The 144179-nt window shown below is 44.1% G+C and overlaps 1 protein-coding gene across 1 annotated transcript; it reads left to right on the top strand.

Annotated features, from left to right (window-relative positions):
• The first annotated feature begins 28248 nt into the window (after window positions 1-28248).
• On the top strand, window positions 28249-134525 carry LOC124038988 (supervillin-like). Its single transcript, XM_046354888.1, has 37 exons — window positions 28249-28596; window positions 28662-29038; window positions 36370-36453; window positions 38388-39350; window positions 39665-39856; window positions 45291-45325; window positions 53945-54009; window positions 54301-54437; window positions 55875-56028; window positions 57712-57888; window positions 60275-60866; window positions 65589-65814; window positions 75849-75981; window positions 78779-78826; window positions 86109-86283; window positions 86891-86983; window positions 89353-89439; window positions 89814-89997; window positions 90117-90289; window positions 91914-92069; window positions 105645-105781; window positions 110139-110286; window positions 113733-113878; window positions 114439-114614; window positions 115597-115750; window positions 116005-116207; window positions 116393-116475; window positions 118852-119006; window positions 119573-119672; window positions 119918-120125; window positions 120559-120692; window positions 120780-120935; window positions 126936-127079; window positions 131058-131179; window positions 133007-133162; window positions 133548-133568; window positions 133933-134525. Exons 1-37 carry the CDS (start codon window positions 28249-28251, stop codon window positions 134017-134019), a joined length of 6729 nt encoding a protein of 2242 aa, XP_046210844.1. The 3' UTR covers window positions 134020-134525.
• Window positions 134526-144179: the final 9654 nt, after the last annotated feature.

The raw sequence follows: 144179 nt of genomic DNA, 5'->3' as shown, positions 1-144179 counted from the left end.
AGGGTGGTAACTTGGAAGAATCTCAAATATAAAATATTTAATTTGTTAACATTTCGTTGGGGTTACTACATTCCACATGTGTTATTTCATAGTTTTGATATCTTCACTATTATTCTACCATGTAGAAAATGGTAAAAATACAGAAAAACCCTTGAATGAGTAGGTGTGTACAGCGCCTTGCGAAAGTATTCATCCCCCTTGGCGTTTTTCCTATTTTGTTGCATTACAACCTGTAATTTTAAATTGGACATACACAAAATAGTCCAAATTGGTGAAGTGAAATGAAAAAAATTACTTGTTTAAAAAAAATGTAAACGGAAAAGTGGTGCGTGCATATGTATTCATCCCCTTTGCTATGAAGCCACTAAATAAGTTCTGGTGCGAGAAATTACCTTCAGAAGTCACATAATTAGATTGCACACAGTCTAATGTATGTATGTATGTATGTATGTATGTATGTATGTATGTATGTATGTATGTATGTATGTATGTATGTATGTATGTATGTATGTATGTATGTATGTATGTATGTATGTATGTATGTATGTATGTATGTATGTATGTATGTGATTTTCTGGATTTTTTTTTTTTTTTCATTTTGTCTGTCATAGTTTAAGTGTACCTATGATGAAAATTACAGGCCTCTCATCTTTTTAAGTGGGAGAACTTGCACAATTGGTGGCTGACTAAATACTTATTTTCTGTGTGTGTGTATATATATATATCATATAAATCCTTTGCGATATATATAAAAACCTGCAAAATCGGCAGTGTATCAAATACTTGTTCTCTCCACTAATCTCTCCACTAATATATATATATATATATATATATTAGTGGAGAGAACAAGTATTTGATACACTGCCGATAATGCAGGTTTTCCTACTTACAAAGCATGTAGGCAACCTTCCTCACCCTTGGACCACTCCTTTTGTTAATTGAGTTTCCAGTCTCTGGGAATAGGTGTTCTATCTTTGCCAGCAGCATCTTCTGGTGCTACAGTTGGTTTGGTATGCCAAGGGAACAGTCTCCTACCCGTTGGCTTACCTTGTGTTCTGTTGACTGTTCTGGCCCTTCAGTGGATGGAAAAGAGATACTAAGTGTTTCCAGTATCGACATCTCTCCTAGTCCCAGCTCTTCCAATACACTAAACAACGGGATGACAGTTCTCGGGAAGACTGTGTGGTGAGAATGGAACAGAATGGGAATAACACATGGAATACTTTTAGCAAATTGGATCAGTGAAGTATTCTGGTACTGAATGTTGCGTCTCACTTGATAGAGCTGCCAATATCACAAGTGGACTTCTGTTTGTGTTTTCTGTTTTTCTCTGTGGAAATGTCTTTGTACCTATGTGCACATTTTTCTCAGGGTGTACAGTAAATTAAAATCTCATGTCAGGTTTCAACTCTCAAGCTGCATGCTGTTGACCACCACTGTGGGGGTAGTAGTCGATGGTGCCCTTCAGAGGTCGTTCCACCTTGAGCCATTGAGCCCATTAGGCACACTTTTATCTGGTTTATTTTGGGTTAGCCTGTCAGGGGTGAGGCAACAGGGCATGGCTAGCTGTGTGTGTTCCAAAATGATGGTGTTGGGACGACGTTATCTTGGTCCTCCTATTCGTGTCAGTTATGTTGAAGACCAGGCTTGGGTACAGTAAGTAGAGGCCGTGGTCTTTTTGAAAATGTTGATGTTTGTGTGAACTGTCTTGGACATTTCCATGGTCTGGTCTTTTGAACTGATACCTGGGTTTTGTGACTGGCCATGGACCCTATAGAGATGGTCTGGGTAAGGCCAGACCACGCCTGGGTACCAGCCAGTAAACAGTGACGGTACATGCCCAGCCACTTGGGCAACACCTCACCTTATTAGGGTAGATAGAACAGTGAGCTACAAACAAGGTCAACCTACCGTCCACGCTGTGTTAGCATGCATGCGTCTGAGTGTGTATTGTGAAGGGAGCATGTCTGACCTTGTGCAATTCTCTCTAACTGTCCAAGGACCATTATAACAGGAAAACAATCAAGTAAATGTGGACCTGTGGTCCTTTCAGAGCTGTCTGAGGAAATGTATCTGTCCCAAATGGCACCCTCTACCCCATGTAGTGCATACATTTTGAACAGAAACATATGGGTCCTGCTCAAAAGTAGTTACCCTACTATACATAGGGAATGGGGTGCCATTTGGGACACAGCCTCAACTGTTGGGTTGAAGGTGTACTTTGAAGTCATCAGTGTTGCCTTGTACCTTATCTCTACCGTATGTCCTCTATGAAACAATGGCCTTTTACCATCAACCAAGGTCAACTTTGATTCCCTCCATCCCAGTTCTGTACAAGCATGAGTGCGATTATCTGAATATCTTTGACTTTCATTTTCTACCCCCTATATTCATTGAAGTCTCTGTTGGATTCAAGAGCTCTGGGCTGAGCACTGCTATCTGTCTGTAGAGCCAAACGTGCTGGTCCACTCCATTTGTTAACTTGCCAGAAGAGAGGGATATTTGTCCTGTGGGAGAAACCAGTATATCTGGACTATTTCCGAGAGAGGCCTGGGTCCGGAGTTTGAGACAAACCTGCTAAAGTTTTCCTTCTAAAAGACAAATTATTTAACAAACCGTGTTAACTTCCAGGATGTCACACACACCCAAGCATGCACACACTTCATCACCGGGCTTGAAACGGCAGGGCTCATTTAAAGTGGCACACTGTCGCTGGATCTCTTTTTAAGTGTTTATATAGAAATCACCGGTTTCACTGTATGCAATAATACAAGTCTTCTATGTCGAATTAATGTGACATCCAGTCATCAGTATTGTGCATGATTGGTGAGGAGGTGTGGACATGCATACATGTGCTGTTATGATGATCGAAGACCTGGGTCTGCATCCATAAAGCATCTCGGAGTAGAAAATTGTCATAAGTGCTGAGAATAGACATTTTACACTTACTCTTATGGAGCCTCTTTAGTCGTGTGTCCCACCTAGTTGACAGATATTGAAGACAACTCGTGAGCTGTTCTAACCAGTTAGGAGTTACCACCAGGTGTCTTGATAATAGAAAAAGGGCAGTGAGTCAGTGGTTGTTGCGCCACATACAATTGCTTTGGAATTGTTGCAAGAAGGTTTCTATATGATCAATCCATAAATAGATATTCCTAAATACTTATAACCACAGACTAGTAAATAATCACATTTTTCCTGAGATTATTTAATTAACCTACGTGTTATTTCAAGCTATCCCTTTGTAGCGCAATATCACATTGTATTTTTTTTTAATTGGGCATGCCCATAAGTGGGCAATTGAAGGCAACTAGGACCTATGTTAATGTTGACTGTGTTCAATGAACATTATAGACCTGTAAAATGTTTTATGCAACATTATTGGCAAGTGAGTTGATGCCAACTGTGCCAAAGCTATTTCGTTGTTAATTGTACAAATTCCACTTTTAACAACCATCAGAATTGGTTAAAAAAAAGGTCATGCATGCCATCATATTAGCCAAGAGTTAAGAGTAGGCAAAGTGATTTCCAGGCGAAAATGACAAAACGTTTTACCATTGCAACATTTGATGTACAGTTACATTCATTGCGGTTGTCTGAAGTGTGCACAGCTTGCGGTTTGATTATTCCCCATTTTCAGCCATGCCAATGAGCGTCGTCGCTTTCCTGTGCGGTACCTCCAACCGTTGTGATTACTAGCATAGGTAAACTTTTATCAGTTGATTTTACTCCTGGCTCAGACTTTGTCTGGTCAGTGTCTTAACATCATCCTAAAAACCTTATCTGATCTGGGACTTTGTTGTTGTCTTAAAACAGGTTTTAACAGGATTCCTAGGACCTTTTCTGAGTTGCTTTGTGGATACGGGCGCTGATGTCTCATCGATGGCCTGTTTCTCTTCAAGATCCCCCACCAAAAAAAAGCGATTTGCTTTGGATTGTACCTGTCAAATTACTGACATTTGTTTAGTATTACAATCTCTCTCTCTCGCTGTGTGTGTAGTATCCCACTGCTGCCTTGTCACTGGGCCAAGGGAACAGAGCAGCACACTCTTAGTACTGGAATCCAGTCAATCATATCTTGTTAAAACATGGCATTTTGATCTTTGTCAGTACAGGTGCTGAAGTTAGGCCTACATAGACTAACATTGTGTTCTAGTGGTTTACCTTGAAGATTTGATTTGGGATGCGTTTGCCATATTGGGTAACCTTTTTGGCTTGAATGACCTGTAATCCCTCCTAATGCGGAGCAGCAAGGTTTGACTGTAAGGTGTGTAACTACAAATGAACATGCGCATGAACTTGTGCATAAGCGTGATCTGTTTTGTGATGTCTTTCCAATTCCTATGGTCATTCATTGTTATGTTGGCTACACAGCACAAACAGATCTGGGACTGGGCTAGTTAACTGTCTCCGTGATTCTGAACTACATTGGTAATCACAGAGCTAGCTACAGTACACGGACAGGGCCAGGCATGTGTTATAGCAGAGCCTGAATCTACCTGCCCATCCTTTGACACGGTAGGGTCGTCATATTTAATGATAGGCTTCACCACCAAGTCATTTCAAGTCCTGATGTCATCCTTAAACCAGGTGAGTAAATCACGTACAGATGCATTTTTCCCAAGGCTTTGACTGTGCCCATCGAGCAGATGGGGGCTGGGGGGGGGCTGGGACAGATGATAATAATAAGGACGTTAGTCTGCAGGTCTGGTATGCGTCAGATGGTGATAGTTTTCCATAATAAAGGTGGATCAGAAGGTTCTGTTCTCCTGTTCTCTATTAGGCTGTTAGCCCCACCCTCTATGTGAGCCAACCACACCTGGGTTCAAGTAGTATTTTTGTTTTCGTTAAAATAATTTAGCTGCACTTGAGTGAGGTTACCCGGGAGAATGGGACCGGTGGAATAGTTTCAAAAGTACAGACCCGGCCCCATTTGGGACACTAGACCGGCTCAATCAAACACTCAAAGTATCGGAAATACTATTAGAACCCAGGTCTGGAGCCAGCAGTAGAGGCATGAACACCAGAGCATGGCCCATGTCTGTTTCTTCCCAGGCCTCTCCACAGACTCGATACTGCATTTCTCCAGTGACAGACCCCAGTCCTCTTCAACTCCTCCTCGGTCTATATGGGATGAGTGTTAAGTGTCAGTGAGAACACTGCTGTGTAGGTCTGGGGTGCTTATGGTTATTTTATGGCTGAGCTGCTGCGGCGTCCTGCTGCCACTAGAGACAGTAGAGCTGAAATGTTTTGCTTTTCAAGAAAATGTTTAGTTTCTCTCTGCTTTGGTATGGTGTAGGCTACAGTAGATGTTTCTCTTTAGCCATTTCCACGTCTCATTTGGTATGTAATTCACCTAGCTACATACTTGAAAATTAATGGGTTTACAGTGCAAGTTAAGCAGGTCGGTCAGGTGGCAGGTTTTACTGAGGATGATATGGTTACTAGCCTAGCATGTAGACTACAGCCAAACGTATAGCTGTCTGTCTCACCCACGGTGTGACTTGCGAGGTCTGAAGTGCGTCTGCTTTTATTATAAAGGTGCTTTTTTTTATGGTGAAAATGATCTTCCCCAAGTATAACTCACTCGCTGCTTATGTATGCCAGTTTGGCTCTACAACCAATGTAAAAGCGGATTCATGTGCTTAATTTTAAGACGTTATTTGGCCACTATAGGCCTATGGGCAAGGCTACATGATGTGTGCCACTATGATTCAAAAAAGTGAACAAAAAAAGGCGTTATTTCTTATGCTGGGCATCATTCACAAGTGACAGGTGAATATTGCCACCCATCATATAATTGTTGACTTCTTGTCTTTACATATACTAAATAATATATGTGTGAAATTTGTTTTAATTTACAATGGACCATTTATTATGCACCTGTATCGAAACAACAGGGGCAGCTGGAAAGAATAGATGTCATCAACAGTTTGCTCTTAAATAGCGAATGGAGGACACTATTCCCCACTGGTTTATTTTCATGCCAGGTAGACTATACTCCCGTTGTTGTAAATATAAGCAATGTGCTTAATATTAGGAAAGTTTCAAAAAAAAAAAATATAAGCAATGTGCTTAATATTAGGAAAAAAAAAATATATATATATATATATATATATAGTGGGCCTAGCCTATAGTGAAAGCTGAACTTCCTCTTTTCAGTAGAGGCCATCACTATTTTTCAATTGCATAACCTATTGAAATGTTACGCAACATGAGCTCATGGGCTCTCATCAAGTACTTGATTCGACTTTCGAATACATTTGCATTGATGTCAGAGAGATTAGAGGGACAATTAGTGTGCTGAGTAGCAGGCAGTTAGCAAACCTGCCACCTCTAATAAACTGATCAACTGTCTTTCATCCCCTCCTTAAGAACACTCCACATCACACCTGGGTTCAAGTGGGATGTGTTTGGACACATCACATGAATTTTTTGGCTGAGAAATCAAAGTAATCGTCTTTGTCGCCCTGTATGTGTACACTATCAGTTATTGTGTGATTCTGCACGTCTGAACATGTATCCTTCTCCTTTTCAATCTCATTCACTTTATGTGGTCTCCGTGTGTGTGTGTGTGTGTGTGTGTGTGTGTGTGTGTGTGTGTGTGTGTGTGTGTGTGTGAGAAGCTGTCAGACTATAAATCAATATTTTTCCTCCCACACTGCTCCTCTTTTGCCTTGCTCTGGGGATGGATTGCTTGAGTATTTACCATAATGATACGATTAGTCAGACAAACAATCCCATGATCTGAGCTCCATTGCAGCTGATTTCCCATTCTCTCTTTCTCTCTCCCTCCGGCTCTCTTTCCCTCTCCTCCCTCTGTGCGTCTCTCTCTCCTCTCTCGCTCTGTAGCATCCCACTGCTGTCTTATCACTAGGCCAAGGGAACACAGCAGCACACTCTTCGTACTTCCTGACTATACCTTTCTCTCTCGCTCTCCTTCCGCTCTCCCTATCTCTTCACCCCTCTCTCTCTCTATCTCTGAGTTTCTGTAGGAGAGGGATGTCCTGCCTCTCAGGTCCAATCTGTTAGTGTAGCGATGGGGCCTAGACTAGCTAATTTCTTGGCTGTAATCAGATTAGCAGGCACTGAGCGGCTTTAGTTAGCCCCTGTCTCCCTGCATGCCTGCAACCTGTCTAGTTAGCCAGTTAACTATTAGCGTTAGTGCTGGAGGAGACTAGAGGGGAGCTCTCAAGAGACTCAGCCTAGTGTCGTAGCCACAGCCTCGACGCTCCACTCAAACGCTACACTGCTGACGCTACTACGTACTACTACTCCTGCTCAGCTCACTCCCTCTCCTGTCTTTCTGTCCCTGTCTCTCTCTCTCTCGTGCTGCTCATCCCGGGGCAGTTACTGACTGCCTTTGTTTCTCTGCATCACCTTGCAGTCAGTTGCCTGCCTGTGGGTTGGACCTCAGCAATTCTCACTTTTTTTCTCTCCAGCTCTCTTTTTATTTCAATCTGTCCGCTGTACCTACCTGGTCTTGCAAAAATGTATCGGAGCGCAAACCCATGGATCTCAAACTACCTGAGCCATGTCAAGTTCTGCGGCCAAGGTAAGAGAGAGGCTGGGACTGAGGATAGGGTTGGAATTGTGGGCTGTAGCTGGCTCTCTTTTTAAATGCCCCAGTTTCCAGCTTTCCTTGCGCTGTCTGCAGCTGTAGCCTCCAAGGACAGTACGTAGCAGCCAAGATGAGAGACTAGCTGATTGCAGGAGGAGGGAGAGCTATTTCTGGGCTCAACTTTGTCTGAGGTTTATTATGGATAGTTATGTTAAGTCATATTATGTGTGTGTGTGTGTGTGTGTGTGTGTGTGTGTGTGTGTGTGTGTGTGTGTGTGTGTGTGTGTGTGTGTGTGTGTGTGTGTGTGTGTGTGTGTGTGTGTGTGTGTGTGTGTGCTTGTGTGCTTGTGTAGCCAATGTTTCTCATTCTCATAGCTGTATACCATTCTCACCCTCTCAATAATGCTTCCAGGGTGTTGAACGGAGTGTTGAATGGGGGTTCTGCTTGGTTAACTAGCTGAGAATTCACAACAGATGTTCCTGGTGGTGTCCCAGGAAGGGTTCCCAGCCATTCAAACCCAGTAGGAGGGGTTGCATCCCAAATGGCACACTTTTCCTTAACCTAGTGCACTACTTTTGACCCAGGCCCATAGGACTCTGGTCAAAAGTAATACACTATGTAGGGAATAGCATGCCATTCTGGTCTGGTGAGGGATTTTGTGTTTGTGGTTCAGGTTTTTACAGCACATTGACCATACATAAGAGTCTCCTGTACACGCCATGTACTTAGCCATCTGTCATTTGATCAGCCATTAACTACTTGCACACAACTAACGATTCCACAATGGCTACACATGCAATGCTCTTGCTAATGGAATAAGACTAGGCTTTGTTAGCCGTTCATTGTCTTGATTGATTGTCTATAATTGGCTTATAGTAGTATCTACTGTAAGTCCTCTGTTTGTAGGGAGGGGTTTAAGACTTTAGTTGGCTCAGTCTCACCTGACTTACCCCTCCTTGGTTTTCTGAATAAACTAAACCTCTCCCTCATTTTAGCTCTTTACTCTATAAGCCTCTCATGCCACATCCTCCTTTGATTACCTTGTCTCTAGGAGCAGAACATCAGGGAGGTCAGGGCAGGTGGGCGTCTGTGTGGGTGGGTGTGGGTTTTTATTTTATTAGGATCCCCATGAGCTGCTGCACATGCAACAGTTACTCTTCCTCGAGTCCACAAATAACGTACAAATACATGATGATGTACAGAACAAAAATAGACAAGAACAATGTAAGATATTACATTCAATTCTAAATAAATGTTATACAGTACCAGTCAAACGTTTGGATGCCTACTCATTCAAAGGTATGTCTTTATTTTAACTTTTGTAAATAATCCCCCCCCCCTCATCAGTCTATATACAATACACCATAATGACAAAGGAAAAACGGGTTTTTAAATCATGTAGCAATAAAAACATAGACCTTATTTACTTAAGTAAAAACCTGCTCCAGAGCGCTCAGGACCTCTGACTGGGACGAGGGTTTTACATTCCAACAGGACAATGACCCTATGCACACAGCCAAGACAACGCGGAGTGGCTTCAGGACAAGTCTCTGAATGTCCTTGAGTGGCCCAACCAGAGCCCGAACTTGAACCCGATCGAACATCTCTGGAGAGACTTAAAAGTAGCTGTGCAGCCACGCACCCCATCCAACCTGACAGAGCTTGAGAGGATCTGCAGAGAAGAATGGGACAAACTCCCCAAATACAGGTGTGCCAAGCTCGTAGTGTCATACCCAAGAAGCCTTGAGGCTGTAGTCACTGCCAAAAGGCGCTAAAACAAAGTACTGATTTAAAGCGTCTGAATACATACAATGGGGCAAAAAAGTATTTATTCAGCCACCAATTGTGCAAGGTATCCCACTTAAAAAGATGAGAGGCCTGTACTTTTCATCATAGGTACACTTCAACTATGACAGACAAAATTAGAAAAAAAATCCAGAAAATCACATTGTAGGATTTTTAATTTATTTATTTGCAAATTATGGTGGAAAATAAGTATTTGGCCACCTACAAACAAGCAAGATTTCTGGCTCTCACAGACCTGTAACTTCATTGGACACCAGAAACAAAATTGTAGACCTGCACCAGGCTGGGAAGACTGAATCTGCAATTGGTAAGCAGCTTGGTTTGAAGAAATCAACTGTGGGAGCAATTATTAGGAAATGAAAGACATACAAGACCACTGATAATCTTCCTCGATCTGGGGCTCCAAGCAAGATCTCACCCCGTGGGGTCAAAATGATCACAAGGACGGTGAGCAAAAATCCCAGAACCACACGGGGGGACCTAGTGAATGACCTGCAGAGAGCTGGGACCAAAGTAACAAAGCCTACCATCAGTAACACACTACGCCGCCAGGGACTCAAATCCTGCAGTGCCAGACGTGTCCCCATGCTTAAGCCAGTACATGTCCAGGCCCGTCTGAAGTTGGCTAGAGAGCATTTGGATGATCCAGAAGAAGATTGTGAGAATGTCATATGGTCAGATGAAACCAAAATAGAACTCTTTGGTAAAAACTCAACTTGTCGTGTTTGGAGGACAAAGAATGCTGAGTTGCATCCAAAGAACACCATATCTACTGTGAAGCATGGGGGTGGAAACATCATGCTTTGGGGCTGTTTTTCTGCAAAGGGACCAGGACAACTGATCCAAGTGATCCCAAACACACCGCCCAGGCAATGAAGGAGTGGCTTCGTAAGAAGCATTTCAAGGTCCTGGAGTGGCCAAGCCAGTCTCCAGATCTCAACCCCATAGAAAATCTTTGGAGGGAGTTGAAAGTCCGTGTTGCCCAGCAACAGCCCCAAAACATCACTGCTCTAGAGGAGATCTGCATGGAGGGATGGGCCAAAATACCAGCAACAGTGTGTGTGAACCTTGTGAAGACTTACAGAAAATGTTTGACCTCTGTCATTGCCAACAAAGGGTATATAACAAAGTATTGAGAAACTTTTGTTATTGACCAAATACTTATTTTCCACCATAATTTGAAAATAAATAAATAAAAAATACTACAATGTGATTTTCTGGATTTTTTTCTTTCAATTTGTCTGTCATAGTTGAAGTGTACCTATGATGAAAATTACAGGCCTCTCATCTTTTGAAGTGGGAGAACTTGCACAATTGGTGGCTGACTAAATACTTTTTTGCCCCACTGTATGTAAATGTAATATTTCAGTTTTATATTTTTAATAAATGTGCATGTGTTTTTGCGTTGACATTTGGGGTTATTGTGTGTAGATTGGGGGATCCCCCCCACCTCCCCAATCCATTTTAGAACAGGACTGTAACAAAACAAAATGTGGAAAAAGCCAGGGTTCTAAATACTTTGTGTGTGTGTGTGTGGACAACCAATCAAAAGTTTGTACATACCTACTAATTCAAGGGTTTTTCTTTATTTTCACTATTTTCTACACTGAAGAATAATAGCGAAGGATTCAAAGTGATGAAATAACACATGGAATCATGTCGTAACCTAAAAGTGTTTAAACAAATGAAAATCAATGTTACTTTTGAGATTCTTCAAAGTAGCCATCCTCTGCCTTGGTTACAGCTTTGCACATGCTTGGCATTCTCTCAACCAGCTTCACCTAGAATGCTTTTCCAACGTTCTTGAAGGAGTTCCCACATATACTGGGCACTTGTTGGCTGCTTTTCCTTCAATCTGTGGTCCAACTCATCCTAAACCATCTCAATCCGGTTGAGGTCGGGTGATTTGCGGAGGCCAGGTTGTCTAATGCAGCACTCCATCACTCACCTTGGTCAAATAGCCCTTACACAGCTTGGATGTGTGTTTTGGGTCATTGTCCTGTTGAAAAACAAATGATAAGCCCACTAAGCGCAAGCCAGATGGGAAGGCGTATCGCTGCAGAATGCTATGGTAGGCCTCCTGAGTGGCGCAGTGGTCTAAGGCACTGCATTGTTGCTAGCTGTGCCACTAGAGATCCTGGTTCGAGTCCAGGCTGTGTCGCAACCGGGTGACCCATTGGGAGGCGCACAATTGGCCCAGCATCGTCCAGGTTAGGGGAGGGTTTGGCCGGGTGCATGCACGCTGACAAAGTCACCAGGAGTATGGTGTTTCCTCCGACACTTTGGTGAGGCTGGTTTCCGGATTAAGTGGGCATTGTGTCAAGAAGTAGTGCTGCTTGGTTGGGTTGTGTTTCGCAGGACGCATTAGTTTTGACCTTCGCCTCTCCCGAGTCCGTACGGAAGTTGAAGCAATGAGACAACACTTTAACTACCAAATTGGATACCACAAAATTGGGGAGAAAAGCGGTAATAAAGAATGCTATGGTAGCCATGCTGGTTAAGTGTGCCTTAACTTCGAAATAAATCACCGACAGTGTCACCAGCAAAGCACCTACACACCATCACACCACCTCCTCCATACTTCACAGTGGGAATCACACTTGCGGAGATCATCCGTTCACCTACTCTGGGTCTCAAAAACATGGCGGTTGGAACCAAAAATTTCACATTTGGATTAATCAGACCAAAGAGCAGATTTCCATCAGTAAATGTCTATTGCTCGTGTTTCTTGGCCCAAACAAGTCTCTTCTTATTATTGGTATCCTTTAGTATTGGTTTCTTTGCAGCAATTCAACCATGAAGTCCTTATTCACTCAGTCTCATTTGAACAGTTGATGTTGAGATGTGTCAGTTGCTTGAACTCTGTGAAGCATTTATTTGGGCTGCAATCTGAGGTGCAGTTAGCTCTAATGAACTTATCCTCTGCAGCAGAGGTAACTCTGCGTCTTCCTTTCCTGTGGAGGTTTTTGTGACTGCACTTAAAGAAACTTTCTTGACATTTTCCATATTGACTGACATTCATGTCTTAAAGTTATGATGGATTCACGTTTCTCTTTGCTTATTTTACATGTTCTTGCCATAATATGGACTTTGTCTTTTACCAAATAGGGCTATCTTCTGTAGACCAACCCTACCTTGTCCCAACACAGCTGATTGGCTGAAACGCATTAAGGAACTAAATTCCACAAGTGAACTTTTAACAAGGCACACCTGTTAATTGAAATGAGTGCGCAAAGCTTTCATCGAGGCAAAGGGTGGCTACTTTGAACAATCTATTTAGATTTGTTTAACACTTTGTTTTGGTTAGTACATGATTACATAATTTTGATGTCTTCACTATTATTCTACACTTTAGAAAATAGTAAAAATAAAGAAAAACCTTTGGTCTTTTTGATTGGTAATGTATAGTGGAAAAACACCAAGAGACAACAACAACAATACTGTTTACACACTATTCATAGATACATATATTATTATATACAGTACAGTTAAATTAGATATTTAGTATGAGGAGAGGTACTGTGATTCAATGTTTGTTTTTTGTTTTTAAAGCTAAACTTGCTTTTTATCTGAGTAACCTCTTGTGGCAGGTCATTTCACGATGACATGGCTCTATACGTAACTGAGCGATGCATTAAATCAGTTTTTGTATTGGGTTTCGTGAAGACCCATAGTGGCGTGTCTGGTGGGGTATGTGTGCATGTTTCAAGTGTATGCGAAAGATTATACAAGTGGTTAGGCATTTTCAACACACAAACTGTAGTGGTGGTGGGGGGGGGGTAGTCGGAGTTGTAATGTAAGTGATCCTGTTGTGTCATTTTAGTGACATTTCCTTTTGGGCGCTCTCTAATCGCGGGCTGTTCTGCTCAGGGTAATCCCATCTCAGCAGGGACATATGCTCTTGAATGGAGTGAGTATTTTCTGCACACACTTACTTAATAAGCCCAATGTGGGATTATTGCCTTCTCCAAGTATTAGCATTAGTGTATAGAGCCTGTAGCAAGAAAGAACTTATAGAACAGTAAAGGGGCATCTCGCTGTCAAACACAGTCGGTTTATCATGAAATAAATCATGTCTAATGCAGTTTCAAGCAATCGGCATTCAGGATCAGATCTACTGTGCCTTCAGAAAGTATTCAAACCCCTAGACTTACTCCATATTTTGTTGCAACCTGAATTCAACATTTATTAAAATTATATTTTGTTTTACCCATCTACACACACTGCCCCATAATGACAAAGTGAAAACATGTATTTAGAAATGTTTAGCAAATTTATTGAAAATGAAATATGGCTAAATCAATGAGCAGTTTCATTCCTCTCCAGCAACTAAGTTAGGAAGGACGCTTGTGTCTTTGTAGTGACTGTGTATTGATACACCACCCAAAGTCTAATTAATAACTTCACCATGCTCAAAGGGATATTAATGTCACATTTTTTTTATATCCAATAGATGCCCTTCTTTGAGAGGCATTGGAAAACCTCCCTGTTCTTTGTGATTGCATCTGTTTTTGAAATGTACTGCTTGACTTATGGACCTTACAATTATGTGTATGTGTGGAGTACAGATTTGTATTCCTGAACCTATTTACACTTACAATAACAACGTGTTGAATACTTGTTGACTCGAGACATTCCAGCTTTTCATTTCTTATGACTTTGTGACATGTAATTCCACTTTGACATTATGACGTGTGTGTGTGTGTATAGGCAGACCATTTGACCAAATAATCTCAATGTAATACTTTTTTTATTCAGGTTGTAACACAACAAAATGTGGAAAAAGTAAAGGGTGTGAATACTTTCTGAAGGCACTGTACCTATTGAAGTTGATCTCATACATTTGATTAAAATTGATATATATTTTTTAATTGAACCTTAAATGGTCAAGTCAGTTATGAACAAATTATTCTTTATAACGGGGAACAGGGGTTTAACTGCCTTGTTCAAGGGCAGAACGACAGATTCGTACCTTGTCAACTCAGGGATTCGATCCAGCAACCTTTCGGTTACTGGCCTAACGCTCTAACCACTAGGCTACCTACCGCTCCATAAAGGGTATAAAGTTTATGCTATGATCTTTTGATATCTCAGCTTAGACCTAGGGGGGCGGGGGTGTATGCCTATGAGACTCCATTGAATCATGAAATCAGTTCATCTCCATGTTTTACTAGTGCAGGGCAACTTTAATAGCTCTGTCTGCGTGCATATGATGTTATTTTAACACTATAGCATCCCTAGTGGCCTGTAGATTACATCTTTAACATCAAAGGGTTTGGGACGTCTGTGATGATCTTAGTGGTTTTATGCGTGTGTGTGTATGGAATGTGTAGTGCATTGAAGCACCCTCCTACTATTTATCTTTCCTCTGCTCTAAATGGACCTGCATGCTGCCATTGAGGCTGTTGAAGTAACACAGGCATGTATCTGATGTCCTTCTATGCCCCCTGTAGGCTCCAACATGTTGACTCATCCAGCACCATTTTAACACTAGGATCTCAACAGCTAAATGTGGTTTTACACTGCAGTGATAGTATGGTATAGCCTGTTTGTGGCGTCTTGCCAATTCCTCTGCACAAGCAGATTAGTGACCAGGTTAAATCAAATGTAATTTGTCACATGCGCCGAGCACAGCGGATGTAGACCTTACCATGAAATGCTTACTTACAAGCCCTTAACCAACAATGCAGTTAAGAAAATACGTTTTGTTTATTTAGTAAATATTTTAAGTAACAATAGTGAGGCTATAGACAGGGGGTACCGGTACTGAGTCAAAGTGCTGGGATACAGGTTAGTTGAGGTATTTGGGTTAAATGTACATGTAGGTAGGGGTAAAGTGACTATGCATAGATAATAAACACAGAGTAGCAGCAGTGTTAAAAAACCATGGGTGGACCTAGACTGTGCACTCCGGGACCGCTTGTCTTGCAGTAGCAGAGAGAACAGTCTATGACTTGGGTGGCTGGAGTTTGACAATTTTTGCGGCCTTCCTCTCATACCGCCTAGTATAGAGGTCTTGGATGGCAGGAGGTTGGCCCCAGTGATGTACTGGGCTGTATGCATTACCCTCTGTTGCGCCTTAGTCGGATGCTGAGCAGTTGCCATACCAGGTGGTGATGCAACTGCTCAGGATGCTCTCGACGGTGCAGCTATAGACGTTTTTGAGGATCTGGGGACCCATGACAAATCTTTTCAGTTTCCTGAGGGGGAATAGGCATTGTTGTGCCCTCTTCACATCTTGGTGCGTTTGGACCATGATATTTTTGTTGTTGTTGTGGACACCAAGGAATTTAAAGAACTTTGTTTTCCTGAAGTCCACACTCAGCTTCTTTGTCTTGCTCACGTTGAGGGAGAGGTTGTTGTCCTGGCACCACACTGCCAGGTCTCTGACCACCTCACTATAGGCTTTCTCATCGTTGTCTGTGATCAAGCCTACCACCGTTGTCGTCAGCAAACTTAACAGTGGTGTTGGAGTCGTGCTTGGCCACACGGTCATGGGTGAACAGGGAGTACAGGACTAAGCATGCACCCCTGAGGGGCCCCCGTGTTGAGGATCAGCGTGGCAGATGAATTGCTGCCTACCCATGCCGCCCCCAGGTGGTCCAACAAGAAGTCTAGGATCCAGTTGTAGAGGGAGGTGTTTAGTCCCATGGTCCTTAGCTTAGTAATGAGCTTTGTGGGAACTATGGTGTTGAACGCTGAGCTGTGGTAAACAAACAGTATTCTCTCACAGGTGTTTCTTTTGTCCAGGTGGGAAAGGGCAGTGTGGAAGGCAATTGAGATTGCGTCATCAGTGGATCTAGTGTGCAGTAAAGAACCAATAAATACTGTATATTCCTAAAATGGAGTATACAGTTCCGTTAAGTTAAAATGTTTTGCCTACATAATTAACCACGTTTCCATCCACAGTTTTTATGCGAGTAAAGTCATACCGTATGAAAAATAATAATGACAGCTATAATGGAAACAGGAAGTTTCATAACATTTTTTAAAATGCTGACAGGTTAGTTCGACATGGTGGGTTATTTTTGTGTCTGTAAAATTAATTACGCTAGAAATGGTGGTGGAAACATCTTTCTGCGCAAATATTGATATAATAACCATTACATCGAAGTAAACGCGACAATATGGTGTGTGTGTGTGTGTGTGTGTGTGGTACGCCCACTATGACTCGGGAAACCTTGCAGTTTGTTAGGCTACAGATTAAATAAGTTACGATGAACTTCACAGGGTGGTGAAAGTGCATGGTGATCTTGATGCTCCTTTCAAAATAAATATTGTCTGTCTTATTCTGGTGACATGATGATCGTTGCTTGACTGCTGTTTAACAAATAAATATATTCTCGCTGTTTTCCGTAATAATTTCATGTAGACAGCAAGCTGTTGGATGGAGCACATGTGCCAAGACCAGGGCAGGCACATTTGCTATTTAACACAACAGTTTGTGTGACAAAACTATCGGTAGAGTTGAAAATACAATGGAAACACATTCAACTTTCAATTTTTATTTGATTCATGAAAACTTAAGCAAAAAATATATTTTGTGTGCACTGTCATCACACACTGATTTTTATATGCAACAGGTTTGGTGGAAATTCCGCATATTTTGGATTACGGATACGCAAATTCTAGAATACTTGCACAAAACTCTGATGCTAATTTGAGAGAAACCTAGCTAGTGATGGAGAAGATTAATAGAAGTGTACATGAATACATTGTTGTTTTCGTTCTCTGATATTAATCGATCCCTGTCACTTTATCAGCTAGTAAATGTACCTGTAGGCTACAATATGAGAGGGATGTTTAAGGCCTGAGCTAGTATGTTTTTACGGAAAACTTTTTTACATAATTTGTACATAATGTTTCTGCCACCATATCTTACGGCAACAAGAGCTTCTGGATATCAGGACAGCTATCACTCACCTCGGATTAGACACACATTTTTTCTTCAACAAGCAGGAAGCACAGGATATACTGCGAACACCCAACAAGGCCGACGTCCCCGTTATTGGCAAGATAAAGAGACACAGGTACAGAGCACACAGCGGGGTGCCTCGTAAGGATCCAGAGAAGGCGAGTGGGAAATCTGCCATTACCGTCAATATTACTTGCTAACGTACAATCATTGGACAATAAATTAGACGAGGTACGATCACGAATATCCTACCAACAGGACATCAAAAACTGTAACCTCTTCAGTTTCACGGAATCGTGGCTGAATGAAGTCATGGATATTCAGCTAGCAGGATATACGCAGCACACTCCGGTAAGATGAGGGCGGGCAGTCTGTGCATATTTGTAAACAGCTGGTACACAAAATCTTTTTATTTTTTACATTTTTTATTTCACCTTAATTTAACCAGGTAGGCAAGTTGAGAACAAGTTCTCATTTACAATTGCGACCTGCCAAGATAAAGCAAAGCAGTTCGACACATGCAACAACAGAGTTACACATGGAGTAAAACAAACATACAGTCAATAATACAGTAGAAAAATAAGTCTATATACAATGTGAGCAAATGAGGTGAGATGGGTGGTAAAGGCAAAAAAAAGTCCATGGTGGCGAGATTAATCCAAGTAAAAAACTGGAATGGTAGATTTGCAGTGGATGAATGTGCAAAGTAGAAATAGAAATAATGGAGTGCAAAGGAGCAAAATAATATATGATATAATAATATATAATATAATATATGCCATTTAGCAGACGCTTTTATCCAAAGCGACTTACAGTCATGTGTGCAAACATTCTACGTATACAGTAGAGGAAGAGGTAGTTGTTTGGGCTAAATTATAGATGGGCTATGTACAGGTACAGTAATCTGTCAGCTGCTCTGACAGCTGGTGCTTAAAGCTAGTGAGGGAGATAAGTGTTTCCAGTTTCAGAGATTTTTGTAGTTCGTTCCAGTCAGTGGCAGTAGAGAACTGGAAGGAGAGGCGGCCAAAAGAGGAATTGACTTTGGGGGTGACCAGAGAGATATACCTGCTGGACTGCGTGCTACAGGTGGGTGCTGCTATGGTGACCAGCGAGCTGAGATAAGGGGGGACTTTACCTAGCAGGGTCTTGTAGATGACCTGGAGCCAGTGGGTTTGGCGACGAGTATGAAGCGAGGGCCAGCCAACGAGAGCGTACAGGTCGCAGTGGTGAGTAGTATATGGGGCTTTGGTGACAAAACAAGTGACACTGTGATAGACCGTATCCAAATTATTGAATAGGGTATTGGAGGCTATTTTGTAAATGACATCGCCGAATTCTAGGATCGGTAGGATGGTCAGTTTTACGAGGGTATGTTTGGCAGCATGAGTGAAGGATGCTTTGTTGCGAAATAGGAAGCCAATTCTAGATTTAACTTTGGATTGGAGATGTTTGATGTGAGTCTAGAAGGAGAGTTTACAGTCTAACCAGACACCTAGGTATTTGTAGCTGTCCACATTCTAAGTCAGAACCATCCAGAGTAGTGATGCTGGACGGGCGGGGCAGGTGCAGGCAGCGATCGGTTGAGGAGCATGCATGTATCACAATTCACAATTCCAGTGGGTCAGAAGTTTACATACACTAAGTTGACAGTGCCCCCCATATTTTACACTGCTGCTACTCTCTGTTGTTATCATCTATGCATAGTCAATTTTGACTCTCATAGCAACAGGTCTGAATACTTATGTAAATAATATATTTCATTTTTCACTTCATCATTATGGGGTATTTTGCGAAAGGTGTGTGTGTGTGTAATGTATATATATATATATTTTTTTAAATGTTGTTGCTTGTTTTCAATGCTATTTTGGATTTAATTTGTGTCACATATCAATTTGCAAACATTGTTTAGAATTAAATAATTGAGTAAATAAAGCTGTATACAAACATGGTCTGTTTTTTGCTTCCTTGAGTAAGGCAGCTCCAAAATGCAGGTGTTTCAGCCTAGCTCAGTGCTTTCTGTGGTGGAGGGGCAGCCAACAGAAAATACTGAACATTGGGGTTGGTAATGTACTCTGGTTGCGTCGTGATTGGCTCATGGCTCATTGATGGGGACACTACATCACCTCAAAATCTACAGGGAGAACTGAAAATTTCAAGCCCCTTGAGTTACATTAGAAGTGCCCATCCTAAAAGGCTCAAGGTCATTGGCCACAGAATGTCAAATCATGTTACATCTACCGTAGCTTTGATTGGACTGATCATGTCAATATCTTACTTTCCAAATCTTAGCTAGCAAGCTAGACAAGCAGTCATTATCATGAATCACGTCGACAACCTACTCTCAAATTATAGATCAAATGTATCGGTGCTCATCAGCCATTGGACATTACACAACAAGTTGGAAATCGCAAATTCAACAATGTGTGGTTTGGAAGGAATCAGTGGCTAACTGCAAGTGTTGCAAAGCAATCACAAGCCTGCTATTCAGTGGAGTGGCTGTGTGGTTCAAGTCTGGGTTTAAGGGTCTCTTTTCCAAGCTTAAAAGGATAGACATTCAACACCATGGGCCAGAAAAGTTTGATTACATTGGCCATGCTGTCAATCCAGCATCACTTCTGCCACGTTCAAGACAACTGGGAACTCTGGAGGGGGAACATTTTTAGCTATGACTGGGGAAAATACGTTTTGAATAGTCATCCAATTCGGAATTCCAAGTCGGGAACGCAGGTTGTGTCATCGGCAAACTTAATGATCGGCCTGAAGATCACTGACGTCATGATTCGACCTTGTTTGTCCCCCTTAGTTCCCTGTTGTTTTGAAAGCACTATAATCTCCAGAGAATGAAATACTTTGACAAAGTTTGATGACTGCTGCGCCAACTTTCTTTTCAAGTGAGCACATCACAACAAGGTGAGTCCAAAAATGTATTGTATGCTGTTGCATAAATGATGTAATATGCCAGGGAGACATGTATACTGTAGCTAAGAAAGTAATACTAAGTGTATGTTGTGCAGTAAGCTGTTAGTAGCCCATGTGCCTCACCCTAATAACTTAGCCTACTTTTCTGACTTGGTGATGCACATGTAGTTTATAGCCTGTTTTAGAGAAATACCATCAAATATTGTAAGAGCTTTCATGTCCCCTCTATTAATCCTACAGTTCTGACTTGGTGTACAGGGATAATACTGTCGCTGTACATTTCAAAAGTGCTGAACAAATAGTTTGTCTTAATTGAAATGACGGATTGTCTCTTATCCGTTCGTTGTCCCCTTATGCCATAGTTTGCATATCTCAATTGTCAGTAGAAACCACATTTGTTTAAGCAAGTCAGCCATATTGACTGAATTAACTGTTTCGCTGCCAGATAAGGCTCCGCTGATATCCAGGTGTAGCAATTGTAATGATTCACTCCACGGTGCTGAAAAGAAAGCTCTGCTGTTGGGACAGCTTTATGTAGGCCCTAACAGTGTGTGGGCACCGTTTGTCACCTTTTATAGTGCAATTAACTGTTCGAAAAGCACAATAAATAAAACAATTCTGCACATTTTCTTATCTCCTCCGCTCTTGCCTGCATGGGCTGCCATAGACAGAATGAAGATAACGGCCGTCCCCATTTAAGTCCATGTTGGCATAATGGGTGGACTGGTGGCCATTGCGAAAGTACCCATAGGAGCAAATCAGGAAGTGTACCCATCAACATGTGATTTGTTGATTCCTTCCATGTTCATGAGCCACATCATTTAACACCACTTGAATATTCTACATTACCATGGAAATTATTGCATCCCAATACCCGGCAGACATTGTGAGTGTACACATGTACTCAGTCAAAGTGCCAGGGTTAGAGGTTTCATTCATTTTTTTATTCCAAGCCAGTTTTATTCATTCTATTTCTATGTGTGCCAGTGCAGGCAATCGAGGATGCGTTCCCTAGGCAACTGAATACTTTTTTTGCTACAGCACCTTGCTTGTTTCAGCAAGGAGCAACAAAGTTTCACGTTGTAAAGAATCCATGTTTCCACAAAAGGACTTAACTACACGAAGGGCTCCCGAGTGGCACAGTGGACTAAGACACTGCATCTCAGTACAACAGGCGTCACCTGATTTCGAATCCAGGCTTCATCACATCCGGCCGTGACCGTTGGTTACATGGTTAATTGTGCCAGTCCTACATGTGATCAGACTTTAAAGAATCCAATCCATCTCAATGAAAAGCAATCAAACCTCTAACGCCTTGAGCTGTGACGACATAGAGACAAGCCACTTTAGAAAGAGCTGTACCGCAATTTACTGTGTGCGTGCGTGTGTCTTTGTGAGTTAGCTGTCTCAATTCTCACCTGGTTTCATTTTCAAATAAACACTGGTCTGCGGCTCTGTTGAAAAGTACTGCACTATATAGGGAATAGGTGCAATTTTGGATGTGCTCACAGTTACATTGTTCTCATTACAACCCAAAGGCTGCACAGATCCTATTGTTCAACATGATTCAATAAAACATGTTTTAGTTTTCTAATGTATTTAATTCCTCTGCAGTGCTGCAAGTCCACATGACTAATGTCATGCATAGAGAAATGTTGTTGAATGACCTTAAGATGCCTCTAATACACTCGTTTTAATGTTTTGTCATTAAAAAATGTAAAGTTAGGCCATTGTGAATGGTCCGTCTCCTCTCACTCGAGTGATGAAGAACTGAGTATGGTCTTAAAGTCTAAATTATGTTTTCTCTCTCCTCTCTAGAACTTGGGATTGAGACCCCCATCAAACTTGGGAAGGAAAGACTTTTACAGAAGAGGGCTCTTAGGTAAGATGCTATTTTCATGGATAATATAAATATTTGTGTATTGTTTCAGTTCTGTATACAGTATCATTGCACATCTAATACATCTAATATTTTTCAACGGTATTCTTTTCCCATCCGTAATGGATAGACGTAACATGTAGACAATGGATAGACAATGGTAATGGATAGACGTAACAGGTGTGAATAGATCAACAGGATCTACGACTTTGACGTAATCAGCCTATTACTGAAAATAACTGCACATAGTTTTGATAATGACTTATTTTAGTTGCTAATAGGAAGAACTTAGGGCCAAGATTTACTGGTCGGCTATTTAGATTCTCTCTCTCTTCCAAAGATATTTTTTTTAACATTTGGATGTCCGCATGACCTCCTAAGAATCCAGTTCCCCGTTTTCTAACCCAGCCATTGATTCCTCTTTCAGTGCATTGTTTTTACCCTATTCCCTATATCAATACTTTTGGGTAGTGCACTACAGAGAATAGGGTGGCATTTGAGATGCAACCAGAATATAATTACATTGTTAATTTCTGCTTACTGAAATTAACCCATGGACATTGTTCTGACCAATTATTTATATACTATGCACACAAGATGACTGACAGGGGGAGATGATTTGAAACCGCTGCTCCTCTATTTTACTACTCCCCAACAGTTTGTAACAAAAAATATATATTTTGTAAGCTGTAGAAATGCATTTATTAATGTAATTTGCTTATGCCACATTTATTCTATTACAGACGCCTTAATGTATACGTTAAAATTATATTATGTGAGCTAAACATACAAATAAAAACATTGAAATATAGAAAAACATTTGTTTCAACATTTTAACGTAACATTTTTGGAGAGCACCAATGTTACTGTCCCCACTACCACAACAAGATACTTAAATATGTGTCATTTTGTCCTTAGCATATATAATTGAAATACTGTATAATTCTACTGCGTCTTCTGAGAAGAACCAATATGGCCAACCGGTAGCTTCAAAGCCTTTCATTGACCAATACAGTTGTGGCCAAAAGTTTTGAGAATGACACAAAATGAATTTTCACAAAGTCTGCTGCCTCAGTTTGTATGATGGCAATTTGCATATACTCCAGAATGTTACGAAGAGTGATCAGATGAATTGCAATTAATTGCAAAGTCCCTCTTTGCCATACAAATGAACTGAATCCACCAAAAAACATTTCCACTGCATTTTAGCCCTGCTGCAAAAGGACCAGCTGACAGTGATGTCAGTGATTCTCTCGTTAACACAGGTGTGAGTGTTGATGAGGACAAGGCTGGAGATCACTCTGTCATGCTGATTGAGTTTGAATAACAGACTGGAAGCTTCAAAAGGAGGGTGGTGCTTGGAATCATTGTTCTTCCTCTGTCAACCATGGTTACCTGCAAGGAAACACGTGCCGTCATCATTGCTTTGCACAAAAAGGGCTTCACAGGAAAGGATATTGCTGCCATTAAGATTGCACCTAAATCAACCATTTATCGGATCATCAAGAACTTCAAGGAGAGCGGTTCAATTGTTGTGAAGAAGGCTTCAGGGCGCCCAAGAAAGTCCAGCAAGCTCCAGGATCATCTCCTAAAATTGATTCAGCTGTGGGATCGGGGCACCAGCAGTACAGAGCTTGCTCAGGAATGGCAGCAGGCAGGTGTGAGCGCATCTGCATGCACAGTGAGGCAAATACTTTTGGAGGATGGCCTGGTGTCAAGAAGGAGGGCAAAGAAGACACTTCTCTCCAGGAAAAACATCAGGGACAGACTGATATTCTGCAAAAGGTACAGGGATTGGACTGCTGAAGACTGGGGTAAAGTCATTTTCTCTGATGAATCCCCTTTCAGATTGTTTGGGGCATCTGGAAAAAAGCTTGTCCCGGAGAAGACAAGGTGAGTGCTACCATCAGTCCTGTGTCATGCCAACAGTAAAGCATCCTGAGCATCCATGTGTGGGATTGCTTTTCAGCCAAGGGATTTGGCTCATTCACAATCTTGCCTAAGAACACAGCCATGAATAAAGAATGGTACCAACACATCCTCTGAGAGCAACTTCTCCCAACCATCCAGGAACAATTTGGTGACGAACAATGCCTTTTCCAGCATGATGGAGCACCTTGCCTTAAGGCAAAAGTGATAACTAAGTGGCTCGGGGAACAAAAAATAAATTTTTGGGGTCCATGGCCAGGAAACTCCCCAGACCTTAATCCCATTGAGAACTTGTGGTCAATCCTCAAGAGGCGAAACACAACCCACACATTCTGACAAACTCCAAGCATTGATTATGCAAGAATGGGCTGCCGTCAGTCAGGATGTGGCCCAGAAGTTAATTGACAGCATACCAGAGCAGATTGCAGAGGTCTTGAAAAAGAAGGCTCAACACTGCAAATATTGAATATTTGCTTCAACTTCATGTAATTGTCGATAAAAGCCTTTGACACATATGAAATGCTTGTAATTATACTTCAATATTCCATAGTAACATCTGACAAAAATATATAAAGACACTGAATCAGCAAACTTTGTACATAACTGTACATAGCATCAGCAATCTAGTGTTTATATATATAATTGGTTATGACTGACTGAGCTGTTCTGTTTATATTTGTTTTTCCTGCAGCTTCCAGAAAGGGTTCTTGTTCGAAGAGAAAAACACCCCTGCCAAGAACACCAATGATATAGATGTAAATCTCTTGGCAAGCCTCCCTAAAGGTGACTCACGGCTTTCTGTTTCAGCATGCTGTGGTGCATGAAACACATGACTCTATCTCACAAAGTTTGCATCTCAAATGGCACCCTATTCTCTATGTAGTGCACTACATTTGACCAAAGCCCTTTTGGCCCTGGTCAAAAGTTGTGCACTATATAGGGAATTCCATTTGGGGCATATTCTCGGACAAAGGATACTTTCCCAGAGTTATGGGGTTGAGGGAAGTGGTGCCTGTTGTATAACTGAGGGTGCTTACTGCTTTGACAAGGTTCAGTCAGAAATAATATAAATATTTTTTCACGTGAACAGTGTGTAAGCACTTCAAAACACTTGTACGCTAACGCTCAGACCACTCGTAGAACAGCTAAGTGCGTCGTTAGATGCTCTTTGCTCTCCCGCATCACTTTATACACACGAGTCCTCCGCTAAATGTAGAATCACATGGAGTATCCATCTCTCAGGCTCCCGAGTGGGCACTGCATCTTCGTGCTAGAGGCGTCACCACAGACACCCTGGTTCGAATCCAGGCTGTATCACAACCGGCCGTGATTGGGAGTCCCATAGGGCGGTGCACAATTGGCCCAGCGTCATCCGGGTTTGGCCGGTGTAGGCCGTCATTGTAAATAAGAATTTATTCTTAACTGACTTGCCTAGTTAAATAAAGGTTACGCATCTGATTAACTTCAGAACAAAGTTGACTACAAATACAAAGTTCTCTATGCAAGTGTTACAAAGAAACAATGAATAAAAATATGTTTCAAATGAAAACTGAGATGAGTGCATTAAAATATAAACAGTAGGCTTTAGGCCTATTTCAATCATATTGAAATACATTTCATGTTCAATCAATTGTTTTTTTGCTAATTGTAGGCTAGTGTCTGTAATTTGTCTCAATCTATTTCTTGAGTAGCCTAACATGTGCGCAATGATTTGCCAAATCGGTGATTTTAGTGCAATTTATTGGGGAAGTATAGAATAAGTTGCCTTAATATTTGGAGCTGTAGGTAGTAATATTTCTAGGAGCTGATGTTGTTGGTAATGTGAAATAATTGCAATGTTAAGGAAAGATTTGAATGAAGAAAGCTGATCCAAGAGCAGCTCTCCCTTTCTTTCGATCCTATCAGTATCGACACATGCTCCAACAATGCACTTAGCGACCGTTCTCCCTGTGCGATGTTGTGGGCAACGCATGTTACATCTTTGGCTGTTGTAGGAAAGATGCATTGTTAAAACACTTGTACGCCGAAGTTCCATCGCTATCGGAAAACCGGGCCCTGGGCGATCCATATCGCGGTAAATTGACTGAATTGTCACGATAGCGATAAATAAAACGTTAAGTTTATACCATGAACGTGCACCACAGTTATTTATTTTACCCTTAAACTTGTACTACTACATTGAATGTTGTAGCTATCAATTTCTCCGTTAACAATCAAAATGATTTAATTTCTAACATCTCATTTCTCTAGTAGGGCCCTAAAGTTTATTTATAATAATAAACGATATCAGCAAAATGTCCACAATAATTGTTCTGTTTGGTCGGTGTCGATAATTTTAGGTAACATTTTAGGTTTCCCTCAGTGTGTGCTCACACAGAGAGGCCAGGGCACATGGCACTTGGAGTGCGTTTGGTTGTTTTGTTTCTGTTGTGTATTGAAAAGTTGCTTTATTACATGTGGTGTCCAGCAGTAACACGCGTAACAAGCTGTACTGTACTGTTCTGTTTATCCTGACTACAGTGCAGCTCCTTTCCTATGAGCTCATGGATAGGACTCTGTCTGTCTGTCCCCATAGAGGGGCTGTCCGGTTCAGTCCAACCCAATAGGCCATTACCTGACTGCTGTGTTTACACAGGCAGACAAATTATGTTCTTTTTGCCTGTAATTAGTATTTTGAACAATCGGATTAGATCTTTCGCTAATAATTGCCCAGAAGATGAGAATTGGGATGCCTGTGTAAACACAGCCTGTGGGTCTGGGTGCATTTTGTGTGATCTCTGTCTCTATGTAGGGCTTGATCAATGACTTGAAAGATTCAGAGTGTAACTACTTATTTTGCTAAGTCAATTAGTCAGTAGCAGATTGTACTCTTTCTATTATCAAAGTGGGATGCAGATTTTGTCAGTTCCTTTGTGAATGTGTCTCTCAGCGATTTGTCACTGTGTTGTAGAGAACAGAGTCTGCTACTGGAGGAATCGGCGGCACCTTATAACAAGACCCACAAACAAACCGAGATCTATTCTTGCTCTAGATGTGACAGTAGCCTGTCCAAGATCGGTTTGAACTTACAGTAAACTCTGTTGGCTAATGTGAGCTTAAACTGTCCATCCTCATCTGCTGTGAAGTGTGTCTCTCTCTTATAATGACTACTGAATTGAATAGACTTTATTATCTACTTTCCAGTTTTATCCTGTTTAACCTACCTGTGTTTTCATCTGTCCAGTTTCAGAATTGAGGAAGCATTTTGAAGGCTTCAGCCAAAGCACTAGCTGTGACTCGGAAATGAACAGGTACAACTGAGACATTCGTGATGGATGAGAACGTGTGTGTGTGTCACTGTGCGTGTGTGTCACTGTGCGTGTGTGTCACTGTGCGTGTGTGTCACTGTGCGTGTGTCACTGTGTGTGTGTCACTGTGTGTGTCACTGTGTGTGTCACTGTGTGTGTGTCACTGTGTGTGTGTCACTGTGTCTGTGTGTGTGTCAGTGTGTCTGTGTGTCAGTGTGTCTGTGTGTCAGTGTGTGTGTGTGTGTGTGTGTGTCTGTGTGTCAGTGTGTGTGTGTGTGTCTGTGTGTCAGTGTGTGTGTGTGTGTCTGTGTGTGTGTTTGTGTGTGTCACTGTGTGTGTGTGTTGTGTGTGTCACTGTGTGTGTTTGTGTGTGTCACTGTGTGTGTATTTGACTCTGTCTGATTGTGTAGGAAGGAGAGGTTTGCCCGGCGGTTGGAGGGCATAGAGAGCGAAGTGCATCCTGCCATATTACCCAGCTGCCCAGGCCTGGTGACCAATCAGCTGGTAGAGGAAGACATGCCCCGTTACACACACGCCTCGGACACCTGTGACCCCTGTGTTGGTGAGGACACACACACTACACAGAGTACCCTTTGTCAGTGAGGACAAGGACACCTAGGCACAACAGAATACAGTCACCCACTCACTAAACTTGTACCTGGAGTTCCTACATGGCTGCATCAGCTACCTACGCAACCCACAGAATGACAGCACTAGAGCATAATCAGAGCTCCATATACCATATAAATAAAGAGACCTGACCCATGCTTTTTAATATGAATTTGGTCAATATTTGCTTACAGTATTAAGTCATTTGCAAGATATACATTGACATCATGCATTATATATTACTTGCGTAGTGTTTTAGTCCATACATAATGTAATAGTCTGAAGCAACAATGGTCTCTCCCTCTATCCCCAGTCACAGTACAACGTTACAGTAAGGAGGACATGGAGAGTCCAGAGATGATGACCCATCAGCTGGTCACTGCTCCAGAGAGGCAGTCTAGAGCCCGGTGCAGACCTGAGGAACAGACCCAGACCGTCCTCACCGAACCCACAGACCCCGCTGGTTCCGACCTGGACTCTAAGGTGGAGCGGATCGCTCGCTACAAGGCAGAAAGGCGTCGCCAGTTGGCCGAGCGCTATGGTATCTCGCTGGACCAAGAGCCAGACACCACTGTCACTGACCACTTCTCTTCCCGATACGGTGCCTCCTGTGGACTCAAGGAGTTGGCTTCTTCCTCTGAGAGGCAACAGGGCTACACACACCCAGAAACACGCTGCAGGGCAGAGTCTGTGGGGGATGAACACTCCTACACATCCAGTAGATCCAGGGTGGGTAGAGTGGCCCCCCACCACAGGGCTACGGCAAGCCTGGCCAGGGGCGACCCAGGGTTGACTCATTCACAGAGAGGGAGAGGGTGGAGAACCTGGAGAACCAGCGTAGGGCGGCTCAGCAGGAGAGGAACATCAACCTGGAGAACCAGCGCAGGGCGGCTCAGCAGGAGAGGAACATCAAAGCCCCCGAGCCGCAGCCGCCATCTTCCTCCACCTACATGGATGTGACGTCGTCGACCTCTGCCAAAGTGCCCGTTGCTAAGCACAACACCATCATGGGGTTGCCCCCCAGCTCACCCAAGACTGGCCGGAAGTCCTTGCTGCCCTCCCCCAAACAGAAGGTGTCCCCTGGGGACCTGTTCATAGAGCAACAGGCCCACAACATCCTCAGCAGACAGGGGTGAGTGGCCCTACCTCCTACACTATGTCTAGATCTGCTTCGCTCTTTCTCTGTCCCCTTACTGTAAACATAACAGATGGAGAGAAAGAGAGTCTCTGTATCTCCCTCACACACCCACCCACACACACACACTGCGTCTCCTAGATGCCTTTAACAGAACTACAGTGCCTGTGCTCGCTCCAGCCCAGAGCCTGTCCCCCTCTCTGACCCCGGCCCTATGTTTGGGGGCGTGTGTGTGAATGTGTGTTAGCGTGTGCGTAAGGAGATGCTCCTGTGTGTCTGGTTTTTAATGTCCTCCTATGGAAGGATGGGTGGGCTGCGTTTGGGACTGGAAGATGACACATTATCCATTAGGCTTGCAGCACACTCATCGCTCGCCCCCTCACAAAGTCGTCCTCTTGGCAGGAACATTGACTGTGTCCCAAATGGCACCCTATTCCCTATATAATGCACTACTTTTGACCACCACACATTATTTCAAACCACAATCTGAACCCAGAGCTGTTGTCTGGAGTGGAATTAAAGTGCAGCGCAGGCAGGCTGTCAGTCCAAAAGGGTTCAAACAGACACGCAGCTCGGACTGAGAGGACTTAATTCTGAACTGACCTCAGATCAGGCATTGATGTTAGTGCATGACTTTCATGTTTAACAGCAACCTGTATTGTTAAGATGATACATTAGACTAGATAAAAGGAGTTGCTTTGGTGATTTAGTTTAAGTCAAAATTATATTAAGAATCTACTATAATTGCACAGTTGCTATCAGACTAGAGCGGTGTTCGAATCCTCACACTAACCGCCCTAACCATACTATTTGTGGCGTGATTTAAGTATGTAGTATGCTTATTGGTCAAAGCATGGATATGGTTAGTAAGCCAAAAGTTCCCGGATGTCATACTAAATTTGCCAAAATTTGTAGTATACACGCAGTGGACACTATTTCCGTACTTTAGGGCCCATAATGCAATTCTTCAGGAAATGGGCGTGGCTTCACATCGTTTTTAGATTTGAAGGAAATGGCGGAAAATATGCAGCCAAAGTACGACGAGAGCAGATACAAATTCATTGCTTTAACGAATCATGACAAATGTTAAGAAAATGTTAAACAATGTAATTAAGCAATGACTTTTCAAATAAGTTACCTTACACGTTATGTTGGCTGACAATTTGTTAGCTACACTGTCCTTACGAACCACATAGCATATCATTATAGCAGTATGTACCGGTATGTTAGTTGGCTAATAAAACATCAAACTTGCCAGTATATATTAACTATAGGCTGTCTAATTGCTAACTATCCAATGGTTTATCGACTTGATTATTCTTGTCGTTCTTAGCTAAATGGTATCGTCATTGTGCGTTCTCAATGGACATTCGGGTGCTTTCATAAATAAGCTCTGGCTATCTAATCTATTTCAGAGCACTTTCGTCTGAGTGTACCAGAGCGCAATAAATTTACTAGCGCTCAACACCCGTTGAATATGGCCGGTGTCTGTAAATGTTGGCAAAAAACGTAATTAAATTGTTGCCAGCAGCACATAACTTCCTAACTGGCTCTGCTAGGGCGAGTAAAATGATCAGAGTGGTCTCATTTGTGTCTGGAAGTAACTAGCAAGCTAGCCAACGTTAGTTTAGGTGCTTGACTGCAGTTGTATGGTCAGAATGCTCGAATCACCCTACTCCTCAGCCCGAGTGTCCAGTGTTTTATTTATTTATTTCACCTTTATTTAACCAGGTAGGCAAGTTGAGAACAAGTTCTCATTTACAATTGCGACCTGGCCAAGATAAAGCAAAGCAGTTCGACAGATACAACGACACAGAGTTACACATGGAGTAAAACAAACATACATACAGTCAATAATACAGTATAAACAAGTCTATATACGATGTGAGCAAATGAGGTGAGAAGGGAGGTAAAGGCAAAAAAAGGCCATGGTGGCAAAGTAAATACAATATAGCAAGTAGAACACTGGAATGGTAGTTTTGCAATGGAAGAATGTGCAAAGTAGAAATAAAAATAATGGGGTGCAAAGGAGCAAAATTAATTAATTAAATACAGTTGGGAAAGAGGTAGTTGTTTGGGCTAAATTATAGGTGGGCTATGTACAGGTGCAGTAATCTGTGAGCTGCTCTGACAGTTGGTGCTTAAAGCTAGTGAGGGAGATGTGTTTCCAGTTTCAGATCTTTTTGTAGTTCGTTCCAGTCATTGGCAGCAGAGAACTGGAAGGAGAGGCGGCCAAAGAAAGAATTGGTTTTGGGGGTGACTAGAGATATACCTGCTGGAGCGTGTGCTACAGGTGGGAGATGCTATGGTGACCAGCGAGCTGAGATAAGGGGGGACTTTACCTGGCAGGGTCTTGTAGATGACATGGAGCCAGTGGGTTTGGCGACGAGTTTGAAGCGAGGGCCAGCCAACGACAGCGTACAGGTCGCAATGGTGGGTAGTATATGGGGCTTTGGTGACAAAACGGATTGCACTGTGATAGACTGCATCCAATTTGTTGAGTAGGGTATTGGAGGCTATTTTTTAAATGACATCGCCAAAATCGAGGATTGGTAGGATGGTCAGTTTTACAAGGGTATGTTTGGCAGCATGAGTGGAGGATGCTTTGTTGCGAAATAGGAAGCCAATTCTAGATTTACATTTTGGATTGGAGATGTTTGATATGGGTCTGGAAGGAGAGTTTACAGTCTAACCAGACACCTAAGTATTTGTAGTTGTCCATGTATTCTAAGTCAGAGCCGTCCAGAGTAGTGATGTTGGACAGGCGGGTAGGTGCAGGTAGCGATCGGTTGAAGAGCATGCATTTAGTTTTACTTGTATTTAAGAGCAATTGGAGGCCACGGATGGAGAGTTGTATGGCATTGAAGCTTGCCTGGAGGGTTGTTAACACAGTGTCCAAAGAAGGGCCGGAAGTATACAGAATGGTGTCGTCTGCGTAGAGGTGGATCAGAGACTCACCAGCAGCAAGAGCGACCTCATTGATGTATACAGAGAAGAGAGTCGGTCCAAGAATTGAACCCTGTGGCACCCCCATAGAGACTGCCAGAGGTCCGGACAGCAGACCCTCCGATTTGACACACTGAACTCTATCAGAGAAGTAGTTGGTGAACCAGGCGAGGCAATCATTTGAGAAACCAAGGCTGTCGAGTCTGCCGATGAGGATGTGGTGATTGACAGAGTCGAAAGCCTTGGCCAGATCAATGAATACGGCTGCACAGTAATGTTTCTTATCGATTGCGGTTAAGATATTGTTTCGGACCTTGAGCGTGAATGAGGTGCACCCATGACCAGCTCTGAAACCAGATTGCATAGCAGAGAAGGTATGGTGAGATTCGAAATGGTCGGTAATCTGTTTGTTGACTTTGCTTTCGAAGACCTTAGAAAGGCATGGTAGGATATATATAGGTCTGTAGCAGTTTGGGTCAAGAGTGTCCCCCCCTTTGAAGAGGGGGATGACCGCAGCTACTTTCCAATCTTTGGGAATCTCAGACGACACGAAAGAGAGGTTGAACAGGCTAGTAAATAGGGGTGGCAACAATTTCGGCAGATAATTTTAGAAAGAAAGGGTCCAGGTTGTCTAGCCCGGCTGATTTGTAGGGGTCTAGATTTAGCAGCTCTTTCATAACATCAGCTGAATTGATTTGGGAGAAGGAGAAATGGGGAAGGCTTGGGCGAGTTGCTGTTGGGGGTGCAGTGCTGTTGACCGGGGTAGGAGTAGCCAGGTGGAAAGCATGGCCAGCCGTAGAAAAATGCTTATTGAAATTCTCAATTATGGTGGATTTATCAGTGGTGACGGTGTTTCCTATCTTCAGTGCAGTGGGCAGCTGGGAGGAGGTGTTCTTATTCTCCATGGACTTTACAGTGTCCCAGAACTTTTTTTGAGTTAGTGTTGCAGGAAGCAAATTTCTGCTTGAATAAGCTAGCCTTGGCTTTTCTAACTGCCTGTGTATAATGGTTTCTAGCTTCCCTGAACAGCTGCATATCACGGGGGCTGTTCGATGCTAATGCAGAACGCCATAGGATGTTTTTGTGTTGGTTAATGGCAGTCAGGTCTGGGGAGAACCAAGGGCTATATCTGTTCCTAGTTCTAAATTTCTTGAATGGGGAATGTTTATTTAAGATGGTTAGGAAGGCATTTAAAAAAAATATCCAGGCATCCTCTACTGACGGGATGAGATCAATATCCTCCCAGGATACCCCGGCCAGGTCGATTAGAAAGGCCTGCTCGCTGAAGTGTTTCAGGGAGCGTTTTACAGTGATGAGTGGAGGTCGTTTGACCGCTGACCCATTACGGATGCAGGCAATGAGGCAGTGATCGTTGCTGAGATCTTGGTTGAAGACAGCAGAGGTGTATTAAGAGGGGAAGTTGGTTAGGATGATATCTATGAGGGTGCCTGTGTTTAAGGCTCTGGGGAGGTACCTGGTAGGTTCATTGATAATTTGTGTGAGATTGAGGGCATCAAGTTTAGATTGTAGGATGGCTGGGGTGTTAAGCATGTTCCAGTTTAGGTCGCCTCGCAGCTCAAGCTCTGAAGTGTGCGCTCCCAGAGCGAGACGCTCTGAATTTACAATCTGACAACACAAGCACTCTGGCACTCCAAATTGAGTTTAATAACACCCCTGAAGTCGTAAAATGTCTAACTAGTCATTTTTATGCTAACAAGCTAACAAAAGGTTGCATAGCAACAGCATCAACTTCCGGTAGACCGGCGAAGAGCTAGTACGCTCAACTGAAAGGATATTGTTCATGTACAGTATACTAAAATGAACCATTAGTATGCCGTTTATACTCATTAAGTGTGTAGCATACAGTATGTTAGTATGGGTTTTCGAACACAGCTTATGACTGAGCCAAAGTCACCCAAAGCCCTTTATTTCAGGCGGTGAAACTGTACTGGTGTCATGTTCTAAAAAATGGCACTGTCAATGTTAGATATCCTCACCAAATAGTTAAGGAATTCTTCATTTGGCATTCACAGTCCTGGCCAATGCAGTTCGGTGTCCGAAGGCATTGCATTTTCCAATGTTTTTTCCAGTGCTCTTCATACTCCTCCCCTCCAGTCTTTTAACAGCCAGCTCTTGGCCTTGCTGTACCCTGCAGGTAGTAAATGTGTACTCACTAAGGGGGGCATTTATATTCCACATCCCACCAGGCATTACTCTTTCCCTCATCTGTCTCTGTGTCGGTCTCTCTGTGTCTGTCGCTCTCTCTCGCTGTCTCTGTCTCTCACTCTCGGGTTTCAAAACTTAGCAGCAGCTGTGTTGCGTTAACCATCAGAAGAGGTGTTGGGTTACGGGGTGCACTGTGTGACTCCTCGGTCAGAACTATGACAGCATACAGAGACACAGCTGGGGCTGATGAAGGCCAGCAACACCATGCCAAACCGCCAGCCTGGAGAAAGAGTTTAGGGTTTAGGTCATGGAGCAGAGGGCTAGCTGTCTATCACTCACTAGCTCTCTTTTTTTTCCTTATCCTCTTTCTTTCACTCTGTCATTTATTTTCTTAAATTTTTTTCACCACATTTTCCTCCCTGATTTCGTCATATCGAATTGGTAGTTACAGTTTGTCCAGTCGCTGCAACTCCCGTATGGAGAGCCGTGCGTCCTCCAAAACACAACCCTGCCAAGCGGCACTGCTTCTTGGAACAATGCACGCTTAACCCGGAAGCCAGCCGCACCAATGTGTCGGAGGAAACACCATACACCTGGTAACCGTGATAGCATGCATGCGCCAGGCCCACCACAGGAGTCGCTCGAGCGCGATGGAACAAGGACATCCCGGCCAAACTCTCCCCTAACCCGGACGACGCTGGGCCAATTGCGCGTCGCCTCATGGGTCTCCCGGTCATGGCGGGCGGCAACACAGCCCCGTATCAAACCAGGATCTTTAGTAACACAGCAAGCACTGCGATGATATAGCGTTTTTTAGCTCTGAGTCTCTACTTTTTGTCCAATGTAAAAAATAAAATAAAAAATCTGATTTTGATACATAGGACCGAGCCAGTAGATCACATATCGTCCCGCGACACCCTACTTCCTTCCTTTTGTTCTCCTCTACAGAAAGACCTATGACTAGTTATTTAAATATCTCTCCTTTCTGCATAGAATAGATAGAAGTCTCAATCCGGTACAGCCCTCTATACTAGGAAGTTATGGCTCTGGATATCGGTAAGACCGATAAGGAAGGACATATACTATGTATATGTCCGGACTACACAGGGATTTTTTAAATTCCTTTTTTAGGACCAAATCATGCACGTGCAGTGTTTACAAAAGGCAGTTTCTTACTCTACGGCAACTGAGTTGGGAAGGACGCCTCTATCTTTGTAGTGCCTCAGTGTATAAATACACCATCCAAACTTCACCTTGCTCAAAGGGATATTCATTCTTCTTTTTTTAAATATATATATATCTTCTAAGTGGTGCCCTTCTTTGCAAGGCATTGGAAAACCTTGGACTGGTTGAATATGTGCTTGAAATTCGCTACTTGACTGAGGGGTAGTTTTTCAAAAATGTTAATCAATATTATTGCACACAGAGTGAGTCCATGTATAGTATGTACAGTACACTGTGTGCAATGCAATACATGCTGCTGTTTTGTGTTATCATTACATTTACATTTAAGTCATTTAGCAGACGCTCTTATCCAGAGCGACTTACAAATTGGTGCATTCACCTTATGACATCCAGTGGAACAGCCACTTTATGTCTGTATTACAGGAGGATGGTGGCACCTTAATTGGGGAGGACGGGCTCATGGTAATGGCTGGAGAGGAATCAGTGGAATGGTATCAAACACATGGTTTGATGCCGTTCCATTGGCTCCGTTCCAGCCATTATTATGAGCCGTTCTCCCTTCAGCAGCCTCCACTGGTCTGACTCTGTATGGTCCTATTATTTTCATAAAACCCAACCCCATAAACCCCAATTCATTGTTCATTTTGATTAATGTTCCTGGAGAGGATTTGTTTCATATTTCATCGTTTGTTGACATTTCTCCAAATACCAGTATCATAACAGAGCGTGCACTAAACTACTAGAGAATGGGATATCCATTGAAGTACCAGGCAGATGTATGGTCGTTTTTGGTCAAGTTCAATATGAAGTCAATCGTGTGTGTGTGTGCTAAAAGTGAAACGCTGGGCAGTCTAGCCGCAAGCCACGCACTCACCCAGTGTGCGTCCAAAATTACACCCTATTCCCTATATTGTGCACTGCTTTTGACCAGAGCTCCACAGGAGTAATGCACTACATGGGAATAATAGTGCCATTTTGGACATGCCCAAGTGTGTCGCTGACTCACTGCATCTCCCGTCCCATTGGTACAGCCCGGAAGTGAAACCACCCAGCGATTGGTTCCTCCAGACTGATTCGGCAGGCAACACCCAGTCCCTTATCAACTGGCCCTCCAGGTACAGTGGGTGTCTGACCCCCCCCCCCCTCCACATGCCCATCTCTTAACCTACCTTAACCTATCCCATCATGGCATTGTCACATCTGACCTCACCCCCCATCAACATAGTGTTGCCGAGGTCTCATTTTATTGACCAAATTCTCACCCTTCCCACCTCCATTCAGGTTGTCCAATGACTGCAGATGTTTCTATCTCAATGACTTATAGATATGTAGAGTTACCTACAGTAAGTGCTCTATTGAGGTACTCTCTCTGTTACTCTCTGCTGACTAGGCCAGACTGAGGGAGAGGGGAGGATGATGCTGAGAGTCACAGTGGGGGAAAAACCCTTTTAGTCACGACTCATCCCCCACTCCTCTCTATCTTGACTCAGCAGATATCTCCAGTAATGTATCCTCTCTCTCTCAGGCCCACACACATAGTCAGAGAAATGTGAAATTAGAACTGGGAAAAGTATTGCTGTTAGCGCCATTAGCTCCTCTTCGTTTCCTTTTTCTAGATTTCAACAATCAGATCATTGGATCTGGACTCAAAGCAGTGGTAACCTTGTGATTACAGACAGACAATGGAGTCCAGTAGAGTTATGCGGACTAAATTTCTATATTCAAGACATTGACATCATAGGAGACCATTTCTGACCCACTATACCTGATTACCGGATTTAGTCAAAAAGGAATGTGTCGTTCAGAGATTAGGAGAAAAGCAGACTAAGCTTTGCTTAACTTTCCTCATAAGTCTATAGTTAAAGATCCAATGCAGCCGTTTTCATCATCAAATCATTCCTGGGTAACATTTAAGTACCTTACTGTGATTTTTTTCCGATTTGAAATGGTCAAAAAGAAACAAAATAGCTTCTTAGCAAAGAGCAATTTCTCAAGCAAGATATTTGTTAGGATTGTCTGAGTGGGGAGGAGAAAGCTGAAAACTAGCTGTTATTGGTAGAGCGGTTTGGAACTCTCTTGTTGGCCAAACTAATTTCATGCTGTGATGTCCCCAGGCAGGCCAAAGCTCCCACCCCACCAACACAGGCTTACATTTCAGGTATTCTTTTCAAACAGGTCTTACACTAAAAGGGCATTATCAATATTTTCACAATTTCACAGTGGTATTCCAACTTCATAGTGTGGAATTATATATAAACACAGGGAAATCACGTTGCTGTCTGCACTGGGCCTTTAAGGGAAAAATGGCAGTTAAGAAGAGATTTCTTCTGAAGATATGTGATGTGAATCCAGGCCCAGGCCTGCTCAGCTGTGGAAGTCTTCCCGGACCTTGAGTAGTAGAGGCCAGTGAAGAGAGAAAGGAAAATAAGGAGAGGGCACTCTGTCAACTGTTCCAGTAACATCTTAGATGTACTATAGGAAAATGGTGAAGAGCTGAGTGTGATTATGCCATATGCTAGCCGCCTTCCAGAGAGATTAACCTGTACAATACAGCTGGTTTTAACTCTCCCAGAACCACAAAATCAAGTCTTATGGGAAAGAGCTACTGTTTTATATTTAACTACTGTTGGAAAAGCATTAGCCACCACCTGACAACAGCTGTAGCCTAGCGTGTTGTCAACCAACCGACCCCTACCATCGTCCAGCATGTGATCTGTCTATGCTCTGCATCCAATTGATTCCCTGTTTAAGTTTGGTGACTTGGTGTTCATCATGTGTTTCTCATTAGTATCTCACTGGTCAGATGGTTTTACATTCTTATTTCTGGGTTATATCATTGATTACATTTTGACTGTTTTCTCTAAATGGAGCCACGCTTGAATAAGCGAGGGGAAGGAAGGGAGGAGGTGAGGGAGGGATGGGGGGCAAAGGTATGTTTGTGGCTGAGGGAAGGGGATGTGTTGGGCATTTACCATAATTTATCTCTCTGCACTCTCTGAGTTTCAGTACAAACTGGAGTGTGTTGTAAACCCTCTTTCTCTCCTTAAAGAATCAGAGTTAGGGACAGACTGGCCAGGGAGGAGGGAGTTCGAAAGAGGAGTCCAGAGCTGGGCCACCATGTCCCCGAGGCCCCCCTGTACAGGAGACACCCCCAGATCACCACCCAGTCCACAGCCTACCACCATGACCCCCAGGCTCCGGCGTATACCACCACTGACTCTCCAGGCCCCAAGTCCTACTCTCACCACCAGCCTCAGCTCACCCGTTCTGGGCAGAGTGATGACCCCAGCTATCTGTCCATGTCTACTGGCCCCGGTTCCGGGGCACAGCAGCCCCAACAGCCTCTGCCAGAGGAGGAAAAGGAGATGGAGGGAGAAGTGGAAGAAGAGGAGAAGAGGGGAGCCCCTAGGGAGGGCAGGAAAGCTGTGCTGCCATCAGAGATCAGAGGAGTCCAAGGAGTGGGACAGGGGAGGGAGGCTGAGCCCAGAGGATGGTACATGGAAAGAGGGGGAGAGAGACCCAGGATGAGATGGGAGGAATCTGACACAGACCCCGAACCAATCAGACCTATGGAACAATCCATGACCCGCCTGCAGGCCGCCGAGGTCAGAGCAGAGCTCAGAGCCTCCAGGGAGAAGGGCCAACAACCGTGGAGTGACAACTCCATCTACATCCAGAGAAGCGTTGCCCCCGCCTCTACCCACATCCAGAACAGGGGAGGAGGCCCAACCGCCACCACCATAACCACTGATGCCTTCATCTCCTCCATCCGCTCCTCATCCGACACTGAGCCCCATGGGGCCCCTAGAGGCTCCATCCCCAGGGCCCAGGAGCCATGGTCGGTCAAAGAGGCAGCAGGCCTGCGGAGGGGGGCCATTGATGGTGGGATCAGAAATAGAGACCAGAGACCACTAGAGACCAGGGACGCTCGTATCTCTGTGGCCAAGCTTCGTCACTCCTACCTGGAAAGTGCTACGACTGCTACTGCCCCAGTCGTCAGGAAACCTGAGCTGTAGGTGGTTCTGTAATACAGTGCTGCTCTACAATGCATTCTGCTAAGAGTTGCGGCTGGCTTCTCTGTTTGGAACTCAGTCATCCGCTGCCTAACACGAAATGATAATCAGTGTGATTGTTGCATGAGTGTGGCCTTCATTGCTCCTCCAATTATAAATCCAGGGGTTGGGATTATGTGTGGGGAATCAAATTAAAAGTATGCTTCAATTCTTAAATTACTATTTTCCTGCTCTTACTTGTGTTCTCTCACCCTGCTATTTTTCTTTCCTTTCTTCATCACCCGACCCTTCATCTCTTTGTTGTGCTCCAAAGAGAGGAGGAAATAAAGTGGGTGTACCCAGGGGGGGCGGAGGTCCCCTGGAGAGGGGTGCAGGACAATACAGTGGTCCCATGGAGGGGGGACAGGGGGCGCAGACTCTCTATCTCGCCTGGAGAGAGTAGAAGGACCTCAGAGAGGTTTAGGACCCAGCCCATCACCACCGCTGAGAGACACCGGTCTGATAGGTACTGTGGGTTGTGTGTGCTGTGGCTAATGCATGGCAAACAAAATGAATTAGTCCTCATCTTTTTCAGCTCTGGAGGAACATGCACACATTCACACAGGCTAATCCAGAAACCTATGCTTTCTCTCTCCGGCCGCATGTACTGTTCCTGACATACAGTAAGATGTGTGTTGGCTTTTTATTCAAATCAAATCAAAATGCATTTCTCACATGCAGCGAATACAACTGGTGTAGTAGACCTTACAGTGAAATGCTTACTTACAAGCCCTTAAACAACAATGCAGTTTTAAGAAAAATTCCTCAAAAAATAAATAAAAGTAAAATAATTAAAAGAGCAGCAGTAAAATAACAATAGCGAGGCTATATACAGGGGGTACCGGTACAGAGTCAACGTGCGGGGAACTGGTTAGTTGAGGTAATATGTACATGTAGGTAGAGGTATTAAAGTGACTATGCATAGATAATAACAGAGTAGCAGCAGCGTAAAAGAGGGGGGGGGGGTGGGGCAATGCAGATAGTCTGGGTAGCCATTTGATTAGATGTTCAGGAGTCTTATGGCTTGGTTGTTTAAGTTTAGAAGCCTCTTGGACCTAGACTTGATGCTCTGGTACCACTTGCCGTGCGGTAACAGAGAGAACCGTGAATGAATAGGGTGACTGGAGTGGCAATTGTAAGGCCTTTCTCTGACACTGCTTGGTATAGAAGTCCTGGATGGCAGGAGCTTGGCCCCAGTGATGTACTGGGGCCTACCCTCTGTAGTGCCTTGCGGTCAGAGGCCGAGCAGTTGCCATACCAGGCAGTGATGCAACCAGTCATGCTCTCGATGGTGCAGCTGTAGAAGATTTTGAGGACCCATGTCAAATCTTTGCAGTCTCCTTAGGGGGAATAGGTTTTGTCGTGCCCTCTTCACGACTGTGTTGGTGTGTTTGGACCATGTTAGTTGGTTGGTAACGTGGACGCCAAGGAACTTGAAGCTCTCAACCTGCTCCACTACAGCCCTGTCGATGAGAATGGGGGTGTGCTCGGTCCTCCTTTTCCTGTAGTCCACTATCATCTCCTTTGTCTTGATCACGTTGAGGTAGAGGTTGTTGTCCTGGCACCACAAGGTCAGGTCTCTGACCTCCTCCGTATAGGCTCTCGTTGTTGTCGGTGATCAGGCTTATCACTGTTATCATCGGCAAACTTAATGATGGTGTTGGAGTCGTGCATGGCCGTGCAGTAATGAGTGAACAGGGAGCACTGGATGGGACTGAGCACGCACCCCTGCGGGGCGGATCAGCGTGGTAGATGTGTTGTTACCTACCCTCACCACCTGGGGACTGCCCATCAGGAAGTCCAGGATCCAGTTGCAGAGGGATGTGTTTAGGCCCAGGGTCCTTAGCTTGGTGATGATCTTTGAGGGCACTATGGTGTTGAACGCTAAGCTGTAGTCAATGAATAGCATTCTTACATAGGTGTTCCTTTTGTACAGGCGTGAAAGGGCAGTGTGGGGTGCAATAGAGATTGCGTCATCTGTGTATCTGCTGGGGCGGTATGCAAATTGGAGTGGGTCTAGGGTTTCTGGGATAATGATGTTGATGTGAGCCATGACCAGCCTTTCAAAGCACTTCATGGCTACAGGCGTGAGGTCCACAAGTCTGTAGTTGTTTATGCAGGTTACCTTAGTTTTCTTGGGCACAGGGACTATGTGGTCTGCTTGAAACATGTTGGTATTACAGATTCAGACAGGGATAGGTTGAAAATGTTAGTGAAGACACTTGCCAGTTGGTCAGTACATGCTCGGAATGTTGACTTAATATAATAATAATAATAATATAATAATATATAATATATGCCATTTTAGCGGACGCTTTTATCCAAAAAGCGACTTGTTTAACGGTCTTACTCACATCTGCTACGGAGAGCGTGATCACACAGTCATCTGGAACAGCTGATGTTCTCATGCATGTTTCAGTGTTACTTGCCTCGAAACGAGCATAGAAGTAATTTAGCTCGTCGGGTGGGCTTGTGTCACTGGGTAGCTCTTGGCTGTGGTTCCCTTTTGCAGTCTGTAATAGTTTGCAAGCCCTGCCACATCCGATGAGCATCGGAGCCAGTGTAGTACGATTCAATCTTAGCCCTGTATTGATGCTTTGCCTGTTTGATTGTTCATCGGGGGGCATAGGTGGATTTCTTATAAGCTTCCGTGTTAGAGTCCTGCTCATTGAAAGTGGCAGCTCTACCCTTTTTGCTCAGTATGAATGTTGCCTGTAGCCAGTGAAGCCAGTGACTGATGTGGTGTATTCCTCAATGCCATCGGAAGAATCCCAGAACATATTCCAGTCTGTGCTAGCAAAACAGTCCTGTAGCTTAACATCTGCTTTATCTGACCAGTTTTTCTATTCCTGCTTTAATTTTTGCTTGTAAGCAGGAATCAGGAGGATATAATTATGGTCAGATTTGCCAAATGAGGGCCGAGGGATAGCTTTGTATACATCTGTGTGTGGACTAAAGGTGGTATAGAGTTTTTTTTCTCTGGTTGCACATTTAACCTGCTGGTAGAAATTTGGTAAAAACGGATTTAAAGTCCCCAGGTACGAGGAGCACCACCTCTGGATGAGCGGTTTCCTGTTTGCTTATGGCTGTATACAGCTCATTGTGTGCGGTCTTAGTGTCAGCATTGGTTTGTGGTGGTAAATAGACAACTACGAAGAATATAGGTGAAAAGTCTCTAGGTAGATAGTGTGGTCTACAACTTATCATGAGATACTCTGAGGTTGCTGTTCTATCCTGCCGATACAGTGTACAACCCACCAGCTGTATGTTATTCATGTCGTCGTTCAGTCACGACTCGATGAAACATAAGATATTACAAATTTTAATGTCTGTTGGTAGGATATACGTTCTTGTAGTTCGTCCACTTTATCATCCAACGATTTTACGTTGGCCAATAGTACCGATGGCAAAGGGAGATGAGCCACTCATCGCCAGATGGCACCCCGATCTCCTTCCACGACTTCCTACTTCAAATGACGGGGATGAAGGCCTGTTAGGGTGTCTGATGTAAATCCCTCTCGCCCGACTCATTGCCTGGCCAGCAAAGGAAATTATGGAGAATGAAGTGTCCTCCCTCATCACTCCCCATGGGAAAAGACTACAGTATATAGATCCTATTGGGTTTAGTGTGCAGGGAGTGTTTGTTTAGGCTGACATGAGTTCTTATAAATCAACAGCATGTGTTCACATACAGTTGAAGTTGGAAGTTTACATACACCTTAGCCAAATACATTTCAACTCAGTTTTTCACAATTTCTGACATTTAATCCTAGTAAACATTCCCCGTCTTAGGTCAGTTAGGATGACCACTTTTATATTTAAGACTGTGAAATGTCAGAGTAATAGAAGAGTGATTTATTTCAGCTTTAATTTCTTTCATCACATTCCCAGTGGGTCAGAAGTTTACATACACTCAATTAGTATTTGGTAGCATTGCCTCTAAATTGTTTAACTTGAGTCAAACGTTTCGGGTAGCCTTCCACATGCTTCCCACAATAATTTGGGTGAATTTTGGCCCATTCCTTCTGACAGAGCTGGTGTAACTGAGTCAGGTTTGTAGGCCTCCTTGCTCGCACATGCTTTTTCAGTTCTGCCCACAAATGTTCTATAGGATTGAAGTCAGGGCTTTGTGATGGCCACTCCAATACATTGACTTTGTTGTCCTTAAGCCATTTTGCCACAACTTTGGAAGTATGCTTAGGGTCATTGTCCATTTGGAAGACCCATTTGCGACCAAGCTTTAACTTCCCGAATGATGTCTTGAGATGTTATTTTCCCCCATGATGCCATCTATTTTGTGAAGTGCACCAGTTCCTCCTGCAGCAAAGCACCCCCCCAACCTGATGCTGCCACGGTTGGGGTGGTGTTCTTCTAAACATAACAGTGGTCATTATGGCCAAACAGTTATTTTTTTGTTTCATCACACCAGAGGACATTTGTCCAAAAAGTACCATCTTTGTCCCCATGTGCAGTTGCAAACAGTAGTCTAGCTTTTTTATGGCGGTTTTGGAGCAGTGGCTTCTTCCTTGCTGAGTGGCCTTTCAGGTTATATCGATATAGGACTTGTTTTACTGTGGATATAGATACGTTTGTACCTGTTTCCTCCAGCATCTTCACAAGGACATTTGCTGTTGTTCTGAGATTGATTTGCAGTTTTCACACCAAAGTACGCTCACCTCTAGGAGACATAACACGTCTCCTTCCTGAGCAGTATGACGGCTGCATGGTCCCATGGTGTTTGTACTTGCGTACTATTGTTTGTACAGATGAACGTGAATGTATTTGAACATTGCTCCCAAGGATGAACCAGACTTGTGGTGGTCTACAATTGTTTTTCTGAGGTCTTGGCTGATTTTCTTTTGATTTTTCCTTGATGCCAAGCGAAGAGGCACTGAGTTTGAAGGTAGGCCTTGAAATACATCTACAGGCACACCTCCAATTGACTCAAATTATGTCAATTAGCCTATCAGAAGCTTCCAAAGCCATGACATTTTCTGTAATTTTCCAAGCTGTTTAAAGGCACAGTCAACTTAGTCGATGTAAACTTATGACCAACTGGAATTGTGATACAGTGAATTATAAGTGAAATAATCTGTCTGTACACAATTGTTGGAAAAATTACTTGTCATGCACAAAGTAGATGTCCTAACCGACTTGCCAAAACTATAGTTTGTTAACAAGACATTTGTGGAGTGGTTGAAAAACGAGCTTTAATTACTCCAACCTAAGTGTATGTAAACTTCCGACTTGAACTGTAACACACACACAGGCTCATTCAGAAACTTATAGATTCACCCTCCCTCCCTTCTAGTCATCCAATCTCTGATGGCCTAAGCACAGACTCTAAGCTCTCTGGCCAGGCAGCAGAGCGTGACAGGAGATTAGAACCCAAAGGTTTGTTTCGTGGTTGCTGAGTGTATCCTGGCAGTGGACACTCCATGTGACCCGCGCTCGCCTCTCTATGCTCGCCAGGGTGAATGAATCACTCCTATTGTTGTTGTTTATTCTTAAGGTCTAGCAGTCTGTAATGCCTTAGATTGGGCAACTCTCTCTGTTAGAAACTCTGATTTCTGTGGTTATGTCCCAAATGGCACCCTATTCTCAGTGTAGTGCACTATATTTGAATTGATCTATTTGTTCCCTGGTCAAAAGTTATGCATAAATAGGGAATAGGGTGCCGTGAGGGACACATTCTGTTTAATATCCTAACACCACCTATCACGTTACCTCTGTTTCTACTGCTGGGAAAATCTACTGCTTTCTTTCCGCTCTCAATCTCTCATCTCTGGGTAGCTGTACTCACAGTTGCAGTCATTTGCCATCGATTTCCAACAACTTGATTTGATTGTCTATTAATGTGTTTTTTCTTTCTGGTTTTCTTCTTGGCTTTTCTCCTGAAGGTCTTGTTTGAGCCCAGATCTACCAAGCACTGAAGGTAAGTTATTTTTTAACTTTTTCTCCATTGGTAAAAGGAAAAAAATCATTTGTATATAACTTTGAACAGGTACATGCCATTGGATAAATGTAATATGTTTGCTTTCCGCTAAAGAACATATCTGCCATTTTTGTTTGAATGATTCCCTTTAATGAGAAAAGCTTAATGATGCAAGGCTTATCATTAAACTTAAACTACATGACCAAAAGTGTGTGGAAATGTGCTCATTGAAAATCTCATTCCAAAATCATGGGCATTAATATGGAATTGTTCTCCCTTTTGCTAATATAACAGCCTCTACTCTTCTTTAAAGGCTTTCCACTAGATGTTGGAACATTGCTGCAGGGACTTACTTTAATTTAGCCACAAGCGTTAGTGAGGTCGGATATTGTGCGATTAGGCCTACCTCGCAGTTGGCGTTCCAATTCATCCCAAAGGTGTTAGATGTGGTTGAGGTCAGGGCTCTGTGTAGGCCAGTCAAGTTCAACACCGATCTCGACAAACCAATTCTGTATGGACCTCACTTTGTGCATGGGGCTTTGTCAAGCTGAAACAGGAAAGGGCCTTCCCCAAACTTGCCACAAAGTTTGAAGCACAGAATCATCTAGAATGTCATTGTATGCTGTAGCATTAAGATTTCCCTTCTGGAACTAGGGGGCCTAGCCCAAACCATGAAAAACAGTCCCAGACCATTATTCCTCCTCCACCAAACTTTAAAGTTGGTGCTATGCATTCAGGACGGTAGCGTTCTCCTGACGTCCATCAATAGGCCAGGTGGTGAAGCGAGATTCATCACTCCAGAGAATGCGTTTCAACTGCTCCAGAGTCCAATGGCGGCAAGCTTTATACCACTCCAGCTGACACTTGGCATTGTGCATGGTGATCTTAGGCTGTTTGGCATTGGAAACCCATTTCATTAAGCACCTGATGTTGCTTCCAGAGGCAGTTTGGAACTCGGTAGTGAGTTGCAACTGAGGACAGAGGGTTTTTACGTGCTACGCACTTAAGTACTCGGTGGTCCCATTCTGTGATCTTGTGGGGCCTACCACTTTGCGGCTGAGACGTTGTTGCTCTTAGACATTTTCACTTCACAATAGCAACACTTACAGTTGACCCGGAGCAGCTCTAGTAGGGCAGAAATTTGACTTGTTGGAAAGGTGGCATCCTATGACAGTGCCACGTTGGAGTCACTGAGATCTTCAGTTCGGGCCATTCTACTGCCAATGTTTGTCTATGAAGATTGCATGGCAGTGTGCTTGACGTTATACACCGGTCAGCAACGGGTGTGGCTGAAATAGCAGAATCCACTAATTTGAAGGGGTGTCGACATACTTTTGTGTATATAATGTATGATTCATAAAGGAGAAATAAAAACATTTTTGTAACTATTGGTGCTCACAATACAGTCGTGGCCAAAATGTTTGAGAATGACACAAATATTAATTTCCACAAAATTTGCTGCTTCACTGTCTTTAGATATTTTTGTCAGATGTTACTATGGAATACTGAAGTATAATTACAAGCATTTCATAAGTGTCAAAGGCTTTTATTGACAATTACATGAAGTTGATGCAATGAGTCAATATCTGCAGTGTTGACCCTTCTTTTTCAAGACCTCTGCAATCCGCCCTGGCATGCTGTCAATTAACTTCTGGGCCACATCCTGATTGATGGCAGCCCATTCTTGCATAACCAATGCTTGGAGTTTGTCAGAATTTGTGGATTTTTGTTTGTCCACCCGCCCCTTGAGGATTGACCACAAGTTCTCAATGGGATTAAGGTCTGGGGAGTTTCCTGGCCATGGACCCAAAAAATGTATTTTTTGTTCCCCGAGCCACTTACTTATCACTTTTGCCTTATGGCAAGGTGCTCCATCATGCTGGAAAAGGCTTTGTTCGTCACCAAACTGTTGCTGGATGGTTAGGAGAAGTTGTTCTCGGAGGATGTGTTGGTACCATTCTTTATTCATGGCTATGTTCTTAGGCAAAATTGTGAGTGAGCCCACTCTCTTGACTGAGAAGCAGCCCCACACAGGATGCTTTACTGTTGGCATGACACAGGACTGATGGTAGCGCTCACCTTGTCTTCTCCGGACAAGCTTTTTTCCAGATGCCACAAACAATCGGAAAGGGGATTCATCAGAGAAAATGACTTTACCCTCAGTCCTCAGTAGTCCAATCCCTGTACCTTTTGCAGAATATCAGTCTGTCCCTGATGTTTTTCCTGGAGAGAAGTGTCTTCTTTGCTGCCCTTCTTGACACCAGGCCATCCTCCAAAAGTATTTGCCTCACTGTGCATGCAGATGCACTCACACCTGCCTGTTGCCATTCCTGAGCAAGCTCTGTACTGGTGGTGCCCTGATCCCGCAGCTGAATCAACTTTAGGAGATGGTCCTGGCGCTTGCTGGACTTTCTAGGGCGCCCTGAAAATAAAAATCAAATCAAATGTATTTGTCACATACACATGGTTAGCAGATGTTAAATGCGAGTGTAGCGAAATGCTTGTGCTTCTAGTTCCGACAATGCAATGATAACCAACAAGTAATCTAACTAACAATTCCAAAACTACTGTCTTATACACAGTGTAAGGGGATAAGGAACATGTACATAAGGATATATGAATGAGTGATGGTACAGAGCAGCATACAGTAGATGGTATCGAGTACAGTATATACATATGAGATGAGTGTGTAGACAAAGTAAACAAAGTGGCATAGTTAAAGTGGCTAGTGATACATGTGTTACATAAAGATGCAGTCGATGATGTAGAGTAAAGTATATACATATGCATATGAGATGAATAATGTAGGGTAAGTAACATTATAAAAGGTAGCATTGTTTAAAGTGGCTAGTGATATATTTACATCATTTCCCATCAATTCCCATTATTAAAATGGCTGGAGTTGGGTCAGTGTCAATGACAGTGTGTTGGCAGCAGCCACTCAATGTTAGTGGTGGCTGTTTAACAGTCTGATGGCCTTGAGATAGAAGCTGTTTTTCAGTCTCTCGGTCCCAGCTTTGATGCACCTGTACTGACCTCGCCTTCTGGATGATAGCGGGGTGAACAGGCAGTGGTTCGGGTGGTTGATGTCCTTGATGATCTTTATGGCCTTCCTGTAACAACGGGTGGTGTAGGTGTCCTGGAGGGCAGGTAGTTTGCCCCCGGTGATGCGTTGTGCAGTCCTCACTACCCTCTGGAGAGCCTTACGGTTGAGGGCGGAGCAGTTGCCGTACCAGGCGGTGATACAGCCGCCAGGATGCTCTCGATTGTGCATCTGTAGAAGTTTGTGAGTGCTTTTGGTGACAAGCCGAATTTCTTCAGCCTCCTGAGGTTGAATAGGCGCTGCTGCGCCTTCTTCACGACGCTGTCAGTGTGAGTGGACCAATTCATTTTGTCTGTGATGTGTTTGCCGAGGAACTTAAAACTAGCTACCCTCTCCACTACTGTTCCATCGATGTGGATAGGGGGGTGTTCCCTCTGCTGTTTCCTGAAGTCCACAATCATCTCCTTAGTTTTGTTGACGTTGAGTGTGAGGTTATTTTCCTGACACCGAGGGCCCTCACCTCCTCCCTGTAGGCCGTCTCGTCGTTGTTGGTAATCAAGCCTACCACTGTTGTGTCGTCCGCAAACTTGATGATTGAGTTGGAGGCGTGCGTGGCCACGCAGTCGTGGGTGAACAGGGAGTACAGGAGAGGGCTCAGAACGCACCCTTGTGGGGCCCCCGTGTTGAGGATCAGCGGGGAGGAGATGTTGATGCCTACCCTCACCACCTGGGGGCGGCCCGTCAGGAAGTCCAGTACCCAGTTGCACAGGGCGGGGTCGAGACCCAGGGTCTCGAGCTTGATGACGAGCTTGGAGGGTACTATGGTGTTGAATGCCGAGCTGTAGTCGATGAACAGCATTCTCACATAGGTATTCCTCTTGTCCAGGTGGGTTAGGGCAGTGTGCAGTGTGGTTGAGATTGCATCGTCTGTGGACCTATTTGGTCGGTAAGCAAATTGGAGTGGGTCTAGGGTGTCAGGTAGGGTGGAGGTGATATGGTCCTTGACTAGTCTCTCAAAGCACTTCATGATGACGGAAGTGAGTGCTACGGGGCGGTAGTCGTTTAGCTCAGTTACCTTAGCTTTCTTGGGAACAGGAACAATGGTGGCCCTCTTGAAGCATGTGGGAACAGCAGACTGGTATAGGGATTGATTGAATATGTCCGTAAACACACCGGCCAGCTGGTCTGCGCATGCTCTGAGGGCGCGGCTGGGGATGCCGTCTGGGCCTGCAGCCTTGCGAGGGTTAACACGTTTAAATGTCTTACTCACCTCGGCTGCAGTGAAGGAGAGACCGCATGTTTCCTTTGCAGGCCGTGTCAGTGGCACTGTATTGTCCTCAAAGCGGGCAAAAAAGTTATTTAGTCTGCCTGGGAGCAAGACATCCTGGTCCGTGACTGGGCTGGATTTCATCTTGTAGTCCGTGATTGACTGTAGACCCTGCCACATGCCTCTTGTGTCTGAGCCATTGATTTGAGATTCCACTTTGTCTTTGTACTGACGCTTTGTCTCTGTACTGACGCTTAGCTCTTCACAACAATTGAACCGCTCTCCTTGAAGTTCTTGATGATCCGATAAATGGTTGATTTAGGTGCAATCTTACTGGCAACAATATCCTTGCCTGTGAAAGCCATTTTTGTGCAAAGCAATGATGACGGCACGTGTTTCCTTGCAGGTAACCATGATTGATGGAGGAAGAACAATGATTCCAATCACCACCCTCCTTTTGAAGCTTCCAGTCTGTTATTTGAACTCAATCAGCATGACAGAGTGATCTCCAGCTTTGTCCTTGTCAACACTCACTCCTGTGTTAACGAGAGAATCACTGACATGAGTCCTTTTGTGGCAGGGCTGAAATGCAGTGGTAATGCTTTTTGGGGATTCAGTTCATTTGCATGGCAAAGGGGGACTTTGAAATGAATTACAATGAATCTGATCACTCTTCATAACATCCTGGAGTATATGCAAGTTGCCATCATACAAACTGAGGCAGCAGACTTTGTGAAAATTAATATTTGTGTCATTCTCAACTGTACGTAACACAGCTACGGTTCTATAGAGCAGAGCACTATACATCCATCTGGTTCCTATAATTACACACACACTCACACACATGGTTAATACCCACCCTCAGTTAGTTAGTCAGTAGTGTAGCGCAGCGTCAGCCAAAGGGGATAGTTTCCATAGTGATGTCCTGTGGTATTTCTCTTTTGTGTCCAAAATGGCACCCTATTCCCTTTATAGTGCACTACTTTTGACCAAAGCCCTGTTGGCCCTGGTCAAAGGTGCCATTCCCTGTAACCCTCTCAGATCACACCTGTATGCAATGTTTTCGGCAGGGGTAGCGCTGGTGATGCTAGTTGTTCTCATACTTCCAGTTATTGAACATTAAATACAGAAATCTAATTCACATTACAGCTGTGAGTCTTTCTGGTTGTCTCTAAGAGCTTTCCACACCTGGATTGTGCAACCTTTGCCCATTTGTATTGTTTTGAAAATTTTTCAAGCTCTGTCAAATTGATTGTTTAATTTTTTTAATTTTTTTTACCTTTATTTAACCAGGCAAGTCAGTTAAGAACACATTCTTATTTTCAATGACGGCCTGGGAACAGTGGGTTAACTGCCTGTTCAGGGGCAGAACGACAGATTTGTACCTTGTCAGCTCGGGGGTTTGAACTCGCAACCTTCCGGTTACTAGTCCAACACTTTAACCACTAGGCTACGCTGCTGCCCCGATTGTTATTCATCACTAGACAGCCATTTTCAGGTCGTGCCATAGATGTTCAAGTAGATTTAAATGAAAACTGTAGCTTAGCCACTCAGGAACATTTACTGTCTTTTTGGTAAGCAACTCCAGTGTAGAATGGCCTTGTGTTTTAGATAATTGTCCTCCTGAAAGGTATATTTATCCCCCAGTGTCTGGTAGAAAGGATTCTGCCTCTCTAGTTCCAATCCATTTATTTTGTATCTAGAAAAACTCCCCATTTCTTAAGGATTACTAGCATACCCTTTATTTTCAGGACAAAAAGTTAATTGCTTTGCCAATTATTTTATTTTAGTGCTATTTTTGGGAATATTTGTATTCTGTACAGGCTTCCTTCTTTTCACTCTGTCAATTAGGTGCTGGGTAGACCGGTGCTGGGTAGATCTGGGCTCAAATCAAGTTTTATGTGTATGTGCTTCTAGATCCGACAGTTAGCAGACGTTATAGTGAGTGTGCTTCTAGATCCGACAGTGAGCAGATGTTATTGTGAGTGTGCTTCTAGATCCGACAGTTAGCAGACGTTATTGTGAGTGTGCTTCTAGATCCGACAGTTAGCAGATGTTATTGTGAAATGCTAGTGCTTCTAGATCTGACAGTTAGCAGATGTTATTGTGAAATGCTAGTGCTTCTAGATCTGACAGTTAGCAGATGTTATTGTGAAATGCTAGTGCTTCTAGATCCGACAGTTAGCAGATGTTATTGTGAAATGCTAGTGCTTCTAGATCCGACAGTAAATCAGTGTCTATCAGGTAATATATAACAATTCCACAACAAAACGTAATATCTAACAATTCCACAACGAAACCTGATATACACAATCTAGCAAAGGAATGGGATAAGCATATATAAATATAAAATTTGTAAATGAGCAGTGACAGAGCGGCTAAGATGCAATAGATACTATAGAATAGATAGTGTAGGATACAGTATATACATATGAGATAAGTAATGCGAGATGTGTAAACATTCTAAAAGTGGCATTATTAAAGTGACTAGTGTTCCATTTATTAAAGTGGCCAATGATATCAAGTCTGTAGGTAGGCAGCCACCTCTCAGTGCTAGTGATGGCTGTTTAACAATCTGATGGCCTTGATATAGAAGCTGTTTTTCAATCTCTCTATCCCAGCTTTGATACACCTGTACTGACCTCGCCTTCTGGATGGAAGCGGGGTGAACAGGCAGTGGCTTGGGTGGTTATTGTCCTTGATGATCTTTTTATGTGACATTGGGTGTTGTAGGTGTCCCGGAGGGCAGGTAGTTAGCCCCTGGTGATGCGTTGTGCAGACCGCACCACCCTCTGGAGAACACTGTGGTTGTTGCCGTACCAGGCAGTGATACAGCCTGACGGGATGCTCTTAATTGTGCACCTGTAAAAGGTAGAGAAGGTTTTTGCAGACAAGCCACACTTTTTTCAGCCTCCTGAGGTTGAAAAGGCGTTATTGCGCCTTCTTCACCACACTGCCTGTGTGTGTGTGTGGACCATTTCAGTTTGTCGGTGATATGTATGTACACCGAGGAACATAAAACTTTCCACCTTCTCCACTTCTGCCCTGTTGACGTGGATAGGGGGGTGCTCCCTTTGCTGTTTCCTGAAGTCCACAATCATTTATTTTGTTTTGCTGACATTGAGTGAGAGGTTAATATTCCTGACACCACACTCCCTTACGGAGGGGATAACTACACTGTTTGTATTCGGCCATATTCCCAGTTGACTTGCCATAATTAAAGGTTTTAATAGTCACATCTCCTATACACTTCCTTCTAAACTCGCTCACCGAGTCAGCGTATACGTCAATGTTGTTCTCTGAGGCTACCTGGAACATATCCCAGCAATCTTGAAGCGTGGAATCCGATTGGTCAGACCAGCGTTGGATAGACCTAAGCACAGGCGCATCCTGTTTTAGTGTCTGCCTATAGGAGGTGAGCAACAAGATGGAGTCAGATTTGCCAAAAGGAGGGCGGTGGAGGGCCTTGTATGCATCGCGGAAGTTAGAGTAGCAGTGGTCGAGCGTGTTACTCGCCCGTGTACAGCAAACAATAGGCTGATAGAATTTAGGTAGCCTTGTTCTCAAATTAGCTTTGTTAAAATCCCCAGCTACAATAAATGCATCCTCGCATCCGAAGCCTCACTGGAAGACCGCTCCAGCACCCTCTCCTCTGGTGGCGTTGTTTTTGGTAGGCCTCTGGAATCAGTTCAAATGCCCTGGGAGGTGCAGACAAAGGATCCCCTTTGGGAAAGTCGTAATTCCACTTTGACTATATGGAGTATTGTGTGTAGGCCAGTGACAGAAAATCTACATTTAATCCATTTTAAATTCGGGATGTAACGCAACAAAATGTGAAAAAAGTAAAGGCGTGTGAACTTTCTGAAGGCACTTTATATAAAACAAATGGTGGGCCACTGCTGTTGAATTAATATGGGGGAAACACTGAATGTCTGGCTCTGTCTCCCAGACACACTGCAGTCACTCACACCACATGGAAGTCTCGCTTGTCTTTGTTCTATAGACATTACAGATGGTGACCATCATGATGATTATAAACCTTTGGCCTGTAGTACTTCACAGCACAAGCTGTGAGATCTAACTCAAATTGCAGCCATTGGACTGGCATTTAGTACTTACTTCACTACCGGTGGAACACACTAAGTAGGTTTTAAAGGATTCAAGCATGCTGTTTTATTATGGGAATTGGTTTTCAAGATTCTCAGACTCTCGCTCTATTTGAGACACTTGGATATTAATCTTGCTCTCTCTCTCTCTTCCTTCCCCTCTTGCTCCCTTTTTTTGCCTATCTCTCCATCTCTCTCTCTAGCCGATGAAGAGAAATTGGATGAGCGGGCCAAGCTGAGTGTTGCAGCCAAGCGTTCTCTCTTCAGGGTACGCACCAATGTGTCGGAGGAAACACCGTACACCTGGCGACCTGGTCAGCGTGCACTTCGCACTGGCCCAGCGTCGTCCCCAACCCGGATGACGCTGGGCCAATTGTGCGTCGCCCCATGGGCCTCCTGGTCGCGGCCTTGGCTCAAACCCAGAATCTCTGGTGCCTTAGAGGCCCTCTCTTAATATTTTCTATTGAAGTATCAATCTATTCCCTTAATACAGAGTTGAGCTTTGAATTGGTTTGAAAACATGGAAGATGACTCTGGTCTCCCTGCATGGCCTCCCCAGGAGTTGGAGAGGAACACGGATGGGGGCTCCCCAAAACCCCCATCACGGAACGTGGCCATGGAGAGGCGACTGAGACGCACCCAGGACCGCTCCCATACCCAGCCAGTCACTACTGAGGAGGTGGTCATTGCTGCCACGTAAGTCCCAACTATACCTGCCTCTCCATTCCTCCATCTGCTGTTACCTTTCTGCCTTGCGTCATTTTGCCTTAAAACAGTCACACAGGTTTGACTCTTCAAGTGCTTGACACTGAAACATAGTAAGGATCCACTGAAGCTTATAAACACTTAACACAATATAAACCCGTTTATATCAGCTTATAAACACTCCATTTACATTATACTCACTATTCTATTGTGAAGTGAACTACCTTAATTTAAAGCTGGAATCCTTTAGCGGTCAAACTTTCACAGCCATTTGCGATATTACAAACAACAATTACGTTTCTTCAAACAACAGTTTTTTTTTTAACCCCATCTGACCTAATTTGCTCATCATTGCACGTGCAATAGACCAGAGTATATACTACAATTTGGATGCTAGACTTTAATATCAATGCTGAATGCAAAAAGTCTCTGTTTCAAAACTTAACAATAACAAATGCGCCTGAGTCACCCAGTGGCTCTGTTTCACCTTTCTACCGATCTCCTCTTTAAAAAGGGAATTCCATTCAAAATAATCATCTGGTTCTCCTTCTCCCATCTCTCTTCCTGCGGTCACCTCTGTCTCTATATGACTCGGTCTCTGTCCACCCCTATGTCTCTGCGACTCTCGATACCGTCACTGTGAAGTGCATACGGCGGGAGCACGCTTCCCTAGCCCCACTCTAGTCAGCAGCAAACTGACACCATACAGATACACAGGCATGGAAGTGAGCACACCCGTGTGGCATTAGCAGCCTATGGGAGTTTAGGGGTTATCCTAACCCAGAAACATACCTAATTAGCCTGCTCCCAAATCTGTTTGTGCCGTCTTGCTAACTCCTATGGTGAGAGTTGGCAAGACGGCACAAACGGATCTGGTACCAGGCTATAACCTAACCACAACAGCTACAGTACTGTACACTGGTTGAATGTATCGTTGGTTGTTTACTGGCTCCATCATGACGGAGATATTGTTGATGGAAGCTGACTATGATTTGGTCCAAACAGAGCGTTTGTCTGTGTGTAATTATATTAACCTTTGCTGAAATTTCAACCATCAATCTGTTCTCACAAGGTCAGGAGGGGTGTTTGGCACCCCCTTGTGTATTTTGAGAGAACAATTTGCATGCAAAATCTGTTGCACATATTACTCTATTTTCCCTTTTCTCTACACGTTATGATGTTACACCATTGTCAATTTTGTGGTATCCAGGATCTCCTACAACCTCTTCAAAAGATGGAGCATAGAAATTGTGCTTTCTCAACCGGTCATTACAATGATACTGTATTTGTCCATATTTTATAGGCTATGCACTGGACTGGACACCCTTTCTGTCTGTGTAGCATGGCCCTGGCCTTCATGAACTAGCCTGCCTTCCTGTTCATTTTCTCCCCCCCATCTCCCTATCTGTGTTTAATTCCTCCTCCCAGCCTGCATGCGTCCTCACAGGAGAGTGCTGCAGTCAGGGAGCAGGCCAGACAGACCCATAATGCACCAGAGGTCCAGAGAGAGGCCCAGCGGACGTCCTCCAAGCTCCTCCAGACTTCTTCTCCTGAGGAGAACCAGCCCCAGACCCAGAATAATGTATGTATTCATGAATGATGCGTATCATATTAATATACACTGCTCAAAAAAATAAAGGGAACACTTAAACAACACAATGTAACTCCAAGTCAATCACACTTCTGTGAAATCAAACTGTCCACTTAGGAAGCAACACTGATTGACAATAAATTTCACATGCTGTTGTGCAAATGGAATAGACAACAGGTGGAAATTATAGGCAATTAGCAAGACACCCCCAATAAAGGAGTGGTTCTGCAGGTGGGGACCATAGACCACTTCTCAGTTCCTATGCTTCCTGGCTGATGTTTTGGTCACTTTTGAATGATGAGGGTGCTTTCACTCTAGTGGTTGCATGAGAAGGAGTCTCTACAACCCACACAAGTGTCTCAGGTAGTGCAGCTCATCCAGGATGGCACATCAATGCGAGCTGTGGCAAGAAGGTTTGCTGTTTCTGTCAGCGTAGCTGTTTCTGTCAGCGTAGGAGGGCAACAACCCAGCAGCAGGACCGCTACCTCCGCCTTTGTGCAAGGAGGAGCAGGAGGAGCACTGCCAGAGCCCTGCAAAATGACCACCAGCAGGCCACATATGTGCATGTGTCTGCTCAAACAGTCAGAAACAGACTCCATGAGGGTGGTATGAGGGCCTGACGTCCACAGGTGGGGGTTGTGCTTACAGCCCAACACCGTGCAGGACGTTTTTCATTTGCCAGAGAACACCAAGATTGGAATATTCACAGATGAAAGCAGGTTCACACTGAGCACATATGACAGACGTGACAGTCTGGAGACGCCGTGGAGAACGTTCTGCTGCCTGCAACATCCTCCAGCATGACCGGTTTGGCGGTGGGTCAGTCATGGTGTGGGGTGGCATTTCTTTGGGGGGCCGCACAGCCCTCCATGTGCTCGCCAGGGGTAGCCTGACTGCCATTAGGTACCGAGATGAGATCCTCAGACCCCTTGTGAGACCATTTGCTGGTGCGGTTGGCCCTGGGTTCCTCCTAATGCAAGACAATGCTAGACCTCATGTGGCTGGAATGTGTCAGCAGTTCTTGCAAGAGGAAGGCATTGATGCTATGGACTGGCCCGCCCGTTCCCCAGACCTGAATCCAATTGAGCACATCTGGGACATCATGTCACCGCAGACTGTCCAGGAGTTGGCGGATGCTTTAGTCCAGGTCTGGGAGGAGATCCCTCAGGAGACCATCCGCCACCTCATCAGGAGCATGCCCAGGCGTTGTAGGGAGGTCATACAGGCACATGGAGGCAACACACACTACTGAGCCTCATTTTGACTTGTTTTAAGGACATTACATCAAAGTTGGATCAGCCTGTAGTGTGGTTTTCCACTTTAAGTTTGAGTGTGACTCCAAATCCTGACCCTCCATGGGTTGATACATTTGATTTCCATTGATCATTTTTGTGTATTATTTTGTTGTCAGCACATTCAACTACGTAAAGAAAAAAGTATTTTATAAGAATATTTCATTCATTCAGATCTAGGATGTGTTATTTTAGTGTTCCTTTTATTTTTTTGAGCAGTGTATTTATAATCTGGTGTATGTATCATCATCAGTATGCCATCCTATCCTGCCTTCCAGCCAGAACGTACACTTTTAAAAGTTTGTGTTTTCTCTTCGATGGTTTGAAATGCACTGTATCAGCCATGTGTCAAGTAAATTAAATCAAATCAAAAACCCAGCAGGGCCAGGGGGACGCAGAGCCGGATCTGTCCACCTTAAGCTTGGCAGAGAAGATGGCTCTGTTCAACAGGCTGGCCCAGCCAGCCACCAGGGTGATCCGCACCAGGCCGGACAGCAGGGGGCGCAGGGCCAACGCCCGTTACCAGACCCAGCCCATCACCCTGGGAGACCTGGAGCAGGTAGGGAGACAATGGAGCAGATATTATAGCAGGGGTTCTGACTGTATTCGTGTGTGACGGGGTCATCGTGGTGATTGTCGCTGTAATCGTATACTATCCATAACCCGTCTTATATAGTGCTGTCCCTCATCTAGTTCAACATTGATTCAAGCCTCTTATCCCCTTTATTGACATTCAACATCACCCATTGTGTGTTTAGTACCATTTCATAGAAATGACACACTCAGAAACACACACCGTTTTCCTAAGTGTGTGAGACTGTGTGTGTGTTCTCTGGTCCAGGAGCGCTCAGGCACTGTCCCCTGTGATGAGCAGGAGCTAGGTGACAGGGGCCAGTGTGACATCACACAAGTAAGGCTCTACCCACGGCATGGTGGCCAGGGAGTGGAGGCGAATGCAACTGGAGCTATGCTTGACTCTTGGCAACACTAGCTTTGTCCGTATATGCGTGACCAAAATGAAAAGATCAGATTCATTCGTAAACATGAATTGTTTGCTTTTGTTAGTTCTGTGAATAAAATAGCAATAGCATACAATTACTTAGAGAATCTATGGATAATTTACTGATGCTCTTCTAATGAATCTGAGGTGTGCTTCATTTGAAAGCGAAACACATTGTCATCGCATGCAGTAGCAGCTTTTGAAGAAAGCCTCATTTAATTAGAGCGCAAGATACAAGTGCTATCTCCCTGACTGGTCTGTGATGTCAATTAAGAGATTGTTGTGTGATGATGTACGGACGAAGCCTGGGCATGGTTTCTCCCAAATGGCAGTCCAATATAGTGCACGACACAGGAGGATGGTGGCACTTTAATTGGGGAGGGCGGGCTGGTGGTAATGGCTGGAGCGTAATTAGTGGAATGGTATCACATTTATGGTTTACATGTATTTGATGCCATTCCATTTACTCCGTTCCGGACGTCATTATTAGCCGTCCTCTCCTCAGCAGCCTCCACTGTTGCACTACTTTTGGGGCCCTGTCCAAAGTAGTGCACTAAATGGGGAATAGGGTGCCATTTGGGCTGCTGACGCTATTTCACTGAGCTGCTCTTTGGCATAAACAAGACCCTCTGTGGGAGAGGAGAGGAAAAGGGAAGAGAATAAAAAGCTGCTCCCTTGTTCATTCTCTGAATGGAGGGATGGACTGAATGCAGTTTATCAGCCGATGTTGATCTCTCACCAGTCACTGTTAGAAACAAGGTTGTTGTGACTGAAAGAGAGGGACGAATGAAGGAATGGGCTTCTTGAGACTGTAGTTAGTGAGCCATACAGTATAGTCTTAACATTATTCACTCCTAAATGGTATCAACGTTTGAGTACAGCATTGAGGTCTGCCTACTTTCCTCTCATAAAGAGTACAGCACTGTAAATGTACAGTACATTGTTGTAATCTGAGCAGATTACCTCAGAGGAAATACATTAGTTAGTTTTCTATTATGTGTGTTATGAAAGTGATTTCTAGGTTTGTCCTTCGACTTAGAAGATGAGGAATGTCCTTTATCTTGATTCGGTTTACACCACAACAGGATATGTAAATGATGTAACAACAAAGACGAGATGATTCATAAAAGACTTTGAATGTTTTTGATAAACATCAGAGAAATTGTCTGTTTTTTTCTCCGTTGAAAAGTGACGTTTGTGGGTCAGTCCTAAATGAATGGACGATTGTGTCAATGTCTACTGATTCAGTGTTATTATTAGAGCATGATTCTGTGAATAGAGCGGGAGGGAGAGTGTGTGTGTGTGTGTGTGTGTGTGTGTGTGTGTGTGTGTGTGTGTGTGTGTGTGTGTGTGTGTGTGTGTGTGTGTGTGTGTGTGTGTGTGTGTGTGTGTGTGTGTGTGTGTGTGTGTGTGTGTGTGTGTGTGTGTGTGTGTGTGTGTGTGTGTGTGTGTGGCTGAACTCATCCTTTGCTTCACAGACTGTTGCAGCAGCTGCGTCACATTCATAAGTGCACACCGTAGCAAAACGTTTCGTAACCAAAAGCATAAACAAGTCACTACATTTTTGGGGTCAGTTTGCTTCTGTTTGGTGCCCATTGAATATGACTCTGGACTCATTGTGCTTTGTGGTTGTCAGGGGGTGGGCCGTGATTGGCTAGACAAACTGCAGTCCTTTTGATCCACACAGGAAGTGCTCAGCCTGTGATTAGTCAGCTTTATCCTGAGTTCCATTGTCTGTTGGTTAGCCTGCTGCCTCACTATTACTGGGCAGGCGGGCTCATCTGCTGAGAGAACTTCAGCAGACTTTGTTCAGCAGACTTTGTCCCCTCTAGCTGACTTTGTTTTCTCTCTCTGCCTCTTTCATCCCGCGCTCTTGTCTCTCTCATCCCACTCTCTTGTCTCTCTCTTCTCTCTCTCTCGCTCTCCCCCTTTTTCCTCGACCCAGATCCATAACGGGGCCAAGTTGGGCCAGCTATTCTCATCTACCCTCAGACCTGGGGCCACGGTCGCCACAGACCATGCAGGGGACATCCACTTAGCCACTAGGGGCGGGGGTAGCCCAGCAGAGGCACCCAACCCTGGGTACTACGAAAGGTCCATCCCCCACCACCCTAGCCCTCCCACCCAGATCACAGAACCCTCCAATGCCGTCTGGAGGTCTGTGCCTGGCCCCCACCACCAAGCCTCTCTGGATCTTCAGGCGCACCAGACTGACTCAACCACCATCCTCCCCCAGGGAGAGGAGGGCGATCTGTGGGGAGGGAAGAGAAAGTTGCCCTCTCCGGAGGGAGGTGTCAGAAAGGCCCCCATGCCTCAGGCCTGGTCTGGTGAGAGGGAGTGGGAGGAGGAGCAGCGTTTGGCCAGGATGGGTGGTGGTGAGGGTGTGGAGCCCCGGCGTGTGTTGAAGGGGACAGAGAGTGGTGGTGGTGGTCTCCACCAGGACCACAGGCAGCACCAGGAGCAGAGGGGCTATCTGAGACAGTCATCATTAGACCTCCAGGACCCAGACGGACACAGATCAAAGGTCATCAGCACTGGTAAGCAGAAGCTATTCAGAAAATATATTTTATCAAGCTACCAACTACTTCACACTGGAATAAGTAAGCTACACTGTAGCTGCTCTTAAGAAAAATATAGTGATAAATTATCATATTGAAATGTCATGGAGTACAAATTGCAAGAACCAATCACTCTGCAGTCAGATGTTAATAGAATGTGTAGTTTAGCCTATTAAACACACAAACTATGTTTCAAGTGAGAATTCTGGCAGGTCTGGTGCCAACAAAGAAAGGAAAATCTTGCACACCCATATTATTGTTTATTTTTGCAGAACAAGTAGTGTGTAGTTCCAGTAGTTGGCTACATCGCTACATAGCAACAAAAAAAAGTAATTAACTACTGAAAACACCAACAAGATTGAAGTTTAGTTCTACTACCAACAAAAATGTAGTTAAATGACATGTAGTTCACTACTCCCCAGCAATGTGGTAAGACAAGCTTCCAGGGGCTGTGGTCTGACAGGGGGAAGGAGGGAGGAAGGGTGGGCTTTTCTGTTAGTCTTTCACTTTCTCTCACTCTGCCTCTCTTTCGCTCATGCTTTAAAAAATCCACATCAAATTATTTAAAATTCTCCACTCTCTCTCACGCTTGCTCACACACACACATACAGTTGAAGTCGGAAGTTTACATACACCTTAGCCAAATACATTTAAACTCAGTTTTTCACAAATCCTGACATTTAATCAGAGTAAAAATTCCCTGTCTTAGGTCAGTTAGGATCACCACTTTATTTTAAGAATGTTAAATGTCAGAATAATAGTAGAGAGAATGATATATTTCAGCTCTTATTTCTTTCATCACATTCCCAGTGGGTCTGAAGTTTACATACACTCAATTAGTATTTGGTAGTATTGCCTTTAAATTGTTGAACTGGGGTCAAATGGTTCGGGTAGCCTTCCACAAGCTTCGCAAAATTAGTTGGGTGTAACGGAATCAGATTTGTAGGCCTCCTTGCTCGCACACGCTTTTTCAGTTCTGCCCACAAATTTTCTATGGGATTGAGGTCAGGGCTTTGTGATGGCCACTCCAATACCTTGACTTTGTTGTCCTGAAGCCATTTTACCACAACTTTGGAAGTATGCTTGTGGTCATTGTCCATTTGGAAGACCCATTTGCGACCAAGCTTTAACTTCCTGACTGATGTCTTGAGATGTTGCTTCAATATATCCACATAATTCTCCTTCCTCACGATGCCATCTATTTTGTGAAGTGCACCAGTCCCTCCTGCAGCAAAGCACCCCCACAACATGATGTTGCCACCCCCGTGCTTGACGGTTGGGATGTGTTCTAAGGCTTGCAAGCCTCCCCTTTTTCCTCAACATAATGATGGTCATTTATGGCCAATCAGTTATATTTTTGTTTCATCAGACCAGAGGACATTTCTCCAAAAAGTACAATCTTTGTCCCCATGTGCAGTTGCAAACCATAGTCTGGCTATTTTATGGAGGTTTTTGAGCAATGGCATCTTCCTTGCTGAGCGGCCTTTCACTTTATGTCGATGTAGGACTCGTTTTACTGTGGATATAGATCTGTTTGTACCTAGTTTCCAGCATCTTCACAAGGTCCTTTGCTGTTGTTCTGGGATTGTTTTGCACTTTTCGCACCAAAATACGTTAATCTCTAGGAGACAGAACGCTTCTCCTTCCTGAGCGGTATGACGGCTGCTTGGTCCCATGGTGTTTATACTTGCGTATTATTGTTTGTACAGATTGTTTGTACAGAAACGTGGTACCTTCAGGTGTTTGGAAATTGCTCCCAAGGATGATCCAGACTAGTGGAAGTCTACAATTTCCTTTTCTGAGGTCTTGGCTGATTTCTTTTGATTTTCCCATGATGTCACATAAAGAGGCACTGAGTTTGAAGGTAGGCCTTGAAATACATTCACAGGCACATCTCCAATTGTCTCAAATTATGTCAATTATCCTATCAGAATCTTCTAAAGCCATGACATCTTTTTCTGGAATTTTCCAAGCTGTTTAAAGGCTCAGGCAACTTAGTGTATGTAATCTTTTGAAAATGACTTCTGTCATGCACAAGGTAGATGTCTTAAACTGACTTGCCAAAACTATAGTTTGTTTAACAAGACATTTGTGGAGTGGTTGAAAATCGATGACTCCAGCCTAAGTGTATGTAAACTTTCGACTTCAACTGTACATGCATACATACAGTGCCTTCAGGAATTATTCACACCCTTTAACTTTTTCAATTTTGTTGTATTAAAAGGTGGGATTAAATGATCAAAGTGGAAGAATAATTATAACATTTGTAAACAAATATATCTTGATTTAAAAAGGTATTCAACCCCCTGAGAGTACATGTTTGAATCATCTTTGGCAGCGATTACAGCTGTGAGCCTTTCTTGGGTAAGTCTCTTTATGAGCTTTCCACACCTGGATTCTGCAACATTGGCCCATTTGATTCATTTCTAAATTCTGCAAATCTGTCAAGTTGGTTGTTGATCATTGCTAGGCAACCATTGTCATGTCTTGCCATAGATTTTCAAGCAGATTTAAGTTAAAACTGTAACACGGCCACTCGGGAACATTCACTGTCTTTGTAAGCAACTCCTGTGTAGATTCGGCCTTTTGTTTTAGGTTATTGTCCAGCTGAAAGCTGAATTCATCTCCCAGTGAGTGCTGGAAAGCAGACTGAGACAAGATTTTGCCTGTGTTTACCTCCATTCTGTTTATTTTTTATCTGTAAAAATTCCCCAGTCCTTAACTATTACAAGCGTACCCATAACATGATGCTTGAAAATATGGAGAGTGGTACTCAGTAATGTGTTGTATTGGATTTTCCCAAAACATAACACTTTGTATTCAGGACAAAAAGTGAATTCCTTTGCCACATTATTTTTGCAGTATTACTCGAGTGCCTTGTTGCAACAGATGCATGTTTTGGAATATTTTTTATTCTGTACAGGCTTCCATCTTTTCACTCTGTCAATTAGGTTAGTATTGTGGAGTAACTACAAAGTTGTTGATCCATCCTCAGTTTTCTCCTATCACAGCCATTAAAACTCGAACTGTTTTAAAGTCACCATTGGCCTCATGGTGAAATCCTTGAACGGTTTCCTTCCTCTCCGAGTTAGGAAGAGCGCCTGTATCTGTGTAGTGACTGGGTGTATTGATACACCAGTGTAAATGCTAACTTCACCATGCTCAAAGAGATATTTAATGTCTGCTTTTTATTTTATTTTATTTTTTACCCATTTACCAATAGGTGCCCTTCTTTGCGACAATCTCCCTGGTCTTTGTGGTTGAATCTGTGTTTGAAATTTAGGGACCTTACAAATAATTTGTGTGGTACAGAGATGATGTAGTCATAAAAAAAATATGTTAAACACTATTATTGCACACAGAGTGAGTCCATTCAAGTTATTTTGTGACTTGTTAAGCAAATGTTTACTCCTTAACGTAGTTAGGCTTCCCATAACACAGGGGTTGAATAGTTATTGACTCAATACATTTTAGCTTAAATTTGTTTTAAAAATACAAAAATAAAAATCCACTTTGACATTATGGGGTATTGTGTATAGGCCAGCTACAAAATCTAAATGTAATCCATTTTAAATTCAGACTGTAACACAACAAAACTTCAAAAGGTCAAAGAGTGTGAGGGATGAAGGGCTGTTTCAGTCTCTGGACTTAAACCCCATTGAAAACCTATGGTTTGAATTGAAGAGGGCAATCAATAAGCACAAACGAATGAGGCAAATGCATGAGGCAAATGTTGGTTTCTCCAGATCAAGGATCTGGAAAGATTCTCTACAGAGTAATGGTCTAACATCTCTCCCAACGTGCTCTCCAATCTCATTGTTTTTTGAAAGAAGCTCGCTGTCTTTATCCTCGTAATGGGATGGTGATAGAGTACTGAAAACAGGGGTGCCAATCATTTTAACCCCAATGTTTTTTAGATTTGTTTTTATGACTTCTACACAATCTATTTCTCTGAGCAATTGTATTCGTATAATTTTCAGCATAAAATATACCTCAGTATTTGTTTAATTTATTTTACACTGTCTTTTTTGCTCCTCTTCATCAATGGTGCCAATAATTCTGATCATCGCTTGGCTGTGTGTTTGTGGGAGAGAGTTATGAAATGATTTCCGATGCCGACCATCTGACAGATCACATTAGCTCAATCAAATTAATTTATTTCCCCCTTGGTACTCCCACTATGGCTCCTGTTGTAAATGAAATCCAGGTAGACTACTCGCAAAAAACATCAACATCAACACAGCCAATACTACGTACCACACAGTGTAAACTTAAGTGTTAAGCTGCAGATATACCAGAGATGCTGTATCTCTCTCATCAAAACAAAACTTCCTGTGTGTCTATGAATTATGTTCACACGCAGTGTCTGTGGTTTTCAAGCTTTCCCTTATTTGACAATTCACTGTGGGCGCAGACTCTAGCAAGCTCTCCCCTGTTTTGTCTTGTCAGTCTGTATCAGCGTTTGGCTTTTCCCGCAGCTTGTTAGGGCACGGACCAGCCGAGAGCGAGAGACTCTCTTATGGTGTGGCTTCTGTAGAGGGAGGTTCGCTGTACACAACTAGAAGAGCAACAGGGCGGAGGGTTTTAACATTGTGAGAGTGTTACGCTTTTCTACAGCTGTTTTAGAGATTTTTGATAAGTGTGTTTGCAAACATGATTGTGCTAGGGGAGCTCTACTAACGCCTTCCTGTGTGTGTGCAGAGCTGCCAGACTCTAGTGTGTCATCATCGAGAGCAGCAGAGCAGCTAAGGAGTGCATCTCTCTCTCCACACACAGTGCTGCCCCAGGCTCGGGAGCTGGGCGGGGCGGACACACACACGGACGGCAGCAGTGGTCTGGGACACACACACAGCCTGGTCCAGTCTGAGCAAGAGGACATAGAGCTCTCAGAAGCCATGTCGGCTAGACAGATGTCCATCAAAGACAGGTGAGTTCCTTTTCTTTTTCTCATCAAAGAAACCCTGGTTGATTAGGGAAAACCTTTTGTATCTAGGCAGTTGTCTCTCGACAGCATGTTTTGCTCACCATCCTCCGGTTTCCCATTTCACAGGCATTAAACTCTGTTTTAAAGTCACCTTTGGTCTCATGGTGAAATCCCTAAGCAGTTTCCTTCCTCTCCGGCAACTATGTTAGGATGGGCGCCTGTATCTTTGTAGTGACTGGGTGTATTGATACATGATCCCAAGTGTAATGAATCATTTTTGGCAAGGCAGTTTAGGTCATTCTTTGCACAGTATGTGTGTGAGCATATGACATTCTCTGAATCACTGTCTGATTGGGCTGTGTTTTAGAATGCAGTGTAGTCCTGTTTGTTTCAGTCTGTCAGACGGGACAGCAACAGACACATGCGTTATTTGAATTGTTGTTGACTCCTGTTGGATATTGGCACTGACTCCGTCAGTATGTTTACACTTGTGGACTTTTTGATCTGCATATGAGGTCAAAATGATAAGATGTAGTGTTTTATTTTCTTGTCCTTATATGAGTATGTTCGAGAGAGATGGGAGAGAGTTAGAGACTTACCTTGACTCTCATTGTGGAATGTAGGTTGCAAGACAGATGGATGGAAAGAGCGAGAGAGAAAGCGAGGCAGCACCGGGTGCGTTTTGATGTGAGTTAAAGGGATTTGTTTTGGACGGTAGGTCGGTTGGTTGGTTGGTTGGTTAGAGCTGTGAGCACCCAAGGAGGAAGACCGCAGTGATGGTCGGCAGAAGAGGGAGAGCGAGCTGCTCAGCTCTAACCCCATCCATCATCTCTCTGATAAGGAGGAAATTACACACTGACTCAACTCCAGCCACTTTAATAATGGGAATTGATGGGAAATGATGTAAATATATCACTAGCCACTTTAAACAATGCCACTTTAAACAATGCTACCTTATATAATGTTACTTACACTACATTATTAATCTCATATGCATACGTATATACTGTACTCTATATCATCGACTGCATCCTTATGTAATACATGTATCACTAGCCACTTTAACTATGCCACTTTGTTTACATACTCATCTCATATGTATATACTGTACTTGATACCATCTACTGTATCTTGCCTATGCTGCTCTGTACCATCACTCATTCAGATATCCTTACGTACATATTCTTTATCCCCTTACACTGTGTATAAGACAGTAGTTTAGGAATTGTTAGTTAGATTACTTGTTGGTTATTACTGCATTGTCGGAACTAGAAGCACAAGCATTTCGCTACACTCGCATTAACATCTGCTAACCATGTGTATGTGACAAATAAAATTTGATTTGATTTTGATTTGAATTATACTGAACCAAAATATAAACTCAACATGCAATAAATTCCTAGATTTTACTGAGTTGCAGTTCATATAAGGAAATCAGAAATAAATTAATTAGGACCTAATCTACAGATTTCACATGAATTGGAAAACAGACCTAAATCTATTTGCCACAGATATCTTTAAAAAAAGGTAGGGGTGTGCATCAGAAAGACCGTATCTGGAGAAACCAACATTTGCCTCATGCAGCGTGGTTGTTGATTGTGGATTGTGGAATGTTGACCCACTCCTCTTCAATGTCTGTGCGATGTTGCTGGATATTGGCGGGAACTGGAACATGCTTTCGAACACGTCAATCCAGAGCATCCCAAACATGCTTAATGGGTGACATGTCTGAGTATGCAGACCATGGAAGAACTGGGACATTTTATTATTATTGCATTTTTGGGGGGCGGGGATAGATCCGCTTTAATATTGCAAATAGATTGTGGCTTCTATCAATGTAATTGTCTGCATAATTTCCAATCCCCCATATATATACACTACCGTTCAAAGGTTTTGGGTCATTTAGAAATGTCCTTGTTTTTTAAAGAAAAGCACATTTTTTGTCCATTTTAAAATACACTGATCAGAAATACAGTGTAGACATTGTTAGAAAACCATTTTGCAATTATGTTAACACAGCTGAAAACGGTTGTGTAGATTTAAAGAAGCACTGCACTAGTTGAGTATCTGGAGCATCAGCAATTGTGGGTTCGAAAACAGGCTCGAATTGGCAAGAAACAAATAACTTTCTTCGGAAGAACGTCAGTATATTCTTGTTCTGAGAAATGAATGCTATTCCATAGAAAGTGGAGTGGGAGGCCCCGGTGCACAACTGAGCAAGAGGACAAGTCACAACGTCAACAGTGAAGAGGCAACTCCGGGATGCTGGCATCTAGGCAGAGTTGCAATGAAAAAGCCATATCTCAGACTGGCCAATAAAAAGAAAAGATTAAGATGGGCCAAAGAACACAGACACTCTGCCTAGAAGGCCAGCATCCCGGAGTCGCCTCTTCACTGTTGACGTTGAGACTGGTGTTTTGCGAGTACTATTTAATGAAGCTGCCAGTTGAGGACTTGTGAGACGTCTGTTTCTCAAACTAGACACTGTAATGTACTTGTCCTCTTGCTCAGTGGTGCAACGGGGCCTCCCACTCTTTTTATTCTGGTTAGGGCCAGTTTGTGCTGTTCTGTGAAGGTAGTAGTACACCGAGTTGAATGATCTCATCAGTTTATTGGCAATTTCTCACATGGAATAGCCTTCATTTCTCAAAACAAGAATAGTCTGATGAGTTTCAGAAGCAAGTCCTTTGTTTCTGGACATTTTGAGCCTGTAATCAAACCCAACAATGCTGATGCTTCAGATACTGAACTAGTCTAAAGAAGGCCAGTTGTATTGCTTCTTTAATCAGAATAACAGTTTTCAGCTGTGCTAACATAATTGCAAAAGGGTTTTCTAATGATAAATTAGCCTTTTAAATTATAAACTTGGATTCGCTAACACAACGTGCTATTGGAACACAGGAGTGATGGTTGCTGATAATGGGCCTCTGTACGCCTATGTAGATAATTACAACATTAGAAATTACACTGTATTTCTGATAAATTTGATCTTATTTTAATGGACAGAAAATGTATTTTTCTTTAAAAAACAAGAACATTTCTAAGTGAACCCAAACTTTTGAACGGTAATGTGTATAAACTCAGGGGGAAAAAAATTCCTCTCACTGTCAACTGCATTTATTTTCAGCAAACTTAACATGTGTAAATACCTGTATGAACATATCAAGATTCATCAACTGAACAAGTTCCACAGACATGTGACTAACAGAAATGTAATAATGTGTCCCTGAACAAAAGGGGGGTCAAAATCAAAAGTAACAGTGAAGTATCTCTTGTGGCCACCAGCTGCATTAAGTACTGCAGTACTGCAGTTCTTGCTGTGAGATGTTACCCCACTCTTCCACCAAGGAACCTCCAAGTTCCCGGACATTTCTGGGGCTAGCCCTAGCCCTCACCCGCCGATCCAACTGGTCATAGTAGTGCTCAATGGGATTGAGATCCGGGCTCTTTGCTGGCCATGGCAGAACACTGACATTACTGTCTTGCAGGAAATCACGCACAGAATGAGCAGTATGGCTGGTGGCATTGTTATGCTGGAGGATCATGTCAGGATGAGCCTGCAGGGAGTGTACCACATGAGGGAGGAGGATGTCTTCCCAGTAACGCACAGCATTGAGATTTCCTGCAATGACGACAAGCCCAGTCCGATGATGCTGTGACACGCCGCCCCAGACCATGACGGACCCTTCACCTCCAAATCGATCCTGCTCCCGAGTACAGGCCTCAGTGTAACGCTCATTCCTTTGACGATAAACGTGAATCTGACCATCACCCCCGATGAGACAAAACTGCGACTCGTCAGTGAAGAGCACTTTTTGCCAGTCCTGTCTGCTCCAGCGACGGTGGGTTTGTATCCATAGGCGACGTTGTTGCCGGTGACCTGCTTTTCAACTGGCCTACAAGCCCTCAGTCCAGCCTCTCTCAGCCTATTGCGGACAGTTTGAGCACTGATGGAGGGATTGTGCCTTCCTGGTGTAACTCTGGCAGTTGTTGTTGCCATCCTGTACCTGTCCCGCAGGTGTGATATTTAGATGTACCGATCCTGTGCAGGTATTGTTACACGTGGTCTGCCACTGCGAGGACGATCAGCTGTCCATCCTGTCTCCCTGTAGCAATGTCTTAGGCGTCTCACAGTACAGATATTGCAATTTATTGCCCTGACAACATCTGCAGTCCTCATGCCTCCTTGCAGCATGCCTAAGGAACGTTCACGCAGATGAACAGGGACCCTGGGCATCTTTGTTTTGGTGTTTTTCAGAGTCAGTAGAAAGGCCTCTTTAGTGTCCTAAGTTTTCATAACTGTGACCTTAATTGCCTACCGTCTGTAAGCTGTTAGTGTCTTAACGACTGTTCCACAGGTGCATGTTCATTAATTGTTTATGGTACATTGAATAAGCATGGGAACCAGTGTTTAAACCCTTTACAATGAAGATCTGTGAAGTTGTTTGTATTTTTATGAATTATCTTTGAAAGACAGGGTCCTCTAAAGGGACCTTTTTCCTCAGTTTGTTTTGATATATTATTACATTTTATATATTATTTTAAATTCAGTGCCTTCAGAAAGAATTCTAAACCCTTAACCTTTTCCACATTTTGTAACGTTACAGCTTATGCTAAAATGTATTAAATTATTGTTTTCCTCTCAGAAATCTAAACACAATACCCCGTAATGACAAAGCAAAAATAGGTTTTTAGAAATTTTTGAGAATTTATAAACAAATTAGAAAATGTAAGATCACGTTTACATAAGTATTCAGACCCTTTACTCAGCACTTTGTTGAAGCACCTTTGGAAGCGATTACAGCATCAAGTCTTCTTGGGTATGGCGCTACAAGCTTGGCACATTTATATTTAGAGATTCCCTCCCATTCTTCTCTGCAGATCATCTCAAGCGCTGTCAGGTTGGATGGGGAGCATTGCTGCACAGCTATTTCCAGGTCTCTCCAGAGATGTTCGATAGGGTACATGTCCGGGCTCTGCCTGGGCCGCTCAAGGACATTCAGAGACTTTTCCCGAGGCCACTCCTGTGTTGTCTTGGCTGTGTTTTTAGGGGTGTTGTCCTGTTGGAAGGTGAACCATCGCCCCAGTTTGAGGTCCTGAGCACTCTGGAGCAGGTTTTCATCAAGGATCTCTCTGTACTTTATTCCATTCATCTTTGCCTCAATCGTGACTACCATCCCAGTCCCTGCCGCTGAAAAACCTCCCCACAGCATGATGCTGCCACCACCACTATGCTTCACCGTAGGGATGGTGCCAGGTTTCCTCCAGACGTGATGCTTGGCATTCAGGCCAAAAAGTTACATTTTTTCATTCCATCATGGTCTGAGAGTCTTTAGGTGCCTTTTGTAAAATTCCAAGCGGGCTGTTGTGCCTTTTACAGAGGAGTGTCTTCCATCTAGCCACTCTATCATGAAGGCCTAACTGTTTGAGTGATGCAGAGATGGTTGTCCTTCTGGACAACTTCTCCCATTTCCATAGAGTGACTTTGGAGCTCTGTCAGAGTGAGCATCGGGTTCTTGTTCACCTCCTGACCAAGGCTGACCAAACTGAGCAATCCCTTGATTGAGGACTTGATTGAGGACTTGTGAGCATCGGGTTCTTGTTCACCTCCCTGACCATCCCTGACCAAACTGAGCAATCCTTTGATTGCTCTAGGAAGTGTCTTGGTGGTTCCAAACTTCTTCCATTTAAGAATGGAGGCTGCTGTGTTCTTGGGGACCTTCAATAATGCAATAATAATATAATATAGATCTGTGCACAATCCTGTCTCGGAGTCCTATGGACAATTCCTTCGACCTCTTGACTTGGTTTTATGCTCTGACATGCACTGTCAGCTGTGGAAACTTTATATAGACAGGTAGAGTTGAAGTCGGAAGTTTACGTACTCTTAGGTTGGAGTCATTAGAACTTGTTTTTAAACACCTCCAACAATGGTTTAGACAGGTTATTTCACTTATAGTTCACTGTAACGCAATTCCAGTGGGTCCGTAGTTTACATACACTAGTCTCTATGATCTACTGTAACTAGCTGTCAATTGTAGTCAGTGTTGTTTTGTCATGTTCTGTAGCAAATAGGGAATGCAGAATATGTGGAATCGTGATTTTTAAATCTAGTTCAAGGAACAGGAATGTTTCCGATCCATCAGTATTACAGACCGGTGATGGTTTTGCACATCCAATCAATTAGATAAGCATGTTTCTATCTGTTCTCCATGTCACCAAGCTGGCCATTGATTGGCTTTTAAATTGATTGGTGACATAATGGAACAACATTTGCTTCCAACGACTAGCAAAAGCTGTGTGTGTCTGTGTGTTTCTGTCACGGAAGCGTGTCAATCCACCTCGTCCTTTCAAAACTCTGTCTGTGTGTGCGTGTGCAAAATTGAGTTTGTCCTCTTGAATCATCCATGAAGTGTATGATGCATCCATCATTGTACGCCCACTCATTTGGGACATAGGGGTGTTTTTGAGAGGAACAGAGGGGTACAACTGCCCCAGGCTTCATGACCACTATGTCCTGTCTCCTACTAGGGATGTGTCCCAAATGGCACCCCGTCCCCTATATAGTGCACACATTTTGACCAGAGCCCTATGCGCCAGGCTTAATCTGTGTCCGTGAAACCGCCCCATTATGACTTGGACTATGATCTGGATTTATGTGATTCTGCTTACAGTAGAATGTCTGCCTTCAAGTTTTGTCAGATACAGTGAAATGCTTAACTTGTAACAGTGCAGTAATCAATATTAATATACTATAATAAATAATTTACGTAAATATATAATACAGAAAACATAAGAAATAATACGGGAAGCTATATACAGTATGTTATTTTCGGCGGGCGATTAGGAGAAAGAGACTGGTAGCAGGATAAATAATAATATTAAACAGTATGGCAACAGCATAAGGTGGGTTGGTGTGTGAGGGTGTTCGTGTGTGTGCAGTGTAGGCGTGATGGGCAGATAAACATGTAAATGAGGCTGTAAAGTGACTGGAAAAAGGAGTATATATAGAATTATAATATATACAGTGCCTTCAGAAAGTATACACACCACTTGCCTTTTTCCACATTTTGTTGTGTTACAGCCTGAATATCAAATGGATTACATTGAGATTATGTCACTGGCCTACACACAATACCCCATAATGTCAAAGTGGAATAATTTTTTCTTTGAAATTTTTACAATGTAATTAAAGATGAAAAGCTGAAATGTCTTGGCTCAATAAGTAAACAACCCCTTTGCTATGGCACGGCTAAAAAAAAGTTCACGAGTAAGAGGTAACAAAAAAAAGCATGTTGAAGTTATTAATTACACTTTGAATGGTGTATCGACACACCCGACGCACACAGGCGTCCTTCCTAACTTGCTGGAGAGGAAGGAAACCGCTCAGGGATTTCACCATGAGGCCAATGGTGACTTTAAAACAGTTGCAGAGTGTAATGGCTGTGATAGGAGAAAACTGAGGATGTATCAACAACATTGTAGTTACTCTACAATACTAACCTAATTGACAGAGTGAAAAGAAGGAAGCCTGTACAGATGAACAATATTCCTAAACATGCATCCTGTTTGCAACAAGGCACTGAAGTAATGTGGCAAAGCAATAACTTTTTGTCCTGATGACAAAGTTTTATGTTTGGGGCAAATCCAATACAACCCATTACTGAGTACCACTCTCCAAATTTTCATGCACAGTGGTGGCAGCATCGTGCTATGGGTATGCTTGTAATCGTTAAGGACTGGGGAGTTTTTCAGGAAGAAAAAAAATGTACTGAATGTAGCTAAGCACAGGCAAAATCCTAGAGGAAAACTTGGCTCAGTTTACTTTCCACCAGACACTGGGAGATGAATTCACCTTTCAGCTGGACAATAACCTAATACAAAAGGCCGAATCTACACAGGAGTTGCTTACAAATAAAACAGTGAATGTTCCTGAGTGGCCGAGTTACCGTTTTGACATAAATCTACTTGAAAATCTTTGGCAAGATCTGAAAATGGTTGTCTAGCAATGATCAACAACCAATTTAACGGAGCTTGAAGAATTAAAATAATAATAATGGGCAAATGCTGCACAATCCAGGTGTGGAAAGCACTTGAAAGACTCACGGCTGTTATCGCTGCCAAAGGTGCTTCTAAAAAGTATTGAGTCAGGGGTGTGAATACTTATGTATGTAAATTAGATTTTTTTCTGTATTTCATATTCGACACGTTTTCATTTGATCATTATGGGCTATTGAGTTGTCGACGTATACATGCGAAGAGGACTAATAGTGAGCAGTACCAGGATAAATAGATTCTGATGATCATGGCAATCAGTGAACAAAATCGTAGTGGTAATAATAGATAATGATTTTAGTAGCAGCGTAGGTGTGAGGAGGAACAGTAGGAGTTAGACATTTCAGAGTTTTAGGGGATTATAGCTTTGATTTTATAGTATATTTAAAGGTTACAGTATGTGCCCATTTGTAGCTTCATTTAATTTGCTGACTACAGTATTTCTACCTACACAACATGGCCAAATGTATGTGGACACCTGCTCATTCCATTCCAAAATCATGGGCGTTAATATGGAGTTGGTCCCCCCTTTGCTGCTATAACATCCTCCACTGGGAAGGATTTCCACTAGATGTTAGAACATCGCTGCGGGGACTTGCTTCCATTCAGGCACGAACATTCGTGATGTCGGGCACTGATGTTGGGCGATATGGACTGGCACCCAGGGGGCATTCCAATTCATCCCAAAGGTGGCATCTGCCAAACCCAGATTCAGCCATTGGACTACCAAATGGCAAAGCGTGATTTTATCACTCCAGAGAATATTTTTCCACTGTTTGGGTTCAATGGTGGCGAGCTTTACACAACTCCAGCCAATGCTTGGCATTGCACATGGTGAACTTAAGCTTGTGTATGCGCAGCTGCTTGGCAATGGAAACCCATTTCATGAAGCAAACAGTTCTTGTGCTGATGTTGCTTCCAGAGACAGTTTGGAACTCGGTAGAGTGTTGCAACACATGACAGCACTCTGCAGTCCCATTCTGTGAGCTTGTGTGCCCGACCACTTTTCCGCTTAGACACTTCCACTTCACAATAACAGCACTTAGTTGACCAGGGCAGCTCTAACAGGGCAGAAATTTGAAACTGACTTGTTGGAAAGGTGGCATCCCATGACAGTGCCACATTGGAAGTCACTAAGTTCTTCAGTAAGGCCGTTCTACTGCCAATGTCGGTCTATGGAAATGACATGGCTGTGTGCTCAATGTTATACACCTGTCAGCAACGGGTGTGGCTGAAATAGCCGAATCCACTCATTTGAAGGTTTGTCTATATACTTTTGGCCATGTAGTGTATGAAGTCTATATAATATCTCCATTGCCAATGGTACAATTTACTATTTACTTTGATGATGATTATAAGAAGAAACTCCTTCAGCTCTTCCTCTGGTAGAGATTTGAAATGAAGCTAAATCAAACATTGGCAGCAGACTCCCAACTCGTGTTCCATCCTGACTGACCGTCACCATCAGTGTGTGTAGCTATGGTCCAGATCCATGGCTGAGGCTGACGCTGTGCCTGTGGTCTGACCTGCTCTATTTATTCTCAGCTCTGTTCTGTGCGCCTGTGTCCCAAATGGCACTCTATTCCATATATAGCGCTCTACTTTTGATTGTGTTACTGGTCAAAGTAGTTCACTATACAGGGAATAGGTTGCCATTTCACACTTTTGGAGGATACACACTAAACCCAAACATGGAGTCGTCTAAGCATCCAGACCTTCCCGGCGCTCAGATTGGCTCCTTGTAGAATAGGAGCAAGATTCCAAATTCTAAACAATGGACCTAGTCTAGGTTCTGACTTTATGACTGAGCTGAGACCATATCCATCTCTCACAGCTCGTTGTCATTGATCCAATTGACCTCTTATTGGACAGGTGGCTCAAACAATCCACTGTGCGTGCTGTATTACGTGTGTCTCTGTGTTATACAACCATGGCCACTTGGCAGAACCAAGACTAACATCTCCCCCCCCCCTCCCCCCCAGGCTGGCCCTGTTGAAGAAGAGTGGCGAGGAGGACTGGAGGAACAGGATTAATCGGAAGCAGGATGTGGTTAAGGTGGCCGTTTCAGAACGTCACGCTCAGCTATGGGAGGTGGAGCAGAGCTTCAAGAAGAAGGTAACCTGACTCACTACTGTATATACTCTACGGTACGCTCCTTTATCAACAGAAAACTATACCCCTACTAAAGACTTTTCACAAGCACATGGTTAAAGTATTTTGTCCGACACTTATGTAATGAACGAGTCAATCAGGCAGTTAAGGCATATTTTGGGGGGAAATCACAAACACCTTCATTTGCTTTCTACTTTTCCAATCAAGGAATCCCAAAAGGGGAAATTGTAAGAACACTTGCCTGAATGAATGAATCCTTTTGCCATGTGCAGATGTTGTCGCTTCTTTCAGCTATCGCCTTTAGACACCTTTAACTGGTATCAATGAACCATAAATAAAGTAAAATTGTTGGTTTAATATGAACTCGTTGTAAATTCATATCAAGACACAGTTGTGGATATCTCTAGACAGAGGGGTTGTGTATTGTCATCGATATTGTGTGGGTGTGTCTGTATGTCTTTTCCTTTTCATCTCAGTCATGTTAGAATCACTTATAAAGCATGCTTCTTATCATGCTTATAAGCTTATTGAGGCCAGAATTGCTGTGCATATCTTAAACTGCACTTACAGTCAAATATGATAGTCATTGGTGGTTATTTTGATTTTGGAAACGAGTAGTAGGCCTATATCAGTAGTACTGTATTTACACTGTTTTACCATATTCTGTAAGCCATTTAGACAAGGAACTTAGGCTATCTCACCATGTGTGTATTCTGAAGACATTGTACAGTAGTTTTCAAGTAAATGTAATACTAAGAAGACCAGATTAAGTTTGGCATCATTTCCTTAAATCCGGTATTCTGGTCAAGATAACTTCCTGAGCAGTATCAGGAATTGGATTAATTGATATCACATATCCATTGTGGTTTTGCACATTTATTTGGCAGGCATGAAGTGTAGGATATGAATCTAATGCATGTTTGTTGTCATTTCTGTACCTTGTCTTTAGCCTACAATAACCAATGCATGTTCTATGTCATTTCTCCTATTCTATCTATTTGTCTTCCTTCTGTTTGCGTGTATTTCTTACATTCAAAATAAACCTTTTATTTCAAATTTCTGCGTGCGCACTGTAGTTATGTTTGCATGAGGGTTTTTAAGTGGTGTGGGGAGATTTTTTACACTTTACCTCTCTGTTTAGAACTATTCACAACCTCGCCTATTCTCTGTCCTATCACCGAAGCAGAAATAGCATGTTTTGTTTTGGCTCACCAATCCAATTTTTTTTTTCGTTGCTTTGGTCAGTTTTAATTTTTTATTTTTTCACAGTACAGGTGTAATTGACATAACTGAATGAAAACATTCCTCAGTGTTCCACGTGGTAACCTCTGCCGAGTCGCCAACAACTGGATGTTCCGGTTTCAGGGGAAATGAAAAGAGAGCCTGTGACTCGACTTCCGCTTTCGGCGACACTCCCTCTTAACTCCTCCTCCACATTTACCGGATTGGTGGAACAGTGCAGAAGAGAAACTCCCCTGACAGTTCTTTTTTTTCTCTCGTCAAGACCAGTATATAGGGGAATTAGTTTTAGGCGTTTCTTTTACGCCTACTATGATAGATTACACATGCGATGACAGCTGCCATCTATCAAGTTATGACAGCCTCTGAAGATTTTGCGATAAACTTGATTTCCTTTCCCCCTTGTGAAACCAAAAGGAGGCTGTTGTCAGGCCTGAGTCATCTGTATTTATCATGCGTCTTATAGTAGGAGTGCTCTTTTAGAGTAAGTTTCCCCTTTAAATCATAATGAACAAGATTACACGGGGGTGGGTCTGATCCGAGGTCGACACTCCTACTCTGAGACTCTTTATGAATATGGGCCCTGATCTTTTAACTCTGTAGAGTAAGATAAGAACGGTGAGGAAACTAAATGTATAGGATCAAAGCATAAAAGAGAAGAGCAGTGAATCAACAGAAATACTCCCGTCTTAGGGCTTCAAATGAGGTCAAGGATGGATGTTTTTGTTTTAACCTCCTATTCAGCTTGGCCAGGAGGCTCAATCAAAACCATGTCCCTCTGATGTCAAAGGAGATATACTGTAGCCTACAGTACAGTAGGAATTAGAAATCAGGAAAGGCAACCCCTTTATGAGATTCTTTTCTAGGATGTCATTGTCCATGCTTATTAATTTTAAGAGTTTGAACTACATTGAATCATTGCTTAAAATGTTAAAGGTACAGCTCACAGCAACTTCAGGGACTCAACTGAAAGTGGAAAAAAAGTGGTGATCCTAAAAACATTGTTTAAATCAGGGGTTCCCAACCTAAGGGGCATCGCCCCCCCCATACGGTATATGTGTATGCGTCTTGATTTGATAGATTGAGAATGTGTCTCTGATAGGTGACAATTGATCGAATCACTTTCTCTAAAAGAATATGTGTCATTTAATTAAGTGTTCATAAAAGTGATCATAAAAGATTTGGTAGTGGAATAACATTTGGAGGAATCCGCTCTAGACTTTTCTTCGTCTTCGAACCTAAAATGTGTCATTAAACTTGTTAAACCACGTAAAATTGCAGGAAATGAGCTTCGTTTTCCTAGGTCCCTTAAATTAAAAAAAATAATAATAACGCTGGTGTTTGTATTTAATATAGGGAGAGGGAAGGATTGGGAACCCCTGGTTTAAATGACACCTGACAAGAATATAGCTTGTATTTCAAAGTCAACATCTCAATAGTCAGTTAAGGTTTATAGGGTGCTGAGGTAGAGGTTGATGTTTTAGCTTAGCCTCAGCCAATCGGATGACAACTTAGTCTACAGCCAATACTTGTCCTTTTTCTCCTGGTTGTCCTTCTTTAGGAAGAAGGGATGCTGATTAATGAGTTGGCTGTGTCTGATCAGCTCTGGGTAAGACCAGTGTGTTATAGCGGGGAACCTAACACATACCCTGGTGTGTTGTTGGTATGGTGTTTTATACACAGTAGTATTGATGCTTGAGGGGGTAAGGCACTAATGACAGGGGTGTGGTCTCTTTTTTTACATAGGGTGGCAAAATTCCGGTAACTTTACCAGGTTTTCCAGAAATCCTGTTTGGAGGATTCCTGTATTTATTATTCCCACCTGATTTGGGAAATCTTCCAACTTGGATTTCTTGAAAAACCTGGGAATTTGGATTAAGTGTCCAGAAATGTGCAACCCTATCAATGTTTTAATTTATTACCATGGTGATGGTGTGTTGTCATATTGACCTGGTCAAATTCATTCCTGCTGCTTATCAGATGTCGTTAATGTGGTTGTTGCTGTAGCTTCAAGTCTCAAGGCTTTTTGTGTAAAGTGGTGATGGCATGGCTTTGCATCCCAAATAGCCCCTTATTCCCTATAAAGGGCTTTTGCGAGGGTCAAAGGTAGTGCACTATGTAGAGAATAGGGTGCCATTTGGGTTGCAGCCTTGGTTTCAGGCGTAATTCTGAAACGAATTCACCAGCTCGTAGTCCCTGTCTATACAGACATTTAAATCCAGACTCATAAACTGCATGACATTGTTTGTGTTGAATGAAGTTGTGCGGGCAGGCTATGACAACAATCCACATTTACCTTTGTCAAAGTACAGTTGCATATTGGGTTGGCGGTATCCCGGTTTTTCCATCTAATGTTTATTCCCCTCTGTCATTGATTCTTCCGTTTGACCTTTCTGTCTGTGACTTCCTTGGCCCTCCCTCCGTAGGAGCCGGTCTTTACCTCCACTTTCTCTCCTCCTGATCTCCCTGACAATGATATTAGTCACTGTCTTGATCAGTACAGCCAGGTGAGATCAGGCATCCAGTTTGATGACCTGGATACTATAGCCAGCCTGCATAGCCTACCTACCTGCTTTATGCAGTTAGTGTTATTGAGTAGTAATGTGCTTAGTATCTACACCAAATATCATGCATGCATCTGTAGGCTTTGCATGGTAAGCTCATCTACTATATGGATGCATAGCATTCACTATATCCATTACTGTATACTCTCTCAAAAAAAGCCCAGGCCTGTTTTTTTGTTTGTTGCTGTGAGCTTGTGTGTTAAATCCGCTACCCTGCAGTTCTATACGGTCTCTATAGTTGTCCTTACTCCTAAAGTGCTATCCATATGTCTGCAGGCATTGTAATGATGTTGCTCTGCTGCTGCTCTCCCTGTCCTACCACCACAGCACAATACTGAGGCAACTTTTTTTCATGGCCTATTTAAAAACATGCCTACTCTTCCAAACGCCTAGTTCTGCCAATGAAGAGCATGGTTATTTATAATCTACTATAGATTTGACGGTCAGTGCTTCTAGAGCTCTGGTTCTATGGATCTGTAGCTTTGACGGTACATAGCCTAGTTGCGTGATAGCTGTGATGCTACATACAGTACCATTTTGGTTATTCCAAGGTTTTGCTTTTTTTGTACTATTTTCTACATTGTGGAATAATGGTGAAGACATCAAAACTATGAAATAACACATATGGAATCATGTAGTAACCAAAAAAATGTTAAGCAAATCAAAATGTATTTTAAATTCTTCAAAGTAGCTACCCTTTGCCTTGATGACAGCTTTGCACACTCTTGGTGTTCTCTCAACCAGCTTCATGAGGTAGTCACCTGGAATGCATTTCAATTAACAGGTGTGCCTTGTTAATTTGGAATTTCTTTCCTTAATGCGTTTGTGCCAATCAGTTTTGTTGTGACAAGGTATGGAGGCATACAGAAGATAAGTCCATATTATGGAATGAACACCTCAAATAAGAAAAGAGAAATGACAGTCCATTATTACTTTAAGACATGAAGCTCAGTAAATCTGGAAAATGTCAAGAACTTTTAAAGTTTCTTCAAATGTGGTCGCAAAACCATCAAGCGCTATGATGAAACTGGCTCTCACGAGGACCGCCACAAGAAAGGAAGTACAAGAGTTACTTCTGCTGCAGAGGATAAGTTCAGGATAAGTACTAGCCTCAGATTGCAGCCCAAATAATTGTTTCACTGAGTTCAAGTAACAGACCCATCTCAACATCAACTGTTCAGAGGAGAGTGCGTGAAATCAAATCAAATGTTATTTGTCACAACAGGTGACCTTACAGTGAAATGCTTACTTACAAGCCCTTAACCAACAATGATTCTAAGAAGTTAAGAAAAATAAGTGTTAAGTTAAAAATAGACAAGTAAAAAATGTAATAAATAATTAAACAGCAGCAGTAAAATAACAATAGTGAGGCTATATAAAGGGGGGGACCTATTCCAGGGTCCATCAAAAGTAGTGCTCTATACATTGCATTCTGACCCCTTGACTTTTTCCACATTTTGTTACAGCCTTATTCTAAAATAGATTTTTTTTTAAATCCAATCTACACAAAATGCCCATAATGACAAAGTAAAAATAGGTTTTTATACATTTTATATATATATATATATATACTGCTCAAAAAAAATAAAGGGAACACTAAAATAACACATCCTAGATCTGAATGAATGAAATATTCGTATTAAATACTTTTTTCTTTACATAGTTGAATGTGCTGACAACAAAATCACACAAAAATTATCAATGGAAATCAAATGTATCAACCCATGGAGGTCTGGATTTGGAGTCACACTCAAAATTAAAGTGGAAAACCACTCTACAGGCTGATCCAACTTTGATGTAATGTCCTTAAAACAAGTCGAAATAAGGCTCAGTAGTGTGTGTGGCCTCCACGTGCCTGTATGACCTCCCTACAACGCCTGGGCATGCTCCTGATGAGGTGGCAGATGGTCTCCTAAGGGATCTCCTCCCAGACCTGGACTAAAGCGAGACATGATGTCCCAGATGTGCTCAATTGGATTCAGGTCTGGGGAACGGGCAGGCCAGTCCATAGCATCAATGCCTTCCTCTAGCAGGAACTGCTGACACACTCCAGCCACATGAGGTCTAGCATTGTCTTGCATTAGGAGGAACCCAGGGCCAACCACACCAGCATATGGTCTCACAAGAGGTCTGAGGATCTCATCTCGGTACCTAATGGCAGTCAGGCTACCTCTGGTGAGCCCCCCAAAGAAATGCCACTCCACACCATGACTGACCACCGCCAAACCGGTCATGCTGAAGGATGTTGCAGGCAGCAGAACTTTCTCCACGGCGTCTCCAGACTCTGTCACGTCTGTCACGTGCTCAGTGTGAACCTGCTTTCATCTGTGAAGAGCACAGGGCGCCAGTGGCGAATTTGCCAAACTTGGTGTTCCCTGGCAAATGCCAAACCTCCTACACGGTGTTTGGCTGTAAGCACAACCCCCACCTGTGGACGTCGGGCCCCCATACCACCCTCATGGAGTCTGTTTCTGACCGTTTGAGCAGACACATGCACATTTGTGGCCTGCTGGAGGTCATTTTGCAGGGCTCTGGCAGTGCTCCTCCTGCTCCTCCTTGCACAAAGGCGGTGGTAGCGGTCCTGCTGCTGGGTTGTTGCCCTCTATGGCCTCCTCCACATCTCCTGATGTAGTGGCCTGTCTCCTGGTAGCGCCTCCATGCTCTGGACACTAGGCTGACAGACACAGCAAACCTTCTTGCCACAGCTCTCATTGATGTGCCATCCTGGATGAGCTGCACTACCTGAGACACTTGTGTGGGTTGTAGACTCCGTCTCATGCTACCACTAGAGTGAAAGCACCACCAGCATTCAAAAGTGACCAAAACATCAGCCAGGAAGCATAGGAACTGAGAAGTGGTCTGTAGTTATCACCTGCAGAACCACTCCTTTATTGGGGGTGAATTGCTAATTGCCTATAATTTCCACCTGTTGTCTATTCCATTTGCACAACAGCATGTGAAATGTATTGTCAATCAGTGTTGCTTCCTAAGTGGACAGTTTGATTTCACAGAAGTGTGATTGACTTGGAGTTACATTGTGTTGTTTAAGTGTTCCCTTTATTATTTTGAGCAGTGTATATACAGTTGAAGACGGATGTTTACATACAGCTTAGCCAAATACATTTCAACTCAGTTTTTCACAATTCCTGACATTTAATCAGAGTAAACATTCCCTGTCTTAGGTCATTTAGGATCACCACTTTATTTTAAGAATGTGAAATGTCAGAATTATTTTATTTTATTCATTTCAGGTTGTATTTCTTTCATCACATTCCCAGTGGGTCAGAATTTTACATACACTCAATTAGTATTTGGTAGCATTGCCTTTAAATGGTTGAACTTGGGTCAAACATTTCAGGTAGCCTTCCACAAACTTCCCACAATCAGTTGGGTGAATTTTGGCCCATTGCTCCTGACAGAGCTGGTGTAACTGAGTCAGGTTTGCCCACAAATGTTCTATAGGATTGAGGTCAGGGCTTTGAAATGGTCACGCCAATAGCTTGCCTTTGTTGTCCTCAAGCCATTTTGCCACAACTTTGGAAGTATGCTTAGGGTCATTGTCCATTTGGAACAACCATTTGCGACCAAGCTTTAACTTCCTGACTGATGTTTTGAGATGTAGCTTCAATATATCCACATAATTGTCCTCCCTCATGATGCCATCTTTTATGTGAAGTGCACCAGTCCCTCCTGCAGCAAAGCACCCCCACAACATGATGCTGCCACCCCCGTGCTTCACGGTTGTGATGGTGTTCTTCGGCTTGCAAGCCTACCCCTTTTCCCTCCAAACATAACAATGGTCATTATGGCCAAACAGATACATTTTTGTTTCCTCACACCAGAGGACATTTCTCAAAAATGTACGATCTTTGTCCCCATGTGCAGTTCGAAACCGTAGTCTGGCTTTTTTATGGCGGTTTTGGAGCAGTGGCTTCTTCATTGCTGAGCTGCCTTTCAGGTTATGTCGATATAGGACTCGTTTTACTGTGGATATAGATACTTTTATACCTGTTTCATCCAGCATCTTCACAAGGTCCTTTGCTGTTCTGGGATTGATTTGCACTTTTTGTACCAAAGTATATTCATCTCTAGGAGACAGGACGCGTCTCCTTCCTGAGCGGTATGACGGCTGCTTGGTCCCATGGTGTTTATACTTGAGTACTATTATTTGAACAGATGAACGTGGTACCTTCAGGCATTTGGAAATTGCTCCCAAGGGTGAACCAGACTTGTGGAGGCCTACAATTTTATTTATGAGGTCTTAGCTGATTTCTTTTGAATTTCCCATGATGTCAAGGAAAGCGGCACTGAGTTTGAAGGTAGGCCTTGAAATACATTCACAGGTACACCTCCAATTGACTCAAATTATGTCAAATTGCCTATCAGAAGCTTCTAAAGCCATGACATAATTTTCTGGAATTTTCCAAGCTGTTTAAAGGCACAGGCAACTTAGTGTATGTAAACTTTTGACCCACTGGATTGTGATACAGTGAAATAATCTGTCTGGAAACAATTGTTGGAAAAATGACTTGTGTCATGCACAAAGTAGATGTCCTAACCGACTTGCCAAAACTATTGTTTCTTAACAAGTAATTTGTGGAGTGGTTTTAATGACTCCAACCTAAGTGTACGTAAACTTCCTACTTCGTGTGTGTGTGTATAAAAAGTAAGTATTTTGACCCTTTACTCAGTACTTTGTTGAAACAACCTTTGGAAGCAATTACAGCCTCGATTCTTCTCGGGTATGACACTACCAGCTTGGCACAGCTGTATTTGGGGAGTTTCTCCCATTCTTCTCTGCATGTCCTCAAGCTTTGTCAGGTTGGATGGAGAGTGTCGCTGCACAGCTATTTTCAGGTCTCTCCAGAGATGTTCAATCAGGTTCAAGTTCAGACTCTGGCTGGACCACTCAAGGACATTCAGAGACTTGTCCTGATGCCACTGCTGCATAATATAATAATAATATAATATATAATATAATAATAATATAATAATATAATATATGCCATTTAGCAGACGCTTTTATCCAAAGCGACTTACGGTCATGTGTGCATACATTCTACGTATGGGTGGTCCCGGGGAACGAACCCACTACCCTGGCGTTACAAGCGCCATGCTCTACCAACTGAGCTACAGAAGGACTGCATTGTCTTGGCTGTGTGCTTGGCTGTGTTGTCCTGTTGGAAGGAGAACCTTCTCCCCAGTCTGAGGTCCTGAGTGCTTTGGAGCAGGTTTTCATCAAGGATCTCTCTGTACTTAGCTCCATTCATCTTTCCCTCTATCCTGACTAGTCTCCCAGTCCCTACCACTGAAAAACATCCCACAGCATGATTCTGCCACCACCATGCTTCACTGTAGGGATGGTGCCAGGTTTCTTCCAGATGTGAAACTTGAAACCAAGATTGAACTATTTGGCCTGACTGTCATCAGACCAGAATATTTTGTTTCTCATGGTCTGAGAGTCTTTAGGTGCCTTTTGGCAAACTGCAAGCGGGCTGTCAATTGTCTTTTAATGATGATGGTTTCTGTCTGGCCACTCTACCATAAAGGCCTGATTGATGGACTGCTGGTTTTGATGGTTGTCCTTCTGGAAGATTCTCCCATCTCTACAGAGGAACTCTGGAGCTCCGTCAGAGTGAGCATCGGGTTCTTATTCACCCCCTTGACCAAAGCCCTTATCCCCGATTGCTCAGTTTGGCCTGGTGGCCAGCTCTAGGAAGAGCTGGTGGTTCCAAACTTCATCCATTTAAGAATGATGGAGGCCACTGTGTTCTTGGGGACCTTCAATGTTGCAGACATTTTTTGGTACCCTTCCCCCGATCTGTGCCTCGACACTTTCGTGTCTCGGAGCTCTACGGTCAATTCTTTCGACCTCATGGCTTGGTTTTGCTCTGATGTGCACTGTCAACTGTGGGACCTTAAAAAAACAGACGTGTGTGCCTTTCTAAATCATGTCCAATCAATTGAATTTACCACAGATGGAAACAGGAGGCACCTGAGCTCAATTTCGAGTCTCACAGTAAAGGGTCTGAGTACTTGTAAATGAGGTATTACTGTTTTTTATTTTTTATAAATTTGCTAAAAATTCTAAATCTGTTTTCATTTTGTCATAATGAGGTATTGTGTGTAGATTGATGACGAAAAAAATATATTTGATCAATTTTAGAACAAGGCTGTAATGTAACAAAATGTGGAAAAGGTCAAGGGGTCTGAATACTTCCCTGAATGCACTGTAGGTAATAGGCTGCCATTATGTACATAGACAATATTTCACATCACTGATTACACCCAGAGTCTCCCTATCCCAATGTCTCTGTGTTCTCCAAGCAGAGGATGGGAGGGGGAGAGGAGACTACGGAAAACCAGAACCAGCCTATCGAGATGTCTATCCATGAGAGGAAGCAGCTGATCGTGGCCCAAGAAGAGGCCTGGAAGTCCAAGGGCCACGGGGCCGCTAACGACTCCACACAGTTTACTGTGGCCGCACGCATGGTCAAAAAAGGTTGGGTCATCTAATGGGCACACTTGCACAAAAACACATGTACAGTATTTGCACATGCATCTGAGCGTACACGGAGCCAGGGTTTGTGTCAGTCAGTGGATAGTGGTCTTCCGTGTCAATTCGCAATTCAGTTACACTCATTCCATTTAACCCTGCAGTTTGTTTTGGCAGCCAGTGCCTAGAATTCTCCCTACAGCCTTCCCAGACCCTCCCAGCTCCCATAGAGTAGCAGCAGTCAGTGTGTATTTCAACCGGGCCGAACAGTATGTGTTTGGTCTCCTATTATCCTGTTAGCAGTGGTACAGAGGGTCTTGGTGGTTCCTGGTTGAGTCAGGTTTACTGCAGATTGAGAATGAGTGAAGTGTGGTGCATTACTGTAAACACTGACTGACAGACAGTTACTCTTACAGTACTACTGTTGCTGCTGGGTGGGTGGCTAGCGTATCGCTACAGTAGCTCAAACACAACATGTATGTGTGAAGGAGCATGACCTACATTACAGTAGTTCATTTACATTATGCCCTAACTTTTCAGATCTCTTCTGTTGTTCCATGTGGTGGAACATCCAATTATATTGTTAATGTCTGTCTATCTGTGTGTGTTTCAGGTCTGGCTTCTCCTTCTGCTCTCTTGAACCCTGTGACGTCTCTCCCTTCCAAACCCAAGAACACCACTCCTGCCATCTCCAAGCCTCTGGAAGGTCCGTAGCCCAATTCAGTTTTTCCCTTTTCTCCCTCACCCTTAGGGATTCAAAAGCATTGGACAGATTGTCTACCATGTTTATTACACATATCCAAAGCTTTAAACTTTTGAGTAGGATTGAACAAGTTCACGTTTTTGTGAGAAGGGTAAAAATCGTAATTGGACAATAACCTCTCTCTCCTCTCTGGTCTATGAGTTACCTTAAAGGGAAACTTCACCCAAAAACTATCTTTCAAAATATAGGAATTATCTCTGTATGATGTATTTTGCGTCACATGATACAAAACCTAGCATCATATGATGCAATATGCATCATAAGGGGATCATTTCTGTATCTTGAAAACTTGATTGCTGACACGCAAAACAGTTTGGGTCTATGTCAACAATGGACTATTGAAACAAATACCAAAATATTGTTTTTGGGTGGAATTTTCCTTTAATATTATTTACAGTAAATAGTATTGACTAGGGGTTAGAACCGGTTCAGGGAACAGAACAGAACCAAAAAAGAACACAAACATTTTAGGAACAGAAACGGAACCTGGAACGAAAGTGATCTCTAGTGTTCCAGAATATAACTTCTATTTTAAGATCTTGAGAACCGGTTAGTCATTTTTTGTTCCAAAAATATGCCTAAGTATAAAATTCTGTAACGTTATAACGTTAGTAATAGCCTAAACATTCCAGTTCACGTTATGTCATTCTGATCAAGCCGAGCCCCCTCCATGTCCACCTCTCTCCCATTTTACATTTTAGTCATTTAGCAGACGCTCCTATCCAGAGCAACTTACAGGAGCAATTGCCCAAGGGCATGTTGACAGATTTTTCTCTGGGATTCAAACAAGCGACCTTTCAGTTACTGGTCCAATGCTCTTAAGCACTAGGCTTCCTGCCGTCGATCTCTCCTCTCCGGTGAGATTTCAGTCGCATCTCACGCATGCATTTATCTGACCAATCAAACATCAAATCAAATCAAATCAAATGTATAGCCCTTCGTACATCAGCTGATATCTCAAAGTGCTGTACAGAAACCCAGCCTAAAACCCCAAACAGCAAGCAATGCAGGTGCAGAAGCACGGTGGCTAGGAAAAACTCCCTAGAAAGGCCAAAACCTAGGAAGAAACCTAGAGAGGAACCAGGCTATGTGGGGTGGCCAGTCCTCTTCTGGCTGTGCCGGGTGGAGATTATAACAGAACATGGCCAAGATGTTCAAATGTTCATAGATGACCAGCATGGTCCAATAATAATAAGGCAGAACAGTTGAAACTGGAGCAGCAGCATGGCCAGGTGGACTGGGGACAGCAAGGAGTCATCATGTCAGGTAGTCCTGAGGCATGGTCCTAGGGCTCAGGTCCTCCGAGAGAGAGAAAGAGAGAATTAGAGAGAGCACACTTATATTCACACAGGACACCGAATAGGACAGGAGTACTCCAGATATAACAAACTGATCCTAGCCCCCCGACACATAAACTACTGCAGCATAAATACTTGAGGCTGAGACAGGAGGGGTCAGGAGACACTGTGGCCCCATCCGAGGACACCCCCGGACAAGGCCAAACAGGAAGGATATAACCCCACCCACTTTGCCAAAGCACAGCCCCCACACCACTACAAACATGTACGTAAATAACTAGCAAGCTTCTCTATCCATGCTAATGGGTCGAGTAAATTAATGAGATGTTCTGTCCAACCCCTGGTTGTGACTGCATTATGTTGTTTGGGGTACTGTCATTAGACACATGCCGACCCAAATGTAAACGCTACTGAGGAGTTCTTGTGAATAATGTTATATTACTCATCTTCATCATAAAATGTGTGTATCAGCCACTCAATATAAAATACACTAGCACTGATATGTCAAGAATCACCTCAACATAATCCAATCACTGCGTAGCTATTGTAGCCTCACGACCAAACTACAGTGCAATACTTATTTTGCCAATGGTAACATTTGGTTATAATCAATTGTCTTTGTTTTTCTTCTTTAAGAAATGGAGGATTTATCTGATACTGAAGGTGTTTTATAAAATTCCTTTTGCTGTTGTGTGTGCATCATATCGCCTGTAATTGTCATGTGTAATCCCTGTGACATTAATCATTGGTGTGGTCATTGTTATCTGGAAACCAATGTCTGATAGAATATGATCCCCGGGATAGTGTTTGGTTGCCCTCAAACTTAAACGCTGTGTTGATGCATGAGACAGATGTCACCTTCATTGCTATTGTGATTGACATTTTTTTTGTGGATGGATGTCTTCTGATTTCATTGAAATGTGAGTCCCAAATGGCACCCTATTCCCGTGCTGACTAAGTGTAGATGTCAGTCTCTCTCCATTCATAGAGTAACTCTTGTGTGTTGCTTTGCAGAGATCGAGGCCAAACCGGACATGAACCTGGAGTCGGACAGGAAACTCGATAAGCTGGACTCTTTCCTGAGCAAGTTGAACAATAAAGGTAAGTGCCTTGTTCCAGTACACTGTCTCAGTCTTTCCCAATTCGCTCCCAACTCTTCCGCTTTGGCACAAACTCTGTGATGTTTGCAGATCTGTAAGGTGGCAGGAATAGGGTGGAAGTTCCGCCCTGTCCAGACCCTACAGATCTGCAAAAATTGAAGATTTAAAGCCAAGGGGGAGGGGTTGGGACTGAATTGGGACCGACGGTCTCTGTCTATCGAGGCCTTAGTGACTGGGTTATGTCTAGGGTTGCAAAACTACAGGTAATTTACTTAAAGTTACTGGAATCTTTGGAATCTTTAAAAACAGACGACTGAGGACATCTTGAGCATAATGTTATGTTACTCATCTTGTCTTCCATGCTTCTCCCGTCAGTGGGCGGCCTGCAGGAATCCACCATCACAGTGACGAAGAAGACGGTCAAAGATGTCATGAATCTGGATGATGAGATGTTCGACAAGTTTTACCGCCACATGGCCGAGATGCCCCTCAACATGAACAGCAAGGTGGACATCAATGACGACTTTGACGACATCTTCGGTGGTACCCAGATGCCCAAGTAAGGATGTGCACACATTCACTCACACACACACAAATACACAGTGCAGAGGTCAGGGGTGAGTCAACACTGTAAAAACCCGGCACCTGCTTTCTGTTGAACCCTAACTTCTGACATAGGCTGACCTCAGCCATGGTGGAGCACAAGCGGTCGGTGCGTCCAGTGCGCAACGTCCAGTCGTCCAGGAACCCTCTGAAGATGCTGGCGGCCAGAGAGGACATCCGACACGAATACACAGAGCAGAGACTCAACGTTGGCCTGCTGGAGAGCAAGAGGATGAAGCAAGAGAAGAGTGAGTACACGAGAGGGAGTACATAGAGCAGGGACTCAACATAGGCCTGATCTAGAGCAAGAGGATGAAGGCTTAGAAGGGTTATGGTTAGTCCACAATAGGATTTTGCCATATTGCTTACCTTATACCTATCCATCCCTTCGGATCTACAAAAGTGCTTGTGGTTGGGGGAGTTTCGGTAACTAGGAATGTGGGGAAAATACGTTTTAGATCTGATTGTGCTTGTATTCAGTTGTAAATGCATTGTCAGTCTATGCAGAGGTGGATGCTGTGTGCTGTGCTTTAAATTGCTTGCTTTACAGTATGTGTGACTGTAGTTGAGACACACACATTAACAGAACCACAACAGCTCTCTGATAAAATATTCTCCAACACTTCCCACACTTCCCACGGCAGCAAACTTTCCAGAGCACACTTTCAATCGTATGTTAATAACTCGCTTCCTTCCTATACTACAGTACCTGAACTGATTAAAATCAGGTTGAATGGGTGAGCTTGAGTGCGGTTGGCAGCTTCAGTAGGTCAAGGAGGAGCTGGTACTCAGGCCTTGTACTGTAGTTCTATTCTATAAATACATTCACACATTGCATTCTGGGATAGCAGACGTAAACCCTGTAAAAGTGACCTATATTTAAATGCCTTGTCTGAGTCCCAAAATGGCACAGTATTCCCGTATTTAGTTCACTACTTTTAACCGGGGCTCTGGTCAAAAGTAGTGCACTTTATAGGGAAATAGAGCGCAATATGGATGCAACCTTGCCTTAATTTCCTGGTATTGTGCAGAGCAATCATTCAAATGTTCACTGTTGTTTTTCTACCGTTATTGATTGAGTAATGTGCTGTGGGCTGGGTTGCAAAACACTCTTTTCATGCCAAAACCAATTGTCTGCATAATTTGCCTTGATAAATGGCCTTGATGTAAACAGGCCATAAATGTCTCAATTCTTGTTGTCTTGGAAAGCTGTGTGTTATTACAATACAATATCAGTACTTGTTGCATTTACATCTTGTCTGTAAGTCAACTGATTTCAGCCAGTATATGGCTGTGGTTTGACTGCACTGTTTGAATGAAATGTTGGCATATTGACAGTTAATTAGAAAACAATGGAATCGTTCCACTAAAACTGTCTGGATAGCTAACAAACATACAATGCCGATAATCTTCAAATTCATTGCGCAGGCAAACCATGGTTGACCAACTGCCATACCATAATGGCTGACCTTTTATAGATGCGGTACAGAGGTCAATCGAAATCAACCGAAACAGTGGAATTACCATGGAAACATGGGGGAAAGATCCCGAGTCTCCTCATTACCCCCCTCCCCGCAAAATGTATACATTTAGGCTATTGTTTTAATGTGTATTTCATATTGTTTTGAGGTAAAGAAATCTGCGTATGTTGCTTGTATGGATGTCAACCCCAACATATGTTCATGTCATCGTTACAAATCAACTGCGGTACAGTTAAGAACGTCTGCGTTCCATTGACTCCTTTACCACATCTATGCCATCATAAGAAGGTTCATTTCCATTCTGTTCTGGTGTTCTGATTCCTAATAATTATATGGTATATTGTATTTCTTTATAACTTCTCTAACTTATGGCTCCATCTCTTTGTTCCAGTGAATAAAAATAGTGGATTCTCTGAGGTGGCTCTGGCGGGTCTGGCCAGTAAGGAGAACTTCAGCAGTGTCAACCTGCGTCGTGTCAACATCTCCGACCAGATGTCCAACAACAGCGCTGTGCCCTACAAGAAACTCATGCTCTTGCAAGTCAAAGGTGAGATGGTCAGATGACCTCTAGACCACTCAACCCCCCAAAGGTACAAGGTCATCAGTCAGTCATGATAAAGCCCAGATTAAAAACCCAGGGAAAGAATGTGGTTATGTCACGTGTGCTCCCTCTCCGGCCTCTAGGTCACCAGGCTGCTCATTATGGGGCACACCTGTCACCATCGTTACGCGCAACAGCGCATTATGACACTCACCTGGACTCCATCACCTCCTTGATTACCTGACCTTTAGAAGTCACTCCCTTTGGTTTCTTCCCCAGTTGTCATTGTTTCTGTTTTATGTCTGTGCGTTGTTTGTGTTTCTTGTTTTGTATTATGTTTTGATTGTTTTATTAAATGATTCACTCCCTGAACTTGCTTCCCGACTCTCAGCGTACATCGTTACAGGTTAGCCTCACACACACACACAACCCTCTAAACAGAAATGTTTACATACTGATTACATACTAGGTATGTAATTCTCACTTTTTATGGGGATATAAAATATTTTCTCCCCAAAGGTTTCTTTACGATATGTATTAGTCTCTATGCCTGACCCTGCATTGTTTTCATAGATTTTTATCTCTTTAGCAGACAAACGCCCCCATTTTAAATGCCTTGGAGTCAAAAGCTAAAGCTAGAAACTCTGGAGCTGATTGGCAGCTTTTCAGGCAGTTGCGAAATAGATGCACCTCCGCAATTAAGAATGCCAAATCAAGTTACTTCTTTTTATCCGACTCTGCTTGCGATCTGTCAAAATGCTGGAAAACAGTTAATGCACTGAGGCGTGGAAATTCCTCTCCTTCCCTGCTTAAGCAAGTTGTCAGACTACTGAGATTTATTTTTATCAGTGGTGCTTTTAATTAGCTTTTTAGAGAAGAGGAGCTCTGTTTTGTCGAGCTGAAATATCTGCCAGGCACACAGAGAGGCCTGTCGCCAACTGGGTGTCAGAAGGGGGGTAAGGAGAAAAGTGGTTGAGTGTAATCCGTATGGCAATGATAGGAGAGACCATGTGAGGATATGACGGAGCCGAGTGACTTGGTGTAAAGAGGACAGGGCCTAGAACCGAGCTTGGGGGACACATGTAGTGAGCGCACGTGGTACAGACACAGATCCTCTCTACACCACCTGGTAGGAGGGACCTGCCAAGAGTGTGCAGTGCCTGAGACGTCCAACCCTGAGAGGGTGGAAAGGAGGATCTGATGATTCACGGTTTTCGAAAGCAACGTATAGATATAGGAAGATGAGAACAGAGGAGCGAGTCAGCTTTGGAAGAGCGGAGAGCTTTTGTGACACATATGACAGTGGTCTTAGTGAGCCGCCTTGAAGACTGACTGGTTAAGGTCATAAAGATCATTCTGAGAGAGATAATGAGAGTGTTGGTCAGAGACAATGCACTCAAGTGTTTTAGAAAGAAAATAAATAAGTGATACCAGTTTCTTGTTTTTGACAGAGTGGTCAAGTGTTGGTTTCTTGAAGAGGGGAGAGATTCTGTCCATCTTAATGTCAGAGAGGATGCAGCCAGTAGTCAGGGATGAGTTGATGAGGAAAGTATGGAATGGGATAAGGTCTCCAGAGATGGGCTGGAGAAGACAGGAGGGGATGGGTTTAGGTGGGCAGGTTGTTGGGCGGCCGGACATCCCTCGTTGTAGGATTTCATCTGGAGAAAAGAAGGGGGAATAAGGGAAAGGTAGTTCTGTGAGTGGGCTCAGTAGGCTGAGTGAATGCGGACCGGATGTTGTCAACTTTTTTTCAGTGGTCTGCTTAGAGGGAGGATAGGAGGTGGAGGATTAAGGAGTTTGGAGAAGCTTCCCAGGGATGGAGGCAGAAGCTTGAATGTAGAGTGACAGAAATAGGCTTTAGAAGTGGATACAGAGGAAAGGAAGGTAGAGAGGAGGGAGTGGGAGGATGATAAGTCCTCCGGAAGTTTTGTTTTCCTTCAATTCCGCTCAACGGTCCGCAGCCCTGTTCTGTTAGCAAGCAGTGAATCACTCAGCCACAGAATGGAGGGGATAATTATTGTTATTGATTAATAATGACAAACCTTCTGGCATTAACAGGGTGGCAGGAAACCTAGTGGTTAGAGCATTGGGCGGTAACCGAAAGGTTGCTGGATCAAATCCCTGAGCTGACGAGATAAAAATCTGTCGTTCTGCCCCTGAACAAGGCAGTTAACCCACTGTTCTCCGGTAGGCCGTAAATGTAAATAACAATTTGTTCTTAACTGACTTGCCTAGTTAAATAAAGGTGTTATATATATATATATATATATATATATATATATATATATATATATATTTTTTTTTTTTTTGACAACTTAGATGGAAAACTACTGAGGATTGTAGTGGCCTCTATAGCCCCTCCTGTCTGCCATGTCTTTAATCTGAGCCTAGAGGAAAGTCTTTGTCATTCCGCTACGCAAAAGTGGTAACGCGGCCTTTACTGGTTCGAACAGCAGACCTATCAGTTTGCTGCCAGATCTTAGCAGCACTGTTCTGACAGTGTTCTCCCTGTACACCAAGTCAGAGCCGTAAGATAAGGGGGCATATAAGCAGACAACGAAAGCTCTTACAATATTCAAAGATTACATTTCTCTAAAACAGGCTGTAGGCTACACGTGCACCACCAATTCAGAACAGGAAGGCGTATTTAAGAGGGGGAAATGGGACAATTATTATGGTGGGCTATTGGGCTATTAACAGCTTACTACACAACATACACTTATGTATACTGTAGCTAAGAAAGTAATACTATCTCCCTGGCATGTTACAATAATGTAAGCAGCAGCATACAAGACGTTTTTGGACTTGGTGAGCACAGCATCAAACTTTGTCATCAAAGTCTGGCATTCTCTGGATTTATGGTGCGTTCAAAACAACTGGGAATTTTGGGGGAAAAAACTAGGTTGAATCATGATGACATCGGTGAACTTCAGGTCAGATTTCCCAGCTCTGAGTTTCCAGTTTTCATAGCGTGGCAGAAGTCATGCTGGATTGCCAGCATGGTCAATGTTGAATGTGTATCCTTTTAAGCTTAGAGACCTTTAAACCCAGACTTGGAACCACACACCCACTCCACTGAATAGAGGGCTAGGGATTTCTTTGCAATTTCTTTGCAATGCTTGCAGTTAGCCACATTGGCGTCGGCTAATGGGGATCCTAATAAATCAAATAAAATCAGCTGGGTGGAAAGAGAGGAGAGGAAAGGGGACAGTGAGACAAAGGATGCAGAAAGGGAGGAGAGTAGGATGAAGAGGCATATTAAGGAGACAGGAGGGAGAATAATTTGGGTAGAGGCTGAGTGGGTACGGTTGGAGTAAATATGTTGAGAAAAATAAACAAAGTAGTGATTAGAGAGATGGATGGGGTTGCAGTGAGGTTAGTAGGTGAACAGCCTCTAGTGAAGTTGAGGTCAAGCGTATTGCTTATCTTGTGAGTGGGAGATGACTGGGAAGGGTAAGGTCAAAAAAGGAAAGAAGTGGAAAGAAAATCTGCAGTCCTCATGCCTCCTTGCAGCATGCCTAAGGCACATTCACGCAGATGAGCAGGGACCCTGGGCATCTTTCTTTTAGTGTTTTTCAGAGTCAGTAGAAAGGCCTCTTTAGTGTCCTAGGTTTTCATAACTGTGACCTTAATTGCCTACCGTCTGTAAGCTGTTAGTGTCTTAACAACCGTTCCACATGTGCATCTTCATTAATTGTTCATGGTTCATTGAACAAGCATGGGACAAGCGTGTTTAAACCCTTTACAATGAAGATCTGTGAAGTTATTTGTATTGTTGCGAGTTATCTTTGAAAGACAGGGTCCTGAAAAAGGCGTATTTCTTTTTTTGCTGAGTTTATGATATGAGTAATGTAATGATGTGAGTAATGTGAACATTATTAAAGTGGCATTGTTTAAAGTGACTAATTTATTAATTTATCAATTTATTAAAGTGGCCAGTGATTGGGTTTCAATGTAGGCAGCAGCCTCTGAGTTAGTTATTGCTGTTTAGCATTACATTTACATTTACATTTAAGTCATTTAGCAGACGCTCTTATCCAGAGCGACTTACAAATTGGTGCATTCACCTTATGACATCCAGTGGAACAACCACTTTACAATAGTGCATCTAAATATTTTAAGGGGGGAGGGGGTGAGAAGGATTACTTTATCCTATCCTAGGTGTTCCTTAAAGAGGTGGGGTTTCAGGTGTCTCCGGAAGGTGGTGATTGACTCCGCTGTCCTGGCGTCGTGAGGGAGTTTGTTCCACCATTGGGGAGCCAGAGCAGCGAACAGTTTTGACTGAGCTGAGCGGGAACTGTACTTCCTCAGTGGTAGGGAGGCGAGCAGGCCAGAGGTGGATGAACGCAGTGCCCTTATTTGGGTGTAGGGCCTGATCAGAGCCTGGAGGTACTGAGGTGCCGTTCCCCTCACAGCTCCGTAGGCAAGCACCATGGTCTTGTAGCGGATGCGAGCTTCAACTGGAAGCCAGTGGAGAGAGCGGAGGAGCGGGGTGACGTGAGAGAACTTGGGAAGGTTGAACACTAGACGGGCTGCGGCGTTCTGGATGAGTTGTAGGGGTTTAATGGCACAGGCAGGGAGCCCAGCCAACAGCGAGTTGCAGTAATCCAGACGGGAGATGACAAGTGCCTGGATTAGGACCTGCGCCGCTTCCTGTGTGAGGCAGGGTCGTACTCTGCGGATGTTGTAGAGCATGAACCTACAGGAACGGGCCACCGCCTTGATGTTAGTTGAGAACGACAGTTTGTTGTCCAGGATCACGCCAAGGTTCTTAGCGCTCTGGGAGGAGGACACAATGGAGTTGTCAACCGTGATGGCGAGATCATGGAACGGGCAGTCCTTCCCCGGGAGGAAGAGCAGCTCCGTCTTGCCGAAGTTCAGCTTGAGGTGGTGATCCGTCATCCACACTGATATGTCTGCCAGACATGCAGAGATGCGATTCGCCACCTGGTCATCAGAAGGGGGAAAGGAGAAGATTAATTGTGTGTCGTCTGCATAGCAATGATAGGAGAGACCATGTGAGGTTATGACAGAGCCAAGTGACTTGGTGTATAGCGAGAATAGGAGAGGGCCTAGAACAGAGCCCTGGGGGACACCAGTGGTGAGAGCGCGTGGTGAGGAGACAGATTCTCGCCACGCCACCTGGTAGGAGCGACCTGTCAGGTAGGACGCAATCCAAGCGTGGGCCGCGCCGGAGATGCCCAACTCGGAGAGGGTGGAGAGGAGGATCTGATGGTTCACAGTATCGAAGGCAGCCGATAGGTCTAGAAGGATGAGAGCAGAGGAGAGAGAGTTAGCTTTAGCGGTGCGGAGCGCCTCCGTGATACAGAGAAGAGCAGTCTCAGTTGAATGACTAGTCTTGAAACCTGACTGATTTGGATCAAGAAGGTCATTCTGAGAGAGATAGCGGGAGAGCTGACCAAGGACGGCACGTTCAAGAGTTTTGGAGAGAAAAGAAAGAAGGGATACTGGTCTGTAGTTGTTGACATCGGAGGGATCGAGTGTAGGTTTTTTCAGAAGGGGTGCAACTCTCGCTCTCTTGAAGACGGAAGGGACGTAGCCAGCGGTCAGGGATAAGTTGATGAGCGAGGTGAGGTAAGGGAGAAGGTCTCCGGAAATGGTCTGGAGAAGAGAGGAGGGGATAGGGTCGAGCGGGCAGGTTGTTGGGCGGCCGGCCGTCACAAGACGCGAGATTTCATCTGGAGAGAGAGGGGAGAAAGAGGTCAGAGCACAGGGTAGGGCAGTGTGAGCAGAACCAGCGGTGTTGTTTGACTTAGCAAACGAGGATCGGATGTCGTCGATCTTCTTTTCAAAATGGTTGACGAAGTCATCTGCAGAGAGGGAGGGGGGAGGGGGAGGAGGATTCAGGAGGGAGGAGAATGTGGCAAAGAGCTTCCTAGGGTTAGAGGCAGATGCTTGGAATTTAGAGTGGTAGAAAGTGGCTTTAGCAGCAGAGACAGAGGAGGAAAATGTAGAGAGGAGGGAGTGAAAGGATGCCAGGTCCGCAGGGAGGCGAGTTTTCCTCCATTTCCGCTCGGCCTTCCGGAGCCCTGTTCTGTGAGCTCGCATTGAGTCGTCAAGCCACGGAGCGGGAGGGGAGGACCGAGCCGGCCTGGAAGATAGGGGACATAGAGAGTCAAAGGATGCAGAAAGGGAGGAGAGGAGGGTTGAGGAGGCAGAATCAGGAGATAGGTTGGAGAAGGTTTGAGCAGAGGGAAGAGATGATAGGATGGAAGAGGAGAGAGTAGCGGGGGAGAGAGAGCGAAGGTTGGGACGGCGCGATACCATCCGAGTAGGGGCAGTGTGGGAAGTGTTGGATGAGAGCGAGAGGGAAAAGGATACAAGGTAGTGGTCGGAGACTTGGAGGGGAGTTGCAATGAGGTTAGTGGAAGAACAGCATCTAGTAAAGATGAGGTCGAGCGTATTGCCTGCCTTGTGAGTAGGGGGGAAGGTGAGAGGGTGAGGTCAAAAGAGGAGAGGAGTGGAAAGAAGGAGGCAGAGAGGAATGAGTCAAAGGTAGACGTGGGGAGGTTAAAGTCGCCCAGAACTGTGAGAGGTGAGCCGTCCTCAGGAAAGGAGCTTATCAAGGCATCAAGCTCATTGATGAACTCTCCGAGGGGACCTGGAGGGCGATAAATGATAAGGATGTTAAGCTTGAAAGGGCTGGTAACTGTGACAGCATGAAATTCAAAGGAGGCGATAGACAGATGGGTAAGGGGAGAAAGAGAGAATGACCACATGGGAGAGAGAAGGATCCCTATTCCACCACCCCGCTGACCAGAAGCTCTCGGGTGTGCGAGAACACGTGGGCGGACGAAGAGAGAGCAGTAGGAGTAGCAGTGTTATCTGTGGTGATCCATGTTTCTGTCAGTGCCAAGAAGTCGAGGGACTGGAGGGAGGCATAGGCTGAGATGAACTCTGCCTTGTTGGCTGCAGATCGGCAGTTCCAGAGGCTACCGGAGACCTGGAACTCCACGTGGGTCGTGCGCGCTGGGACCACCAGATTAGGGTGGCAGCGGCCACGCGGTGTGGAGCGTTTGTATGGTCTGTGCAGAGAGGAGAGAACAGGGATAGACAGACACATAGTTGACAGGCTACAGAAGAGGCTACGCTAATGCAAGGAGATTGGAATGACAAGTGGACTACACGTCTCGAATGTTCAGAAAGTTAAGCTTACGTAGCAAGAATCTTATTGACTAAAATTATTAAAAATGATACAGTACTGCTGAAGTAGGCTAGCTGGCAGTGGCTGCGTTGTTGACTTTGTAGGCTAGCTGACAGTGGCTGCGTTGTTGACACTACACTAATCAAGTCGTTCCGTTGAGTGTAGTAGTTTCTACAGTGCTGCTATTCGGGGGCTAGCTGGCTAGCTAGCAGTGTTGATTACGTTACGTTGCGTTAAAAGAACGACAATAGCTGGCTAGCTAACCTAGAAAATCGCTCTAGACTACACAATTATCTTTGATACACAGACGGCTATGTAGCTAGCTATGTAGCTAGCTACGATCAAACAAATCAAACCGTTGTGCTGTAATGAAATGAAATGAAAAATGTGATACTACCTGTGGAGCGAAGCGGAATGCGACCGGGTTGTTGAGTGCGGAAGTTCTATTCAGTAGACGTTGGCTAGCTGTTGGCTAGCTAGCAGTGTCTCCTACGTTAAGGACGACAAATAGCTGGCTAGCTAACCTCGGTAAATTAAGATAATCACTCTAAGACTACACGCTCTAAACTACACAATTATCTTGGATACGAAGACAGCAAAGACAACTATGTAGCTAGCTAACACTACACTAATCAAGTCGTTCAGTTGAGTGTAATAGTTTCTACAGTGCTGCTATTCGGTAGACGGTGGACGTTTGCTAGCTGGCTAGCTGCTGGGCAGATAGCAGTGTAGACTACGTTAGGACGACGAAATACGAAGTTGCAATAGAAGTGCTGACTGTTTCACTTTGTTGTCCTCTTTCTTTTCCTTTTTCTTCTGTCCTTTTGTCCTTATTTTGTCTTCCTTTCTTCTGTTAACTAGATATTTTTTGTTGTTATTCTTTGTAAGCTAGCTAGCTTCTTCCAGGAGAGTCCCTAGCAACTGCTTAGCAACAAGTAAACAATTCTGTTAGCAATTCACCTAGCTAAGATAACTGTACAATTTTATGAAAAAAATAGTTATTTTTCAAAAGCCTGTCTTGTTTAGTTTGTTCCTTGTTTTGTCTTCTATTGAGTCTTGCAGTTTTCTCTTGATTTTTTCGATGTACTTCACTCTAAAAAAACATTTAAATCTCAATAAATACAGGAGCTCATTTTTCAGCAGCTGCTCAATTTAGAACTCCGGAATTTAGCAGTCTGATGGCCTTGAGATAGAAGCTGTTTTTCAGTCTCTCGGTCCGAGCTTTGATGCACCTGCAATGACCTCGCCTTTGCCTTCTGGATGGTAGCGGCCTTGTGGTTGAGGGTGGTGCAGTTGCCGTACCAGGCTGTGATACAGCCCGACAGGATGCTCTCGATTGTGCATCTGTAAGTTTGTGAGGATTTTGGGTGACAAGCCAAAATTTTCTGACTCCTGGAGGTTGAAGAGGCGCTGACGAACATTCTTCACCACACTGTCTGTGTGGGTGGACCATTTCAGTTTGTCTGTCTACGCTGAGGAATTTAAACGTTCCACCCTCTCCACTGCTGTCCCTTCGATGTGGATAGGGGGGTGCTCCCTCTGCTGTTTCCTGAAGTCCACGATCATCACTTTTGTTTTTTTGACATTGAGTGAGACGTTGTTTTCCTGAAACCACAGTCCCGCGTGCCCTCACCTCCTCCCTGTAGGCTGTCTCGTCGTTGTTGGTAATCAAGCCCACTAATGTTGTCGTCTGCAAACTTGATGATTGAGTTGCAGGTGTGCATAGCTATGCGGCCGTGGGTGAACAGGGAGTACAGGAGGGGGCTGAGCATGCACTCTTGTGGGTTCCCAGTGTTGAGGGTCAGCGAAGTGGAGATGTTGTTTCCTATCTTTACCACCTGGGGGCGGCCCTTCAGAAGGTCCAGAACCCAATTGCACAGGGCGGCATTGAGACCCGTATTCATCTTGTCCAGATGGGATCGGGGAGAAAGGTAGCCTAATGGTAAGAGCGTTGGACCAATAACCGAAAGGTTGGTGGATTGAATCCCAGAGTGGACAAGGTTAAAATCTGTAATTCTGCCCCGAACAAGGCATTTAACCCACTGTTCCTAGGCCATCATTGTAAATAAGAATTTGTTCTTAACTGACTTGCCTAGTTAAATGAAGGTTAAATAAAAAATTAAAATAGGGCAGAGTGATGGCGATTGCATTGTCTGTGGACCTGTTGGGGTGGTATGCAAACTGAAGTGGGTCTAGGGTGGGTGGGTAGCATAGAGGTGATTAAGATCCTTGACTAGTCTCTCAAAGCACTTAATGATGACAGAAGTGAGTGTCACGGGGCGGTAGTCATTTAGTTCAGTTATCTTTGCCTTGGGTACAGGAACAATGGTGGCCATCTTTAAGCATGTGGGGACAGCAGATTGGGATAGGTAGCAATTTCAATATGTCTGTAAACACACCAGCCAGCTGGTTTGCACATGCTCTGAAGACCCGTCTGGGCCAGCAGCCTTGCGAGGGTTAACACATTTAAATGTTTCACTCACATCGGCCACGGAGAAGGGGGGGAGCAGTCCTTGTTAGTGGGCCGTAACGGTGGCACTGTATTATCCTCATAACGGACAAAGTAGGTGGTTAGTTTGTCTGGAAGCGTGACGTCGGATTTCCTATAGACCCTGCTACATAGGTCTCGTGACTGAGCTGTTGAATTGCGACTCCACTTTGTCCCTGTTCCAGCATTTCTCCTGTTTGATTGCCTTGCGGAGGGAATAACTCAACTGTTTATATTCAGGCATATTCCCAGACCTGGTTCGCACTTTCAGATTTGCGCGGATGCTGCCATCTGTTCACGGTTTCTGGTTAGAGTAGGTTTTAATAGTCACAGTGGGTACATCTCCAATGTACTTCTTTATAAACTCACGCACTGAGTCAACGTATAGATCGATGTCGTTATCTGAGTCTGACCGGAACATATCCCAGTCCGCGTGATCAAACCAACATTGAAGCGTGGATTCCGATTGGTCAGACCAGCGCTGACTGATTTGTATGCATCGTGGATGTCAGAGTAGTCGTGATCGAGTGTATTACCCCCACGCGTGATAACATCAATATGCTGATAGAATTTAGGTAGCTTTGTTCTCAAATTTGCTTTTTAAAATCCTGCAGCCTCAGGGTACATGGTTTCCAGTTTAAATAGAGTCCAGTGAAGTTCCTTGATGGCGGTCTTGGTGTCTGCTTGAGGGGGAATGTACCCAGCTGTGACGATAACTGATTATAATTCTCTTGGGAGGTAATATGGCTGGCATTTGATTGTAAGGAATTCCAGGTCGGGTGAGCAAAAGAACTTGACTTCCTATATGTTGCTATGATTACACCATGAGTCGGTAATCATGAAGAATAGACCCCCGCCCTTTCTCTTCCCATAGAGGTGTTTATCTCGGTCACGCCGACCGATGCATGGAGAAGCCCGGTGGCTGAACCGATTCCGACAACATATCCCGAGAGAGACATTTTTCCGTGATACAGAGAATGTTACAATCTCTGATGTCTCTCTGGAGGGCAACCCTTGCTCGAATGTCATCTACCTTGTTGTCAAGAGACTGGACGTTGGTGAGTAGTCTACTCGGGAGTGGTGGTCGATGTGCACATCTACGGAGCCTGACCAGGACGCCGGTCCGTCTTCCCCTTCTGTGGTGCCGTTGTTTTGGGTCGGCTTCTGGGATTAGATCCATTGCCCTGGGTGGTGGTCCAAACAGAGGATCCACTTCGGGAAAGTTGTATTCCTGGTCGTAATGTTGGTAAGTTGACGTCACTCTTATATCCAATAGTTCTTCCCAGCTGTATGTAATACAACTTAAGATTTCTTGGGGTAACAATGTAAGAAATAATACATTAAAAAAACAAAATACTAAATAGTTTCCTTAGGACTCGAAGCGAGATGACCATCTCGGTCGGCACCATCTTGCATGTGCAGCGACCATACAACGCTTTTACAACATACAGAAGTGCACCGGTTATCAAGGGGCAAAGTATTGACACGTTTTTTTTAAATTGAGAGACGAGCTTAAAGTTTCTTTACTGACCATAATTTTCACTTGTCTGACTGTTTGCATGATGACGACGTTTCTCACACGACTGGCCTATCTGGGTGATGTTTTTTCTCACCTGAATGATCTGAATGTAGGATTACAGGGACTCTCAGTGACTATATTCAATGTGCGGTACAAAATTGAGGCTATGAATAAGAAGTTGGAGCTCTGTCTGCATTAACAAAGACAACACACAGGTCTTTCCATTATTGTATGATTTTTTTGTGTGCAAATGAACTCAAGCTTATGGACAATGTCAAATGTGATATAGCGAAGCACCTGAGTGAGTTGGGTATGCAATTACGCCGGCACTTTCTTGAAACGGATGACACAAACAACTGGATTCGTTATCCTTTTCATGCCCAGCCACCAGTCCACTTACCGCTATCTGAACAAGAGAGCATCATCCAAATTGCAACAAGTGGTTCTGTGAAAATTGAATTTAATCGCAATCCACTGCCAGATTTCTGGATTGGGCTGCGCTCAGAGTATCCTGCCTTGGCAAATCGCGCTGTTAAGACACTGATGTCCTTTGCAACCAAGTACCTATGTGAGAGTGGATTCTCGGCCATCGCTAGCATGAAATCTAAATACAGGCACAGACTGCGTGTGGAAAATGATTTAAGGCTGAGACTCTCTCCAATACAATCCAACATTGCAGATTTATGCATCCTTTCTAGCACATCATTCTCATTATTTATTATTATTATAGAATTATTTGTGCCCTGGTCCTTTAAAGAGTTTTTTTGTCACTTCCCACGAGCCGGGTTGTGACAAACTCACACTCATTCTTGTGTTTAATAACTGTATCGTGTGTGGCAGGCTTAAAATTATGGCAAAAAACAACATTTGAGAGTGCGCTGACCCTGGTGCTAGAGGGGGTACCCAGCTGGAGGTTGAATGTTTGAAGGGGCACAGGACTATAAAAAGTTTGGGAACCACTGCTCTAGAGCATTTTTCTTGTTGAGCATAATTTGAATGAAGAGTGTATTTGTTTTCTATGATTGCTTTGTTCTCTGTTTTCCTTTTTATATTTATTCATTTGTATTTCTATAATTACAGGGCTCATCTGTAAAATAATCCTTGATCTCAGCATGACTCCCTATCAAAGTCCAGGTTAAATAAAGAAACAGCCTTGAAAACCAGCCACGCGCTCCCTCCACTGCCATTTGCTAGTAGTTCTTTGGAGAGACATGCAGGTCAACAATGTTACATTAAACGCAACAGTTTAGAGGACACATCTGAGCTGGAATCCCAAACACATTTCACACAAAGTAACAGACAGTCTCATAGTAGATCATCTTACAATGACAACAAAGGGACTGGAGTAATCAGTTATGTGTAGTATTCTGATAATGGTTTCATCCACACTAAGAAGGAAGGCAGTGTGTTCTTTGACTGTCGAGTCACATTGAGGAGAAAAATATCTCAGGCTGTGTCTCAAACGGCTCCCTATTCATTATGTAGTGCACTACTTGTGAACAGTGCACTATGTAGGGAATGACTGTGCCATTTGGGATGCAGACAGTCATCAGAGAGGTCATTCGCCTAGATTAGACAGATATTGAGGGCAGGAAAAACATCTTCTTCTTCCATGTATCAAGGAGACTGTAGCCTATAACAAAACAAGCATGCTAAGGCAAACCATACAGGACAGTGAACAGCAAAACGTTGGCTACATCCTCAATGGCACCCTATTCCCTATACGGCACACAATTTTTGAGTCCTTTGGGAATAAAGGGAATGGGGTGCCATTTGGGATGCAGATGTCTGTCTGCTGTTGCATGCTAATTGACTAAATTATATTATTGTTTTGTCCTTGTTGTCTTCTAGTCTGGGGAAAGAAGAAAGGATTGTTTGCACTGCTTATTGCAGCCACATCTGTCACAGTAGTAACCCATTTCCTAGTGCTGCTGTGCTGAGGTCCACAGAGAAAAATGGCCTAATTGGCATTTTTACACAAAGCAACGAAGGATGCTCTTGAAGGGTGTCCTTTCTTTTCCGGAGGATGTTTTTGTGTTTTTCTGTGTGGTTGTTTTGGTTCCTTCTCTAAACCTCTTCCATGCAGCTCTGGTGCTTAATCATGTTACCCAGGTCACCTCGCTCTACCCTGGGCTAGCCTGCCCCCCCCCCAATAATCCAGCCCAAATCCAATAAAACCAACCAGACCACATTTAAAGTGGTATTCTAATCTTAGAAACACACTAAAGTATGTCCAAAATGGCACCCATATTCCCTATATAGTGCACTATTTTGACCCGAGCCATGTTAACGACTCAATTGATGATTTCTTCTTAAATGCTGTTAAGATCAAGATAAAAACATTTGATAATATATGCCTATCTGTCTCTGTCTGTGTTTGTTTGTTTCTGTCTGGTTTATAATAACCAGGCCGACGGCACATCCAGACCAGACTAGTGGAGCCCAGAGCGTCCTCTCTAAACAGCGGGGATTGCTTTTTGCTCATCACACCCCATCACTGCTTTGTCTGGACCGGAGAGTTTGCCAACGTCATCGAGAAGGCCAAGGTGAGTCTGCCATGTTTATTTTCATTCAGTCTTCTTGCTCTTGGTGTTATAAGTAACTTATTGTCCCTAGACGAAAATTCGGGTTCATGAGCAAGGGGTAGCATGATAAAAGTACAGGCTTATCAGACACACTAATCAAAACACATGCACCAATGTTGTCATACATATATTGTAAGTATTGCTGCTCAGTGCTGTCTTATTTATACTGAACAAAAATATAAACACAACAATTTCAAAGATTTTACTGAGTGAAATAAGGAAGTCGCTCAATTGAAATAAATTCATTAGGCCCTAATCTATGGATTTCAAATGTCTGGGAATAAAGATATGCATCTGTAGGGACGTGGATCAGAAAACCAGTCGGTATCTGGTGTGACTACTATTTGCCTCATGCAGCCACACAAATCCTTCGCATAGAGTTGATCAGGTTGTTGGTTGTGGCCTGTGGAATGCAAAAAAGTTTGAGCACAACATTTTAGAAAAATACGCCTTTTGTGCATATGGAACATTTCTGCGATCTTTTATTTCAGCTAATGAAACATGGGACCAACACTTTACATATTTAGTTATTATTTTTGTTCAGCGTAGTTACATTAGGTATGTTTCTATACTCCATAGATGAATGCGAGTAACAATCTATCAGTGAGGTTTAAAGGCACTTTGTTTTTATTAGGCGTGTGTTACATCACGTGTAGGAAGTAAATACTATTTTGCTTGTTATTTTTTATTAATTTACTGCATTGTTGTGGATCCAGCATCACGTGTGTGTGTGTGTGTGTGTGTGTGTGTGTGTGTGTGTGTGTGTGTGTGTGTGTGTGTGTGTGTGTGTGTGTGTGTGTGTGTGTGTGTGTGTGTGTGTGTGTGTGTGTGTGTGTGTGTGTGTGTGTGTGTGAGGAGCTGCAGTAACAGGAAGCCACACAGTGACACATCAACCCAGACCTAGAGCCATTGCTTTAAACATTCTCTGCTCAACTGAACTTTGTATGGCCAGGAGGAACACAGACTTCCTTCTAAAGTTCTATTAAAAAAAACTATAATTCAGACTATAAAACCCCAAGCAGATTGACATAAAGTGTAGTCCACTTTGTTCTAATGGCAGAAATAATTTGATTGGTTTAGGGCAGAACATATTCGATTGGTTGCTGCTAGTTTGCTACATAGTTTTGGTTGCTGCTAGTTTGCTACATTTGACTATTTTGCTCTTGAGAAAAGATGGTGCTGACAAACATGGTCACCCTGTTTTTAGCTCCTAGCCAACTTTGCACTATTTTTTGTCTGTGTTATTTCTTACATTATTTGCCTGAATGTTTTTAGTATTATCACCTACTTTTTGAAAATAACTTTTTGGATGTTAGAAGTGCTTTGAGTCGCTAGTGAAGGATTGTAATCACGTCCACCTTACCCGACACCCTAGCCCCACTACAATTTCCATTCTGCCCCAGCAGATCCATGGATGACGCAATCGCCATTATACTGCCCTATCCCACCTCAACAAGAGGAATACCTATGTAAAAAGGCTATGTAAGAATGCTGTTCCTCAACTACAGCTTATCCTTCAACACCACAGTGCACTCCAAGTTCATCACTAAGCTCAGGTGCTTGGGTCTAAACCCCTCCCTGTACAACTGGGTCATAGACTTCCTGACGGACCAACCCCAGGTGGTGAAGGTAGGCAACAACACCTCTGACACTCTGATTCGGGGGAGTGGCAGAGGTGGCCCCACAGGAATGTGTGCTCAGCCCCCTATTGTACTCCCTGTTCACCTATGACTGCGTTGTCTTGCATGGCCAGGAAAATAACCACTCCCTCTTCGTCACAACAAAACGAAGTAGCTTTTCGTGGACTACAGGAAACTGCAGAGAGCACGCCTCCATTGCCGCGGTAGAGAGGGTCAAAAGCTTCAAGTTCCTAGTTGTGCACATCACCGAGGACCTGAAAGGGTCCCTTCACACCGACAGGAGGCTGAAGAAATCTACAGCACCTGGTGTCACAGGACTTTTAAGCCTTGTGACATGGACTGTGTATGTGTGCCAATCAGAGGGTGAATGGGCACAACAAAATATTGCAGTGCCTTTGAACGCGGTATGGTAGTAGGTGCCAGGAACACCGGTTTGTGTCAACAACTGCAACACTGCTAGGTTTTTCACACTCAACAGTTTCCTGTGTGTATCAATAATGGTCCACCACCCAAAGAACACTCAGCCAACTTGACACAACTATGGACTTGAGCCAGCATCCCTGTGTTACGCTTTTAACACCTTGTAAAGTCCATGCCCTGACGAATTGTGGCTGTTCTTAGGCATCTCAATATTATGAAGGTTTTCTTAATGTTTTGTACACAGTGCATGTATTTACTGTATTCTAGTCTTGGCTCATCCTATATAACTACTACTGTATCCACCTTTTCTATTCACATAATGTCCGTACTGTCTATACACACAATTCATAGACACATATACACTATATATACAAAAGTATGTGGACTCCCCTTCAAATTAGTGGATTCAACCATTTCAACCACACCCGTTGCTGACATATGTATAAAACCGAGCACACTACACTGCGATCTCCATAGACAAACATTGGCAGTAGAATGGCTTTACTGAAGAGCTCAGTGACTTTTAACGTGTCACCGTCATAGGATGCCACCTTTCCAACAAGCCAGTTTGTCAGATGTCTGCCCTGCTAGAGCTGCCCCGATCAACTGTAAGTGCTGTTGTTGTTAAGTGGAAACGACTAGGCCACACAATCTCACAGAACGGGACTGCCGAGTGCTGTGTAGTGTGTAACAATTGTCTGTCCTCGGTTGCAACACTCACTACCGAATTCCAAACTGCCTCTGGAAGCAATGTCAGCACAAGAAATGTTGGTCGGGAGCTTCATGAAACGGGTTTCCATGGCCGAGCAGCCGTACACAAGCCTAGGATCACCTTGTCCAATGCCAAGCGTCGGCTTGAGTGGTGTAAAGCTCGCCGCCATTTGACTCTGGAGCAGTGTAAACAAGTTCTCTGGAGTGATGAATCAGACTTCACCATCTGGCAGTCCAACGAACAAATCTGGGTTTGGCTGATGTTAGGAAAAAGCTACCTTCCCGAATGTTTAGTGCCAACTATAAAGTTTGGTGGAGGGGGAATAATGGTGTGTGGCTTTTTTTTAGTTCCAGAAGGGAAATCTTAACACTCCAGCATATAATGACATTCTAGACGATTCTGTGCTTCCAACTTTGTGGCAACAGTTTGGGGAAACGCCCATTCCGGTCTCAGCATGACAATGCCCCCATGCATAAAGCGAGGTCCATACAGAAATGCTTTGTCGAGTTTGGTGTGGAAGAACTTGACAGAGCCCTGACCTCAACCCATCGAACACCATTGGGATGAATTGGAACGCTGACGGGGAGTCTGGCCTAATCGCCCAACATCTGTGCCCGACCTCACTAATGCTCTTGTGGTTGAATGGAAGTAAGTCCCGTCGGCAATGTTCTAACATCTAGTGGAAAGCCTTCCAGTGGAGGATGTTATAGCAGCAAAGGGGGGACCAACTCCATATCAATGAACATGGATTTGAAAGGAGATTTTCAACGAGCAGGTGACTTGGGTTAGGATGCTAATTTCCTGCAATTCTATCCATTTTGCCATGAGGTTGTATACTGTGTATCTACAGTAAATACTGTATTGTCGATATGGCTCATTCTAATATTTCTACTACTGTACATTGCATTTTAGTTACTGTTTGTATACACCGTATATATATTTATATACTGGATTCTTGACATAGCCCACTCTAATATCTACTGCTGTACATATCATTCTTAGTATATGTTGTGTAAATTCATCCAGTGTATATATGTAGAGATTGAATTTGGATTACTGTTAGTGCTATTTGGGTTGTTAATTGCATTCCAAGACTTCTTGATTTGTTGTATTTTTTTAATTAAAATGTTTTATTTCACTGCATTGTTAGGAGCTAGTATCATTTAAAAAATGTTACAACTAGTTTTATTTACAAGATTCTCAGTTCAAACCTTTACCATGTTTTTAAAAGTTGTGCATCTGCTGAACTTCGCCCGTTGACCTTTTAGAAACCAATCACATTTGTTCTGCCCTAAACCAAACAGATTCTTTCAGCCCTTAGAACAAAGTTGACTGCACTTTGTCAACCTGCAAAACCCAATGAGGGTTTGTTCAAAACACTTGCATAGGAGGCCCATCTCAGGATATGCTTTTTAAGAACATATCTATTTACCAATAGCTAAATATCTAATTGTCGAACAATGAAACGTCAAATCATCGGTGGTGAATTATTTATTTTGGTCCTAGAATTAACTGTTTTCTTATTGTCTGTGTCTTTCTTTCTCAGGCTGCTGAGCTGGCCCAGTTCATCCAGACCAAGAGAGACCTGGGTTGCCGTGCCAATTATGTAGAGCTGATCGAGGAGGGTATCAACACACACAGCTACGCTGCCAAGGAGTTCTGGAAGATTCTGGGTGGACAGATCAGCTACCAGTGTAAGGCTAACTGTCTGTTCATATTTCAATCAGTTTGGGGGATGCCCCTTTTTTTTGTCTTGCTATGTAGTAGCAATCCCAAATTAGTAGCAACTTCTGGACTACAAGTGGACGTGTAGTCCACTTGTCATTCCAATCTCCTTTGCATTAGCGTAGCCTCTTCTGTAGCCTGTCAACTATGTGTCTGTCTATCCCTGTTCTCTCCTCTCTGCACAGACCATACAAACGCTCCACACCGCGTGGCCGCGGCCACCCTAATCTGGTGGTCCCAGCGCGCACGACCCACGTGGAGTTCCAGGTCTCCGGTAGCCTCTGGAACTGCCAATCTGCGGTCAACAAGGCAGAGTTCATCTCAGACTATGCCTCCCTCCAGTCCCTCGACTTCTTGGCACTGACGGAAACATGGATCACCACAGACAACACTGCTACTCCTACTGCTCTCTCTTCGTCCGCCCACGTGTTCTCGCACACCCCGAGAGCTTCTGGTCAGCGGGGTGGTGGCACCGGGATCCTCATCTCTCCCAAGTGGTCATTCTCTCTTTCTCCCCTTACCCATCTGTCTATCGCCTCCTTTGAATTCCATGCTGTCACAGTTACCAGCCCTTTCAAGCTTAACATCCTTATCATTTATCGCCCTCCAGGTTCCCTCGGAGAGTTCATCAATGAGCTTGATGCCTTGATAAGCTCCTTTCCTGAGGACGGCTCACCTCTCACAGTTCTGGGCGACTTTAACCTCCCCACGTCTACCTTTGACTCATTCCTCTCTGCCTCCTTCTTTCCACTCCTCTCCTCTTTTGACCTCACCCTCTCACCTTCCCCCCTACTCACAAGGCAGGCAATACGCTCGACCTCATCTTTACTAGATGCTGTTCTTCCACTAACCTCATTGCAACTCCCCTCCAAGTCTCCGACCACTACCTTGTATCCTTTTCCCTCTCGCTCTCATCCAACACCTCCCACACTGCCCCTACTCGGATGGTATCGCGCCGTCCCAACCTTCGCTCTCTCTCCCCCGCTACTCTCTCCTCTTCCATCCTATCATCTCTTCCCTCCGCTCAAACCTTCTCCAACCTATCTCCTGATTCTGCCTCCTCAACCCTCCTCTCCTCCCTCTCTGCATCCTTTGACTCTCTATGTCCCCTATCCTCCAGGCCGGCTCGGTCCTCCCCTCCCGATCCGTGGCTCGATGACTCATTGCGAGCTCACAGAACAGGGCTCCGGGCAGCCGAGCGGAAATGGAGGAAAACTTGCCTCCCTGCGGACCTGGCATCCTTTTACTCCCTCCTCTCTACATTTTCCTCCTCTGTCTCTGCTGCTAAAGCCACTTTCTACCACGCTAAATTCCAAGCATCTGCCTCTAACCCTAGGAAGCTCTTTGCCACATTCTCCTCCCTCCTGAATCCTCCTCCCCCTCCCCCCCCCTCCCTCTCTGCAGATGACTTCGTCAACCATTTTGAAAAGAAGATCGACGACATCCGATCCTCGTTTGCTAAGTCAAACAACACCGCTGGTTCTGCTCACACTGCCCTACCCTGTGCTCTGACCTCTTTCTCCCCTCTCTCTCCAGATGAAATCTCGCGTCTTGTGACGGCCGGCCGCCCAACAACCTGCCCGCTCGACCCTATCCCCTCCTCTCTTCTCCAGACCATTTCCGGAGACCTTCTCCCTTACCTCACCTCGCTCATCAACTCATCCCTGACCGCTGGCTACGTCCCTTCCATCTTCAAGAGAGCGAGAGTTGCACCCCTTCTGAAAAAACCTACACTCGATCCCTCCGATGTCAACAATTACAGACCAGTATCCCTTCTTTCTTTTCTCTCCAAAACTCTTGAACGTGCCGTCCTTGGCCAGCTCTCCCGCTATCTCTCTCTGAATGACCTTCTTGATCCAAATCAGTCAGGTTTCAAGACTAGTCATTCAACTGAGACTGCTCTCCTCTGTATCATGGAGGCGCTCCGCACCGCTAAAGCTAACTCTCTCTCCTCTGCTCTCATCCTTCTAGATCTATCGGCTGCCTTCGATACTGTGAACCATCAGATCCTCCTCTCCACCCTCTCCGAGTTGGGCATCTCCGGCGCGGCCCACGCTTGGATTGCGTCCTACCTGACAGGTCGCTCCTACCAGGTGGCGTGGCGAGAATCTGTCTCCTCACCACGCGCTCTCACCACTGGTGTCCCCCGGGGCTCTGTTCTAGGCCCTCTCCTATTCTCGCTATACACCAAGTCACTTGGCTCTGTCATAACCTCACATGGTCTCTCCTATCATTGCTATGCAGACGACACACAACTAATCTTCTCCTTTCCCCCTTCTGATGACCAGGTGGCGAATCGCATCTCTGCATGTCTGGCAGACATATCAGTGTGGATGACGGATCACCACCTCAAGCTGAACCTCGGCAAGACGGAGCTGCTCTTCCTCCCGGGGAAGGACTGCCCGTTCCATGATCTCGCCATCACGGTTGACAACTCCATTGTGTCCTCCTCCCAGAGCGCTAAGAACCTTGGCGTGATCCTGGACAACACCCTGTCGTTCTCAATCAACATCAAGGCGGTGGCCCGTTCCTGTAGGTTCATGCTCTACAACATCCGCAGAGTACGACCCTGCCTCACACAGGAAGCGACGCAGGTCCTAATCCAGGCACTTGTCATCTCCCGTCTGGATTACTGCAACTCGCTGTTGGCTGGGCTCCCTGCCTGTGCCATTAAACCCCTTCAACTCATCCAGAACGCCGCAGCCCGTCTGGTGTTCAACCTTCCCAAGTTCTCTCACGTCACCCCGCTCCTCCGTTCTCTCCACTGGCTTCCAGTTGAAGCTCGCATCCGCTACAAGACCATGGTGCTTGCCTACGGAGCTGTGAGGGGAACGGCACCTCAGTACCTCCAGGCTCTGATCAGGCCCTACACCCAAACAAGGGCACTGCGTTCATCCACCTCTGGCCTGCTCGCCTCCCTACCACTGAGGAAGTACAGCTCCCGCTCAGCCCAGTCAAAACTGTTCGCTGCTCTGGCCCCCCAATGGTGGAACAAACTCCCTCACGACGCCAGGACAGCGGAGTCAATCACCACCTTCCGGAGACACCTGAAACCCCACCTCTTTAAGGAATACCTAGGATAGGATAAGTAATCCCTCTCATCCCCCCCCTTTAAGATTTAGATGCACTATTGTAAAGTGACTGTTCCACTGGATGTCATAAGGTGAATGCACCAATTTGTAAGTCGCTCTGGATAAGAGCGTCTGCTAAATGACTTAAATGTAAATGTAAATGTTATGAATGTGATATGTAGGGGTTATGAATGTGTTATGAAGTCCTTATGTAGGTGCCCTTCCAACTGAAGTGCTACCCAGAAAGGCTTCCCTGTTTTCCCGGTATCATCAGTTTCTAACGTTGATGATAGTTTTATGAAATTTTGTGACCGTTTTTCTAACTTCCAGTGTCCTCCCTGTAGCCGCAGGGACACCAGACGAGGATGAGCTGTATGAGAGCGCCATCGTAGAAACCAATTGCATCTACCGCCTAGTGGACGACAAACTAGTCCCCGATGACGACTTCTGGGGGAAGGTTCCCCGATGCACGCTGCTCAGCCCCAAACAGGTCAGACATTACTTCTACTAACATTGTTTGGGCTGGATTTAGATTTCCATTCTGACTGGATCCCAATCAAGTTAAGACACAGAGAGAGAGATATTAACCTGGCTGATCAGACACTGCTGTAACTCCTTCATAGGAATTGTTTGACACTGACCGGTACACTCCTCTGACCTGACCTGCTACAGTTCCTCACTTTCAAATGACTATTTTGAGCTGAAGTGCATAGTAGCATTGTACTGGTACTGATTGTGTAACGATGGGTGAGGAGTCAAACGCAGAGAGCAAAAACAGCGAAAACCCAAAACCGACAATACACCACAAACGTAACACAATGAGCCCGCACAAACGCCAGCGGGCAAAACAAACTTAAATAACACCCATCCCAAAACCCCAACAAGGAACAGGTGAAAACAATTTGACAAAAACAAACGAAAAGGAAAAGGGATCGGTGGCAGTTAATAGACCGGCGACGACGACCGCCGAGCGCCACCCGAGCAGGAAGGGGAGCCACCTTCGGTGGTATTCGTGACAGATTGCCACCTCTCTGCTCTGCTCTCCTATAGGTGTTGGTGTTTGACTTTGGCAGTGAGGTGTACGTGTGGCATGGTAAGGAGGTGACTCTGGCCCAGAGAAAAGTTGCCTTCCAGCTGGCTAAACACCTGTGGAACGGAACCTTCGACTACACAAACTGTGACATTAACCCCCTGGACCCTGGAGAGTGCAACTCACTCATACCCAGGTATGGCTCACAGACACTTATACTCAGGTACCTTTCAGACACTCATACCCATCTATATATCCACTCATATTCTGTCTCCCACACAAACATGCAACACACAAAGTATAATAATTACCATGAAAGCATTTCTCTTTAAAGTCCACCACTTTCAGTTAATTTGCATTTACAAATAACTTTGAGCTGCCTTCTTAAAACCACCCAGGTGAGTACAGGTTGTACAACATGCCCCCCTCCAATAGGTACCATAGCCAAGTATTCCACTATGTGTAAACAGCTAAGAGGCTAGGGGAGACTTCTATAAATGGGCAGGAGTGTCATTGTGCCACTCTGCACGAAACAACCTGTCTCTGCCTCTATGCCCATGGACAAGTTGGTAGGCTTCTTTAATTGCACTTGCCAGGTTGTCATTGGAAATATGAAATAGTTCTTAACTTATATGCCTGGAGAAATAAAGGTTCAAATATTTGTTTCCTGTGTTTTATTTCATATTGTACAACAGCTGTGAAAACTAACACTGTAAAACTGTGAAAACATTTTGTCAGTGTTATTTCCTGATAGTTGCTGGTTGAAAATACAATCTACACAGGACCTTCTAATCAGCAGGTTTGAATGTGCGGGTGTTTTGGCTCTCCGTAGTGACATCATCATGAGGTAAATTGGTTAATAGACTAATAAGAAAGAGTTCCTTTCTGCTAATAACAGCTAGTTTTCCCCTCCCCACTCAGACCATTCTGAAAGTCCTAGCAAAATTATAGCTTGAGAAATAGTTTTGCTTAAATTGTTTTGGCCATTTAAATAGAAATATTTTACAGAAATGATATTGATATAAAACTTCTGCATTGGACCTTTAAATAAAATATCAAATTAAAAGCTACAAATAGCCTCTGTCCTCTCCACCTCTACCTCTCCCATTCCAACTCTTTTACCTCTCCTCTCCCATTTCAACTCGTACCTGTCCTCTATCTCCCTCTGTCGAGTGCAGGAAAGGCCAGGGCCGTCCAGACTGGGCTATGTTTGGAAGGTTGACGCAACACAACGAGACCACCCTGTTCAAGGAGAAGTTCCTGGACTGGACAGACTCCAAGAAGAAAGGTACCATCAAGAACGGCCATGAGCACCTCAACGAAAACAACAAGGTACAGCTCCAAATAGTTTTTAACATATTTTAATTTGTTCACCTCCTTTGTCCTGTAGCTTCTCAAGCATTCCTTATTAGAAAGTAAGCCATACTGGCCAAATCATTCAAAATTAGACAAGAAAACAAAACCTAATTCTGTTCCAACAACCCATTTCCACCTCTCCTCCCTCACAACAACCATCACACGCATCTTAACCTCCCTACTCACCCTTCTCTTCCTAAACCCTTTTTGTTGCTTTCCCCTCCCCCCAGGAGCAGCAGAGCCCGGAACAGAACATGACGCGGGCCTATGATGCCTCCCTGATGCTGCCACTGCTCCCGACCCCGGTCCGTACGGTGTTGGATGGGGTGGACCTGGGCCGGGGCTATGGCACGGTGGCGGGGGATGACCGCAGGCACTTTGAGATCAGCACCACCGCTGTGGACATCTGGCACATACTAGAGTTTGACTACAGGTGGGTGTGTGTGGCTGTGTAGCAAATGGCATAATTCCCTACATAATGCGCTACATGTAAGTTCTGAGCAGGGCCCATAGGGTACTGTATAAGGAATAGGGTGCCATTTGGGATGCGTACTATGTGTGTGACGCTGTGCGGTCGGGTTAAAGGACAATTGAAAAAGTATATCTCATATCCTACAGCCGGCTGCCCAAGCAGAGCATCGGACAGTTCCATGAGGGAGACACCTATGTGGTGAAATGGAAGTACATGGTGAGCACAGCAGGTTAGTATCGAGCCACCGTTGCCCACATCTCTGCACCATCACACACCACAAAGTTCTCTTTCTCTCGCTCTCTTTTTATTTGTTTATTTTTTTTGTCTCTCTTTTGCTACTGTCGCTGGTGACACACCCGAAACCAGTGCAGGAGTTTGAAATCTGGATTTGACCTCGGTTATTAAACGGAAAGACACCCTGTGTTCCTCTCTTAGACTGTGCACAACTGACCTTTGCGTAAGCTTGAACATTTCCTCCTTGATTTATACACTTTTCTTCTCCATGTAAAGACCATTATAAAGATTGCCCCCCGTCACCCCCCCTCCTCTATGTTAGGGTAATAATTAACCATCACATAAACTCATGGCAGGGCCAGCCCAGTGCAACCAAACAGTAATTCATATAACTATGAGTGGGAAGAGAGTTTGAAAGGGGCGCTGGCAAGTGGCTGTGATTAGTTTTATTGGTTAGCAGTAGTGCGGCTAGTTCTCTTCCGCACAGAGAGAGGGAGAGAGAGACCATAGGACCTGTCAATGTATGGGCTGCTAAACATGCCAGCCGATTACAGTAATAGAGTATCATCTTTCATAATACACAGATACAGGCACCATTGTCGTGCGTATGATTTGACAGATACACCGAATGTGCACAAGGGGTGCTATTCAGAAGAGAAAAAAAAAATATATATATATATACCGTTCCAGTCAAAAGTTTGGATACCTACTCATTCCAGGGTTTTTTACTTTATTTTTACTATTTTCTAATATATTTTAGGTTCTTCAAGATAGCCACCCTTTTCCTTGATGACAGCGTGGCACACTCTTGGCATTCTCTCATCCAGCTTCACCTGGAATGCTTTTCCAACTCATCCCAAACTGTCTCAATTGGGTTGAGGTCGGGTGATTGTGGAGGCCAGGTCATCTGATGCAGTACTCCATCACTCTCCTTCTTGGTCAAATAGCCGTTACACAGCTGGGAGGTGTGTTGGGTCATTATCCTGTTGAAAAACAAATGATAGTCCACTAAGCGCAAAACAAATGGGATGGCGTATTGCTGCAGAATGCTGTGGTGGCCTTACTGGTTAAGTGTGCCTTGAATTCTAAATAAATCACAGACAGTGTCACAGCATAGCACCATCACACCTCCTCTTCCATGCTTCACGGTGGGAACCACGCATGCGGAGATCATCTGTTCACCTACTCTGCGTCTCACAAAGACACAGCGGTTGGAATCAAAAATCTCAAATTTGGACAGATTTCCAACAGTCTATTGTCCATTGCTCGTGTTTCTTAGCCCAATCAAATCTCTTCATCTTATTGGTGTCCTTTAGTAGTGGTTTTATTGCAGCAATTTGTCCATGAGGGCCTGATTCACGCAGTCTCCACTGAACAGTTGATGTCTGTTACTTGAACTCTGTGACGCATTTATTTGGGCTGCAATTTCTGAGGCTGGTAACTCTAATGAACCAATCCTCTGCAGCAGAGGTAACTCTGGGTCTTCCTTTCCTGTGGCAGTCACCTGGAGAATTTTTTTGCAAATGTATTACAATGGAAATATGACTTTTACATAAGTATTCTGACCCTTTACTCAGTACTTTGTTGAAGCAGTGATTACAGCCAACATTTTTCTTGGTTATGTTTCACCGTCGGGATGGTGCCAGGTTCCTCCAGTCTCTTGGCATTTAGGCCTAAGTGTTCAATCTTGTTTTCATCTGACCAGAGAATCTTGTTTCTCATGGTCTGAGAGTCCTTTAAGTGCCTTTTGGCAAACTCCAAGCGGGCTGTCTATGTGCCTTTTACTGAGGAGTGGCTTCCGTCTGGCCACTCTACCATAAGGGCCTGATGAGAGAACCTTCCAGAAGGACAACCATCTCCACAGAGTAACGCTGGATCTCTGTCAGAGACCATCGGGTTCTTGGTCACCTCCCAAGGCTCTTCTCCCCCGATTGCTCAGTTTGGCCAGCTCTAGGAAGAGTCTTGTTGGTTCCAAACTTCTTCCATTTAAGAATGATGGAGGCCACTGTGTTCATGGGAATCTTCAATGCTGCAAAACGTTTTTTGGTACCCTTCCCCAGATCTGTGCCTCGACACAATCCTGTCTTGGAGCTCTATGGACAATTCCTTCGACCTCATGGCTTGGTTTTTTCTCTGACATGCACGATCAACTGTGGGGATATAGACAGGTGTGTGCCTTTTCAAATCATGTCCAATCAATTGACTTTACCACAGGTGGACTACAATCAAGTTGTAGAAACATCTCAAGGATGGTCAATGGAAACAGGATGCACCTGAGCTCAATTTCGAGTCTCATAACAGTATGTCACAACTATTTATAGTTGCTCATTCGAGTTGTTTGTGAGTCCATGTCTCTGTCTGTTGATCCTAGTTGGGAAGAGGCAGAATCCGGATGCGGTGAGGAGCGCAGGAGCTGGGAAGGAGAAGTGTTCCTATTTCTTCTGGCAGGGCCGGAATTCTACCGTCAGTGAAAAGGGGACGTCAGCGCTAATGACTGTTGAACTGGACGAGGAGAGAGGAGCACAGGTAGTGTGTGTGTGTGTGCGTGCGGGCGGGCACGCCAGGGGAAAATGACTGCCCCCTCTCATTGAAGTAAAAGGCTGTACTGCAGGCATTGTTAGCAGAAAACAGGATCCCCATTATAGTTCATGTAAAAATGTCAATCTTTTTTTAAAGACAATCATGGTACCAATAATTGCTTCTATTACCCCAGATGTATGTCATTGAACCGATTTTATAAAAAATAATAATAAAAATGCATTCAGAAGTTATAAGGACAATTTAGTTAATAATGGCAGCCTGCAGTACCCTGCACGGCCTTCAACTTTAATGACTCAATGAGAAGGGGCGGCACTAATCTAGCCTACAATGTCACTTCCTGGAGTAGCTCAAACTTTTCATGTTATGTCTCCATGAGACGCACTTGATCTTAACAACCATTTGGCTTCAATGCGCTGTTGAGTCTTCACATAGGAATGCATGGTGTCACGTCATCGATGTCCATTCGTATATATACAGTCATCGGTGCGTGTGCGTGCGCCTGCCTCCTTGTCCGTGTATGTATGTAACCACTCTCTCCTCTGCTCTTACAGGTCCAGGTGCAGCAGGGGAAGGAGCCTCCATGTTTCCTTCAGTGTTTTAATGGAGGGATGGTGATCCATGCAGGGAAGAGAGAAGAGGAGAACTCACAGAGTAAGTTACCATCCACACCTTTCCCTCTCATGTGTCTGTACGTTGTGTGTATGTTCGTGTTTGTTATATTTGGCAACACTTTACCTTAAGTTGCCCCTATACGTACCTAACTGCATAGTATTAACGGTAGTAACAATGTTTCGTTACATAGAAACTGCTATGTAATTACACTTTTATAGAGAGGTATAGGTTATTACAATCCCAGGGCATCATCTTTCTCACCTCTAACTCCTCTCCCACATCAGATGACTGGCGGTTGTATTGTGTGCGGGGAGAGGTCCCGGTGGAGGGCCACCTGCTGGAGGTAGCATGCCACTGCAGCAGTCTGCGCTCCCGGACCTCTATGGTGCTTCTCAGTGTCTCTAAAGCAACCATGTACGTGTGGCACGGCTGCAAGGCCCAGCTCCACACCCGCGACGTGGGGTGCACTGCCGCCGATAAGATCAAAGAACAGTGAGTCCCAACATTCACAACACTTTACAATTATTTCTTTCCTAGTATTCTGACATGGCAGGCCGAAGACGGCACATTCATTCTCCCTGACATGTTATTGTCCAGTTGGGGTTAGGGTAATGGCCTACCCTGCCACTGTTAGAGGTCAAAGTGCACATCATGAAGGCTGATGTTGAGCACTCACTGATATGATTTGTTTGAAGTCTAAATAATGTTGGTCTCCAATCCAATTGAATAAATTGATCTCATTAGTATAACTGTGTTCAATAAGACTGGGTGTAATTCTTTTAACAGTGTGCGCGCATGCATGCCATGAGTGTGTGAGCCATACAGCACCTGGGAATGAATGCTCCAAGCTGAAAGGAATTGATGTCACACTTGGTGTAGTCGAAGGTTCCGTTCCACAGGTGTTTAGCCAGTTGTTTTTATGCAGGTGTCCGTTGGAGGCAGGGCTCCACAGCAGCAGTAAGGTGACCATCCATGAGTGTGACGAGGGGGCGGAGCCTACGGGATTCTGGGAAGCTCTGGGAAGGAGAGATAGGAAGGCCTACGACTGCATGCTCCAGGGTTAGAGTCCCTTTCTTTAATTAAAGGTCTATTTCTGGTAGTCCACGATCCTCCTGGTTGGTTGATGTGATGACCTTCAATCCACAGATCCAGGGAAGTTCAACTTCACCCCTCGTCTCTACCAGCTGAGCAGTACGTCTGGAGAGTTTGTTGCAATGGAGTTCTTCTACCCAGCCAGAATAACAGAGGAGGTCAACTCACTGCCCTTCCTACAGGATGACCTCTACACCGCCTCTCAACCAGGTACTGTACAGGATATACACACACACATACAACCTAGGCTTCGGTGTATGGTATAACGTCATATTTCGAAATACCGATGGTATGATTTTCAATACCATAAATGTTTTTAAGATCTAAGGTGTCAAATGTAATTATATCCAGCTCAGTGCTACAGCTATGCATTGGGTTTGCTGACTTGCTAGCTAACCAAACGTATTGGTTACAGCAGAGATATTCAATCCCTTCCTGGATCAAGATCCCTGTTGCCTAAATTGTTTTGTGCAAAAAAAAAAAACAGGGATTATTATCCAAGTGGGATTGATAGTCTCTTCTGTAACAAAGAAGCTTGGTTACAGCTTGACATCTAGCTAGCAAGTTAGGAAACCAAATGCATCGTTTGAGCCCTGAGCTGGATATAATTTGACACATTTTAGATTTCTTAGTCATACTTCTAATTACAGTTTAAGCAATTGCTTATACTCAACCCCCCCCAAACTTTTTATTTATATATATACTGTATGTATGTACGTACGTACAGCTTGCAATTGCTGTGCGCTTTTCTGCAAAACTGCAGTTAATGGAAATCAAAATCAAATCAAATTTATTTATATAGCCCTTCGTACATCAGCTGATATCTCAAAGTGCTGTACAGAAACCCAGCCTAAAACCCCAAACAGCAAACAATGCAGGTGTAAAAGCACATAAAGAAAGTATTTAGTATATTTGAGATATATTTAGTTCTAGAAATGACAGTATATGTCATGGAGACCTAATCTTAACAGAAAGCTAGTCCTATAGCGATGACCCCAATAATATAGCTCCATAGAGATACACTAGCTACCGTGGCTATTGTAGGTTGATTTGCAGCAAAAGGAGAACCTACACTGAACATAAATTTAAACGCAACATGTAAGGTGTTGGTTTCATGAGCTGAAATAAAAAAAAACCAGTAATGTTTTATTCGCACAGAAAGCTTATTATGCTCAAATTTTGTGCACAAATGTGTTAATATTCCTCTTAGTTAGCATTTCTCCTTTGCCAAGATATGTGTGACATATCTAGAAACTATAAAGTCGTTTGTCTGTTGAATGAAGAGAGTCAGACCGAAATGCAGCGTGTAGGTTACTCATGACTTTGTAAGTCGCTCTGGATAAGAGCGTCTGCTAAATGACTTAAATGTAATGTAAATGTTTAATGAAGATAATCGCGGTACATGAAAATAACTGAATAACGAAAACAACAAACGAAACGTAAACTAATTACAGCCTATCTGGTGACTACTACACAGACAGGAACAAACACCGACAAATTACATTTAAGTCATTTAGCAGAGGCTCTTATCCAGAGCGACTTACAAATTGGAGCATTCACCTTATGACATCCAGTGGAACAGTCACTTTACAATAGTGCATCTAAATCTTAAAAGGGGGGGGGGGGTGAGAGGGATTACTTATCCTATCCTAGGTATTCCTTAAAGAGGTGGGGTTTCAGGTGTCTCCGGAAGGTGGTGATTGACTCCGCTGTCCTGGCGTCGTGAGGGAGTTTGTTCCACCATTGGGGGGGCCAGAGCAGCGAACAGTTTTGACTGGGCTGAGCGGGAGCTGTACTTCCTCAGTGGTAAGGAGGCGAGCAGGCCAGAGGTGGATGATCGCAGTGCCCTTCTTTGGGTGTAGGGCCTGATCAGAGCCTGGAGGTACTGAGGTGCCGTTCCCCTCACAGCTCCGTAGGCAAGCACCATGGTCTTGTAGCGGATGCGAGCTTCAACTGGAAGCCAGTGGAGAGAACGGAGGAGCGGGGTGACGTGAGAGAACTTGGGAAGGTTGAACACCAGACGGGCTGCGGCGTTCTGGATGAGTTGAAGGGGTTTAATGGCACAGGCAGGGAGCCCAGCCAACAGCGAGTTGCAGTAATCCAGACGGGAGATGACAAGTGCCTGGATTAGGACCTGCGCCGCTTCCTGTGTGAGGCAGGGTCGTACTCTGCGGATGTTGTAGAGCATGAACCTACAGGAACGGGCCACCGCCTTGATGTTGGTTGAGAACGACAGGGTGTTGTCCAGGATCACACCAAGGTTCTTAGAGCTCTGGGAGGAGGACACAATGGAGTTGTCAACCATGATGGCGAGATCATGGAACGGGCAGTCCTTCCCCGGGAGGAAGAGCAGCTCCGTCTTGCCGAGGTTCAGCTTGAGGTGGTGATCCGTCATCCACACTGATATGTCTGCCAGACATGCAGAGATGCGATTCGCCACCTGGTCATCAGAAGGGGGAAAGGAGAAGATTAATTGTGTGTCGTCTGCATAGCAATGATAGGAGAGACCATGTGAGGTTATGACAGAGCCAAGTGACTTGGTGTATAGCGAGAATAGGAGAGGGCCTAGAACAGAGCCCTGGGGGACACCAGTGGTGAGAGCGCGTGGTGAGGAGACAGATTCTCGCCACGCCACCTGGTAGGAGCGACCTGTCAGGTAGGACGCAATCCAAGCGCGGGCCACGCCGGAGATGCCCAACTCTGAGAGGGTGGAGAGGAGGATCTGATGGTTCACAGTATCGAAGGCAGCCGATAGATCTAGAAGGATGAGAGCAGAGGAGCGAGAGTTAGCTTTAGCAGTGCGGAGCGCCGCCGTGATACAGAGGAGAGCAGTCTCAGTTGAATGACTAGTCTTGAAACCTGACTGATTTGGATCAAATAGGTCATTCAGAGAGAGATAGCGGGAGAGCTGGCCAAGGACGGCACGTTCAAGAGTTTGAGAGAAAAGAAAGAAGGGATACTGGTCTGTAATTGTTGACATCGGAGGGATCGAGTGTAGGTTTTTTCAGAAGGGGTGCAACTCTCGCTCTCTTGAAGACGGAAGGGACGTAGCCAGCGGTCAGGGATGAGTTGATGAGCGAGGTGAGGTAAGGGAGAAGGTCTCCGGAAATGGTCTGGAGAAGAGAGGAGGGGATAGGGTCAAGCGGGCAGGTTGTTGGGTGGCCGGCCGTCACAAAACGCGAGATTTCATCTGGAGAGAGAGGGGAGAAAGAGGTCAGAGCACAGGGTAGGGCAGTGTGAGCAGAACCAGCGGTGTCGTTTGACTTAGCAAACGAGGATCGGATGTCGTCGACCTTCTTTTCAAAATGGTTGACGAAGTCATCTGCAGAGCGGGAGGAGGGGGGGAGGATTCAGGAGGGAGGAGAAGGTGGCAAAGAGCTTCCTAGGGTTAGAGGCAGATGCTTGGAATTTAGAGTGGTAGAAAGTGGCTTTAGCAGCAGAGACAGAGGAGGAAAATGTAGAGAGGAGGGAGTGAAAGGATGCCAGGTCCGCAGGGAGGCGAGTTTTCCTCCATTTCCGCTCGGCTGCCCGGAGCCCTGTTCTGTGAGCTCGCAATGAGTCATCGAGCCACGGAGCGGGAGGGGAGGACCGAGCCGGCCTGGAGGATAGGGGACATGGAGAGTCAAAGGATGCAGAGAGGGAGAAGAGGAGGGTTGAGGAGGCAGAATCAGGAGATAGGTTGGAGAAGGTTTGAGCAGAGGGAAGATATGATAGGATGGAAGAGGAGAGAGTAGCGGGGGAGAGAAAGCGAAGGTTGGGACGGCGCGATACCATCCGAGTAGGGGCAGTGTGGGAGGTGTTGGATGAGAGCGAGAGGGAAAAGGATACAAGGTAGTGGTCGGAGACTTGAGGGGAGTTGCAATGAGGTTAGTGGAAGAACAGCATCTAGTAAAGATGAGGTCGAGCGTATTGCCTGCCTTGTGAGTAGGGGGGGAAGGTGAGAGGGTGAGGTCAAAAGAGGAGGAGTGGAAAGAAGGAGGCAGAGAGGAATGAGTCAAAGGTAGACGTGGGGAGGTTAAAGTCGCCCAGAACTGTGAGAGGTGAGCCGTCCTCAGGAAAGGAGCTTATCAAGGCATCAAGCTCATTGATGAACTCTCCGAGGGAACCTGGAGGGCGATAAATGATAAGGATGTTAAGCTTGAAAGGGCTGGTAACTGTGACAGCATGGAATTCAAAGGAGGCGATAGACAGATGGGTAAGGGGAGAAAGAGAGAATGACCACTTGGGAGAGATGAGGATCCCGGTGCCACCACCCCGCTGACCAGAAGCTCTCGGGGTGTGCGAGAACACGTGGGCGGACGAAGAGAGAGCAGTAGGAGTAGCAGTGTTGTCTGTGGTGATCCATGTTTCCGTCAGTGCCAAGAAGTCGAGGGACTGGAGGGAGGCATAGGCTGAGATGAACTCTGCCTTGTTGACCGCAGATCGGCAGTTCCAGAGGCTACCGGAGACCTGGAACTCCACGTGGGTCGTGCGCGCTGGGACCACCAGATTAGGGTGGCCGCGGCCACGCGGTGTGGAGCGTTTGTATGGTCTGTGCAGAGAGGAGAGAACAGGGATAGACAGACACATAGTTGACAGGCTACAGAAGAGGCTACGCTAATGCAAAGGAGATTGGAATGACAAGTGGACTACACGTCTCGAATGTTCAGAAAGTTAAGCTTACGTAGCAAGAATCTTATTGACTAAAATGATTAAAATGATACAGTACTGCTGAAGTAGGCAGTGGGTGCATTGTTGACACTACACTAATCAAGTCGTTCCGTTGAGTGTAATAGTTTTTGCAGTGCTGCTATTCGGGGGCTAGCTGGCTAGCTAGTAGTGTTGTTTACGTTACGTTGCGTTAAAAGAACGACAATAGCTGGCTAGCTAACCTAGAAAAATCACTCTAGACTACACAATAATCTTTGATACAAAGACGGCTATGTAGCTAGCTACGATCAAACAAATCAACCGTTGTACTGTAATGAAATGAAATGAAAATGTGATACTACCTGTGAATGCGACCGGGTTGTGAGATTATTCGGTAGACGTTGGCTAGCTAGCCAACAGAGTCTCCTACGTTAAGGATGACAAATAGCTGGCTAGCTAACCTCGGTAAATTAAGATAATCACTCTAAGACTACACACTCTAAACCTAAACTACACAATTATCTTGGATACGAAGATACGAAGACAGCAAAGACAGCTATGTAGCTAGCTAACACTACACTAATCAAGTCGTTCAGTTGAGTGTAATAGTTTCTCCAGTGCAGCTAATTAGTGGACGTTAGCTAGCTGGCTAGTGAAGACTACGTTAGGACGGCGAAATACGATAATTACGCAATTATCTTTGATACAAAGACTGCTATGTAGCTAGCTAAGAAGAAATTGCTAAGATTAGACAAATCAAACAGTTGTGCTATAATGAAATGTAATGAAAAAGTTATACTACCTGCGGGAGCGAAGTGCCGATGCGACCACTCGCTCCAACCCGAAAGTACAACACGAAAGTCAGGCTGTCTAAATACGGTTCTCAATCAGAGACAACGACAAGCACCTGACTCTGATTGAGAATCGCCCCAGGCAGCCAAGCCTAACTAGACACACCCCTAATCATACACAATCCCAATTACTATAAACCCCAATACGAAACACAACATATAAACCCATGTCACACCCTGGCCTACCCAAACATATACCAAAAACACAAAATACAATGACCAAGGCGTGACAGAAACTGATTAAACAGCATGATCATTTCACAGATGAACCTTGTGCTGGGGACAATAAAAGCCAACTTTAAAATGTGCAGTTTTGTCACAACACAATACCACAGATGTTTTGAGGGAGGGTGCAATTGGCATGCTGACTGCAGGAATGTCCACCAGAGCTGTTGCCAGAGAATTTAATGTGCTTTTTCTACACCAATCAGCCTCCAATGTCGTTTTAGAGAATTTGGCAGGCCAACCGGCCTAATTTTTTTACATGTACTTATTATTATTACATTTTTTAAATAGCGCCCCCTGTGTGCACATTCAGTAATACCGTATATCTCAGTGTAGTACAGACACTGTATGATGATCTGAAAATCGCGATACTACCCAACCCTAATACACATACACTAACAAATCTTACAACATGGCTAAAGACTACACTACAACATGTCACATAGATTTGAGCTCTCATTGTGTATGTCTATCATGACATCACTTCCTGTTCATCTTCCTGTAGCCCTCTTCCTGGTCGACAACCTCCACGAGGTCTACCTGTGGCAAGGCTGGTGGCCCCAGGACAGCGAGAGCCCTGGCTCTGCCCGTATCCGCTGGGACGCAGACAGGAAGTGTGCCATGGAGACGGTGCTGCAGTACTGCACAGGTACTTGAACACTATTTTATTTTTAAAATTGAACCTTTATTTAACTAAGCAAGTCAGTTAAGAACAAATTATTATTTACAAAAAAAATAATCTAAATATAGGACATAACACACATCACGACAAGAGACAACACTACCTAAAGACAGACCAAAAGACAACAACATAGCAAGGCAACAACACACAACACAGCATGATAGCAACACAACATTACAACAACATGGCAGCAACACAACATGGTAGCAGTACAAAACATGGTACAAACATTATTGGGCACAGACAACAGCACAAAGGGCAAGAAGGTAGAGACAACAATATATCACGCAAAGGAGCAACAACTGTCAGTAAGAGTGTCCATGACTGAGTCTTTGAAATGAAGAGATTAAACTGTCCAGTTTGAGTGTTTGTTGCAGCTCATTCCAGTCGCTAGCTGCAGCGAACTGAAAAGACGAGCGACCCAGGGATGAGTGCGCTTTAACACAATGTGAAAAACCTTTAACACAATGTGACTGGCAGAGTGGGTGTTTTATGTGGAGGATGAGAGCTGTAGTATATATCTCATATAGGGGGGAGTGGGTTTTTATAAATAAGCACCAACCAGTGGGTCTTGCGACAGGTATACAGAGATGACCAGATTACATAGGACTATAGAGTGCAGTGATGTGTCCTATAAGGAGCATTGGTGGCAAATCTGATGGTCGAATGGTAAAGCACATCTAGCCGCTCGAGAGCACCCTTACCTGCCAATCTATAAATGACATCTCCATAATCTAGCATGGGTAGGATGGTCATCTGAATCAGGGTTAGTTTGTCAGCTGGGGTGAAAGAGGAGCGATTACGATAGAGGAACCAAGTCTAGATTTAACTTTAGCCTGTAGCTTTGATATGTGCTGAGAGAGGACAGTGTACCATCTAGCCATACTACTTGTACTACTTGTACCTCAAGCTCTAAACACTCAGAGGTAGTAATCACACCTGTGGGGAGAGGGACATTCTTCTTACCAAACCACATGACCTTTGTTTTGTAGGTGTTCAGAACAAGGTTATGGGTAGAGAAAGCTTGTTGGGCACTAAGAAAGCTTTGTTGTAGAGCGATTTACACAAAATCCAGGGAGGGGCTAGCTGAGTATGACTCTCATCTGCATATACATGGATGAGAGAGCTTCCTACTGCCTGAGCTATGTTGTTGATGTAAGAGCGTGGGACCTAGGATCAAGCCTTGGGGTACTCCCTTGGTGACAGGCAGTGGCTAAGGCAGCCGATGTTCTGACTTTATACACTGCCCTCTTTGAGAGAGGTAGTTAGCTTACCAGGCCAAAGACACCAATATTCCTTAGCCAGCCCACAAGAATGGAATGGTCTACCGTATCAAAAGCTTTGGCCATGAAAATAAAAATATCAGCACAACATTGCTGAGAATCAAGGGCAATGGTGACATCATTTAGGACCTTTATTCTCCTTTATTAACCGTTTTCTATAACTACTTGCTGTTAGACCCACAGAGAGAGATCTGCTCCTTAAGGTAACTAACTTTGGTCTTCCGGATAGCCTGAGGGAACTTATTTCTCATTTGTCTGAACGAGAGCCAGTCAGCCTGAGTATGCGTGTGCCGAGCCTTTCGCCAAATGCAATTCTTGAGGTGGACTAACTGTGCAAGGTCGAACCAGGGGCTGAACCTGTTTTTCAGTTCTCATTTTCTTATGGGGGCGTGTTTGTTCACAATGCCTCTCAAAATATAGAAAAAGAAAAACAAACAAAATAAACCCTTATAAGATAAAAACAAAAAAAAGTGTTGCTATTGACTTAGTTGTGTTTGAGTTTAATGAATCTTGCTCACAGATAAAACTGAAGAAATGCAGAATTTACATAATAAAAAAATTGCTAAGCAATCACTTCAAATACATATTACACGACATACATAGAATACGAATACTACTTAAAACATTACAGGAAATGTTTTCATGGTGGAAACAAATGTGATAGTTAAAAATATAATTTTAGGGAAAACATTTATGAGCTCGAGTTGTTGTTCAAGTCTGACAATAGTGGTTAGAGCGTTGTTTTTCAGGCGGTTTGAAAGTGCACTTATACAGGACAGTTTGTGGGTTGTTTTCAGAAGCCTGGTCGTGGAGTTGCCTCTTTTTGGAGGGAGCAGGTCATGCAGAGGGTGTTCAAGACATTTCCTTCACCAGGTGCACTGCAGCCTGCTCTGCAGTGACGGTATCTGTGGTTAGACTGCTCCACCTCTGGAGATGATCCACAGGGCCCTCCTCTGCACCCTGTCAAGTTGGGCCTGCTGCTTTTTTGTTGCGTCCAACTAACACTCCACCGTATTCCAGACAAGGCCTGACCAGTGTAGTGTAAAATGTGACCAGATCTTCAGTGGGTAGGCCATTTCTGGCAAGAACAGTCAAAGTGCAGGCGTTTTGAGGCCTTCCTCACTGACTGCTCCACATGTGTCTCACCGCTGAGGTTAGAGTCTGGATGAAAACCAAGATACTTGGACGTTGTTACCACTTGTACTTCCTGTCCCCCTAGGATGAGTGGTGAAGGTATGTCTCTTAAAAATCATATCCGGATTTGCAGACTTTTCCCCATTTAAGAGCATGTTGATGGATGTGTCCCACACATCCAGCTGGTTTGCCTCCAAGCCCATGGATGTGTTCTCCTGGATGTTGTTTAGTGGTGTGGCTCGGGACAGCCCTACATTCTGCATACCCAGTGTCCAGAGTGTCACTGAAGACAGCGTTTCTGGTGTGCCACAAGGGGCCATGGTCTCACCATATCGGTTTCTCCTTCATATGTCCACCCGAGGCCACCTCTGATCAAGGGCTGAAAGTGCCTTTCGCCATCACCCTCTGCCTTCTTCCGGTGGTGTAGCTGTGGAGCCAGACGAGTAACCTGGACAGTTCAATGTCAGGAGCTTTGCGTAATCTACTCTATCGAAGTCTTTAGACAAACAGGAACACCCTCACCCTTGTTTGGTTTTCTGGAGTCTGAAGATGTCAGCCAGGAGTGTTTGGATTTCACAAGGCAATAGTAATGCTTGGCTTTGGGAGGTAGGCAGACTGGTTCGTGGACTCAGAGAGGACTGTTGGCATGAGTGTTTTCATGATGAAGCTCTTCTGGAATTTTCCAATGCATGAAGTTCGAGATGGGCCTCCAGACACTCACTCATCTCGTTGTACATGGGTTTGACACTTTAGGTATGGGACACACATTGGCAGTCTTCCAGGAAGCAGGAACAGTCCCCTGCCGGTAGGAGGTGTTAACAATGTGTGTGATGACAGGGTCATGGTCTTTTAGTAGCCAGGCTGGAATGCCATCAGGCCCACATGCTTTCCTTGGGCTGAGTCTGATCAGAGCTTGCTTTATCTGGCCGTTGATGCACAGCTCAACCTGCATGGTAGGCATGGGCAGGGGGACGGTGGCGAGAGGTTTGGTGCTTGTCCATGCCTCAGCGAAGAAGCCATTTAAAACATCAGGCATGTCGTCTTCAACTCCCTCGACCTGTATGTTCTATCCTGATGTTTTCTTTGGTTCCAGTCCTTTGTTAATGAAGTCCCACCATTCCTTTTCTTCTTTAGGTCCAGTTTTGTAGTAGTTTTCGTTTGTTTCCTTGATAAGCATTTGCACTGTGTTTTCTCCATTTCATGGTTTTCCCCATCTGTTGAACCGTGTTTTGTCTTTTCCTGATGGCAGCCTTTATTTGTTCAGTCATCCAGAGCTTCTCCCTAGTGTTGTTGTTTTTCTTATTTATGATTGGCATGCATACATTCAAGTTCAGTTTGAATGCAGGAGTTGAACGTCACCACATTTGCATGAACGCTCTCCATCTCATCAGTGGCATACCAGTCAGTACTGGCCATACACCATGCCAAGGATGATACACCTTGTTCTAGGTATATCATCAAAAGAGAGAGGGAATGTGGAACTGTTTGATTTATACTAAACATAAAAAATGTTGCCCCCCCTCCACAGAGAAGAATGAGAAGAAGCCACCCAAGGCGTATCTGATCCATGCAGGACTTGAACCTCTAACCTTCACCAACATGTTTCCATGCTGGGAACACAGAGAGGACATAGCTGAGATCACTGAGAGGGTGGGTCACCTATCCATCACCTGTTTCCCATCCCATCCCATCCCATACCCATTACACCAAACACATCCCTATCGCCCACCTAAATATCCATTAGATCTACACTGTTCAAAAAAATAAAGGGAACACTAAAATAACACATCCTAGATCTGAATGAATGAAATATTTGTATTAAATACTTTTTTCTTTACATAGTTGAATGTGCTGACAACAAAATCACACAAAAATTATCAATGGAAATCAAATGTATCAACCCATGGAGGTCTGGATTTGGAGTCACACTCAAAATTAAAGTGGAAAACCATACTACAGGCTGATCCAACTTTGATGTAATGTCCTTAAAACAAGTCAACATGAGGCTCAGTAGTGTGTGTGGCCTCCATGTGCCTGTATGACCTCCCTACAACGCCTGGGCATGCTCCTGATGAGATGGCGGATGGTCTCCTGAGGGACCTCCTCCCAGACCTGGACTAAAGCATCCACCAACTCCAGGACAGGCTGTGGTGCAACGTGGCGTTGGTAGATGGAGCGAGACATGATGTCCCATATGTGCTCAATTGGATTCAGGTCTGGGGAACGGGCGGGCCAGTCCATAGCATCAATGCCTTCCTCTTGCAGGAACTGCTGACACACTCCAGCCACATGAGGTCTAACATTGTCTTGTATTAGGAGGAACCCAGGGCCAACCGCTCCAGCATATGTTCTCACAAGGGGTCTGAGGATCTCATCTCGGTACCTAATGGCAGTCAGGCTACTTCTGGCGAGCACATGGAGGGCTGTGCGGACCCCCAAATAAATGCTACCCTACACCATGACTGACCCACCGCCAAACCGGTCATGCTGGAGGATGTTGCAGGCAGCAGGACGTTCTCCACGGTGTCTCCAGACTCTGTCACGTCTGTCACATGTGCTCAGTGTGAACCTGCTTTCATCTGTGAAGAGCACAGGGCGCCAGTGGCGAATTTGCCAATCTTGGTGTTCTCTGGCAAATGCCAAACTTCCTGCACGGTGTTGGGCTGTAAGCACAACCCCCACCTGTGGACGTCGGGCCCTCATTACCACCCTCATGGAGTCTGTTTCTGACCGTTTGAGCAGACACATGCACATTTGTGGCCTGCTGGAGGTCATTTTGCAGGGCTCTGGCAGTGCTCCTCCTTGCACAAAGGCAGAGGTAGCGGTCCTGCTGCTGGGTTGTTGCCCTCTATGGCCTCCTCCACATCTCCTGATGTAATGGCCTGTCTCCTGGTAGCGCCTCCATGCTCTGGACACTACGCTGACAGACACAGCAAACCTTCTTGCCACAGCTCACATTCATGTGCCATCCTGGATGAGCTGCACTACCTGAGCCACTTGTGTGGGTTGTAGACTCCGTCGCATGCTACCAATAGAGTGAAAGCACCGCCAGCATTCAAAGCGACCAAAACATTAGCCAGGAAGCATAGGAACTGAGAAGTGGTCTGCAGAACCACACCTTTATTGGGGGTGTCTTGCTAATTGCCTATAATTTCCACCTGTTGTCTATTCCATTTCCACAACAGCAATTGAAATGTATTGTCAATCAGTGTTGCTTCCTAAGTGGACAGTTTGATTTCACAGAAGTGTAATTGACTTGGAGTTACATTGTGTTGTTTAAGTGTTCCCTTTATTTTTTTTGAGCAGTGTATATTGCAACCAACTCCTCCTGTTGCCGACTTATTCCAGAGTGATTTCCTCCTGGCCAGCCCGAAGTTTCGAATTGGCAACCCTCAGGGTACTGAGGATAGGGGTGGGATTGATTTCGAAAGTGTGTGTACTGACCACAAAGTTTATTTACATCTTTGTGTGTCCCAGGAGACAGAGGTTTGTAACCAGATAATTCTGGTAGAGGATGTGTTGGCACGGCTGTGTAAGACCACCTACCCCCTGGCAGACCTGCTGGCACGGCCACTACCCGAGGGAGTCGACCCCCTACGCCTGGAGATCTATCTAGACAATGATGACTTTGAGGTGAGGCCACGTCCACACCTACGGTACCATCAGCTCCCTGGTGAATTATGACTTTTTTGTCTAGGTTTGCCTTGGCTCAAACCATATTATTAGAGGTTTGTCTACTCGATCTGTGGTTGAGCTATGTTTGCCTACAATAATGAGACTCTCTCCAGTGTGTGTGACAAGGGATCATACTGGAACATTGTACACTGGTAGTCAAGGCAAACGGGTCTAAAACAGTCCTTCTTTCTGAAATCCATACAGTAATCACACGGAAGTGTCCTTCAGTCTCCTTGTACTTTTTGTTATCTGTGTTTTTATGTACATAATATGTTCTCCATCACTTCATCGCCTTCTGTCCTCATTTTCTCTCTCTGGCTCATCATTTGTTTACCTCTGCCAGGGTGAAGGGGCTTATGGGAAGGTGAGATCTTTGAATTGAGAGCACAGGTGGCACCAGATATGTACACAGCGTCCTCACTTTGAGTGCTTTCTGTCTCACCTCCCTCCTCAATCTGTGTCTGGATCAATACACTCTCACTCTGAACCTCTCTTGCATGGTTTGGTCTGTTTCAACTCACTAAGTAATAGCTGTGTGGATTTCCTGCACTAGATGCTCCTGGAGTGATGAACTGGACCAATGACCATATTGTGACCTTGGATTTTCTTGTGAATATTGTTTTTTGCAACTCATGGGTATAAGGAATTTCGCAAGAGTTGATATATATAGCTGTTGACAGATTTTGTGTTTATTGTGTGGTAACAATGTGTATTTGCCCCCCCTGTAGAAAGCTCTGGAGATGTCGAGGGATGAGTATGAGGTGTTGCCAGGTTGGAAGCAGGTGAACGTGAAGAAAGCCAAAGGATTGTTTTAGTACGTTGGACAGAAGGCTTGACCACCGGATGACATCATCAGCAAGCGACGGTCAGTGCATCGTGGTTCAGTTGTAACAGGAGCCCACCACTGAGAACTCTTTAATTTAACATTTCACCCCTTCATCTCCGGACTGGAGAGGGCTTGGGAACACACACTTCTGAGAACCCTACCCTGGTTGGAGGGAGGGAAGAGGAAGAGAGACGCAGTGGTGGAAGGAGTGAGGATCAACAGAGTTGTGCCAGCCTCGTGTACAGTTTTCTTCTTTTATTTGTAGGTGTTACCAGTTTTGTTTTGTAATTCTAAATGTAGGTAGTTCAGAGGTGTGCGAGTGAATGTTGAGTGGATGTTTGTTATGTGTCGGCACCCGGCTTTTTAAATCCACACTGTGTGTGTGTGCGTGCTCGTGTGTGTGTGTGCGTGCTCGTGTGTGTGTGTGCGTGCTCGTGTGTGCGTGTGTGTGTGCGTGCTCGTGTGTGTGCGTGCTCGTGTGTGTGTGTGCGTGCTCGTGTGTGTGTGCGTGCTCGTGTGTGTGTGTGCGTGCTCGTGTGTGTGCGTGCGTGCTCGTGTGTGTGCGTGCGTGCTCGTGTGTGTGCGTGCGTGCTCGTGTGTGTGCGTGCGTGCTCGTGTGTGTGCGTGCGTGCTCGTGTGTGTGCTTGCGTGCTCGTGTGTCTGTTTGTGTGTGGGTGTGACCATGCTTTTACAGTATCGCCTATACAGCAGTTTATCTGCGAGCAGGAGAACCACTCTGTTTGACACATCCCAAACAGACTCTCTGCAAGCTGTTATTTGTGCATTAGAATAAATCATTTATATTTATATTTACTCCATATTAGGAATAAAAAGCCTTTTGAATATTATCTGTGAGATAAGAAATGAAATACATTGTATTGTTATTCATGTTGTAGTTGTCATATGTTGATAAGTAGTTGGACAATAATGCTCCTTTCCCAAGAGACTGTACATGTCGCCATTTTATTGAACAAATCATGTATCTACTACATTCTGAAGTGTCTGTTGTCATTGCTACCTAATCATTCAGGTGCTCAGATTGAAGAGAATTGTTGTATTTTACAGGCATGAATTTACAGAATCTTATAAATTCAACATTGTATAGTGCCTTGCTTTTATGTACAGTTTATATATAGAACAATATTAGTCTGTGTTTTAAAGACTCTCTTTGTGATATAAAGGATATTAGAGAAATAAACATTGAAATTCAATCTAAGGATGTTGTTTTACATCTTTATCACCTGAAATGGTCTCAATGGATATGTCACAAATAGCAACCTATTCCCTTCATAATGCACAGCTTTTGAACAGAACCCTATGGGCCATGGTCAAAAGTAGTGCACTATATAGGGAATAGGGTACCATTTGGGACATACATTTGGGACATACACATAGTTTCTTTAATCCCTTGGCTTTCAGTTTCCGTATAATGCCTAAACCCTCAATGACACAGAAAACTGGTAAGTCTGGTATGTTCTCTCAGATAAAAAACAGAGGTGTGTGTTTATGCATATGTATCAATTGATTGAAGTATTTTGTTGCTCGGGTATGTTGATGCACAGTTTCTCCAACAGAGTGCGCTGAAAGACTGCTTATAAGGTATGTTCTTGTCACCTCTACAGTGGAGAGGATGATGCTTAAACACAGGTAGATACTATGGGAGAATCTCAATTGCATTTCCTTTCCTCAACTTCTCACATCACGTTGGGTGGGTTTTGAGAAGGAGGTACAAACTCTCAATTGAATTTCCTTTGATTCACTGAGATTCTCCTCTTGGTTGCTGTTGAGTCAAAGGAGTCATTTTAGGGTGTTGCATGAGTCAAGTCAGGTTGCTGTAAATTGCAGGCTTTTCTGCTTGCCGACATAACTAATGGTGTCACTGCGTAAAGTGCAGTCTGATTGAATAGTACACCCACAATTTGTAGTTTGAGGTCCTGTATGAAATGTTATTATTCCGGACTACATACATCATCATTGTCTCATGTAAAATGGACCTCTGAAATTTGGCATTGACTGGTGGTCTTTGTAGCTCAGTGTTGGTCATGCGAGCATTCAGACCAGACTCAACCTTGCTTAAGAATGGCATCACATAGACTTGTTGTCATTATCAGCTCCAGAGTTTCTACAAATTAAAGATGAACTTGAAGTATTATACTATTTGTCAAGTCACCCAGCAGTGGTATTTGCATAGTTCGCATGGGGGGGGGGGGGGGGGGTCAAGATCTGAGCTTTGATGTCGTATTCACGATCGTGTCTGAGCGCGTGCGTGTCTTTGAGATTCTGACGAAAGAGGAATGAGGGCCAATTTGATTAAGTTTGGTGCAATCACAGAAGAACAATACAGTATACACCACAGCCTGTCACTGTAGCTGTCTCTGTTCTGCTCATTGTGAATCCATCACTGTTCTGTTGTAATTCATTGGAAGGGCAGGGAGTTTGTTTGTTTCAACATTACACAAAGTTCACAGGGTCTCTGTCTGACAAGGCAGCACACTTTGAAACTGACGTCTCCTCCCTGCGTGCAGGATGGCACAGTTTTCTGTCTCTTAACACACACACCAACGCAAACACACACAGTGCTGAACACAACAATGTCAGATCTACTGTGTGTGTATTTGTGTGTGTGTACTAGCGTGCCACATTTTTGTTGATACACTGTAGCATCTCCAAACTTCCCATCTGTTTGTGAAGTCTCTTCTGAGCTCGTCCCAGTCTACCCTCTGAGGGCTTTGATACGCGACATGCAATGATTCCTCCCACTCTACCACCCACTCACTGTAAGATGCTCTGACTCTCCCCTCTCTCTCTGCTTTCTCTTCCTCTGTTTCTCTCTCACTCGCTCTCTCCCTCCTCACTCTTCATCCCTCTCTCGCAACCCTCCTCTCACCCTCTCTTTTCTGTGTACCATCCATAATCCATAATACCTTGCAGAAAGGGACACACATAAAAGAACTGTAGGTAGTCCCAGGTGTGGGTAGAATTGTTGCACATCCAGTCCGCCTTAAAAAGGTATTGTGTTTGTGTGTTACTCCTATGCATGAGTGACTCTATATCACAGCCAGGAGTCAATCTTGGCATCACATTCACATCATGTCAAGCTGCTCAAGGTAAGAGCCTGTCTCCGGTTAAGTATCCTGTCTCCGGTTAAGAGCCTGTCTCCGGTTAAGTATCCTGTCTCGGGTTAAGTATCCTGTCTCGGCTTAAGTATCCTGTCTCGGCTTAAGTATCCTGTCTCGGCTTAAGTATCCCGTCTCGGCTTAAGTATCCCGTCTCGGCTTAAGTATCCCGTCTCGGCTTAAGTATCCTGTCTCGGCTTAAGTATCCTGTCTCGGGTTAAGAGCCTGTCTCGGGTTAAGAGCATTAGAGTAAATTATACAACAGTAGAAAGGAACAAATCCAAGCAACTGCCAACCACGCACATTATCATCACCTCAAGTTTCTTATCAAATCGACATGATTCCTCTATTTTGCCTACTCTCTTAAAGAGGAATTCCACCACTTAAAAAAAACTCCAGCACTGTTTGTGATGAATTATTAGTTATAATCAAAGTATAATTAACAAATCTGTAAATCTTTAGCCTAGCTCGTCTATACACTACTAATAGACTAAATGTACGGGGAAGGAACCCTATTCCCTATATAATGGACTATGGGCCTACAGGCCCTGGTTAAAAGTAGTGTACTATAAAGGGAATGGGGTGCAATTTGGGACACAAACGGAGCTTGGCAGCTATCTCCATAATGCTCTTAACCATCTGTCGTTACTTAGGCCCTTTCCAGGAGAACATAATGTTTATGATAAGTGTTAATTCAACACGCAGGCTTGAGGTGCGAAGTGGCACAGTTGAGTTTTAGCACCTTTTTTTCACAATATTTGCATTTGGCCTGGTGCCGCTCTCCTCCCTCTCCTTTTCTTATCCCACTCTTCTTCCTCTCTTCCCTCTAACGATCCTCGCCTCTCCTCCCTCGCTTCATCTCACCCCTCTTTCCAGAATCCATAGAAGATCACAAGCCCATAACAATGACGGGCGTAATAAGGTTGAGCAGATATTCTTCAGTGCTTCTGTTTTGGTTTTGTTGTTTGAGTTTCTATTTATGTTGGGAGCATCACAGAGATCCTCCATGCATCACAAAAGAGCTACGTTTCTTGCTTGTCTCTACTCCTTTTCTCCTCCTGCGTTCTCTCCTCTCTTACTCCAACTCGTTCCCTCATTTTATGGTTGGAAAGGAAAAGCCCCCTGGAGCCAGAGAGTTTACTATCCAAAGAATAATACTGTCTCAAATGGCACCCTATTCCCTATATAGTGTACTAAAAGTAGTGCAATGGGGTGCTATTTGGGACATAAACTAGGGAAAGCCACATCTGAAAGACCCTGAGCTGAAAAAGTGAAATGATTTATGGGAAATAAATGTTTTCTTTCCTTTTCACTCCTGCCCAAGCTTAGTCCTCTCAGTCAGTCCTTGTGTTGATCTGTACTTATTACCCCAGATTTAAACCTGGCTGGATTGAGCTATGTTGCATGGATGGAGTCTGATTGTGGACTATAGCCTGTTGTAGTTCCCCTTTGTAACTAACAGTGCACACCCTATCCCATATGTTGTCAACAACTTTGTAAAAAATGTTTTACCCCAGGCCCTGTTATTGGGATAACATCCTTGTCTTCCAGTTCAGCTCAACCTCTGCCATTTTGTTTAATAACACTGTTAATTAGCAGGAATGCGTTGTGACAGCAGGTCAGTCAACATAGATCTCAGGCACAAGGAGAACTCGGTGATCTCCATCTAATAATTTACCCAATCACCTCCTTCCATCACTGGGTGTGTGCGTGCGTGCCCATATATGTGTGTGTGCCACACAGAGATGCGAACCCAGTTGGACCTGATGCAAGAGCTTGCCCTCCCATCATTACAGATCCTGCTTCTCTAATCAACAAGAACAGAACTCCTGCCTCCAACCCCCTCTCCTCTCGTTTCCTCTCCTCCACCCCTCCATCCCCCTCTCCTCCACCCCTCCATTCCCCTCTCCTCCATCCCTCCTCCCTCCTTGCCTTCCACCTTCTCTGCTCTCCATCCCTCCCTCCTGAGTCCTACCTCCATCCTCCTCTCCTCCACCTCTCCATCCTTTTTAAATAACATCTCCATAATTTCACCAGTGTGAACAACGTACATTAACTTGACAATATACATTTTTTTGGTGAGTATTTTTAGGAAAGGAGAGGGGCAGTCAGGTGCGGTTTGGGACTCACATGGAGAAAAACAAAATCACAAAGCTGTGTTACCATGGAGAGAGTGGCTCAGCCAAAGTCATTCCTTCTTTCTCTCACCCGCTCTCTAGCTCTCTTTCCCTCTCCTCCTCTCACTCATTCTCTATCGCTCATACTGTCCCTCCTCCTCTGTTTCACAGCCCAGATCCAAGGAAACAAAAACATTATCCCAACTTTAGATCCCAAGGTCTGACCGACCGCTGCTGTTTATTTTAAATCCTGAGGTCCAAACTGATGCCCGGTATTCTTGTTCATTGGCAGCAGTGGTGTAAAGTACTTAAGTAAAACTACTTTAAAGTACTACATAAGTCGGTTTTGGGGTATCTGTCAATTTATTTAACTATTTGTATTTTTGACAACTTACTTTTACTCTACTACTGTACATTCCTACAGAAAACACTGCCTTCAGAAAGTATTCACACCCCTTGACTTTTTACACATTTTGTTGTTATAGCCTGAATTTAAAATGGATTAAATTGAGATTTTATGTCACTGGCCTAGACAGTGGCCTTGAGTCAATAAATATTCAACCCTAAAGTTCAGGACTAAAAATGTGCCTAACAAGTCACTTAACAATAATAATAATAATAATAATATAATAATAATATAATAATAATATAATATATATATATATAATATATATAATATAACTTAACAAATTGCTTGAACTCATTCTGTGTGTAATAATAGTGTTTAAAATGATTTTGAATGACTACCTCATCTCTAAACCCCACACATACAATTATCTGTCCCTCAGTCGAGCAGTGAATTTCAAACACAGATTCAACCATGAAGACCATTGAGGTTTTCCATTGCCTCGCAAAGAAGGGCACCTATAAGTAGAAGGGTAAAAAATTCAAAATCAGACATTAAATATCCGTTTGAGCATGGTGAAATTAGTAATTACACTTTGGGTGGTCACTACAAAGATACAGGCGTCCTTCTTAACTCAGTTGCCGAAGAGGAAGGAAACCGCTCAAGTAATTCACCGATGGTGACTTTAAAACAGTTACAGATTTTAACGGCTGTTATAGGAGAAAACTGAGGATGGATTAACCTTTGTAGCAGAACCCCTCGACAACATTCCGCTGAAAAGGCAGTGTGCGAAATTCAAAAATATATTTTTTGAAATCTGTAACTTTCACAAATTAACAAGTCTAATACAACAGCTGAAAGATAAACATCTTGTTAATTTACCCATCATGTCCGATTTAAGAAATGCTTTTACAGCGATAGCACCACATATGATTGTTAGGTCATAGCCAAGTTGAAAAAACACACAGCCATTTTTCCACCCAAAGATAGGAGTCACAAAAAGCAGAAATATAGATAAAATGAATCACTAACCTTTGATGATCTTCATCAGATGACACTCATAGGACATCATGTTACACAATACATAATTATATCAGAAAATCTCAGTTTACATTGGCGCCTTACGTGCAGTAATGTTTTGATTCCAAAACATCCGGTGATTTTGCAGAAATACTCATAAACATTGATAAAAGATACAAGTGTTATTCACAGAATTAAAGATAGACTTTTCCTTAATGCAACTGCTGTGTCAGGTTTCAAAAAAACTTTACGTAAAAAGCATAACCTGAAGGGCGCTCAGAACCCAAAACAGCCAGAGGAATATTTTGGAATCAACAAAATGAGAAAAAACACCATAAATATTCACTTACCTTTGATGATCGTCATCAGAAGGCACTCCCAGTAATCCCAGGTCGACAATAAATGCCTGGTTTGTTCCATAAAGTCCTTCATTTATGTCCAGGCACTTCAACCAGACAAAAACTCGAAAAGTTCCATTTCAGTCCTTTAGAAACATATCAAACAATGTATGGAATCAATCGTTAGGATGTTTTTAACATAAAACATCAATAATGTTTCAACCGGAGAATTCCTTTGTCTTCAGAAAAGCATTGGAACGAGAGGTAACTCTGTCGGGAGCGCGCATCATGAGACCGAGGCTCTGCCAGTCTCATGAACCCCACCTTTATAGTAGAATCCTTAAACCAGTTTCTAAAGACGGTTGACATCTAGTGGAAGCCCTAGGAAGTGCAACCTCATCCATATCTCAATGTGTATTCGGTAGGCCAATCTTTGAAAAACTACAAACCTCAGATGTCCCACTTCCTGGTTGGATTTTTCTCCATGTTTTGCCTGCCATATGAGTTCTGTTATACTCAGACATCATTCAAACAGTTTTAGAAACTTCAGTGTTTTCTATCCAATACTAATAATAATATGCATATATTAGCATCTGGGACAGAGTAGGAGGCAGTTCACTCTGGGCACGCTATTCATCCAAAAGTGAAAATGCTGCCCCCTATCCCAAAAAGGTTAACGACGATGTAGTTACTCCACAATACTAACCTAAATGACAGAGTGAAAACAAGGAAGCCTGTACAGAATACAAATATTCCAAAGCATGCATCCTGTGTGCAGTAAAACTGTGGCAAAGAAATTAACTTTAAGTCTTGAATAAAAATTGTTATGTTTGGGGCAAATCCAGCACAACACATCACTTCAAGCATGGTGGTGACTGCATGTTATGGGTATGCTGGTTATCAGCAAGGACTAGGGATTTTTTTAAATATACAAAAATAAATGGAATAGAGCTAAGTACAGGTGAAATCCTAGAGGAAATCCTGTTTCAGTCTGCTGTCCAACAGACACTGGGAGACAAATGCACCTTTCAGCAGGACAATAATACACTGGACATTGAATGTTCCTGAGTGGCCTAGTTACATTTACATGTACATTTAAGTCATTTAGCAGACGCTCTTATCCAGAGCGACTTACAAATTGGTGCATTCACCTTATGACATCCAGTGGAACAGTCACTTTACAATAGTGCATCTAAATCTTAAAGGGGGGTGGTGAGAAGGATTACTTATCCTATCCTAGGTATTCCTTAAAGAGGTGGGGTTTCAGGTGTCTCCGGAAGGTGGTGATTGACTCCGCTGTCCTGGCGTCGTGAGGGAGTTTGTTCCACCATTGGGGGGCCAGAGCAGCGAACAGTTTTGACTGGGCTGAGCGGGAACTGTACTTCCTCAGTGGTAGGGAGGCGAGCAGGCCAGAGGTGGATGAACGCAGTGCCCTTGTTTGGGTGTAGGGCCTGATCAGAGCCTGGAGGTACTGAGGTGCCGTTCCCCTCACAGCTCCGTAGGCAAGCACCATGGTCTTGTAGCGGATGCGAGCTTCAACTGGAAGCCAGTGGAGAGAGCGGAGGAGCGGGGTGACGTGAGAGAACTTGGGAAGGTTGAACACCAGACGGGCTGCGGCGTTCTGGATGAGTTGTAGGGGTTTAATGGCACAGGCAGGGAGCCCAGCCAACAGCGAGTTGCAGTAATCCAGACGGGAGATGACAAGTGCCTGGATTAGGACCTGCGCCGCTTCCTGTGTGAGGCAGGGTCGTACTCTGCGGATGTTGTAGAGCATGAACCTACAGGAACGGGCCACCGCCTAGTTACATATTTGACACCCTGCATCACACTGCTGGCTTGCCTCTGAAGATGAACAGGGTTGGTCCCTGGATGGGAGACCAGATGCTGCTGGAAGTGTTGGAGGGCCAGTAGGAGGCACTTTTTTCTCTGGTGTTAAAAAAAAGATTCCAACGTGTAGGGTTCCGTCTTTCAGATGGGACATTAAACAGGTGTCCTGACTCTCTGTGGTCACTAAATATCTCAATTAACTTATTGTAAGAGTAGGGGTGTTAACCCACGTTTCCTCACTAAATTCCCAATCTAGCCCACATACCATCATGGGCACCTAATCATCCCCAGCTTCCAATTGGCTTATTCATCCCCCCTCCTCTCCCATGTAACTATTCCCCCGGTCGTTGATGTGAGAATGTTTTCTCAGTAAACCTACCTGGTTAAATAAATAAAAATACAGTTTTTACTTAAATCTGCATGAAAATCCATGGCAAGACTTGAAAAAAGGCTGTCTAAGCAATGATCAACTACCAACTGGACAGAGCTTGAATAATAAAATAATAATGTGCAAATATCTTACAATCCGGGTGTGCAAAGCCCTCAAACATTTAATTTCTCTGTTATGACCTAGTTCACTGCAGGTGACAAAAGCCTGGTTTTCTCGACACACACACACACACACACACACACACACACACACACACACACACACACACACACACACACACACACACACACACACACACACACACACACACACACACACACACACACACACACACACACACACACACACACACACACACACACACACACACACACACACACACACACACACACACACACACACACAAACAAGTGGCGGTCTCTGTCTGATGCCTAATTGGTCTCTAATAAGGAGATTAACTAGGACGTTCTTTCAAAACAGCCTGGTCATGTTGCTTCAATTAAATTTGCCAGGAGGAAGATGAGGAGGGAGGCCTAGCAGTGTGATCATATTGGAAAATCATGATGACCTATTCTTGTCCCCTCCTAATATAATTTGCCTGTACCTGAGAGAAAAAAATGTCAATGTCAATATTTGGAGATAATATTAAACTTTGCCGACATTACTGTGTTAACCTACCCTTCTTGTGCTTCTGCAGTCTGGCTTTCCTCTGTTTTGTCAGAACCTCTTCCCACTCTTCTCCCCTCTCTCCTCTTCCTTCTCCCATCTTTCCTCTCTCCTCTCTTCTTGTGTCTCTCCCCTCTCCTCTACGCCTCCCCTCCCCTCTCTCCCCGACCTTTTCTCCCCAGCCTGATAGCAGTATGATTTATCCTCAACACAACTGGTCAGAGAGTATACATGTAAAGAAAGGCTGCAAACTCCTACTACCCATAAAAATGATTCAAGTACCTGTTGTTGCTAAACCAGTGTCCTCCCCACAACTGCACATGATTCA

Source organism: Oncorhynchus gorbuscha, linkage group LG07, assembly GCF_021184085.1.
Source record: "Oncorhynchus gorbuscha isolate QuinsamMale2020 ecotype Even-year linkage group LG07, OgorEven_v1.0, whole genome shotgun sequence".
Taxonomy (NCBI): domain Eukaryota; kingdom Metazoa; phylum Chordata; class Actinopteri; order Salmoniformes; family Salmonidae; genus Oncorhynchus; species Oncorhynchus gorbuscha.
This window is presented reverse-complemented; position numbering and strand designations above follow the sequence as displayed.

Excerpts from the sequence above, each read along its gene's own strand:
- LOC124038988 (XM_046354888.1), top strand. The coding sequence starts at position 28,249 with ATGGAGAGTCCAGAGATGATGACCCATCAGCTGGTCACTGCTCCAGAG. Across the intron at positions 89,998-90,116 it reads GGTGGTACCCAGATGCCCAA|GCTGACCTCAGCCATGGTGG; the intron begins GTAAGGATGTGC and ends CTTCTGACATAG. Across the intron at positions 131,180-133,006 it reads TAGCTGAGATCACTGAGAGG|GAGACAGAGGTTTGTAACCA; the intron begins GTGGGTCACCTA and ends TGTGTGTCCCAG.